Genomic DNA, 121,809 nt, shown 5'->3' with positions numbered 1-121,809 from the left:
TACCCCTTTATCCTTACTCCTGCCAAATATCTCCCTACCTCTCTTTAATCTGTCCGCCGTCCTATTAGTAGTCAGTAAAAAGGGGAAAAATATCTATGACAGGTGAAGGTCGTTTCTTTTATCAAGGCCATAGTGGCGATCGTAGAACTTTTGAGTGACTACTTCCTCAATCTAAAGGGCAATATTTACCCTAGTCCCAATAGCTTTTGAGTGAGCTTATTAAGTGGATTTAAGGGGGATGATGTATGCACACCCCTTTAGTATGCTCGATATGTTTGGTTGATTCTGTGAAAATTACTGAAAATCACTAGAGCGACGCCTATCTAAGCCTGACAGGCAACTGCAAGTACCCACTATTCGGAGTTACTGAATCCGCCACCATTAAGCCACTACGCACTATCTGTGTAGTAGACCAATGCAATGGTAGACTTTTGTATCAAAACGTACAGGTTTAAAGCAGTTTAAACTTAAACACCCGTTGACGCAGCTGGAATGTTAACATAAACACATAGAAAAAGATGGCTACCGTCGCCACATTTGTCAGTGAGTTGAGTTTAACTTTCCAATATGTAATTGAGTGAGTGTATCCGGAAAATGTCCTTAATTGCAAGCTACTGGGTTCATGTGGGTTGCTAAAAATGCTTCCATATCTTAATCACATCGTTACTGGAAACTTAAGTTAGCAAAAACCATAATCATGTTTATCGACAGACGGACGGACGGACAGAGAGACAGAAATTCATTATGCACTTATAATTGAAAGCGGGAGATGAAACATCCTAAGAATATGCTGCAACATAATGATAAATCAAATTTAAGAGTCTGCCATTCTAGTGCCCACATATATAGTGGCTTAATGTCAAAGAGATTAACTGACAGTTACACAAGACTTATAAATTATTGTCCCTAAATAGAAAGGCTATTAAATTGTGACATGAAATCGTTGCTTCCTTCAATTATATCTGATAATGTCTATCAAACAATGAGTGGTGTGATTCCAAAAATGCGTAAACATCTAAATTCAAGTGCGGCATATACAGAAAAGAAAATCACGACAAAAAATCAAAGTACTCATGTACTGAATCAATTTATATAGAGCGTTTGAATTTTTACGCCTCAAATAATCGTCTAATTGCAAAAATATGAGATAAAAGCAGGGATAAAAGGAAGGTACAAGGACCGAATTCAAACTTATTTAAACACAGGCTTATTGTTGTAAATGTTGTATTTAACTTTATTTTTAAATTCACCATTCTGATTATGAAGGACATTTCATAAACACATAAAAAAATCGATTTGCATCGTAGCATGCAGTGCACCAGTTTGCCAAAAATTCAGGATCGATGATGGTTTACATAGAACACCTATACATGAATTTGCATAAAACATCCAACATACTGTATAAATGAACTACAAACTACTATTTGGCCTTTACCAGTTTCTAAATTTTCAATTCGAAATTCAATTTAAAGATCTTTAAGTCGAAACTGTCAGTCAAATCATTCAAACTTCAGCCACAATCATTGAAATAAACCATACCTTTAGATACATGTCCCTTTTAACAAGCTACATTTGTCAATTGATAAGCTATATGGCTCAAGTCCTACAAGTTATCGCAAAGACAACTGTATATCATGTAAACATGTTTAACATGAACGAGGACAAAACAGAACTGATGTTTTTTGCTCCGAAACATCGAGTGAAGGATTTGAAGGATTGTTATTTCACGTTTAAAGGAAACATAATACAAGTCCTGACTGTATAGAAAATCTAGGCGTTCATTTTGATAAGGCTGTCAATGCATCAACAAGTCAGTTCAGTTTCGAAATCATGTTTTTATCAAATTCGAAACATAGGCCGCATACGTCCGTACATCTACGAGGATGCATCTAAAACTTTGGTCAATTCATTAATTATCTATCAATTGGCTTACTCTATGGACTATACAAGCTTTTGTCATTAAAAGACTACAGGACATTGCTGTGCGAGTGGTAACAAAAAAAAAGAAACTCGAACACATTACTTCGACACTTGAGTTTCTTTATTGATTGCCTGTACATTACAGGGTGCAATACAAAATTATGTATTCAAGTACATGTACATGAAAGAAGAAGCGCCACTATATCAAGTGAATTTGTAAACTTATACAGGCCATCAAGATCATTAAGGTCTGAAAACAATTTAACACTTGCAACTCCTATTGTGCGAACCAAAACCCACGACAATAGAAAGTTCGATAAAGCGGCAGCCACCCTTTGGAATGCATAACCAAAAGAACTACATAATGCAAAGTTAGTGTTTATTTTCAAAAAGAAGTTAAACACACTTTTTCAGACAAGCATTTTTAAATCCTTAACTTCGTTTCTTTGATACATAATACCACAGACGTTTGCTCGCGTTTATTACTGAACCTTTGTTTTAACTGGTGATATGTTTCTGTGTACATTGTATGTTTTAGTAGCACATATATTTCTTTTCAAAATTATTTTTTTACTGGTAATAATTAATTTTGATAAGATTTCAAATCTTTAAACTTCTATTTGATAATTTTTAAATAGCAAACTTATTTTAGACTTTTTTCCAATTCATTCTATATATTTTTACTTAATTCGGCTATGATTCATTTATATATATTCTTGTTTTTGTAAATATTTCCAATTTATTAACTTTACTAATTAACTAGACAAGTTTCACTACCCTGATATTTTTGTGTGTTAATGTATTATATTTTTATTAGTATGTATATTTTAAAATATGCGTAATTAAAAACAATATTACTGGAAGCGCTATAGAAAAATTGTTATAATACACATATAATAATAATGATAAATAAATAATGCAAAAGAGTTTAGTTTCTGGGCACCTAGTTCCAGAGACACGTACATTTACATAAACACCAAAGTATAATAAAATTTCAACAACTATGTCTTGTGCGGGAAACACTAGCCATGCGATTTTAAGGCCCCGAAGCACCTACAGCTCTATCATTATAATACATGGCAAAATAGAATGATTATTACGAAAAAGCAATATCAACCGACCACAGGCTGACACCATTCCTTAGAGATGTATTATCGACATATTCCTATGCCATCGTCTACAAGCAAAGTTTCGTTTTATCTGTCATCTCCGTAATGAAAATACACGATGCAGTAATTGATAGATCAGGATAAGGTTTGTTAAAAGTTTAGCAAAAAATGAGCGACAAATATTAGGCTTGAGCAAGAAGTGTAGTCCTTGCCTGCCGCCTGGAACCTCTTTTTTTATATAAGTTTCTTGATCGGAACCACTGTCCCCTTTTTGTTAATACTAGTATATGGTCCGCCAGGACCTGCATGAAATTTCTGTAAACAACCCTTCCAATTGGCACTCAGCATTGCTCTTTTTCATTTCTATGAGCGATGACTATTTATAATCTCGCATGGTTTTTATTTCTAGCTTAACATCAATTGGTTTATTATATGCGTCTAGAAGTATTGTATTTGTAGGCGACATATTGAATACAATATAATGAATGATTGGTTTATTCTGGTAAATGAATAGACATAAACAGGTACTGGTGAGGTTAGAGGTCAACTATTTTTTAATTGGATCGTTGTTAATACTTACCAATTAATCATCATATTTAGTTCGCAGTAAAAGTTGTTTATTGGGTTTGTTTATTGGCGTAAATAGCATACAATTAAATATGACAAATTAGAAATACCTATAAAGTGGGCCTAACTATATGCATTTGAACCTTAATGGGGTATGCCAGTGGGACTATTTTCCTGCGGTAGTGTAAGATAATTTTAGATGCTAACAGGCTTTACAAATCTAGAAGCTCTGGCGACTGCTGTATCAATTCTGATCTTCGATCTAAATTGATAACAATGGTTAATTTTCGTTTTCGCTACTATACATATATATGCACGTTTAAAGGGGCTCCAAGATTTCAGGTTAGAGGGATTAAAACAGAACTACCGAACAAAATAAGGCAATAAACGTACATTTTGTTCCAATATGAGAATTGTTTTATATGTAAAATCAGAATAATATATGAATCAAAGACTGAATTTTTAAGTCTTCAAAGTCGCTAATCGTAAAATATTCTCTGTCACTGATTTTGGCTTACGTTCAACATCCGAAGTGGCACGAATGCTGTGAAATCGGATAACTTCCACTAAAACCTTGGTTCCCTTAATCTTATTGTGTACTCTTTCGTAACCGTGATGACCCGAATGTTTTTAATTTCCTGGAACAAGATTAAACAACTGGCAATGGCTATACATGTACATGTATATAGATATCGAGGTCCTGATAATACATATGACTTACATTGTAACGGACGCCCATGTTTGAATCGGAACCTAGGTAATATTACATAGATGCAATGCTAACCGACTATTTCATCTATTAATGTAAACGTCTCGTTCTCATACAAGCAAGAAAGGACAAAAAGCACGCATAGACAAGTGTATGATATGTTTTAAAAGAGGTACGTTGTAACGATCTTTGGGTCGCTTATCATATTGACCAGGGAACCAGGTAAGGGACCAGATAAACAACTGGCAATGAATATTCATAGATATATGTACTGTGCTAATGTATATGACCTATATAGTCTTGTAACGAGCCCTTGTGCCTGAATCGGAAACTAGGTAACCTAATGTTTAACTTATCATTTCATGTAAACTTCCCGTTCTCGTACAAGCAAGAAACACACGTAGATCACACGTGTATGAGACCTAAGAGGTACATTTTTATCTCGTGTGAAGCTAGAACTATGACGCTTTGGCGGTAAACACGGCGAAGATCTGCAGCATTACGTGGCATATAACTATATATTTATGCAAATCATATGCGAATATTAAGTACTACAATCACGGGTGCAAGAAGTCGCTAACAATATTAGCGACTTAAAAAAAGTTTCCCGTTTTTGTGTTGGTGAGGGCGAACGTCCCCGAGGACCCTCTGAATCCGCCACTAAGGACTATGAGACGTGGAAATTATCTGAAAGAAAAAGTGGGAGTATGGTTAATGATACTTTGAAGTGTAAAGTCCTCTTTGTTGATATAAGTCTTCAAACTGGCACGCGTATTTCTCATATGTATGATGAAGTTATCTCATCTTTACAAAAAAGCTTCCACGCGCATCACGGACCAAAAATATCTATGCATCGTACTTTAATGAAGAAATACAGTAAAAAACTGAGGAAGAAGAAACTATTACACAGACAACTTGACAGTAACATACAGCCAAAAGAGCCACACACGAGAATCCCATGGTTTACAACATATGATTATCATTTGAATCAAGCATTATATGATAATTTTGTGATTCAGGTTACATATGATTATCGCATGTTAACATACATGCATGGCAATCATGTTTTTAAATATATGATTAACACATGTTTTTATTCCAACATTAACAGATATATATATATACATATATATATATATATATATATATATATATATATATATATTGTCTTTTGTGTTAAAGAGTTATTCTTCCTTGTGGTGTTATAATCTCTCCTTTAGGTTTCCTGCACGTACGATACCTAAACGCACGCTAAGCGCTCACCAAACGCACGAGCCCCGTGCGGGTCCGAGTGTTAAAAAAAAATAGGCCCGCAGCAGCGCTAAGCTTGTCGTAAAAGGCGACTAAATAGTGCACAGAACCCTGACCTGGGGCTAGTCTCTGGAGAGCCTGAATCACTCACCTGGTCGAAAATAGTCTTTTTACCTTTCTAAAACTGGACTCTTGACCGTGCTGTACTATTGTAACAAGAATCATTTAACAATAGAGATCGTCTTAGTTATGTACCCGGTTTTCATATTATAAAATAAATGTCTCAGTCATTTTTTTCACTCTTCAAGGGCAATAACTCCGACATTGGTCAGCAGATCTTTATGAAAAATTCGGCAAAGATCGGTCTCACCATGCTGATCAATTTGACCCTATCAGAATATAGTTATTCCCACATATCTTCAATTTGACCCTCTATGGTCTATTTTTAGTAACATTGTCCATGTTTTTTTTTTACCATATGAAAAATAGACACACACACAGATTGTTAGGGGTATCGTAAGGTACATTCATGCCAGGTGTGGTTACAATCTATCTAGTGGTTTAGGAGGAAGAGATTTTCTAAGTTGGAAATACACAAATTTTGGGAAAATATTCATTTTAGGACCCATAACTCATTAATTCTTATATGGATCTTTCTGAAAATTTCGGCATAGGTCCAACCGATCTTGCTGAAAAATTTAATTCCCTGCCATATTTTATGTAAATCTAGCTCCTTTTGAGTTTTATGCAAATGTCTGCAATTTGACCCCTATGGTCTATTTTTAGAAGATTTTCAAATTTGGAAATGTAAAATTCGGGAAAAAAAATCCATTTCAAGACCCATAACTCACTCATCCGTCGACAGATCTTTCTGAAATTTTTGCATGGGTCCATCCCATCATGCTGAATAATTTTACTGTCTGCCAGATTTTAGCTAAACACAACTCTTATTGAGTTATTTCCAAAATTCCAAAATTTGCAAGATCAAAAATCCCCACACAAGGATTGTTAAAAATACCCTAAGGAATATTCATGCAAAGTTTAGTTACATTCTATCAATTAGTTTTATATGAACTAAACTGTAAATCCTTTAATTTGAATTTTTCTCCCTTCGGAGTCATTCAACAGTATTTGTATTCCTTCATGCACATCTACATTTGATGTCCAACCATATTAAAATAACAAAAATCCTTGAGCGGCGTAGGAGGAGTTTTACTTACGAGGTTTAAACATGTAAAGCCATTTATGAGGAAAATCTCCCTTTGGATCCTCCGAGAGTAATTGTGTACCTTCATGCACATGCCATATCTTCCTGTAAAATTACATAAACACCCCTTGAGTGTTGAAGGAGCAATTTCGCTTAAAAAGTTTTGAGATGTAAAACTCTTGATTTGGATTATCCCCCTTTGGAGTCCCCCGCCTTCATGCACATCTACATATCATACCCAACCTCCCTATATAATTTCATCAAAACCCCTTGGGGAGTTAGGCGGAGTTGGGCTGGGCTTACGAGGTTTAAATAAGCAAAACCAATAATTTGGATAATCTCCCTTTAGAGTCCTTCGACAATAATTGTATGTATCCTACCCAAACTTCCTATAAAATATCATCAAAATCCCTTCAACGGTTTAGGAGGATTTGTGCTTATGAGGTTTTAACACATTAAAAACCTTTAATTTGGATTATCTTCCTTCGGAGTCCGCTGACAGTAATTACAATCCTTCACGCACACCTGTATATGATACTCAACCCTTCTTTAAAATTCCATCAAATCCTGTGAGCGGTTTAGGAGGAGTTGCGCTTAAAAGGAATGTGGACAGACGGACGGACAGATTGACAGACAGACAGATGGAATGACCCCTATATACCCCCAAAACTTTGTTTGCGGGGGTATAATAAACGAGGGAAATGATGGGATAGCCTGAGGGACTATTTTACACACAAGACACTAGAATTAACTACTTCCCCACCCACCTCTTCCATCCCTCTTTAGTCTCTCTCAAAAACAAATTTAAAAATGGGGAGACACGTTTTTCAAAAGCAGCTCAACTCCGTACCTACTGGAATGGCAAAAGTACTGCCGGCATGGAAGAGACCAATACCTTGTAATTTAGTCATAGGCTGATTAATCCTGTATCAGAATTTGTAGTTGTCCAATTAATTGCATGTCTTAATACTAATAGGTGGTTTTAAGTCTCTAATATTGTTAGCGACTTCTTGCACTCTTTATTTCAGTACTTTATATTCGCACATGAGCTTCATAATTATATATTTATACTCCACGTAATGCTGCAGGTGTGTGCCGTGTTAACCGCCTTCGCGTCATAGCTCTAGATTCATTCGAGAAAAAATATGTACCCCTTGAATATCATACACGTGTGTTCTACTTGTGTTTCTTGCTTGCATGAGAACGGGAAGTTTTCATGAAATGATCGGTTATCAATGAACATTATCCACTTTCCGATTCAGACCCAAGGGCTCGTTACAAGATTATATAGGTCATATACATTAGCACGGCCCAATATCTATGAATATTCATTGCAAGTTGTTTAATCAGGTTCCCCGGTCAATATGACAAGCGACCCAAAGATCGCAACAATTTACCTCTTTGTAAAAATATCATACACGTGTCTATGTGTGTTTTTTTGCTCATATGAGAACGGGAAGTTTACATTAAAAGATGAAATAATCGGTTAGCAATTTATGTAATATTACTCAGTTTCCGATTCAAACACAGGGGTTGTTACAATTGACTATAGCCATTGCCAGTTGTTTAACCTGGTTTCGGGTAATAGAAAACATTCGGGTCATCACGGTTACGAAAGAGTTAGCAATCATATCAAGGGAACCAAGATTTAAGCTGAAGTCACCCGACTTTAAAGCATATCGCATTCGTGCCATTTCGGATGTCAAAAGTAAGCTAAAATCAGTGACAGAGAATAATTGATGATTAACGACTTACAAGACTTCAGTCTTTTATTTTATTTGTTGTTACTGGTCTCACGGGAGACACAAACTTCCAGTATAATACCATCTATGTTTGTACTACAAGTCATAGACCTTTCTGTGACCTTGCTTAAATTGAATGTTTAGTGATTAGTTATATGGAGATTCATATACTTTCTTATATGGCTTTGGATTTCAACCCTATATAACCGTTCTAACACATTTATTGAAGGGCTTCATCGGGAATGTACAGAAAGACTCTAACAATTTCTGTTATTTTCTAATTATCCGTTCCGATAACAAATCGATTATAGCGCTCATTCCTGCATCTGTATAGAGATTCAGAATAATATATGAACGGAATTAGACCAACAAAACAAAGTCCTCGAGATTCTGAAAGCTGATTACTAGCTCTTTATTGGCAAAAAGTAATCTCATCACCGTTGGTGGAGTAGAGAAAGCGAAAACAATCAATAACCCAATGTCAATTTTGCTGCTAAAACAAACTGATCAAAACGCCACGTAACGCAAATACTTACAGAAAAATCAATCAGGACGATAATTATAGAATAGCTGAAAGGTTGCTATTGATTCTAAGTCCTCTGCCATTAGTTTTCTACATTAAATGTGATCTGCGTTGGAAACGAAGCCTGAAGCAAATGGTGGATATTTCTAGAACATCAATTTCAAGACTTGACAAGTAAAGGATAAAAATATAAAAAATAAACCAGACTTAGAGTATATCATATAGAATAAATCGAATATGAATCACCTGTATCTTGGTCACATCAGACAGGTGATGCTTATAGTATACAGTTATACATAAAATTCAAATTGTTTTAGCCAGTCTATCAGCACTGGTGACAGGCTTGACTGCATATGCAAAGCGCATTTCATAGTACTTTGCAATCCGGAATAATTTAGAGGGTCCAGAACAGAGGCTAATGAACTGGTACTTTAATTTTTAAAGCATTCTTAGTACATAAATTCTATAACATCTTTTCACTTGATCCAGGATAAGTAACAAATGCATCACACCTAATGTTATCCCACTACTTAGTCGAACTACCATCTTTCTATAACAATAATTGTTTTATATGTCAAACGAAAATAGAGACGTATTTCCTTAAATTGAGTTACCGTAATGTATACACAAAGAGCAGGGTACTGTGCCCAGCATCAAAATACTTCTTTCAACGAGGTGTTCCAACAGCAGAAAGGCATATCAAAATACACATATAAACGACTCTATCGTAAAGAAACCGTGGGCAGAGTATTGTGCGCTGCTTGGAGTACTTCATGACCATGATATTATGAATGACATTTCTACTACATAAATGATATCATTTAGAGTAGTTTAAACAAGCATGTCCTTAACCTTATATCGCCAAATAATTATAGTCATCAAGCAATTGTTCCACATGTCAACTTCATAAAACTATTTTGAATGAATTACATGAATTACTATAATTTGTGTGTTTATGGGTCTATAAGTTATTGTGTCTATGGTAAACTACTATATTTAATATATAGTCCATGATGCCCGTTAGAGCTTGGTTCGGTTAGGAATCGCTCGACGTCTTACCACATTTGTATGATTCAGTCACTAATAAAAAAGGGAATCTTGATCTTGAATTTACAGTAAGGATGAATGATACAAACCACACATCCATATAAGTCTTTAAGCGACGTTTTTATTTATCTAGTTTGGTTTAAGGATACAATTTGTTCTCATCAGTCAGTGTGGGCAAGTTATTTAAAAAATCTGTTCAAATGAACACTTTTATCAGCCAATCAGACTTCATTTTTCGTGATTTTTAAACAAAGCATTATTTCAAGGGGAAAACCTGAAGGACCTGAAAAGGTCATCTGAGCAGAAAGTAAAACAAAAAGAAAAAAAAATAGGGTTGTTAGATCCTGCATACAGTGATTCAAAGCCTTTAAGAAACATGTAATTAGTAGAAATAGTTTTAATTCATTTACTTCAATTCAAGTGTGTCACACCTCCCTTTATCAAAGGCTTGTCACCGCTGGCGGATTGTTTTTCCCCAAAGTTCTCGCCGGAATCACGAGATACAATAAGAGGCCGTTCATGTAAAAATTAGACAGATCCAATGACGGGTGAAAGGATAAATTTTATCCCCACTCATTTGTTTGTTGTGATGTAATGTATATATCATATGTATATCAAATAGAATTTAGTTTGTTTTTAATCGACAATGGATAGCTCGGTAAATGGTTTTTAAGTTCCCTAACAAAGCAACCAAATTTTTGCTCAAATCAATGAGTTATTTTCCTTTTTTCAATGACTTTCAATGCTTTTTATGCAATTCATTTTCTCTTTAACGTAGCAGTTAATCAAAAACCAACATTCAACTTTAAGAAAGGACGCATTTGTGATATGGAAAAGGTGAAATTAAAAAAAAAAATAAAATCTGTCATGAGCCACCCGCTGCCTGCTTTTTGCTTGGACAACCTATTACAGGTAATTGCTATTTTAACTGTATACATGGAATAATAATCAGATAGCTAAACTGTTACCGAATCCGAGAAAGCCGGTGTTTCTTAGAACGCTTACCCTGTCGGTACACCTGGTCCATGCTCCCAGTTTTTAGTGGAGTCCGAGTTGCTCATTTACTTTTATTACTTTGTATGCATTATATTTTGGTTATTTTATGTTCTTTGTTGTGTTTGTCTGTTTTCCATGTCTGGTCTTTGTCACTGGATTACATTCTTTCGATTTCCGCTAGAATTTTGGTTCCCCTGATAACTCTCTCTTACAAATTGTAACTAGAAAATAAACCACAACCGCACTATTTGTGTCGGTACATTTGAACTATTGATCAACGAGAACCCACTTTCACAATACTCTGTAAAAAAACAAATATTGCATGACGAGTTTGTTGGGAGAAAAGACAATTACATCCAAGTCTCGATGTCAATTTCACTATCAATTATACAACTAATGGTGGCTTTCCCTGACTCCTCTTCAACGTTTATTTGATAGCAATGAATTTTTGTCAAAGAAGAGTTCTTCGCTTTATTTAATAATGTAACTTAGTAATATAAACCAGAAAATGTCCGTACTGTCTGTCTGCATTTTTGAAAAAGAAACATTTTCTTCGTGACATATCTATGTCAACTATTTAAATTTGCCTATCAATGATAAAGTAATGATATTCTTTAAATATACCCGCTTGTCATGATGTTTGTTTCACTTAAACTACAAGACTTACATTAAAAGAAGAAAAAAAAATGTGTCTCAGGGGACATTGCATCGCCCTTGGGGACGAAGGAGAAAGTTAACAAGACGTCTGTGTCTGATATTTGGCATGTATTACTAAGCACTATAGATTTTTTTTATCTGTATGAGTAATCTATTCTAAGCTATCAATTATGAAATTCTGAGCTTTATTTTTATTTCACTCTTGCTGTTAAACCTTTCTCTTTAATTAACAAAGATCGATCCATGTCACAAAACATCTCGGTTCCAGCTACGGTGACTAATATACATAGTCATGGAACTCTCCAGACGCGGAAGGATTTCATTGCGACAAAAGCTAAAAATCTCCATGTGCTGTTTTTTTACACGGGTATACCGTGTTATTGATCTTTGATTGCTAACCTGAGATTCTTGACTGTCTTCATAAGATTTCAGATGATCAGTTTCGCAGACTGAATTCGATGAAAAGAAACGAAGAGAGGCCTTGGCAAAGTAAACGTTAAAAGGAAAAAAAAAAACGTTCACAAAAGAAAAAAAGAAAAACAGTAAGGTCTACCCAATTTGTGTAAGTTCAAGACATTAAAACAAAATGAGTTCTTGATTTTAGAGGACCAGATATCTACTGTAACAGGTTATATTTTCCAGAGAATGTAAATAATAATTTTTCAATTCACTCACTGAACTTGTCTTAACTGACCCTGAACAAACAATACATTGGTCTAAACCCAAGTCATTTTACAAAACCCCTTTGAAAAGATTTCTAAATTGACTATTAAGTCAACACAACTCTGTCTCCATCAAACCAATCAACAGCCAGGCACTTGATACGCGGATGGGTGCACCCATAAAATTTTCCGTCGACTAAGATATTTGTGATAAAGTGAGAAAAAAAATCTGGGAAAAACGATTTTTAATAAGATCAACGAATCAGACAATAATAATAATGTTTATCGAAGAAAACAGGGATATGTGTAGATGGTCGGAACTATTTGTAACCAAAGTGCATGTAAACCAGTCATGATATTCTATGTCATTCTTTCACAAAACAAACCTAAACAACACTAGTAAACCAGCCAGGTTTTGATATCTCTAATTTATAAATCAAGAATATATATGCGTATATTGTAAACATGTGTATATTTACTCACATGTTTTATGCATATGCGCGTGTATATATACAAAAGTAACAATACTTTCAATGTAAAATATCGAATGCGCGTATTTATACATATTCGTTGGTTAGGCTAACCAAAGCTAGGTACAAGAATAAAATACGCGTATATTGCGTATAAATACGTGTATATCTACTCTCACGTTTTATGCATATGCGCGTATATATACATGTATATGTAATTTAAAAAAAGGACGTATTTACTATTAATGCGGATATATTCGCATGCATAGCAACAATACGTATACTTGTTTCGATAATATACGCGCACATGTATATATCATCGCCAGTGACTTGAACGGCCACTCGTACATATGTGTAGGGGATATTTTGTTACCTGTAAAAAGTAAGACTATGCAAACAAGAAAAAGAAATTACAAGATTACACGTGCAGAACACTTTGGCATTTCCCTAAAACAACTATTTAGCAATAGGTTACACACATGCACAATTTGAATAATGGCATGTTTTTGATAAATTCCAAGGTCAGATATTACATCCTGTATTGTTTTATCTAGGTCACTTTACACTCTCCCTCCAGTATTTCGTTCTTATTAGGAGTCGTTCTCTTATCTCAGAAACACAGTAAATTGATCAATATCTGGTGTTGGAAGATATCCTTGTTCGATATCTCATTCTGTAAAATTCTTAGCCACCTGGCAATCTGTTGACGGCGTATAACTTAGAAACTGCGAAAATCAATTCGTCATTTATGGAGCACGTGGACCTTGTGATTCGAAATGGAAGAATTATCGACCCAGCAAATAATGTTGACTTTAACGGAGATATTGTCATTAACCATGGCATAATTCAAACAGTTGGAATTGATTTGAAAGTAGATGCTTTAACGGAATTCGATGCAACAGGTTGCCTAGCAACTCCAGGTTTAATCGATTGTCATGTACACTGTTATGAGCATGCTACTCCTCTCGGGATTAATCCAGACGAAAGATGTTTGTCCAGAGGGGTTACGACTGTTGTTGATGCGGGAAGCGCGGGTAATTTTTTTAACAATAAGATACGCTCTAACCCCTTTGTCGGGCTTCAGTGACTGTAAATGGAACTCATGGATTGATTAAATTTTTAAACGCAGAACAAATACTATTGACAAACGTTTAAATGTTTCAACGAAAAAAAAAACCTTGAACAGGGCCCTTAAGTAAAGGTAGAAGAGTACAAAAGCATTAAATTTCTTAAGCTGATATTGTCTACAACAAATTGTCATGTATATTTCAAGTGAAACGCATTGTGCCCTTCAATTTAAAATTAAAATGGGGAGATTTTAAGTATTCCTGTCTAATTCGACAACCGATGATCTACCATATTGTAGAACCATTGCGCAATTATATAGTCATTTGTCCTAGGCTAGCCATATTTGAATGGGGACAGCATGGCTAACCGAGCGCCAACAACTCAGCCGATATAGAAATCCTCGCGCAATTATGCCTTTATTGATTAACTTAACCATTTCAAGTGGATTTGCATTACATTTGGGGATCAACAAATATTGGACTCAGGAGCGGATACAGGATCTTAGGTTGGGGGTGGGGGACATTAATAGAATTAAAGAAAATTTTGTGGGTAAATTTTAGGAAAAATGCAAAAAATTTTTTTCAATTCGAGGGGGGCGGCACGCCCGTCCTTGGATCCGCGCTAGGGTCTGACTAGAACCGGATAGATACGGATATTGAAATGGGTAATTAATATATTGGCATATTTTTATATTCTGTATTGATCATATCTTATTGTTCAATAATATATGACAAATAATGACGATTTGTTTGATATGGTAAAAGGGATAATATATATTTAATGGGTTGTGTCTATGGGAAACAAAGGTACATGACACGGGTTGTATTCTTGTTCCGTCTTTTGAATTTCATTTCAAATTTAATAGCAATCGTTAGGGGCATCAAATAGTGTCTCAACATATAATGCACTGATTTATCGCTGAAAAAATCCCTGCATGCTGAATGTTTTATAATTATAAATCTACCCCTGACTACGACAACCCATGCTTGCCAAATTTTAGGAGAGGGGTGGCGTACGCCCGCCACGTCCCACCTGAATCCGCCCTTGGCCAGGGGCGAATTAAAAGTAGAATAGTGCAGGTTGTCAAGAAGAGTAAGTAAATAGTTTTGGAGAGCAAATTCTTGGTTATTTATACCACTCCTAAATGAATTAGGTATTTTGAAAATGATTCGCTTATAGTATGTTTTACTAAAATCGACATGCGCATTGATATACTCGTTTTCTTTTTTACTCCCTATCCCAAGTTTGCCAATTTTGTCCACCACGCTCCTGCCTAAATCAGCCCGCATATATTGATCAATCAAATTGAAAAGCAACTACTCTGATGACCATTATTTTTTTTGATCAAATTTAATAGATATATTAATATATATTTTGTTTTTATTTATATCTCGTCCTCAAACGATTGTTAAATATTTTGACGGATTCATATCAATACGCTACACGTTTCACATAAGCTCGACAGAGTAATATCCCCTTAGTTAATGTAAGGGAAATAACGCTAATTGATAAATGAGTATTTTTTCTTGTTCCGTATATTATAATATTATCACCACCGTGCTAAGAGTAAGAAACTAAAATATACAAAAACAAAATGACGATAAAATCAGCCCTTTGCAACAAATGTAATATTGTAACTTTAAGAATTATCGCACTTCAGCACAAGAGGTCCGAAAATCAAACTGTTTAAGGAAAACAATGAATCGAAGTTGGCAAACATGTATGCATAATTTTGCTTTGCGAACAATTTTCTTTTAAAATAGACGATTAATTGTATTTATAACTTCATTTCAATTAACATTAGTACGCACTCGCAAATACTAATAAGTAGTTCTTCGTCTGTATTTTTGTCTCTAGGTGAATCAACATTTAATGGCCTCAGAAAGTTTATTGCTGAAAAGAGCCACACAAGGGTGTTATGTTTTCTTCACATCGCGAAACATGGATTAGCAGCTTCTGGATGCTCAGGCGGAGGTAAAATATGTTTTACATATTATTACTCTCTTAGATTCACGTGTGTTAATCATAATATCTCATAGCTACATCTATTCGATCCTGAAACAAAATTAAAAATTAATAATAATAAAAAAATGATAACTTTTCTTTAACGTGTCCAAAAGTCTCACAAGGATTTAAAAAAAAAAAGAACAAAACAAAAACATTACACCCCACCAAAACAAAAACACCAAACAAACCAAAAACACAAACAACAAACATAAAACCAACACAAAACAATACAAAACAAAACAACAAAACAAAAAATAAAATTAAATAAACAAGCAAACAAAAAAAAAAAGAAGAAACAAAACAAACAAGACAAAACAAAACAAAAACACATTTATAGAAGCCCATGATAACAGTATACATGTATACCTTGCACGCATATTGATATTCAGTTTTGTTAATGTATGTTCTGGGATGTAATCCGGGTATACACATGCATTAATAAAGAGGTTAATTAAAGCAGATTATCGTATTTGTATACTCTCTTATTTTAGTAAAGGGAGGAGAAATAGATTCGCTTAACCAAGTTGACGTAGAGTCATGTGTTAAATGTATCGAAGCAAACAGAGACATGATTGTTGGGGTTAAAGTTCGCCTTTCACATACTATAGCGAACGAGGGCAAGAGCGAGGAAGAGGCGTATAGGTACGATAATTCAGTTAGGATTTTAAATTAATTTATTACACAGCAGACGTATATAAAAATTTGCTCAGGTCACTGGAGTACATGGAATTTATCCTTATAGTTTTATTACCTATTATTATTTTCTAATTCAAGTTAGACCAACTTATTTTTCCATTCATTCATTGCATGTAGGATCTAACAACACGCCATTCTACTTTGTATTCTGACGATCTTTGTCGTTAGCCAATCAGATTTCAGCTTTCATTTTCGTAAAAGCATTATTCACTGGCAAATTCCGAGGATTCTGAAAGGTTCTTCTGAACTGAATAAAGGCGTTTATAATATCACATATGCAGTGACTAAATGGAAAAAATAATAGAAGAAGGAACAGATATGACGAAACGCAACAAATGCACCATCGTATAACCCCTATAAAATAGCAAATGCAGAGATCACCAAAAGGTCTTCATTAAGTGTAAACATACCTTCAAGTATTCTCTGAAAGGCTCCGACAAATAAAGAAATAAATTCCACGGTAACAGGACGATGACACTTCTTCAAAATAATCTCCCTCGTGCATGTCCGGGCGTCAAAAGAATAGTCCTGCAGCAGCGACTAAATAGTGCTCTGAAACCTAGCCGAGGGCTAGGCGCTCTGCCCACATAGCAACTGGGATGTGTGCCCCAGGTGGTGGAATGGGGTACTCTTGGCGTGTTACATGCTGGGATTGTCAGGCTATAATAAGGAAAACCTGACCGCAAACCATTGTGGTGCACCGTGTTGGGAAAGATGCCACGTTCCTCGGACTTAAAGAACCCTGCTGTGGTATTAGATAGCAGTAGGCACCTTCGCACTCCGCCACAGGAGGCTAAATTGCCCGACCTTACCCATCCCTCCCCTTTTTCTAGTGGCAGTCAAAATTTGTCCACCCTATTATCCTTGTGTTCCATCCCATTTTTCATTTAATAATCATTTCATGTTCATCGCCTGAATATAGCTGAAATATTGCTCTCGGGCGCTAAACCCCAACAATCAATCAATCAACAATCAAAATAAACTAAATAGTCAAATAACAACATAAGGACACATAACTAACATTGTCAAACAATATTGACATTAGGGCGAAATAATTAATTTCTACCAAAGAATCATGCTGCAAGCGCAACAGCCAACTTGGAAATATGTGAAAATCATACAAAATAGGCAAAATTAGATTTAAGAAAACGAAAAATCATTATAAAACTCGTGTCTTTGGTCAATTACTCGTTAAAATAATTCAATTTGATCTTGAACTTGATATCACATATTGAATCGTGCGATGAAAACCAACGCATGGCCAAAAATTTACATAAAGATTAAAATAAATAAATTGTATATTTCGGTGGAAATAATAACATGATAGTACGACGTTTCCAAATTATAGAAACATAAGAGAGTTCAGTCGAATATGAAAACATCAATTCAAGTTACTTAAATTAGATAAATGCTTGTTACCATATCATATTAATTATCTGATTAAAGCGTAATAAGAAAAGTCACTATGTATACTTATCTTTACTTTTTTTCGATTGGTATGTAAAAAACGCACTTACTCTTTTCCAGACGATCTTTGGCAGCTGCAAAGAGATGTAACGTTCCACTGATGGTTCATCATTCTTTTTCAACTGTTCCAACACAGTCTGAAGGTAGCAGCATAAACATACATGTTACAATATAGCTTTGTTAACAGTAAAAATAATAAATAAGTTCGGAAAAAATAGTGAACTTTGAATCTAAGCAATTAAAGTATTTGATATTTCAACTACAATAGTCTTGAACACCATAGTAAATAAAAGAACTGCGTCCAGCACAATATTCGGTTCGTTACTAGAGGACGTTCTTGTCATCCATGGACATTTGTTAGCAAGCGACCGAGACGCAAAGTGTTTGTTAATCTCTGTAAAAATATTGTCCTGTCCTGTATTGAAATATAACCAATCAAATAAGCGAAAACTCTCCGGAACGATTTTTAAACAAAATCGTTAATTTTTCTATACCTGAGTAGATTCCCCGAAATTTTGAGACGTAAACATGACTAAGAAGGATACTTCGACCAATATTTTCGACTGTTTTATACTGTTTCAGGTAGTACAGCCAAATTATGCTGTCCACGTGACATGCAACCTGGTGATATTTACACTCACACATACCATGGTTTCGATAGCTCAATTATCGAAACCGAGAGGAAAAAAATTCATTCTGACGTCATCGATGCCAGACAGAAAGGGGTACTTTTTGACGTCGGCCACGGACAAGGTGCCTTTAACTGGACGGTTGCCGAAATTTGTGCCAAAGAGGGCTTTTGGCCGGATATTATCGGAAGTGACTTGCATACCGGAAACCAAGACGGACCTGCATACGATTTACCGATAGTAATGTCGAAGTTTCTACATTTGGGAATGACTTTATCAAGTATTATTAAGGCTACAACAGCAACTCCCGCTCACGCAATTAAAAAATCAGACTCAATAGGTAGTTTGTTGACAGGAAAGCCCGCTGATGTTACAATTCTAAAAATAGAAGATGCCGATATTGACCTTGAGGACTGTGTGGGTCAGACTCGGCGAGTTAAACAACTTTTTAAACCAGTTGCTGTTTGGAAAGGCGGGAGGCGGTTTAATATCACTAAACCTACGTTCTTTCCAAATCTTGAAGCAAGAGCAAGGGATGCAAGACAATGGAACGATGCACTCATCAAAGATTTGAGCCCCTCTTCCGATAATGCCAAGTAATAAACGAATGCAGCTCTAGATTCACACACAGAATATGAATACTAGTGTTTTAGTCTTTGAATTACATTTACTATTATAAGACAATGACAGCATTTTACAATGTTAATACAACTCAATTTTATGGGTAAGTAAAGCAACGTGCTTAGATGTGTTTGCTTAATCAGGGTACACTACTAGTCAAGTAAAACTTTATCAGCATGCACTATTAATGTCCACATGAAATATAAAAGAAAATTGCCAATTTTTTAGAGCTAGGATTATAGAGTTGTTATTTGTTCTGTTATAAATGACAATACTAGAAAAAAACATTGAATTCAAGGTTTATGTTACAGAACTATCTCAAACTGGAGTGCTCTGAAGGAAAACGAAGTTTAAAGATAGAGATGTCTGATTCAAAGATGTGTTACTTATCTTAAGTCGGATGTCGTAGACTTTGGACAATATGTTAGTTAGCCAGGTTGTCTCATATTTTGAATTTCCGTATTTGCACAGCAGACAATTTCTTGCCAGACTTAAATCAGACCCTCAATTATTTTAGTCGTAGGTTAAATTCGATTTTTTACCTAGGAAAAGTGGGACAAAGTATACTTCACACTTAAAAATCGCCAAATAGCATGCATACACTTTAGTTTGGGTAATATATGGCAAAGGTGAACAAAAAAAGAGAAAGATTTTGATACATTAATGTCTAACGAAAAATGTTTGAAAAATGATCTGAAAACTGGAAAATAAACCAAAACTGATTTAATAATGCAATGAAATGTTCCTGTTCCTTTGTTATGCCAAAAAGCATATTTCTATACAATCGTCATGGACATAAACGTACCTTCCATCTACGTGCGACATCTCGTTGGATGGTCCACAATCACATTCGAATGAAACCACAAGCCTTACCTCTTCAAAATTTACATTCACAAAGAATACCGGTGTTTGCTCATACTCACTTAGATATAAACTTCTTGCCATCGTCCTAGATATTGACAAACACAGGGCTATTTAAACCTTGGCATCCTTGAAAATGAAATAAAGAGCGACGTCCATGTTTGAAAGTCGATCTTGGTAACACAGGATCATATGCTATCAACCTTGGCAACATTTTTAAAACATAATAAAATATTTACATTTGAAGCACCTTCATTTTTCAAGGACTGGTCAGTTTCACTCATGTCCTACAATTTAATCATAAAAAGCTATCGTTCCACCTTCAGCTTGATGACTTCAAACCAAACTCAACTGGCTGTAACTTTGTCTGTTCCTCTTTGCCATTCATTTTTAGCCGTGTTGATCGTGGCATTACTAGTGACTTGAATATTGTTTTGAATGTTTCACTATCTTTCGAAAGACCCAAAAATACCATGAGCCCAATCAAATCAGCTTGAAAAAATATCATAATTGAGGAGTACTATGAAAGTACTATTGTTTGTGGGGTACCAATTTTCGTGGTTTTCGTGGGCGAGCCAGTACTGTGAAAATACCGTAATTCGTGGATACCAATTTTCTTGGATTAGGGAAGATACAGCAGTTCGTGGATTCTTGAATCTTGAATTCTTTTGAATTGGTTTTGAGATTTCCAGTATACACATCAATGGGAATATCCTTTTCGTTGGGACCAAATTTTGTTGTCTGGTTTACCCACGAAAACCACAAAAATTGGTACCCCACGAACAATAGTACTTTCACAGTATATACGAAAATGGGCTAAAAGAAAAAAAAAGAACATGAAGAGGTCGAGACCCTTTCTGTAATTGTATAGCATCTGTAAGGTCATTAATACTCGCTCGAATCCCGCACTTAGAATTTCACCAGTTTTAAAATCCGATCCGCAGGTTGAAAACTTTGTCAGATCTTCCTGACTTTGATTTGCCTAATTCACTTCGGAACCCAACATGTCCTCTCTCCACCTTCCAAATTAACACATAGAAATGATAATAATTGGGCAACCGGAGCACCCCCCCCCAAAAAAAAAACAACAAAAAACAAAAAACAAACAAAAACAAACAAACAAAAACAAAACAAAACGAAAACAATAACAACAACAACAAAAAACACACAAACAAATAAACAAACACCGAATTAATTTTTATTTCGTATTCTGAAAGATTTACAGATCACACAACCAGCCTCAATTTATCATTCGTTTGTTTCACATTTCCGGTTTTTACCCTGATATTGCCATTTGTTATACACAATTTCTTTTTGTGTTATTCATTTCGAGTACTGCCGAGATTTTATCGGTTAGGTAATTTTGTTACTACCCTTCATAGACTCTTTAATAGGTTATTGTTATTGATTTATGTTAGAGATGAATGTATGGCGTTTCCAAAATACCGATCTGCATACCAATAGGACTTAAGTACCAGTCCATATAAAATCCAGACACTATTCATATTAAAGTGAAAAAAAAACACCGAACAAACAATGCTTCTTCAATCTACATATGCTATATTTTTATGTAACAGTTGTCCTTCCCATATTTATATCTGTACTTTTGAGAAAATCATACATTTATCTCCCATTAAAATCAAACAAATCAAACAAAATCAAGAAAAATAACTCTTGCAAAGTACTAATTTTATGTACTATCAACATGAATTTTATCTCAAAAGCTCAACAACCTAATGAAAAACTACGACTGGTTCTGCGGTCAGTAACTGATTCTGACAAAGAAATAAAAATGTATCTTATATTGCCGAAAAACCTACCTGCCGTTCAGGATATGAAAAAAAACACATGGTATAGCATAATACACTTATGATATGCGGAGGTCTTTTAGTGTACTTTACTTATTATCAATATAGATACCAAAGAAGGCAAATTAAGTGGTATAGAAGTAATGCTGAAATTAAAGCTCGTAGCGCATAGTGTGATATATTCTCACACCAAGTTGTTGATATTTGGTTGCTAGTGTCCCGAAGTGTCATCATACATGTGTCTGTGTGGGACGAGGATTTCCCAAAGTATATGTGTTTCTGTGTAACGAGACTAGAGGTACGGTATTTGAACTTGTTTGTGTTCAAAGTAATAGAAATTCTCGCTACATTTGAAAAGGTGACATGCACCGCTTATTTACAAACGAAAATACCATCGTCCATAAACTGAATGAAATAAAACGTTTTTACTAAACTCCCTTTACAAAACATGTCTTGACATTCCTGTTTCTGAACCTACCCCATAATTATATAAACTTGTGGCCATCATTTTGGACCTGTTTGTGTTAAAGGTCAAGATGAAGAAAAATGATAATTTCTTCCACTTCCGTTTGTCAACAAAGGTATAGATGCAATTGATTTGGCTATCATCCTCAATCACAAAAACGTCACAAACAAAATTCCTCCGTATATCAAAGACAAATCAATACGATAATTTCATATTCCTGTACTTCACCTATTGCATCAAATTTTTTTCAACTATAAAAGGCTATTGCGGAATCTCGAGATTGACGACTTCAAGGCTAAACCACCTCACTGTTCTTGCAAAAACTTTCCATTTCAATTACGGCCCTTCCGGTCACGTAATAACGGGAAATTTAAATATCATCGAAAATGAATTTTTCCGTAAGGTCCTTGCTAAAGGTCCTAAGTACCGTGAATCCCGCTCCATAAATAGGAATTATAACTTTAGAATTCCTATGTATGCCGTGGAGGACTACGCAAGAAAATGAGAACAAGAAAACATTGATTCACTACCCGAGTGGGTAAAGGCTGTGAGGTCTTTAATTTTGAAACGTATGAAAGTTTTAAGTAAGCCATTGTGTGTCAGTACTATATAAGTTTTCCAAAGACCCCGATGTAGCAAAAACATTGTCTATTATATATATGTTGTTTTGGCAAATATGTTGTCGTACCATCAGACAAAGCCCAAAACAACATTGTTTTTGTCTGCAAAACGTATTACATCAAATGTTTATTATCAGATGTTGACGTAGAAAATAATAGCAGTAATGAGACCTCTGCTACAGCCCTCTCCAAAGAAGAGATAGTGGAAAACAATGAATCTGTGCTATCCGATTTTGGTCTCTCTACCAAAGACGATCATTGTAATCTACGTCTATGTACTGGATTCTTAAACTCCACAAGAATCCATCCAAACAAAAGTATATAGCTGAATCTGCAAATTATACCACCAAATCGCTCACAAAACTTCTAAATTCTATACTTACAGCTGTCAAAAGTCTCAAGTCCTAACAAGGCACTTGTTTCTACCGTAGTGGTATTAATTCATTGTGGATCTTGAAAAATTCGAAAGATCTTCTTGAAAACCTCAATTCAAGATTATTATCAACTACAATAGCATTAAAACCTATGCTTTTTCAACTCTTTATACTTCTACTCCCCATACTTAGTTAAAATCTAGACTCAAAGCATTATACACGTTGTTACTAAAAAAAGACGGTACACCTAGATACAAATATATAGTACGTCGTAGAGATTCCTCATACTTTGTAAAAAAACAATGCCAAATCATCTTCCAAATATACTGAAGAAGCTTTCTTCAAATTGCTGGAATTTTTTATCGACAACATATTATCCAGTGTGGTGGACGCGTTTTTCAACAAACGGTCGGCATTCCAATTGGAATAAATTGTGCTCCTCTACTAGCTGACCTATTCCTTCACTCTTGTGAGGCTGAATTTATAGCTGATCTGCTCCAAAGGAAGGAGCAACGCTTAGCTAGTTCTTTTTATCTCAGTTTCCGCTATATAGATGATGTATTATCGTTAAACACTTCTTGATTCGGGGATTTTATACATCGCATCTTTCCCAAAGAATTGAGATAAATGATACTACAGACACTATGAAGTCAGCCACGTATCTAGACCTACACTTAGAGATCAATGGTAAAGGCAAACTGTTGGCCACATTATACGACAAATGCGGTGACTTTTCATTCTGTATTTTCAACTTTCCTTTCATCTGCGGCCAGAACCCTTCAGCACTTGAGTATGGAGTTTTCATGTCACAACTCATACGTTATGCCAGAGATTGCTGTAACTACACAGACTTTTTGTACCGCGCTTGATTTCCTACAATTAGGCTTCTGTAACAGAGTTATGTTGCTACAAGATTGAAGTCATCACTACAGACAGACGCTTTATGGTCGTCATCATGAACTCGTGGATCGTAAAAGGGTGTATCCATCTTATACACGTTCGTCTGCTTCATACCTTGACCTATACGGTGTATCAATTTGCACTATGAGAACCGATATGTTCAACGTGCCATAGTTTTCCTTTCCTCTTCTTCCCCAGACTTGACTTTTTCTGAGCAACTCGGCCGGTATATCTAGAAAAGCAAAGGACGCTTACCATACAGGTGCACCTGGTCCATACTCCCAGTTTTTAGTGGAGTCCGAGTTGCTCAAATACTTTTGTTACTTTGTATGTATTATTTTTGCCATTTTATGTTCTTTGTTGCGTGTTTCATGTGTCTGTTTTCCTTGTCTGTTGTCTGTCCCTGAATCACATTCTTTGATTTCCGCTAGAATCTTGGTTCCATTGATTATTCCTAAACATTTGTTTACTCAATCTCAGTATTAATCAAAAGATACTGTCAAACTATTTAGTCTAAAAGAGTTTTTAATAATATCTTCCTCGGCTTCACAACAATTCCAAATATCACATATCATAATTGGGATGTGCGTACTAAACCTTTCATGATTTCTACAGTTATTGAAATTCAAGTAAAGACCATGATAAAATGTTCCTGACACTGCGTACTTGTATATTAATATCATCGGATGATTTTGGCTACAAGATATCTGTAGAAATTGTCCAAGATAAACAAAATATGTATTCCAAGTGTCCATATTCCCCATACCTCACCGCTTCTTTTCCAAAAAAGCTCCTTTTTCGAAACCCATTCCACCATATCCCGTACCTCATTGCTCCTCTTCGAAATCCACTGCTCCATTTCATATACCTCATTGCTTCATTTCGAAACCCATTGTTCCATTTCTCATGCCTCATTGCTCATTTTCCCACCCCATTGCTACACTTCAAATGTCCTATTCCCCATTTATAACTATAATAACCACACAAGTAATAAACTCAGGGTATAATGTCTCGATATAAATTTATTAGCATTTTAATGATAAAAACATGATTTTAATATCATAATAATGTAATATACATTAATTATGAATATGTTCCTAACCAATTCTGGTTCTCCAGTCCCGTTGCGTATAACCCATTCTCAATTTCTCGATTGCCCAATCACGTATACCCCATTTTGAATTACCCTATTCAGATGCTATACACAAAACAAGCTGTATTATGTTGATTTCAGTTATCCAGTGTGTGTGAACCCTTACAGATAGTGTACATGTTCTTTCGCCTGTAATAAATAATATATCTTCATCTTCTGTGGATTTTGGTGATTTATTTAAAGAGTAATCAAGGGAACCAAGGTTATAGCGGTAATAAAAAAAATGCAATCCAGAGACAAAGACCAGATATGGAAAACAGAAATACACAACAAAGAACATAAAGTAACTAAAATCAAACATACAAAATAACAATGGCAAATGAGCATGTAGATGTTTTCGTTTTTATGTCCCTGCTTTATGTATTTGGCATTTTTTACTTTTGTCTTGTACAGTTTGTTATGTTTAGATAGGTTTTCGGTTAACCAAGTTTCAAAATAACTTAAATAAAAGTCCACATAAAAAAATAGACACTGCCAGTTGTAAAGTGATTCATGGTGTAGAAAAACCCACCAAAGAAAGATGCTTTTTTAGTCACAAAATGATAATTATTATTGTATTTAGATCTGCGCTTTTGAGAAAATCATACATTTATCTCCCAACTAAAATCAAACAAAGAACTGTAAACGATAACTTTTGCAAAATGCTAATTTCATGTACAATCTATATAAATGTTATCTCAAAAGCGCAACACCCAAATGAAAAACTAAGACTGGTTATGTGGTCTATAGCTTCTTCTGAATAAGAAATAAAAGTGAGTTCAGTAGGTTTTTGACATGCATGAATCACTTACTGTTTGATTTTTATAAAGTCTGCTACTTAAATTGATAATATGCGATTTTGAAAAGTTTCGAGAAGTGTTCGGTTTAGACAGGTTTCTCTGTATCATACATTCAAGATCTATGAAAGAGTTAACATATGATTTGTCCAGCGACGTTTCATTCCGTATCACATTCAAGTCCATATTTTGCAAATTTAAGTGATTGTCACATAAACAGCAATTGTTATGATGGGCGTTATTGATATTCAAAAGTCTTAATCGTACAACGTAAGAGGTTGGAATTCTGTTCCTCCACACCCAAACCTCTATCTTCCGAGCGCCATACTGCATAACGCTCGTTCCGACGTTCTTTGAAATCGGAAGAATTATAGTAAACTATTTTCCATTTAAAACGTTTTATACAGTTTCTTTACCATAACACGAGAAAAGGTGACTAAACTGAAGAAAAACAAATGACCTATCTGATGAGAAACGCAGCAATCCAGGAAATCCTTTGTAAAAACAGTTAAAATGAATTTCATCTTTGGTTTTTAGCTTTTTGAGTGTGCAATTCCGGTTGATAAGATTACGGATTTTAAAATTTGCAAAACGAATATATCAAATTAACCAACGGATTGTCTTTACCAACTTTAAGATCGTTTTGTCAAAAATATATTGTATTTGTTGTTTTAATCTAATAATTAAATATTGGAGAAACGTGAATAAACCAATGATTCACATACACAAAACAGTAGCAGCACCTGTGTAATAGTTATCATAATACAACACATACGTTACGCTAGACCACAACAACTCGGAATCCACTAAAAACTGGGAGCATGGACCAGGTGCATCGATAGGGTGAGTGCCCTCTTCTTGTTTAAAAACAACCACCGGGTTGCTCATAAAGTCAAGTTTGGGGTAGACAAAAGAGGAAAGGAAAACTATCACACTTTGAATAAATTGGTTCTCATTGAGCAGATTGATACACCGTAAAGATTTAGGCATGAAGCAGACCGAAGTGTGTCAGTTGACTATAATTGCAAAGTCAGTTTGTCTGTTGTCATGTATGTACAGGTAGAAGTCTTGGGATGAGGCAGATGAAGGTTGGAGTTCAGTTTGCTGGTTTGCAAGTTTGAGTCGTCTATCTTGACTTTCATTTATAGGTTGCATATTTTCTCGTGGCTTGTCGTCTTTATCTTGAATCTCATTTGTAGGTTTTTATTTTTCTTTCGACTCATGTCAACTTTATGTTGACCGTCATTTGATGGTTGTTTCCTTTTCTAATGTAGCTTGTCAAATTTATCTGGACTGCCAACTGTATAACTTTTTTTTTTTTTATCTCTACTCGCAAGTCATCCATATCTTGACTTTCATTTGGAGGTTTTGTTCTTGTGGCTTATTCATTGAGCTGTTATTTCTCTCTCGTCGCTAATTAACATAATGTTGACTTTTCTGTGTAATCAGTTCATATTATTTCCAGAGTAACATTTCGAAAAGTTTGTGTGTGGTATTCTGTAAAAAAGTTCATCTAATGTTGGTGTCGTTCGCATAGTATTGAAACTTAAAACACCAACTAGAGAACAAGCGTTTGATATTATTTTATTGCATTTATAATTTTTCTTTCAAGTATATATTTCCAATTTTCGTTCTTTTTATGAAATGATGTATTTTATTTTTGTTCATAACATTGACATAGTACAGTGAAAATTGTCTAAATCGAACCACTTTGGACTTCAACATTGGTTCAATTTAAGGAGGTAGACCTAGAGTAACAGCCGCAACTCTTACAAATCATTAGAATGCTTGTATTCACCATTTAACCAAAATCTCATGTAAGCATCAAAGTAACTTGGACTGATTTCATTCTTTTTCGAAGGAAAGCTTGAAAGGCTTTGGTGAAATTGAATATGATATAAATATATCACTGATTTCTAGAGTTATATCCCTTACCCTAGGTCTACCTCTTTAAACATTAAACAGTGTTCAGTATACCAATGCTCAAACTACATGACATTGATAGAAAAGGATGTTAAAAAAATCTGGTTTAGACAGGTTACACAGATATTCAGTGAATGGTTTAGACAGGTTTTCTGGTTATTCAGGATTTTGTTTAGGCAAGTTTCACGTATCTTTATTCGTACAATATCTTAATAAAATGAAACATCTTTTCATTGATATCTTTATTTCAGTATATTCAACAGAAATAATAAAAAGACAAAAAGTTAATTCCCAGCTGTGTATCCATAGCCATCATCATGATAAAAACCAATACCTTTTCCATTACATGCGCTGCAACATGATACCTAGGGACGACACTAATAACAAATGTCGTGTAATTGGCATCATGGACAGTAAATTGCCTCTGATCTGCTGATATTACAATCGGATTTCAATCGAGACGGATTCCATCTGTGTCTGAAGATGTTATAATAAAAGATATATAACTTTCAAAGGTAAAATCTGGGACATGAATAGTGTGATGACTTTGATATTGATCAATGCCAGGTATAGTCGTCATAAATGCATCAGCCAATGTTATGTTATCGCGTACGGTATTTCCATACAACTGAACCACAATTGGCGACGATGATTCAATAAAATCCACGTTGTCATGATCGAGTTCTGTACAGACTTGTGATAGCAGTGGAATCGTTGTAATTCTTGTTGAATGAATAGCTACAGAAGTATATGTATATGCAAAAGTTCTTATTAATCCTCTAAACCATTTATTAAACAATGGGATGACAAAGAAGGAAGAAAATTCTGTTGTTGGAATAACCATCTCGGTGATGTGACTACATCCGGTACTCAATAAATTCGCACAATCATTTCCAGCATTAACAGCAACAGGATTTGATGGCAATATCGAGGTTCCACTCAAGTCACAGTTTGAACACATTATTTGTGCAGTTTGAAGGGTATCAAGGGTGAAATTAAAACTAGAATTGTTTTTGTAAAAGCTATTATCAAAGAAGACTTCTCCTAAGCTTCGTGCTTTAATATTTATCAAGGTATTGTTAAACTATGTTGTTACACCAAATAAACTGGTGTAGTTCTATAAGCTGGTATGATATATTCACGTCCTAGCATACATGTTGGTAATACCGTAAATATATCGCTAGATAAGATTCTATGATTAAATCCGAGAACAATAACTGGGACACTACAGGTACTACACAATTAATTCCCCTTGGTTTTCGTTGTATAGTTCCAACTTTAATAGTAGGTACCTTCCACATTTTTTCATATTTTTACTGGTAACTTATTTGCTGAAGTTTTGCCTCTAATTGGTAGAAAATAGGTTCAAATTACATGGGATTTTTTCATTAATCAATTCTGACTAAAAGTTGTGATTTGGTTCAGTGGAAGAAGGTTAGAATTTAGGACTTTTAACTCAGTTCATTTGTCATGTTTACCCCATCTCCGAATTATATGTATTGATTTCAGAAAATGATGGTAAAATTTTCTACAATTTATATATAAAATCCTGTTTGTACATATCTTTAGGCCAGAGAAGTTTTATTCAGTTTGCGCCTGTGGAATTTATTTAGTCTGCTCAAATGTGTATATTGAAATGCACTTGAAAATTAATTGCGGTCTCGTGCCTACAGTTTATCAAAATGCCTTTGTTGCTGTAACCGGTTGTCAGGGTCATCATTGTATTGAAGGTGTAAGTCGATGTTTCGTTTTCTCTTATATCTATCGAATCTGCATGACTGTTGGCTGGTGATGTAACATTACATGACCCATTGGAATTTAAACCCATAATGAATACGTGCTGGACTTTTCTTCGGCGATCCAGAGTTTTTGTGAAAAGCAACAGTGACTCGGATCTGGTCTCTCCTGAAACAATATACAGTTGAAGACTATTGTCTTTTTGGATTTCAAAACAAAGAAGAAAAAATCCAAAATATATATATACAATAGATAACAGAGGAACACAGAAACAATCAGAACGACAAAAATGATATTACTGGGTTTTAAAAAGGTTGCCTTTTAACGTACTTTTTCAATTATGTTATTAATTAACCATATTACCATTATTTAATGGTATCGAAGTAAATCGTTTTAGAAAATTTTTCTTGACATTATACGTGAAACAAAATGAACGCATTTGATACCGTTTTACTTTTAAGTAGTACTCGAGCTAAGAATCATGCAAATTCTATTCTGTTATAAGTGGTACACCACAAAAAAAAGGCTACACATTTTCACTTTTGTTATTAAAGTGAATAGGTCTTTATGATGATATGTATAATAATTCATTCCAATCTGACTGCTCTTAGGAGATAATTCACATTGAATATCAAATGGTTTCTACAATAATTCAGTGTCATTTACGAGTTGTCTCTCTTTATTTTGAACTATACAGCACATTCTATCTAATCCATATCTCTAATGAACGAGGGTGCTATGGAAATCCACGTTATTTCCTGATAACGTAAGCATTTTAAATGAACTATCAAAAATTAAAGATGTAGGCTTTCAAACCATGTATCACATTTTGCATGAATCTTAGCTGGAATGCGTCTTAAAGTTTTTCAATCTAAAATATACCACCATAAAAGGCAAATAACATAAAAGTAAGTAAGCAGACATTTCGATGTCATACAATGTAGAGAAAAAGCAACATCTTGTTCTCCTCACAAAATATCAAAAGCGAAACAAATGTGATACTGAACAAGCATGTTTATAACTAACACAGGTCTGTTATTCATAGTCAATACAATATCGCTTAGTGTACAATGTATATAAGTGTTTTGAAGGGGAAATAAAGACAATCAGGAACCGGAATATACCCCTAAAGATAACGACCAGTTTGTAGAAACAGACATACACAAAAAAGACCTTAAATTACCGAAAATAACACGTACAAAGAAACAGAACCTTAACTACTCTTAAAACTAGGAACATGGACCAGGTGCACCGGGAGGTCATCACTTGTAAACCTTCTCTTGACTGATTTTTTTCCTCCCATTTACTGTTGAGAAATGATATGTTTTTACTTCACTGTGTTTGTACTGATGTTTGTTGTATTGATTCCTTGGTCCATATAGACTCAGACTTTGGTGGTCATAATGATTTCGCTTGCCTGGTTCATAGTACTATTGTTTTATAGCTCCATACCTGCCCCGTATTTTTCTTCCATGCCAGTACTTTCTTTTTGATACAGACTGATACAATTTATTTTGTCTGTATTGGCATCTTTTTTTTTTATACCTTATGGTAAGGTTCATAGTGGTACTTCCTTTTGGGTTCATGTTCATACAAGCGAGGTTGCTTTTTTCTATACTGACCAAATCTCTTTTTTCCATAATGATAGTTCCTACTTTCATTCTATCTGAGTTATGGATAATTTTTCTATCCATAGAATGTTTGGGAGTTCGAACATTCTTGAAGTGGTTGGATGGTGATTGCTGAACAGTACGGTACCTAGTCAAAGCTTAAGAAATATATGTAGTATGCTGAGATCTATTAAAAGGGTTGTATGCTTAAATGACTTAGAGCTGCTTCATTTAAAATGAATAAGCATACACAAGTAAGTTTTTGTATTACTGATACCGTTTCGTATTTAACTGGAACCCATGCTTTGAAATTTTCATTGGTATTAGATCACTATAATTTTTAGTTTTAATTTTATATCCTTTTGATCTTAAATATAACCTTCAACCAATTTCTTCGTTCTCTTCCAGTCACTATTTCAAATGTCAATGGAGTATGAAGAAATAAAATGAAACCACAATTAATGCAATCACACATAATTAGAACAATTATGGATCATAATCAAGTAATGTTCATGCAACAAAGAGCATCTGATAAAATGTAATCAAAATTACCTTCCATGTTGTTGATGATACTTATTAGGAAAAGTAGCTGTGGTGAGAACATCTTCACAACTTTATCACATTGCTTTCTTGTCCTGATGATGTATATATTTCACCGAACAAAGTGGGCGGATCTGTATGTTGAGGTGTATCTAATTATATAGTTCCTATCTAAGTAGCATATATCTGTTTCGTACATTGCTATTGATTGTTGACCTATAGAAAGTTTTTTTGTTCAACTGTGTAAGTTACATGTATTTGTTTTAACTGTCTTTAACAAATATAGCTACCATGCTTCGAGAGGAAATAATCCGATACGTGGCGTGAATTGGCAGTGTTTGATACACACCCTTACCTTTTGACATTGTAAAAATTCAGAACAATGTTATTAAAAGATATATGATACCTTTACAATTCGAATATTAAAATAGATACTACGGTCGTTGTCGGTGGGATGTCGCTATTTGCAATGTCAATTTTACTGAATGAGTATCAACGGACTTTCAATTGTTTTGTGAGTGCATTGTCTAATTTCACACATCGATAAATTCTGAAAGAAATCTTTTAATTTTAATATGTATATTTTCCTTACTGACATAGTATAAAAATTGTTTTTATAGGATATAGATTTCGTGTTACTCTTTATCTAATAAAAGGCAATGTATCAATCACATATTGCCTATTTCTTTCTGCCTTCTGTAAGATACAAATGTATTGGAAAGGCAGGATGAATTTACTGAATAAAATATGATGTTTAATTCAAAGGTTTGGTTCAAACCCAGTGCGTTTTATGTAACTATTCTATTACTTCTACGTAAAGCGATCGGTATGTTTAATAGTGCCGTTGAAATTCAAAGTTTAAACTATTTTTGGCATGCAATCACTGGAGGCACAGAACAACCTCTAAAACGCGCATCGTTGGCTGAAATGTCACTGTTCTGCAATTGAAAAGATAACAAAAATGCGCAATTTCCTTTAAGAGATTTTTGTATGCATAAATTACAGTTACGAAACATCTTTTTCAATGCCCGACAAAAGCTGATCAGTAGAATTTTACGCGTGACATGAAAATAGAAAATAAATTACTATGTGTTGTCTTGAAATGATGCCAAAAAAAATTTTCAATATCCTGTAATATATTTTTTACTTTTCAATGCCCATCTAAAGCTGATAAGTATAATTTTAAGGGTGACAAGAAAATATAAAAAATGTTGTCTTAAAATGATTCCAAATTATTCTTGTTATAGTAAATTATGAGCCGCAATGGAAGCAGGAGGTTTAGCGCGTTATAAGACTTCGTTAAACACACCTTTCATTTTGGAAATATCTGTACCAAGTCAGAACCATTGCGTAGGTTTCCAACTTTCCGGTGCGGTTTTAACCGTGATATTGCCTTTTGTTATATAGACTTTCCTTTTGACTTTTCGTTTTGACTAATGCCTAGATTTGATCAGTTCGGTAATTTTGTTGATACCCTTCACTCCCCATTTTTGGATATTTATTTGTGTACAAAATGTGTTATGTGCTGCAAACAGATTTTTTTGCGATGGTCTTTTTGGTGCGCTAACTTACTTTTGTTTTGTAAGCATGTGTTTGTTTTGATACCCACTTAGATGAACAATATTGTTGAAGGTGAAACTCCCAAAGACAGTGATTTATGGTAAAATGTGGCATTGACAATATTGAATAACAGTTAACGGTACATTATAACGTTAAATTACGACTGTTTTCTTCCGCCGCGTCTTCTAAAAAATGACTAACACACAAAGAAGACATGATCAACTATTTATTGTCATTCGGATAATCAATTCAAATAAAATTAAACTTCGATAAATGAAAGTTTGTGCATGATAAGAAAAGGAAAAAAAAACCATATAGTTTAACCAAGTCAAGTCGTATCATTTAATTCCGAAACCAGAAGTACAGTAAATTTTTGTGGTAAAAAACTTAAATTAAAAAAAAATGGACGACTTACATCTGTATGCAGATCAGACACTTCAAAAAATAACATATATATTTTAGCGTGCGGTACGTGCCAAGAAAAACGGTTTATAGACAATTTATGTGTTTCTGTTAGTTCACTTAGAATTTGCATTATGTTGTTCATAAGGAAATAAGTAAAACAGATGTGAATTCTAAAAACAAAACTCTGTTCATTTAAAAAAAAACAACAAATAGCCAAGTGCTATAGAAATACTTGCAATCCTTTACCATTAACGCGTTGATGGGTTTTTTTGTCTATCGTAGTGTAAGATTACGTCTTAATTTTTAAGAAACATCGTTAGGTAACAAAGCATATTTACCTGTGCAACAATGAAACAACCCTATCTAATGAAATAAAAAAAATACATAATAAATCAACGCAAGGTTGTACTTATCATCCATACTCGAACGTTTGGTTTCAGGCACTAAGCATCTGTTTTCTACGGAGCCCTAATAGGGACATACAAAGTAAAAAATAATATTTTGTGCGCACTATATCTTTTGTGCGAATTATTAAAGAGTTGCAGAAGATTTGTGACAAGTAAGCTATACAAGTCTAAAAAAAAAAGCTTAAATGCGTTCGTTTAGAACATAAGCGAATAAAAATTGGGTAAGTTTAATGAAGTAAAAGTAAAGATCAACAAAATACATTTTGTTATGATAACCTTTAATGCCAATGATTGACCTTTCATCTCACCCGTCAAGAGCTGCATGAGTGATTTTGGAGGTTATAAAAGCCTTCATTACAACAGTGAAACCTTACTCTCAAGGCAAACATAAGTTATATCTTATAAAGTGTACATTGTGTTTTTTTTCAAAATAATTACATTAAATAAAAAGTAAAACCTGTAATTAATTTTCAAAAAAAAGTATCATTACATAGTAATTTTCATATAGGATGAACTCTATGTCCTCAGCTCGTCATACTGGACTTCCGGGTTGATTCAGGCAATTATACACAAAACTTTCCCAATATGAAAATCACTACGTGAAGATACCACAGTATAAATCAATCCAATCCAAGCAATCGTTAAATGTCACAACATATGTGAATTTTGAAATTGTATTTGTAATCAGATGTTTTTCTTTAAATCAATCATTTTAATGTCAAATCAATGAAACATCTTTGTTTTCGGTGTAGCCATCTGTACCATGAAAACTGATTTGTTCAACGTGTCATAGTCTTTCTTTCCTCTTTTGTCTACCCCCGGACTTGACTTTTTATGAGCAACTCGGCGGGTGTTTCTAGAAATGCAGAGGACGCTTACCCCACCGGTGCACCTGGTCCATGCTCCCAGTTTTTACTGGAGTCCGAGTTGCTCATTTGCTTTTTGTTGCTTTGCGTGTATGATTTTGGTTGATTTGTGCTCTTTGTTGTGTGTGTCTGTTTTCCATGTCTGGTCTGTCCCTTGATGGCGTTCTTTTGATTACCTCTATAACCTTGGTTCCCTTGATTACTCTATCTCATTTATTCTTTAATATTCCTTCATGCTCTCGTGGTTAATACAAGTAGGTGAATCCACTACGGTAAAGTAAAATTAGTTACCCCTTTTCTTCCCTTAGTCAAAGATCTGCCTGACTGTGACAAATGTACTAGTACCTAAAGGGGGACTTTGCAGTCCTCAAATGAGAAATAATTAATCTTTTCCGTCATATACATTCTTAAGTGGCTGCCGATCTTGAGGTCTTCCAAACAGTGTGTGGATTTTTCTTTAAAAAATAAAACTAATCATATAATGTATCTAAAATAGGGGAATGTTTTTTTCTGTTGTGTGTGTTTTTTTTCAGAAATGTGCTCTTAAAAGGCGTCTAGGTTCTTACTTCAAACATTTCACATTTGTATATGCTGTCGTTTTTAAAGGGAAAGACCACCTTTGCATTAAGTTGGGCTCTTATGATAAATCATACCCACGTAAACAAAAATAAATAACCTTTAATGGAAAATGCACTTTTATAAAATGCTCAAGGCTATGCAAAGTTTGAAATCCTTGAAATATAAGTGGATAGCCATCTTGCAGAACTCTCCTATCTGAAGGAAGATCATAGCCAGATTTTATTGATTTTTACCGATAGCTTCCGGTTGACTCGTGACGTCACTAAGTCGGTTTCGTATTGATACAAGTACTGCAAATAATATGTAAACAAAGAATATTAGGTAAATATTTCTATGATCATGTTTATCTAATCACAAAAACACGATGACTTGTCAAGCTTACGACCGCACGAATGATTAAAGAGAAATGTTCTAAAAGTTTTTTTTACCAACAATCTGGTCGCAAATCCCATTGTTCGTCGATGATGTCTGATCTTTGCTTATACACGTTGTGCCTCAATCTCTTCTATTTTGGGTTGAAATTATAGGGGAAAAGTCCGAAATTTGCGATTTCGTCGGACATCGTAGTCAATTACCTTTTTACTTTCACTTCACAAACCGACCTCGTGACGTCACAGTTCAACCGGTCATGGTGGCGCCCATAGGCGCGGGAAATTCAAATTTCCTAATTTTAAATTTCGATTTATTAATTAAGAAAAGGAAATTAATTTGTTTCAATTTAATTTTTATGAATATTTAACAGATTATCTTCGATATTTATGACGTTCACAACAACATGGTCTTTCCCTTTAACTACTATGCTATGTCTGTCATGCAGTGATAAAACCTGCGTTTTTTGTATGCTGTTGCCCTTTACTATTGCCTGCAAAATTGGATTAGACCTAGTTGTCTCACGGCGGTCGACCCTCTCCCGAAAAAAATGGATGACCCCAAAATTTATTCTTCAAGTTACCACCACTTGTGTCTTTATTTTCTCCGATGCAACATAGGCAAAGTTGGGAATCAACAATTCGTAGTGTTCAGTGATCGTAATTGCCTCCATCCGATCACGCGGTAGCATCTTCCAGAAATTTCCGATAAGCAAATTGGAAGACTTTTAAGATAGCAATAGGTAGTATCTAGTCACATCGCCAATGCAGTACTACGGCTACTTACTCCGGCTATTTTTACTGCCGGTTTTGGTCAGACTATAAAGCTATTGTACGTGCTTCTATTGTGCTCTTTGGAAATCAGCTGATTGTCCTTTGCACTGGAGTGGCTGTAAACCGTATTGGTATTTAGCCAGAATTGATGCCAGGAATTCTATAGTTCCGCTTTCAGTTTTGGAGAGCAATCAAGAATAGCATAACCGTATTTTATCTTTTAGAAATGATTGTAGAAAAGTTTGTGTTCTCCAATGAAATCTGTAAATAATTTGTAAAATTTAAAATGGGGAAAACCCGTAGCGAAGTTATGATTACCGCCCACATGTTAAGACATCGTGTGCACTTTCAACAATCATTTGAAATACAAGGAAACAGATATAATCAGTCTGCCACCTACCAAATTATACAATGTAAGATTTCGGCTGATATAAATTTTCAATTGGACAAAAATCTGTATCTGTCATGATTAAAAATACTTACTGTAAGTGTCACAATATCAAAGAAGTTAAACAATATTGGAATTCAAAAATATTTAATGCAAAATGCAAATAAAACTAGTTAAAAGTTATCAAGCTCCACGCAGCAGCAGACGTTCCTTCCGTCTCTTACTAACCACTGCAGACAGGCCTTTCGAAATTCTCGGACACTTTCCAAATGAAACGTAGTATGAAAATCGGATGACGTCGCGTAAACTCATTCACTTTTTTCCCGACATTGAAAGATTCTTGCATTTTCTGAGAGGGGTGGCTGCAGCGTATGGAGTGAATTTCGAACGTCAGACGCTGTTTCGGACCTTGAAAGTTATGCCACTTAAATGAAAATGAAATACAATGTATATGAAAATGTAAATTCACAACAGAAATATCTACTTCAGTGTTTCGTGTCCAGCACTGCAGACCTGACAAAAAACACTTATACGATCTTCTACTATGGAAAACAATTTTATATAGAGGTATCGTATCGTAAACCATACCTTTTAATCTAACAGTTTTCGAGATGAAATGATAAGATCTTTAAATCCTGAAACATTTGGCTTTCCTGAAGTAGTTTTTTTTATTAGTGTCTTCCTATCGGAATACTGATATTCAACCTTACAATTTGTATAACAGGATTAGAACTAGATTAGAAAATTGAAAGTGCTCATTGTAACTAATTTTCTAATGAAAAATTGTGTGATTTTTGTTTAAGTTTAACAAGAAGATATTTTCAGATATCTTACGTTAAAATGACATTCATGGTTACCTTAATATAAAGGTCCTAATTGTAAAATTTGTGACAAACAAAGTTGGCGTCAATTGTACAGAAACTCACAAATCATACCACAAAAATATTTCAATATGTTTCCTGTATAAAGTGGATTCTAGTTGTTACGTCCGTATTTACAAAATGACTTTCCCTTAAATGTCAGTTGTTCATAAATGGTGAAGTTGTAATTTATTATAACAGTTTTACACCTGATCAGAACGATTTTTATTCGATTACCGATGGGACTTCTGATTCGAAAGAAATCTTAAGTACTACAGCATGTTCCCAGGTAGCACGAACCTTTTTCGAAATATTTTATTTAGAGTTTATTGGTAGTTTGCTAAAACATTTTCAACAGAACATTTTAAAATCGTTTTTATAACATTTTGATTTTTTTCAAAATGTTTTGATAACATTTTACCGTTTAAGTTTGAAAAATGTTTTCAGAACAGTTTAATAAAATGTTTAAATAACATGTCACTATAGTGTTTTTGGGTGTTATAAAAATGTTTCTTATATGTTAAGAAAAAAAATATTTTCTGATAATGTTTTCATTACATTCCTTTGAAACAGGTTAAAACATTTCCAGATATGATTTTAATACGGTTTTCTGAAATGTTCAATAAATAGTTGTAGAAATGTAAGAAAAATATTTTAATATATTATTTTTTTTTAAACGTTCTGAAACGAATTTAGAAAATGTTTCTAAACTGTTATAAATTTCATATTAAAAAAAATCTTCATAAAAGATAAAATAAAAAATAAATAGGCCATGAAATTAAAATTCTGATACTTTACCACTATAAGACAATAGAGACTATATATAATTACAAATTAAAAAAAAAATGACCGAACAAGGATACATGTATTATACATATGCATTATACGTGTACATGTAGTGCTAGTCTTTTTAATTTGTCATGCATATTTAATTTACAATTAATTCATCCCAGTTTACTGCTCCTCGTCTTTTAATTAACCAACATCGATGATATATAGATGATGGCTTCTCCATAGAAATAATAAGATAATAGTGTAAATGGTGCTATTGAAATAGGTTAGAGCAAATCTTTATCAGTGTGCGTATTATCCTAAACACGTGTGCAAGGAGCACACACTATTTTAAAGGCGATTTAAAGAACTGGATCTGTCCAACAAGATGTATGTACAATTTTTGTAACTAGATAGTTAAAAACTGTATGCCAAAGTACTTTGAATAAATACTAGTCTGTGGAAACTTATTTATAAATAAATCAGGTGCGGATTCATGCGGGGGCGTGGCGGGCGAGCGCCCCTTTAAAAGTTGCAAAGCATGGGTTGTCAGGGGTAGATTTATGTGGTTTTAGGATGAAACTTTATTTTCTCGCTAATCTTGAAAGATATCTAAATTGCACCCACTCTAGAAGAATATTTCAAGAGTTTAACCTCATTTTTTTCTGTTCCCCCCCCCCAAACCCCCCAATCTAAAATCCTGGAGCCGCTCCTGTAGCTGGTCAATTAGTCACTTTACAAATTCCCAGTCACTAGACAACATCAAGTGATTTCTTAATTTGTTTTAATTTTGTTTTTGTAATGCCCCGAAAATTTGTCTGTTACGGAATCTACTGACCAGGGTAAGTACCCTTGTGTTGCCTCTATGGCGTAAGCGACGCAAAACGTTTGGTCGCCATTGAGGTTGTAGTAAACTAAACAACGATGACTGACTAGGTAATGCTAAAATAGTGACCGTGTATCGGAAATCCACCGTCTTCACGTGATCGAAATACAGAGCGCCGATTAGTTGATTTCAACTGATAATTATCGGAGGTTGGGGAAATGATGTACCACATTCTGCTATTGAAATATGTCATAGCAAACCTTTATCAGTGTGCGTATTATCTTACAAAAGAACGTCCTACATATTAACCCGGCCACTAGTTTTGCATATGTTTACATTACATTAACTTTACGTTAATTCCTGACCAAACTTAGTACTTTCAAGGTATGTGTCGAAGAGAACAACTATCTTCTGAATGAACATAGACGTTTGGTGTCAACAGTTTACAATCAATTTGAAGATTGTAATTTCCAACAGGTTTGCATTATAGATTTATGTTTTAACCATTTTTCATCATCATGATAGTTCTATGAATATTGTGATTATGTTAATGAGTACTTAGGCTGAATGATATTTTGCATTGAATCTGACCAGGACATTTATTTTGAAACTTTTCAATGTATTTTTTATAATTTATAACATTACTTCTTGTCCTGCATGTATGGAAAGCCAAATTGACAGAAACTTTGAAACATTTACACTACACATATTGTCAAAATTGGGTTCATAATATTGAACATGTTCTGTTTTGAATATTATGATTATTTGCATATTTATATTTGTTAAATTGTCTTTTTGTTTATTGTAGACTTTTACCCTCTCCGGGGGTTTGGATCGAGTTAATTAAGTTCACAGTTTGATAATGCTTATCGTTTTTAATTTATTTTTTATAAGAAATACACATGATCTCTCTCTTTTGCAGGGAATAAGGATTACAAAAGAAGCTCACAACTAATAATTTAATGATCCCAATAAACCACGATGATTAACTTTTTTAGTGATTAGAATCTGATTGGACCATGACACGTGATCATGATATTTGTCAGTCTTTTAGTTATTCAGGGATCTCCATGGATCAAAATGAACACATAGCTCACTCTCCGGTAGGACAAATTTTCATCGTAGCGCGTGTCCTTTCACACAGAAAATGAATAGCTAAAGAAAGTAAGATTAGGTTGAATGAGACTTATTTAATAGCGCAAGCTACATGTATAACATAATATTAACAATGAACAATGGTAAATCTTTCTGTATGTTTGTCTAATTAAGTGATGCCAAAGTAAAGTTTTCTCTCCCCTAGGCTTGACCATAAATTTACAGCTCTAGAGAAGTTAGGCAGGTGTGGTTGTTTTGTCGATACTATTTAACAACATAATACCATTCTACAAGTTTTTTTTCTATAATTTATACACAAGAACTTAGACAGTTGTACGTTGTTTTCATTAGAATCTGTGTAATTAAACAATCTTTAAGAGCTGTGGGAGTCGATCCATCACCCTTTCAAAAAGTTTGGCAAATTCGATTGCTTTTCGGTGTCAGATACATCCGGAGATCGTTAAGACATTGTTGTATAAAAGATCGTCCCCCCCTCCTCCGTTCACATCAGTCTTTCTCAAATTTAATTCAACTCTCGATACTTTCTATATTTTATTGAATAAAAAATTATCAAATTTTATTCATTAAAAATCATTCAGCTTATTTGAATCTTATTTGGTATTGCCGACTGTGATAATCGCAAAGGAGGATGTTCAGTTACGGCCAACATTCTCCTCAAAATTTGAAATTGTTCAAAATAAAGATTTTTATCGTTCTTGTACACGCAAGTGTTTACACCAGCTAGTTCAATAAGATTTAGGCCAAAACAGAAAAGTTTTTCGTCATTTTAACACCAACAAAATTGCCTAAATAATGAAAAATTCATAAAATCTCAATACTTCATCATATTTTTGACGTTTTTGTGATAAACAAATGCATGTTCATTCTTGATCTTTATATATGTGTGCAAAGATGCAACAAAATTGAAGGTTTCACTTATATGTGTTAATTTTGACCGCTATTAGGTCAAAAACATTCATGATATCGCCAAAATCGGCGGAGATGTATTACTATAACCATTATCCTTTCAAATAAACTAAGTAGTATGGACCAAAAGAAATCTTTCAAAAACATTGTATACAGTAGCCAAAATAGGGCCTTACCGAACCTACTACTTTGACCGAGCCTAGATTTGTTTACAGTCGCGTTTCACTCCCTGACACATTAAAATCCCACCCCGAATATTACCAATCAAAACATTGTATTACCGTTAGAATAAACACACACGCGCCAATCATATTGATTAATGACAGGTATAGGTGGGTAATAAGCAAGATTAATTGGGAAATACATTGCCGATTTGCAATGCGTGACGCATATTTGAATACGTGCTAAAAGAGGTCATGGAGAACCCTGCGTATCTGTTCATTTATTTGATCGCAATATGCAATCACTGCTTGACATAAATCAATAGCAGGTCCAGAAATTCCGAAAATATGGGGAAATATAGCCTTTTAGGGGCTCACTATTGGTAGTATCATTAATTTTCTATAAAATCAATTTTTTTTTCAATTATGAGGGGGATCCTGGGCCCCTCTTGGACCCACCTCTGTTTTTGCTGAACTTTAATAAAGCTTTAATTATACAACACATGTATGAAGTTTGGTTCCATGGATATCCACTACCTGTTTGAACAGGACATATATTTCAAAGGTATGCATAGCTCTGCTCACCACAATCTCATATTAAAATCTCAATTCATGGTTTTTCAGCTGTTGCAAAAAAAAAAAAAAAAAAAAAAAAAATCAAGTAATATGTAATCAATATTATATATATTTGTTTCTTTCGTTTTAATTATAACAACTGTAGGAATGTACCTCGTGACTATTCCATTATTCCTGTACATCTTTTTTTTCGTGAAACCAAAAACGGAAATAGACGCTGCTTGAGACGCTTGAAGATGAATAAGTGAACTGACAAAACCTATATTTGAAATTTTGTTTAGTTTGTTGCTACATCTACAAAATTTAGAACACTCTACAAAATTCATATATCATGTTAAACCTGTTGTGGGTGTAAGCGATTTTTGCATTAAAATATTCATAATTTAGATTGTTTTGAAAAAAAAATGTTATTGAAAAACACTATGATAACATTGTGGTTGTTGAATACGTTACTATAACAATTCTGCAACCATATATTTTTATATTTTAAAAAAAACATTTAAAAAAAATGTTTTAAGTCTTTTTAAGGAAGCGTTCCTAAAACATTTTTGTTACGTGTTTGTGCTAGCTGGGTTACTGTTTCGTTCATCCATATTTTTCCGAATATTTCCTTATTTATAGAACCTTATGTAATTTAGTGTTTGATTTTTGATTGTCCGAAACGCGTCGCTTTGAATCAAGGATGGCAGAATAACAGGATATCATTTTGTTCTGAAGGAATTATAACTATGTTTATAAAAACAAATAAACAGTAAGTATTGATATTAATGTTTGTAATCTTTGTTACAAACTGATGTGACTAATCTTACTTTAACATGATAATAAGATAGAACCGCCGTTAACTATAGTTTTGTAAGCTACACTGTACAATAGGAATATGCCTTTAACAATAAGTCAGAAAAACAGTGGTAAGTTTACAGTGTTTCTACAATGTTTATAATTTGACACTGTCTTGAAGCAGAAAATTAAATTACTCTCTATTCGTCAACAGCTTCATTTAGACCGATATATGCAATCAAAGGTTATAACTTGCATGCACTAGTATCATTGGAATATTTACATGTACATGTAATTTAATTTTACTTCATGTATGTTTTTCTTTATTTTCATATGAATAGTACATATTGAGTCAGGTGTTATATTTAATTATTGTTAAAGAAGTTATATAAATAGTTCATAATAAAAACCTTATTCTATATTTAGAATATATGACAGTTCATAAATCAGATCATAACAATTGTTATGAAATGCACCCGTATTGATTCAAATGGTACACGTATTTCAGGAGAAACAGATACACATTTAACAAACTGATTAAATAATGATAACAAATATAAGCCTTAAAACTAGAACACCCTTCTCTGACTGAATTAAAGTCACCCTTTTAACTATTAAGTCACTGAACTGCAATAAATAATATGTGATTACAGTAGTCTTACTAACATTCTCGCCTGTGCATAACTAGTCTTAAAATATAATTCCTAGGTGTCTGCGGATATTTGTTCCATATTTTAGCTGATGCTGCAGGAAACAAAATACACAAGAAGTTATTTGAGAAAGAAGTTATAGTTGAATTCGATTCAATTTAAGTCAAACGTTCTGCTTTCAGGATACATTGATGGATCACTCTGTAACTCATTCTCTCAAAACCAGTTAGTGGTAGGGTAAATTTTAGGCACTCTTCTTAAACCTGTTTTTAAGAGGAACAAATTACCAAAGAAAAAATAAATAGATAAATAAAAAATAGTTAAAAAAAAGTTTCATCAAACTTGAAAATACAGTCTTCCATCACAAACGGATGTTTTTGACCCAATTGACCCCTCGTTACTCAAAAATGGTGAGCAATATTCCAATACTGATTGAAAATTCAGATATGGACTTCCAGAAGAAAGCCAGTGATAAAAAAAAAAAGAATTTCAAATTTGAACCAGAAGTGTTTAAAAAATTGGTGTGTGGCCCCTTTGACCCCTTATAATTCAAAAACAGTAAGAAATATCTTGAATCTGATTGAAAACCGTAGGCAAGAATAAAAAAAAATTGTTTAAAGTGTGGTCCCTCTTCGGCCCCTATACATGTAACTGGAAATGCTAAATGAATCTGTTAAATATTCATAACACAGAATTTTATAAGAAACGGGTAGATACAAGAATTGTCAAAATTGAATACAAAATAAACCATCTACATCCTTTTTTGACAAACACTTATTTTACCCCTTTTGTAGAACGGTAGAGACCAGAGACCCCATTTTAAATAGCAAGCTTCTTCTATCAGCAAGTAAAAATATATCAAAATATCATTACATTTGGTTCACTACAGCTATATGTATCGCACCGACACGAAAACGATAACAATGATGATGACAACAGTATCATAACATAACATAATACGACCGCATTTTTGCGGTCATATGAAAAAGGAATATACATTTTCTATTAAGTGAAAATATCAAAGATGAACCGCATCTTTCATAGGATATTAATCTACGATAAGCCTATTTCTACTACATAACCAATGTGGTCAGACTAAGTACCATTATAAGAAAAAGAAAAATACCAAAATGTTAACGGGATTTAACTTCCTGAAGATCTAAGCCATTCATTATGATGTCCCCGCAGCATTTTCATCATCTTGATACCCGCACCTACGACCGATATTACCCGTTGATAAATAATGTGAACAATAAAGGTGACAGAAGAGAACCTTGCGGAACAACTGCATTTACTGGGCTCCAGTTTGAGTTACTGCAATAAAGACAACCCTTTGTACCCCCGACAAATAATTTTTAATCCAATATATAGTACAGAACACCAAACACAGTTGAATGCTTTACTTATAAAAAAACTACTTTCATTTTTACCTTACCAAGACCTCGACCAATATCATATGAGAAGTTGTCTAATTATTTAATAGTTATAGTCCTGTTTTCCAACAAAATACGGTGAACGTGTTTATGGGTACTTGTAGGGAATACATAACAGCGTATATTTTTCACTTCACGGTGGTTATTGATCTTAACACTGAGGCGAACAAAATATATATATGTTTTACTAAAAGTTCAGAAGTTAATTATAAGAAAGTAAAAGGTTCGTTAATGCCTGATTTTCATACATAGAATCTATTCATTTATTTTGTAATTGAATTTTTACTATTCATACATTTTTCATCACTCAGTTAACTAATCATTCAACGTGGCATTTGATTTATAAACCTTTATTCTTAAGGAGACAGAACTAAGTTTGTTCCCGAAATCTACTATTAGTTTTTAAAAAGACACCAAAAAATTTCGGTAGTATAATGATATATGTACCACGCCGTCTTCGTCGACCTCGCCACTCAATGTCCAGACAATAACTTGAGTAATAGTTTACAACTTTATGCAATTGTACCAAACGTTGTCATGTCACAAACGGAAAGTTGGGTCGATTTTGGGGTTGTTACTTGAATCATTTAGGAATAAGGAGCAAAAAGGAGCCAAAATAATAGAATCCCTCAGAATTTTTAGCCTTGGGTGCCATCCAACAAAAGAGAAGGCTTGGAAAGATTTTACTTGATTATTACTTGAAACATTTATAATTTAGGTGCCAACAAACCCCAACATTTTCAAGATGTCCAGACAATGACGTGATAAATTGTATATGGATCTCTTTGAAAATATAACAAAAGTTGCCATATCACGAAAGAAAGCCTGGGATTGATTTAAGGTGTTGTGACTTGAGCTGATAAGGAATGGGAGAGGGAAAATGGTGCCATGTACATTTAATAACTTGAGTGAAAGTATATGGATCTCTTTCTGAGCCTTCCTTTACCAAAAGAAGACTTGGACTGAATCTACGGTTTATGCGTTTTGAGTAATGAGTGACCAAAAAGGGACCACTGCGATTCTAATCAAATTCTTTTTCTGTGTCAAATACATTTGTATCTAATCGCAATCAAAATGCAGAGTCGGATAGTGTGTTCATATTCACTCAAAATTGTTCCCGGTTCGACATCTGATGTCATACCAAGCTGCACCCAGCGAAGCATTTCATTTGTATATCATGTGTGGTTATTGTATTTGTTTTCTTGAAAATATTTGTTTCAACTCACTCATTTGTCAGTGGTTTCAAAGTAGCAGATGAATTTGAACAGATAGAACTAGAATAAGTTCCTGTTACTAAAACGTTTCCGTCTGTCTGATAATTGTATTTAGTATTTGCATTATTCTGATTTATAATACACATTAAGACATGAAAACATAAAACAATTACAAGTCCCGGTTTTTCAAACTAATCAGGTTTGCTTAAGCCTTCTAGAGACAACATATATTTTCAGCAATAAGTAAAAGGACCATCGCGTAAAGCAGCTCATGCCGGTACCTTGTGACAGAGGACAAAGGCTTCGAAATGGTGTTTGTTGCAGGTCGACGATATGTACAGGTACCAAATAATTTAATTGAATAGAACAAAAGTATAAGAAGTTTTTGTATTAGCATGTGTACAAACTATATGACACAATTGAACACAAAGTATATAGTAATTTACATAAAATCCGTATTTCACGCATTAATGAATGATGTTTTCTTAAGATTGTAATTGTTGATTTTTTTCGTGTAAAAGTACGTGTTTCAGATAACAAAACAATTATTAAAGATTGTTTTTGAAAGCATGTTAATGCTATAATAAATCGGTTTTTAATATTTCAATGCAAAAACACAAATTTTCCAATTTTGCAGATCAGGGGTTTAATCCTTGTCATAAAAACAATGGTACCGATGTGTGTGTACCGTGTCCTAAAGATCACTTCGTTGAAGGGAATTATTCTACAGGGGTCTTCGAATATCACCCATGCGCTGAGCGACCAGCATGTCAACAAGGTAAATAACACACAGATACAAATTGCACTGCCACCGGAAATTTGTCGAGCAGCATGACGGGTATCTTATATGAAGCATACCGTTGCAACTGAAGATATAATCTTTTTAAGGGGGTAGGGTGCGGTTTGTTTTTTTATGCGTATATTTTAGTTCGACTGAGTTGTAAGGTTTGTTTATCGTGTGATGTCCGTCTGTGTTCCCAGTGTTGTCTTGTACAAATATGTCTCATCATGTGCACCTCTATACTATATCTTTCTCTTACAAAACTGATATTTTGATATGTATTTAACTTAGATATAAGTTTTAGATAAAATGTAAAGTAACCGAGGTATTCTCTTTATAACGACGACAACAGATTAGTGCTGGATATTAAGTAATTGATGCAAATGTACCTTTGTAATGCGTCGTTGTTCGCAAAAATAGAGGATTTTTTTTTAAAACTGACACATAGAGGGAACAATTTTGAATTAGTTCATAGCTTGTTTACCATTATACAAAAATGTTACTTTATAATTTTTATGGTTTACACAAGCTTGTTTTGAAACATAATTGTTTAAAAATATTAATCCAGCTAAAACAACGTTAAAATACAAAAGAATCACCAATCAATAATGAAATTGAATAACAGTGTATACATTTTTTTTAGAACAAATACGAAACGAAAAAGGACATTGCGTGTGTGATAGATCGAAACAGTACATAAATGGAGGTTTCATCGATGGAATCTGTAAACGTGTTCGTAAGAGTTGTCCGATAAAAGGAATTGAACTGGATAATTATGGTAAGCAATTGTATATATTTTTTTTCAAACTTGGTTGCTGAAGTGTTATATACCAAAGTAATACCGTTTTTTTTTAAAGCAAACAAATGAAAGAAATTACCGCGAAAAAAACTTATACTTATTTAAAATCTATCTCTTCACTTGAACACTGTGGTAATGACAAAGATGCAGAAATAAAGCCCGAAAATAATCAAAACTGATAATTTCACGTCTGATGTAATGCTATAATTATTTTTTTTCTGTTTTTACGAGTAGGATGAACATATAGAGTTCAGTTTGCTCTATTTATTACATAAAGGCTAATACATTCTATTAATACGTATGTTTTTAAGAAACTTAACGCTGAATACAGAAACAGCATACAAGGAAGACACTAAACGATAATAAAAAAAATGAACTATGCAAAAAGTAATCAAGGGAACCAAGGTTATAGCGGTAATCAAAAGAATGTAATCCAAGGACAAAGACCAGACATGGAAAACAGACATACACAACAAAGAACATAGAGTAACTAAAATCATACATACAAAGTAACAAAAGTAAATGAGCAACTCGGACTCCACTAAAAACTGGGAGCATGGACCAGGTGCACCGGTAGGGTAAGCGTCCTCTGCTTTTCAAGAAACACCCGCCGAGTTGCTCATAAAAGTCCGGGGTAGACAAACGAGGGAACGAAAACCATGACCCGTTGAATAAATCAGTTCTCATGGTGCTGATGGATACACCATAACGATCCACGTTATTGTTTTGTTTTTTTATGGTTTTGCTTTTAAGAAGCAATATGTTTGATACAGGAAATTGTAGCCGATGCAAACGGGGGTATTATAAGGATACAAACAGCAATGCAGTTTGCAAGAGGAAAGGAAATCCTGTGTAAGTGTATCTTCTACTGTATCTTTTTAGTGGAGTCCGAGTTGCTTATTTGCTTTCGTTGCTTTGTATGTATGATTTTACTTACTTTGTGTTCTTTGTTGTGTATGCCTGTTTTCCACGCCTGGTCTTTGTCCCTGGATTGCATTCTTTTGATTACCGCTATAGCCTTTGTTCTCTTGATTACTCTAAGCCACTACTGTTCGCTCAACGTAAACTTAAATATGTGATGTCTTTCTTATAGAGTTATAATGGTTAATTTACCTTCATGATATAGTTACCTTCAGATTGTGTGTATCATTTTTTTCTTAGAAACTATCATGTTACTTTACACATTTTAATAGATGTTTTTCATTACAGTTGTACAGACAATCAGATAATAAATGAAGGGAATACGACAACAGACAGACATTGTCTTCCAAAACAATATTCTCAAATCACAACTACATTAAACACAGATAGGACGACAATCCAAACAAACGGAAGCAGTGGTATGTTGCATTGATTTATCCCTCTTCTAATTTAAATATTAAATACGTAATAATAGGTTTATGCCTAATTAATTAAGTACCCTTCCATATAAAAATTCAAAATTAAGTGGGAAATTATAGGAATTGATTCCACATTATTGTCTGTTATTGTATTTATTTTTGACAAATTTTATTCAATATTAGTACTTTTCCTCCTGACATATTTTTTTTTAATTTGGAATGCAACATGACTAGATGAGATAATTTAATGCAAAAATGTTTTCGTTGGAGAAGGAAGGCCTTTGACAAACACATAACAATTAATGGCGATTTTTCTCTTAGTGACTTAGATAGTTGTATAGATATCTTTTATGAACGCACTAGAGAACAATGAGTCGAAGGGAGATAACTGATAGATATTTACAAATTAAATGGGCTATAAAAAGATAAATTAGTGTCATATTTGGTCATTGTAAGCTATTAATAGTATCATATCCTTTCATATGAACAGTTAAAGTAATTAGGAAACTATCATTTGCCACCCGTCCATTAGCCTCTGCTTGATTTTATATAAGAGAGTACATAGCTACTTACGAAATACTTGAAAAAGGGTAACATTAATATTACCGAACAATAATCCGATTCATAATCAAGTCGAGTCCAGAATAAAACTGGCAAAAATAGATAAACAACAGCGGAGCAACTGGTACCACAATGGTCCTGACTTGGTACAGGCACTTCAGACGATATTGTGGGTTAAATCCAGGTTTTACAGCCCGCTAAAATTCCCTCTTCAATTGCGGCGTGAATATACCAGTGGTGATTGAACAACATTTGAATGCTATTGTCATAATCGGTAAATCAGCGGTCATATCAGCACTAAGAACAAAAATGAATCAATACTCATTATATTAGAAGAAATTGAAAAAAAATTTAAGCAAGAACTGATATCTAACTAAAAAAAATGGTAAAAGACCTTTTAAGACGCGTTTCCTCATACCCCTGATTCAGAAATCTGTAACGCAGATATTTATTGTGTTCAAGGAAATCAAAGTTGTTAGTACTAGCTCTAGCGTAGCGAATCAATTGTGAAAAATAAATACCATTTGCAGGGGATGAAGGAAAGAGTAATCAAGGGGACCAAGGTTATAGCGGTAATCAAAAGAATGTAATCCAGGGACAAAGACCAAACATGGAAAACCGACATACACAACAAAGAACATATAGTAACTAAACTCATACATACAAAGTAACAAAAGCAAATAAGCAACTCGGACTCCACTAAAAACTGGGAGCATGGACCAGGTGCACCGGTAGATGATCATTGCTGCACAGGTAAAGGAAATATATGAAATTAAAATTAAAGTTGTCTCTTTTATAATAATTCTTATTGCTGAGATGACCACTGTTGTCAATTCGAGATATACAGTACATTGTATATTGATACCACAAAAAAGATTATTACATCAGTGTTCGTCTACCACCATCATTTACATATCAATCCGTATTGTTTTTCAATTGTAAATACACATAATCCCCATTTGTCATAATCCCACTTCTACTTAACAGGTTGACATAAGTAACCCGATACATGTTTTTCGATATCGGCGGTTTAGACACCTGGTCCATGATTTTGAAAGTCAACATGATTGGAACGAGGAAATCGGGAAAACAGACTAGGTCACAAAACAAACATGAATGACACAAATACACACAATAAGTTACGAATAAATGATCAACCCAGACTCCATTTAACAATGAAAGTATGGACTAAGAGTACAGGTAGAAACACTTGTCGAGTTTTTCAAAGCTTAGTTGGGTTTTGGAAGTTTGATGTTTTTTTTTGTCTTTCTATGTGTTATTCAGATTTGACGTTAATTCGATAATTTACCTTACTTCATCCTCAAAAGTCCAATTTATCTCAGCATAGTTCTTGTTCTTGTTTAAGCAGTAACCCTTTAATTCAATTTACCATTTTCGTTTTAGGACAGAACGCGGCTTTAACCATCGGGTAAGCGTTATTAAACTTATATAAATGTCAAGTAATATTGCTCAGTTTAAGAGATTATTTTTTATTATCGCTAAATATGCTATTACATTTTTTTCGTTCTCATTGAATCAGTTTGCGGGGTGTGTCGATACATCTTTTATTATTTTGTTTTTAATTCTAGAAATTAGGCCATATTGAAAGTTATATATATATATATAATTAAACGTCATAGTACAATTTGTACGGAAATTATACTTATAACGAGAAGGTGTATGGTTATTATGTCAAAAAGACAACAACCCAATCGGAATGTCAGCTCAAGGTCACCCGGTAGTCTTTCAATGAATGACAAGGGAACAGTCAGACCACAGGTAGGCTATACCTTATGATTATAGACAGATAAACCGAACGAGTTGTCCCTATATACTCAAATAAAATAACAAAATAAACTGAATATTGTATATTTTCTACTGTCTGTTTTAAATGAATCAAGAAAAGTGTTTTTTTTTTAATCTACGCAAACAAGGAGTTATCATCTCTGTATAACCAAATGGAATACACATATGATCTCGAATATATGTTATATCAGCATATATCATTCAACAGTATTGAGCTCCTCTAAAAAACACATAATGTAATAGAACGAATTCTGTGTTACACCTTTTAACTTGATTTAATCGTCATTACTTCTTGTTTTAGTGTTTGCTTTGGTGGATTGCTGCTACTTTTGGTAGTTGTCGTATCAATTTATATCTTTCGATCAAAAACAAAAAGAAATGTCGGTAAGAACAATATTCTTGATTGCATGGACAAAGACCTTAATTTCACTAGAGTCTTATGACATTTTTATGACCATTGACCTAAGCCGAAATAAGATATAACTAATACAGATATTAGCATCAATATCGCACAAATAACAATATGTACGACACAAAAGTTATACAAAACAACAGTGATATTAAAGATTTCAAAATTAAGGGAGATAAGTCTGTAAATGGCATTCAAATACAATAGAATCTGTTGTATTTTCAATTTTGATCATCTCCTAAGAGCAAGCAGATTTGAATGAATAATTATACATTTCATAGAATAGACCCATAAAACAACTTAATTACAAAAATAAAAAAATATGCAGCCTTTTTTGGGGTGTATCACATTTTATTATATTTTGTATGATTCTTACAAAGACAGTTACTTAATTGCATGTTATTGTACCAATATATGATACCAAAAATAATAAGAGAAGTAACAACCCTTACAATAACGTACTAGTTGTGATATAACTAAGTTTGTCTAGATACTGGAGAAATGTACACAAACACAAAATTATGAAGAGACAAGTCATAGAAAACATGAGCTTCGAGGCTGTATAAAGATGTATAGACATTAGCTGATTGTAAGGAAATTTAGTAATTTTATTAAATAAAAAGGCGTTACAATCATAGAAAATTATTCTCGATAGAGGGTCATGTCGTTCACTTTAGTGAAAGTAAAGAATAGAAAAATACTAGCACATACAATTTTTGTAGTACATGACTGGTAAGTTATTTAAATTTCCATCCATTTTTAGATAAGAAAAGAGAAGAAGGTGGCGTGAAGGGAGGTGTTGGTGAATATGAATTTACTGAAATCCTCACTAGCAGAAATTAGATAATGTTAAATTTACGTTTATTTAGCGTTATCATTACTGTTAATAACTTTCACTTTTTTATAATTTAATATTGTAACCATGGAGGTGTATAACCGCCTTTAAATGGATGATATGATGTAAGGCCTTGCCTCCGAGGGACGGATCTATTTGTATTTAGATAATTTTTTTGAGGACGCTTACCCTACCGGCGCACCTGGTCCATGCTCCCAGTTTTTAGTAGAGTCCGAGTTGCTTATTTGCTTTTGTTACTTTGTATGTATTATTTTAGTTACTTCATGTTCTTTGTTGTGTATGTCTGTTTTCCATGTCTGGTCTTTGTCCCTGGATTACATTCTTTTGATTACCGCTATAACCTTGGTTCCCTTGATTACTCTTTGATCATACACCATGATGCTGTAATATTTGATATATCAACCAACGAGGAAAATGTGAGACTTTCAAGAAAATCCTCCAGCGCTTTCATTAAAGGTTTCAACAGTCACTTTCAAATGGCTTACGTCATCTTGAGCTATTCATTGTTTAAAACTCCTGCATATATAGGACATATCTAACGCATCATCTCGATTCATGTTTTCAAAACATAACAATAACCATAGTTTGGGCTTCCATTCCCTATACGGTTTTCTTATTTGGTACTTAGTTTCCATGTTCATATTTACATAATGATCAAAATATATGAATATTTAAGTACCTGTCTTTGTACGAATCATGCAAAATCTGAAAAATGTGATACACCCCAAAAAGGCTACATATTTTTATTTTTGTAATTAAGTTGTTTTATGGGTCTATACTATGAAATATGTAATTATTCATTCAAATATGCCTGCTCTTAGGAGATAATCGAAATTGAAAATACAGTAGATTCTATTGTATTTGGACGCCATTTACAGAGTTATCTCCCTTAATTTTGAAATCTACAGTGCATTCTAGATAATTTTTAACTCCTAAGAGCACGGGTTATATGAAAAACCACATGTTTATTTCTGTTTACTATGACATTTCAAACAAAATATCAAAAATAAACATATGTAGGCTTTTTACCCATGAATCACATTTTGCATGATCCTTAGCTGGAGTGCTACTTATCATCAATACGATTTTTCAGAACTCGAAGACTTAGGAAATTTACACCGAAATAGTGATACTGAATCAGTTCAATCAGGTTAAACTAATGTTTATGTTTATTTGAAACAATTTACTGATGAAAGAAAATTTTGTCATGACAAATGATCGTATTTTTCAAAATACGATAAATAAGAGATAAGAAAAGAGATGATTAAGAAGGAGGACAAGTATAGAGGAATACATATTTTTTTTAAAACTTTATCATTGAAAACTTTGATAAAACAAGATCAAATCCATTAAAAAAATACAATATATATAGGGGTTGGTGGTAAATGGATTCAAAATTGCAACTGAAATTGTTAGTCTTACTCTAGAGCAATTATAAAAATCATATCAATAAGATAAACCACTATATAAACTTTTTATAAACAACAAAATTTGTAGTGCTCTATTAGTAAACATTTTACTTCTTGTAAATTATATGTAAAGGCTACCTCAGAAGACACATTGCCAAAACGAGAGAAAAAAAAACTACAAACAAAATATTTAAAAACAAGTAGATAAAACACGGTTTTAAAAAGAATGGTACTAACCGTATAATTAGAGATATCATATTCGATAATAACCTTTATTTTTTGACTTACTTATTTCTCTTTAATTTTATACTTGTCACACATTGGATGTTAACATTTTCATTAAATAACCCTAAAATAGTTACTTGGCTGTTTTGTATATTGGTTTTTACCATATTTACTTATTATTAATGCTTTATGCTATGAGTATATATTACATTCAATAACAAATTACTAATCTTGAACACAACTTTCCAGAACTTGAAGAACGACAGAGCTTAAACAAATGTGATGACCGTGAATCAGTTGACGAATCATGTAAGCAATGATCATCTTTCTATTTTATTGGAATCAAACAATGGACGAATAAAATTGGAAATAAAATACATTCAATTTTGAATGTATATCCAATAAATCTTGCTTGCTGTATTCTGTTAATTTTTATCATTGGGTAATATTGATGTAAGTGTTTCTTTTTCCTTCAGGTTTAAACACCTTAAGTGAAGTCCCAATAAGCTATGAAAGTGGGAAATATACAAAAGATGGAAAACTAGAGGCTTTACCTTTTAACGATAATGAACTCCGTCCCCGACAACCCGAAGACGATGTAACGCAAGAATCAACACCTATCGTCAATCCCACTTCTGATAATCAGGACCATCTTCTATCTAGAGCTGAGGGTGGTATAGATCTAGGAGAAACAAGATCAGGTATAGGCTTTTGATCGTATGTGATCTTATGTGGCATCTGTCTTGGATATAATGGACGCAAATATAACTATTAAGGACGTGTAATTCATATTTTGAGATAATCAAATCAAAGGTAATGTCCCAAAAATGCAATTCAATTTTCCCTATTCATATAAAACAGTCCAATGTGACTGTTATAAGCAAATTGAAATTTAAGATAACGTTGATCATGCCTTCAACATTTGAAAAGTGAAGGTCAGTAATGAAATGGCAATCGCCGGGTAAGCGTCCTCTGCTTTTCTAGAAACACTCGCCTAGTTGCTCATATAAAGTCAAGTCCAGGGTATTGAAGATGTGCACCTCTTACCATGGAGACATTCGACAAATGTATTTTTTAACTTGTTGAAATTAACCATTTTTGTCAATTAAGGTTGTCAAATTTTAAACGATTAATAAATACTTTTTAACTAACGGCGTGAGGTTTAAACTACATCCATTCATTTATATAAATTAAAAAAAAAGACATCTAAGCATAAGATATACAATTTTCTCTTAATTTACTATATTAACTTATTTATTGACAGAAGATGATCATATTGTAGCAAGAACACTGTACAGGAGGTCTGGAGGAACAGTTGTCATTGAACATGCTCAAGTGCATACCCAAGGTTAACACACTGTCAAATATTTAACTGATAAATCTAAAAAAACCTTTGTCTTATATGAAATAATTTTTCACTATCGTCGTACAAAGAAAACTACCAAAATATTAAAATGATTGAAGTCAAACGATAGCAAACACACACATATATATTTGCATTTACAACACTAAATCATTCAAAACGTTTAGAAGTGAAGTAATGCATCTGATATATTCTCTTGTGTCTATGCTTATGTGAATTCTTTTATGAATATTTAAAAATTATCCTTTTTAGAACAAACTGTGCTGCCACTAACATCTCCTGTAAACGACGATAATGGTCGTCTTGTGAATGGACCAAGGTCTATACCTATGCCACCTAGAGTTCAAAGCGGTGTTATTCCAGGTGGAGGACAGCATCATGCTGGTAATAATGCTCAACCAGATCATGTTATACAGTTTCTTCAACCAAATCCACAAGGTGCTCAAGTAGTTGATGATCTTTCTTCAGGGCCTTATAGTCCCATAAGGTAGACCATATTGCATGACTTTTTTTGCTTTTGTTACTTTGTATGTATGATTTAGTTACTTTATGTTCTTTGTTGTGTATGTCTGTTTTCCATGTCTGGTCTTTGTCCCTGGATTACATTCTTTTTATAACATTGATTCCCTTGATTATTCTTTTTAACATATCATATTATTATGAATTTTGACATTGTTGATTAATATATTTGCGACATTGGTACATGTAGCCGTATTGATTTCATACAAAATACTGCTTTAATCTTTAACAAAAATAATTAATCAAGGATTTATTATACACCTAAACCTCTATTAAGAAGTTGACAGTAATGCAACAGCTTTAACAATATTTTTCATGTGATACTAGTTTTATGAAATTATGCAATGTGAGTTTGAAAAGTCAGACAGTTTTAATAATGATTATTAACGCATACAGAAATATTTTGCAAAGACGTGTGCCCGTTATTTAAAACAATACATCTTTGAAGACTAATATATTTTTCCATTTATCAATTTGAATTATTTGATTGCCATTTTGTATTATGAACAATGAATACAATGTAAGTTAGTCTATTTGTGTTCAAAATTTTTCCGATGCAGTCGGTATAGTTTCGCTTTTTTACCTTTTGACTTTAAAGATGCTCTTCAATGGCACCACAAGTCACCTGATCGCAATTCTGTTTCCCGATTGGTCAAATACTGATCATTTAGTGGTGTTCGAAAAAAAACTGTACTGAAATTGCATGCCATATGTTATTTTCTGAATGAAACGTAGAACATTATAAGTAAAGAGAACAAAATTTTACCGCATTGGCCATCTTTTGTAAAAGGATATGTTTTTTGCAAAAGTACTTGTTACACATCTCTCCAAATATTAAAAAAAAAAAACATTCTCATTTACACCATATCTCCCTCCTAAATCCCTGGTTTCCCAATGTGAAGATCTACTTTTATCGTTCATCGTTATTTGTTAAAAGAATAACTGGAAGACATATCTTTTAATTTCGTAATTTCGTTATATCTGTTTTTTTATTAAGCGAAATATAAGTTAGATGTGAATATGGGCATAAAGCTTAAGTAGCGGGACATTTCAAATAAATCCACAACATAGCCTTAACTTGAACAATGATGATCAAAATAGATTACACATTAAAACTGAATATAAATAGAAAACGTCACTCAACAAAACAAAAACTAAAGCAATATAAATCTCACAAAAAAATGAGAGAGACATTAAGCTGTTGTAAACAAAGATATTCTGTTTTTATTTAAGTCCAAGTTACTCATTTACTTTTGTTACTTTATATATATATATTATGTTAGCTTTTTATGTTCTTCGTTATGTGTGTATGTTTTCTGTCTGGTCTTTACCCCTGAATTACATTCTTTTGATTTCTGCTAGAATAGTGGTTCCCTTGATAGTGATAAATAGTGATAAACTTTATTTGAATTTACAATTGTACTGTGTTTTTACTGATATTTCAATTAACTGAGAATGAGCTTGCAAAACTGGCTATAATTGTTTCATTTATATTGTCTACATTGTGTATGTAGATCGTCTCTCCTGTTCGCACGTATTATACATGTAATGGTATTTAACATTTCTGAATTTCCGTCGGTTTGACTCTTCAATATTAGTTGGGCATTATGTATAAAAATGTTCGCCTTGTAAAGGCATTCAGAATGATTGTAAGATGGTATCTCAAATACAAGAATCAGGCAGGCAGTAAAACTCAAAAAGATATTTTTGTAGTAACAATTTTGCTTAAACTTTATCGGGACAGGAAGGTTAACATATCACAGTAGGAGGTTAATCTAAAAAGCAATTTGACATTAAAAATAGCGATTAGATAATATTTTGAAGCGCAATAAGATTGAATGGTGGAATAGGATATATAAATTATTGGAAAAATATTCTGTGCATTTCAGCCAATTTTTAAATGATTCATAAATTCTTCAGCATCTCATGTCTATACTTAAAAGCGCATAAAGCTTAATTTGTGTCCTTAGTAAGAAATATTTCTACATTTTGAAAGATATATCACTGTAAACTAAAATACCTGCCTAATTCTTAAATAGACCTGTTCTTAAATGTTTTATGTCTTTAACATATGTGTATCCGTATTTTATTTTCGTCTGTAATTTCTATATTTAAAAAAAAATATATGTGTACAATTCTTTTTAGTACCTATGAAAATGCGCTAGAAAAAAAGAAAATGTTAATCTGTGCTACTCTTGAAAAAAAAAGCAGCAGTACCAAGTTATTTTTCTAGATGTTGTTATTGTTAATATAGTTTGGATAAGTATCAGACATTATGATTTAAGGTTGTACATGAAACTTTTGCTCACAAAACACTGCCATAACTATATTTATTACTATTTTATATAATAAAATATATATATTCTGTGTTTGCATGCTTCAATAAGAATTATATCATCTTTAATTATATTGTATACAAATGAACTTGTCTGATAACTATATAAATCACATAAATAGCCCTTTTCAAGTCAATTACAGAAAATTGTTTAAATGTCTTCTGTCTACATATAATAGTATAATGTAGTTCCTCCGTTTGTCCGTCCATCCATTGGTCACAATAACCAAAAAGGCTGCCATCACTTTTTTCTGAATTGTTTCTATTGATGTGAGCTTCCTTTCGATTTTGTAAATTTCCACTTTTTCGTTGTTTAGTTATGTGACTTTATTCGTACAAAAATGGATTGATTAGCCATGCTTTAACTGAAAAACCCTTCAGCAATGTCAATGAAACCGTTGAGTTGTTTATTAATGTTGATGTAAAGTACCTTTCATTTTCTGTAAGTTGCAAATTTTACGATTTAGAGGTAAGGGACTTTGTTAATAAAAAAAGGGGGTTTCAGTTTTCGTACTATAATTCAGTATTGGCTGCACCCATTTTCATGAAACTTTGGGAAATAGTTTATTATTATTGATGTTAGCTCCCTCTTAATTGTTATGAATTTCTGATTTTCTGTTTTCGAATTTTTGAAAGTTTTTTCATAAAAAGGCAGAGTTCCATAAACACGATTAAATCGCATTTAAATTCAGAGCAATATCAAAATTGATTTGTGTCCATATTGGCCCCATCTGTTCAGAGGTCGACCTCTTTGAGTGTATGTAACTGCGAAATTTTGTCGTCATTTCATTGCGAAAACTGAAGGCCCCTACCCTACAGGTGCATTTTGACAATACTATGAGTTTTAGTACAGTCATGATTGTGCATTTAGTTGTTACTTTCTGTATTTTAGGCTCCACTATACAGATAGGTCACTGCAGATAACTTTATTACAATTTGTGGAAATAAAGCTGTATTGAGACACTTAAACAAGCAAAACATTATTTTCCTGTAAAAAGTGTATATTTTTCCAAACCTTACATTATGAAGATCCACGAAAAAAGATAGATATTCCTTTTTGTTTTGTTATGAAAATCAATAGCCATGGTAACATAATAAAATATACATCAGTTTTTATAATAAATTTTGGGCGCCTTCAAAAAATTAATTGTCAAAAAACAGGTTTTCTATAATATCTGGCATTTAACAACTGCCAGAAAAGTAAGTTGGCGTGGTAATATTGTAAAGAGCAAATAAAATGTGTACCTTTTTCTGCTCATTTGTTCATGTTTTTAATTCCTAAAGTTTGCGCGAAATTTTGCATTTTTGAAAAACAGCCAGACTGTGCAGGGAAGAGAACCAAGTCCGGTGAGGACCTAAATCTTTCCGGATAGTTTAAAGCATGTATTTTATACCTCTTTACCTTCACAAGTATTTCATATATTTTGTACGAATGCTCTACTACCCACAAATCAATATTTCCACCGAGTTTCATCTTTTATTTTTAACTTTTACAAAATAAGACCGGGTCAGTTTTGTAAACGAAACAGTGCACATCAATTTCATTTGTACAGTGCAACCTTATAATTTGTTATTAATGAAGTTTTGGTCTGTGTTATGGGTTTAGTCAATGTCCCAAATTATGGATATTGTGTTTCTCATTATAATCAATGTCTTTTTGTGTTTACTAAATAAAAAACACTTGACATAAATATATGACAGTCATCCACCAAAACTTAAGCATCGAACAGTTAAACTTAAGGTCACCATACGTTCTTCACTGATGAACAAAACCCATACCATAAACAAGCTGTAACAGGCCCCCAAATAAATGTGGTGAACTTTTTCATAAAAGACGAAAATTGACGTAATCTTTCGAAAAAAAACCAAACCGAATATATAAAAATGAAAAACAGCAACCTCAACTACTGGACCGGACTACATGTTCCTGGCTTGGAAAGGCTCATAAAGTATGTGGCGGGGTTAAACATGTTTGGGAGCAATCAACCCCCTTGCCAGTTCAGTGGTGTGAAAATACAAGGAAAAAAACGAATGTGCCTTGTTTTATATTGCATCTTTAAAAAACAAAATTACATTTGTCTGTCTGCTTTATTAAATAAGAAAATTGCTGAATAAAACATGTCCGTATAAATATACTATTAGGCGAGTACCAAACAAGAGATTTCGAAGTTTTTAATGCACCTACTTAACACGCGGCTATATCATATATCTTTGGAAAGGTCTTTAATCGTACCTTCAGAATTGCTTAGTCGTAAAATGGGAAGTGGTCACAATTTTTTCAAAACTGCAAAACAGCAAAAAATGAGTTTTTTTTTTCAAAATCACATAACATTTAAATAACAACGTATTTAAAAACGCATCATTTTGTAAAAAAACAGTTTTTTTTTTTTTTATTTTTTTATTTTTTTTTTTTTTGGGGGGGGTGGGGTTCTATATTAAACGAAAAACTTTTTTTTTCATGCGTGATAAACATAAAGAGGCTAATGTTTTCGTCAAAAGAACATATTTATCTATTTTTGTAAACCTAAGATGATCGTGGTTGATTCGCCCCTTTATTGCTCGAAATGCTGTTTCTTAAAACGCCAAAAAACGCGTGAAAGGGTTTTAAATCGTTAACTTATAATCGAAGACATTTACTATATGTCATTTATTATATACATTTACTTTTACAACGAAAAGTTGCGGATATTTGATGTTTTGGTCCGTTCAAGTGTCTGTCCATACGTCCGTACCTGTGTCCTTGCGTCCATCCGTCTGTCCGTGCGTCCGTCATAACGTCTTGTGGCCTAGGTAACGCTTCCGTTTTTTTTTCGATTTACTTCAAACTTTAGTGAATGATTAGTAACAATAATATCTTAGACGTTCTTAAAGTTGTGCTGTATTTTGAAATACAAATGAATACGATGGAATTTCCGACCAATTGTGTAAGGTATTAGATATAGTCATTTGGTTTGGACATGTACACAAAAAGTAGTTTTTCTTCGAGTAAGTTTTTTTTACACTTTAAATGAAAATGAAAAACTCGATTAAGAATGAAGAGTAATCAAGGGAACCAATATTCTAGCGGAAATAAATAATAATAAAAAAAAACAATGTAATCCAGGGACAAAGATCAGACATGGAAAACAGACAATCAATAGAAAGAATGTAAGGTGTCGTTTACTTGTATGAGTTTTGTAATAACTTATTTGATGCCTAATTGTGTTTTAAGGAATGTCATCCAATGGATCAAAGTCAATAAGTAAAATTCTATATATATCACCTTTCCTGGCTTAAAGCATTTATAAAAGGAATATTGTATTAGTTAATAAGCGGTTTCTGCTGTGTGACAGTTGACATATAATACAACGATGCCAATTTATGAGGCAGGGTATGCATTCAACGGGACTGAAACTCGATCATGATACGCAAACATTATGTCTTTTTAGGAAATATTTCAATTTACACACTGAATAAAACGAGGCCGGGATAAACACACACACACACACACACACACACACACAAAAACAATCCGGAAGACATCGCCACTGCTATTTAATTTAAAGCCTTGTAAAAATATGAGGTCGCATCATTGATCTTCATTAAGTGAATAAATCGCTTAAATAAAGATTAAAAAAGACTTAAGAAAGTTCAAATGGGTTATTTAGATAAGAAATCTAAAGTAATATAATGTTTTTGTGCTGTTTCAAGGGGGTCGACAATAATGTCGTTGCATTTGATTATTTATAGTTTAATATTGTTTTTATCAAGATTTCTCCTTTGTGACAATGTTTTATCTTTTTATTCAGAAAAGAAATGATTCAGCATCAAAAGTTTTAAAATATATTAAAATAAATCTCACTGTATAATTACAAGCTTTTCGACATATCTTTGATCTCGCGAAAGTTTTAATAAACGAGACCACGGGAAACTTTTACGACCAATCAAATCTTAAGCAATGATGACTTTCTTTTCAATCCATACCAAAATTAGCCATTTGTTAGGTAGGTGCATTAAAAACCTTAACGGGAGGTCTTTCTTTTCCAATTTGGCGCTCGCCTATATGTACGTTTGTTATCAGTGAATTGTGTTAACTTTGATAGTAATATCAATAAACAATAAACTAATGTTCCAAACATTATGCGCAGTGGAATATTCGTCTTATTTCAATGTAATCATTTTTTTTATAAGTAACAGGCCAGTAACAACAATAACGACATTTTTTTAAATGTCAAGTAATGGTATAGGTTATGATACATTCGCAAATTGCGCATACGTCATTTTTTCAACTTTGAATGGACTTGTTAGATGTTCGATCCATTGAATATATATTATTACCATATTTTTATTCGAAAATCAAAACACCCACAAAACACACACAAAAAACAAGAAACACCCCCATACCAACACAAGAAGCACCCACTAGATGAAATACGTTATCACCCAACATATTTAAATGATAAAAATACACTAACTGTAACAGTTATCTCTGTTTTTATCACAATATATTTAGTGTGTCATGTTTGTGTTATGGTGATCGTTGAATGCCAATTGTAATTTTTAACCATTTAAACAGAAGTACGAAATGGAAATTGAAGAAGAGGAAGAGAATATTTCAAAAGACTCTTGGAATCCTCCAACACGTAGGTTTATGTCACGCAGTCATGTGATTTCAAAACTGTATTCGGTAGCAATTATCCTCTAAAATCAGATTATATGTTTATACTTATAAGGTTTCAAAAATACTCAGCATAAAGTTTTGTTATCCATTTCGTCATCTTTACTGTTGTTTTTAGCTATAACTTTTGTACATGGTACTGAGTGTTGACCTAAAACAAAATTGTATGATCTGGTCGCTAGTAAAAATCCGATTTCCTGAAAGTTTTCCAAAGACTTTATTAAACAATACAAGGTTACCTTAGATAGTTGGTCAGTTTATTTCCGATCAAGCGTTAACCACATCGACACTTTGATATGCAAACTTTGGATGGAAGCGGATATTTTACTTATTTGCTTATGCTATTATCAACGAAGAAAGTTCACCTCATTTACGGTCTCAGGAAATATCTACCAAAATGCTCCACTTTAAATTTAAATTATGTTAAATTATGTCCATACGTTAAAATGTCTCAACACGAAATATACATTATGCGAAATGCTTGACCCAAAATTGCGAAGAAAACATCCCGCCGATATCTTTCACAATTACAGTACTTGAAATTCTTTTAAATCTAAACTTGAAAGAAGCCCAAACCTAAAGGAAAATCAAAGTATTCATTTCTGCTCTTCATTTTCTATTTCCAGATGATTTTTACCAATACCAGAATCAACAAAGTGCAATAGATGATAAAGTTGAAACCTCAAGTGCACCTGAAGAGGAGAGCGGTAACTTTATTGCCATTACAAAACCCTTTCAATGGCGTAAACCATGGAGAGTGGTCACCATAATAATTGTTAGCGGTGATACGAAGGACATTAGGGAGCTACATCTAGGAGATCATCCGGTAAAAACGCAGTTTTTGTCGTATTTCAGACTTCAAGTTCTCTTTGATACGCTTAAATGCGTCGACAACTTTACACTCTCATCCTTATCTCTTAATGAAGAAGGAACATTAACTGTTGAAATCCAAAATTCTTATTCTAGTGATGTACTTTACGAGATAGAAAAAAGATGGAAGGCATTAAATTTTGATGTTGTAGTGGTAAGTCTACCAGTTCATAACGCTGTAATGTTCGAACTCCTGCCGGATATTCTCCAAGAAGCTCTTGCTACAAAAAAATTGTGGATGTATTACGAAGGTCATAAGATTTATCTCGTCACTAGCTATGGAGACAAACATACAGTAGATGCGGCAATCATGCAAGTCCATACTATTACCAACCTAGAGTACCATGCAAGACTTCAATTTGATCCGCTTATTTTAAAATTACTTAAATGTGAACCATGCATGAAGGATCTAAAATCTTCACTAAGACGATCAATTGACGCCGAATACGTCATTACTTCGTCGCATATTTGGATATTTGCAAAATCAAGAATTGAAGTCAATCTAATACGAACAGAGGTGTACACAAGGTTTGCCTGTTCGTGTTTTTCGTCATATGACAGCTCCTTGGAAGATGACTTCACCAAACTCATTACAGAAAACCTGTCAAAACGACTAGTAACTGAACAAACACCAGAAGGAGTCATTGTGGCTACAACTAAAGACATTTTACGTTTACTCTGGCTAACTGACGGAAACCATTCGCCTCTGCCTCCACTGCGTGTTAGATCTGAGGTTAACAACGAGGTTGAACAACGGGACGAATTACGTAAGATGTTAGCAATGTACGAATTAATGTGAATCCAAATGTATTAAAAAGTAGTAATTCCCAAGTAAAAATAATTTTGTAATTTTTGTGAATAGAATTAAGGTATTAATATTAATACGTTTTGTTATTTAGTTTGCATAGACCTGAAAAATCTTTCGTTTTATAATTCGAATACTGTTATTCTATAAGAGGAAGCAATTTATACTTATCTGTAAAGGTACACGACATGTCATTAAATTTCTGTCTGCTAATGTTTTAATACCTATGGTTACTTCTTATAGATAATGCATTTTCCTTTATTCTAGGTAAACTTAAATAAAGGTTATAATTAAATAACCCTAAAAAATAATAAACCGGCGATATACCAAGCAGTGCATAAATTGGCTGAATTTAAGAATAAACTGGAAAGAACTAATTAGCCAATATATATTTGAAATAGTGAGTTTTATGTCTATCCAAACATCTCATTTTAAAGTGGCAATAGTAGTTATGGTGTAAGAATTCTCAAATTGGAAAACATAATAATGTATTTATATCATCTTTTTTAAAGTGTTTAATTTTATTCAAAGTTTCAAATATATTTTCAGAACAGGAGCTAAGATTTGAACCTGAGGTTTATGAATTAAATTATCATAACTGTATGAAACAAAACCCTCATCAAATTAATGGTAGCGAACAAAACCTTCCAACTAATAGTCATCCAGATACGACAGAATATGAGACATTACGGAGGAACAATGAACTAAACCAATCGTTAAACAGTGCTGAAAAAAAATCTTCAGTATTACAATTTGAAGGGAAGCAAATGTGGTCATGTAAAGTACATTATGAGAATGTTACGGCAATTACAAGAAAAGTAGCAGAAAAACTGCCACACCTAGGAGTAAGATTTAACTGTAGTCTGTCAGTCGATTCAAGTCCATCCATTTGCGAGCAGATAGCACAGTGGACGAGTTGGGAAAAGGGAGTACATATAGTCCTTGTTCATGGAGATTACCTTACTTGTCACGCTGACGTCATTTGTCGAGACACTCAAAAAAATTTGCAGAATGAAAGTAATATTTGGAATACTTGACTATATCCATACATTTCATATAATTATAAGCCATTTTTTGAATTATTGTCAACGAAAACACCCAAATGACTAAACCATTATGAGTAAAGTATGGAAGCCATGTTTGCCATATATTATAAAATAATTTATTGTTTCATTGAAATGCAGTGCAAGTGAGCAAATATATCTGTGTAAAGTGAAAATTACCAACATTCAATTTTAGAAAAGCATCTATCTAATTTAAGACGTTTATATAAGCGTAGGGATATATATATGTGTCAGGTGGGTTAATAACAGTCATATTTTACTCTATATTTGTGCATTTGCTTTTTCTATGACATTTTTAAAATGAATGAAAAAAATATGATAATAAAATTTTGCTTTACACTATATGCATATATAATTGTATTTTCATACAATAATTTAAATAAAAATAATAAAAAATAAATTTTTTTAATACAGTATAATTTTCTGTAATTTACAGCATTTTGGCTTGGTAGTAACACCAACGGATTGCCCTGTGCAATGACTGCAAACGTTTCTGTGGATATTGGGTCAAAACCATTTCGTGGTAAAGTTCCTATAATTACAAAAACAATCGAGACTTTACTCCTTTCGATAGACAAGGAATCATTTTCAAGTTTTTCTATTCCTGTCGATGTGTTTTGCAACAACAACGTTACCCCAAGTCAGTTTTGTGGTTATTTCAGCCACGCAGTGAAATTATGGATGAGTCATGTGACCAGTTTACAGACTATTTATATCTGCAACGATAATATTAAAATCGTCAGCGAGCTTTTGAAAGAGTTGAAGAAGGGTTTCGAGGATCTGGAATTCTATGATATGATCACAAGTGAATGTGTTTGGGAACACTCTTCTCGTAAGTGAAATAGATCTGAAGTTTTTCTCTTCAAAATAAATGGGCAACTTTATTTTTGATTTGTAAACAAATAGAAAGATTCTGGGAAAAATTATCATTGGAAATAGTTAAGACGAAAAATATATCACAAGTGTCAGAGAACGCAAAGATTAATCGACTGTACGGTATTTGTTCATTATCAATGCATTCTCTGCACGAGTGATGATATGTAGTTTCGCTATGAGTGGAAGTTAAATATTGCAAAATATCAAATCACGAACGAACGTTATTTTGTTATAATGTTGAAATTTAATAACGGGAGTTGATACTTTGCAATATTCAAATTTCACGATTGTTAAACCTTTTTCTCTATGACTTCTTTGAAATATTCGACCGTTTGAACTTGGGCATCTGCCATGGTAAAAACATTAGCAATCGTCGGTCTATGACGTTACCAATTGTTACAGGAGATCAATGTACGAAACGTAAAAACGTCGCTTTCTTTTAATCAAACTTTATCGACAATATGTCACAATAACACAAAAAAACAATGATGAAATTTCCATATCACTAGATCGTATCTCATCATCGATCATATAATATCGCAAGATATCAAGCCGTCCAAGAAGATAAAACGACCAAAGCATTGAACATTTGATTATTCACAATAACTAGTTGTTTTTTTGTATGATCGGTTGATTGGTATCCCAAACTATTATTGCCGTCAAATAAACCGAATATAAGCATGGCAGGAGAAAGTCCGAGAATAAAACCCAAACTATTATTGCCGTCAAATAAACCGAATATAAGCATGACAGGAGAAAGTCCGAGAATAAAACCACATGTATCTCAAGTCTTATTACACAGGGGACTTTCTATAATTCAATGCCATGTATGTAATGAATACAACTCGATTCAAATTATAAAGCATGAAGAAAAATGTCAATTTAACTACAAATATATTCTAAAAATTTGGAAAAAGATATAAATTGTTTATTTGCCTTTTTCCTTTTTACTCGGCGGGTGTTTCTAGAAAAGCAGAGGACGCTTACCCTACCGGTGCACCTGGTCCATGCTCCCAGTTTTTAGTGGAGTCCGAGTTGCTCATTTGCTTTTGTTACTTTGTATGTATGATTTTGGTTACTTTATGTTCTTTGTTGTGTGTGTCTGTTTTCCATGTCTGGTCTTTGTCCCTGGATTACATTCTTTTGATTACCGCTATAACCTTGATTCCCTTGATTACTTTCCCAAATGCGGTGCAGATTTGTTACAATTACTTTTATTATGACATGTATCTCTTATTTTTTTCTGTTTTTGTTTGGAGGGTTTAAACGTCATTTAAGTAGCATTGAAGTACATACATATAATTATTAATAAATCGAAATAAAGGAAGTCCAATAAGGTGAGCAAAAATTTCAACAAGCAATGAACACCTATACCCGACTATGGTCAAACCAAAGGTATCGTGGTAAGGTTTCAAATGTTAATTTTCGTAATTATTCGAATTCTTGAAATCGTGTGTGTTATTTGGTTATTACATGTTCTTTGTTGTGTGTGCCTATTTTCCCTTTGTAGACTTTATCATTGGGATAATCAGCGCTCGAATCTTGGTTTCCTTGATTACTCTTACTCATATATAAAAAATAACTCAAATTATCTGTATTATAACACAATTTTAAGTAGTTAACGGTCTATAACATTTGTTTACTCATATACCAATTTACTATATATGATTTTTTTCTATGCATAGCGGCTAGCACTAAATCTAACATGGAGGTAGAGATGATAAAGGGAGACATTTTAGAACAGCAGGTATGGTATTAGACAATAGGGAGAAGAATTACAAACACATCACATAATAATCATTTCTGAGGGTAGCGTTTGTATGCCATTATATGAAACAAAATTAAATTATTACAAATAATGACATTATATTTTCGTGTTGTATTTGAATTATCTACATTTCTAATATGATGTCTTCATATCGTCAAACAGTACATATCGGTACAATCCCACCTGTAGCACCTACGCACTGTCTCTTTCCTTTCGCTGTCGCTTTGAGACAAAACACTCATTTAAAAACGTTTATGCGATAATTTAACAGCTGAGAGGTTATCTAATAGTATACTTTCATACGGGGTAGGTTCAACGTAACAGCCGTTATTTTGGCTACGCCTAGGGAAATTTTTGTCACACAAATTACCGTATTTGTCATATTAGAAAAGAAATAAGTCCTTCCGGGGGTAGATTTGTACTAATTTTAACATGGGTTTAGCATTTAAATTCTCATTTAACACCTCGCTGTCGCTCGGTGTTAAATAATCGAATATAAATGCCGTACCTATGTTAAAATAAGTACAAATCTACTCCCTCCATGAATTATTTCTTAATTGCACTTGATAACGACTCAAAACACGTGCTTTCCTAATTTTGTATTCACATTTTGCGAAAGGGTACATGAACACTTCCATAGTCCCCCTATCTCTTAAATGACCGATTTTCTATTGAGAGGAAAACTATAATGGTTATTCGTTTTAAAGCTTTTTGGCGTCTACCCAGGTCCAGTTGTCGTTATATTTATGTTCTGTGTCCTTAAGTTATCCTGTGATATATAACAAAAATGCTGGGCTTGATAATCATACGCAGAGCTGCATATGAATCGACACTGCTATGGTTATCATATGTTTCAATTTATATATGATATTTGTATGATAATTATGTTTTTACTTAAATGTGAGTATCATATAATTCTAGCCAGTACATATCTACATATGAAAATCATATGCTTATCATACGATTATCATGTATATTTTATCACATGATTATCACAGCAGACTCTGTACAAGCTGAATACATGAATTGTGTGTCTATTTCATTGTGTGTACTGTTGTTGTCTGATATTAACAGGTAGATGTAGTGGTAAACAGTGTCAGTCGTGCACTCGATTTAACCAGGGGCGTGGTTTCACAGAAATTACTTCAACACGGAGGAAAAGAAATTGGTAAAGACTTGAGAGCAAAGTATCCAAATGGAATATCATTCGGTGCCGTTGTCAAATCGATTGCAGGACAACTTCCTTTTAAGGCTGTGTTTCACGTGGCTTTACCACCATGGACGAAAACGGCTAATTTTTCAAAGCAGGTAGTATATTGACATATTTACGTGTTTTACATTATGAAAGAATACAAAATGGGGGGGGGGAGGGGGGGGGGTGGAATCTCGAAAATAGATTTTTAATTCAACGTTTCATTATTTGCATTGTAATATATAATACAAAGTCCTTCTCATGTTGAGGTATATTTATTTCCTATTCAAGAATCTTATTTAATATCACAGCCAATCTGTAGTTACTGAATTTTGATTTAAACAATGATTTTATCCTTACCCTTCACCCTTTATTATACAAACTATGTAAAAGCCTACAAGGGAGAGGTCACGTCAAGAAGTTCATTATAATATTGTTCCAGATTTTGTCAAAGACAGTACACAATTGCCTAACGCTTGCCAATAAATCTGGGTTTCGCAGTATCGCCTTTCCTGTTTTTGGAACAGGAACACTTCTATACCCATGGGAAGTTGCAGCGGAGACGATGTTTGGTACTATTGAGCGATTTCGTCGTGACTCGAACCAATTAATCATAGAAACTGTAAAAATCGTTCTTTACCCAGTAGATATGAGATCAATAGAGGTATTTGTTTACCTTTTAGGTGATTCTGTGATTTATTATTTCGTTTAACACTTCATTATTGGCTTTTATCCCTTCACTGGGAATTTGGTAGCATTTGGCCGTCTGTACTATCATTATATTAGGTGAAAAGGTAATTTATTTTTTTACTAATGTAATATAGCAACCTTTATAAAAAAAAATCAGTGAGGAGGTGAATCATTCAAGTCAACATCCAACAAATTCACTTTTGTTTTCAATTCAGAAACAGTGACAGATCCCATAACCAGTCTTAGTTTGTCGTTAGGTTGCACTTTTGAAACAATAATATGCAGATTGGGAATGAATTTTGCATAATACAAGAGGTACCGTTCTTGATTTGGTTGATCTAAGTGGGAGGTGAATGTACGATTTTCTCCAAAATGCAGTATACATAAAGGAGTATAGTTACACAAATATGGCGTATCAAAACTGAAAAGGGTGATTTTCTCCACCACGAGTCACCTCTTTCAATGGAAATGTTTCTCGTTTATAACGATTGATATTTCAATTGTCTATTTGGTTGAATTTAGTTGAGTTATGCGGCTTTTGTATAATTGATTATTAAGAGAACAATTACCATGACAACTCTATATTATAGATGTTTGAAAACTGCCAAAGAGACTACAAACAGATTAAACTGCTGCCAGTCAGTGAGTTTGTATCATATGCTGACAAATAGGTTGTTGACTTAAGTTCTGTATATTATAATTCGTTTCTTAAAAGTTGAAATTTGTCCTTTTAGTTCATGTTACTAGAATGCATAAATATCTAGAGCGTCCAAAAAGCATCTTGTATATACACATGAAACTTGCTTACTAAATTCATGTGCATGAGTATTCTAGGGAACCAAGATTATAGCGGTAATCAAAAGAATGTAATCCAGGGACAAAGACCAGACATGGAAAACAGACATACAAAACAAAGAACAAAAGAACATAGACTAACAAAAATCATACATACAAAGTAACAAAAGCAACTCGAACTCCACTAAAAATTGGGAGCATGGACCAGGTACACCGGTTGGGTAAGCGTCCTTTGCTTTTCTAGAAACACCCGCCGAGTTGCTCATAAAAAGTCAAGTCCGTGTAGACGAAAGAGACATGTTGAACAAATCAGTTTTCATAGCGCAGTTGGATACACTGTAACGATCCACGAGTTTATGATGACGGCCATAAAACTTTTGTAGTGATGACTTCAATCTTGTAGCAATATAACCCTGCTCCAGAAGCCTATTTGTTAGAATTCTAGCACGGTACTGCATAGTCTCGGCAAGCTCTGGCATAACGTATGAGTTGTGATATGAACACTCCATACGCAGGTGTGGAAGGGATGTTGCCACAGATGAAAGGAAAGTTGACTATTTTGAATGAAAAGTCATCACGTTTGTCGTAAAGTTCGGTCAATAGTTTTCCTGTACCATCGATTTCTAAGTGTAGGTCATGATATATGATTATGTTTCACCCATTGCATGACCTCGGTTTGTTAATATTCCACATTATACAAACCATATATTACAGTTTATAATTTTCTATTTATTTCTCTTAGTTTTGCAATATTACTCTTTGATAACAGCTTCACGTCCGAATAGTATATATTTATTTTAATGCACATTTTATTTGTTTTGCTTCCTGTGCTATTTAATATGTAATTGGATTTCGTGATTTGAGGTTCGATATAAAAATTTCATTAAGTTTAATCACAGTTTTTTCCTTTGAAATTGTATGCCCTTTAAAGAGAAAGAATAATGTGTGTTGAAACGCACAGATAAAAGTTCTAAAACTTTAAATATTGACTGGTTCGGTCAAGAATGTACCGGTCATCTTATTATGAAAAAAGGAAGATAACTCCTATGCGCATATGCATAATTGATCGTTATAATAGGTCCATATGATCCACCAATGGAAATATTAGAAGCGAGAGCAGGTGGATTGAGAATAACAGTTACCCATATGGTAGATGTAGCTTATAATAGTTGTAACAGTCTTGTTGAAATACAGCAAACAGAAAAAGGTAGTGAATATAAGTAAAAAGTGCTGATACAAAACAATCGTTTGCTGATATGACTGATATTTGCCCAGCCACTGACACTAATATTTATTTCTAAATTAATGTTATAATCCAACGAATTTGAGGGACAATCCAAATAATATTTCATTAAACTATTTGCAGATCCAGGGAAAAGATTCTGCAGGTTGTTAGACCCTCTTCTGTTAATTTTGTGTAACATTGTGGCAAAAACATTAAATGGTATCATTAGTCCCCACCTTTCTACACTTTTAGACTATTTTATTTCAAAGTAAGCACTTTAGGACACTATTCATCGTGGCTAGAATTTACATAATTTTTATTTTTTTAGTTCTTTTTACTTTTCAGTTCTTTTTTGTTCATATCTTCTGTACTCTTTTGGCTACTTATTTTGTTCCGATTTTGTCCGGTTTGCAATTTTATTCTGCCTATTTGTGTTAAAATATAACGGAATTAATGACCAGTAATGGCAGCGGGAGGAAAGACACGCAATAAAACCTGGTTTAACCAACCTTTCATTCTGAATGCCTATACCAAGTCGGGACCATTGATGTGGTTTCCAACTTTCCGATGTAAAGTTTATTCTGATATTGCCATTGTTATACGGACTTTTCTTTTGCCTATTCCATTTCACCTCTGCCTAGATTTTATTAGTTTGATAATTTTGTTATTTCCAGTCAAAACGAGATATTTCATATATTTTTAAAGAAATTACTTCAAATAAAGTATAGAAATCAAACTGATATATAATGGCGATTGGTACATGATGGTTTCCGGTAAATTGTAAAAGAATAAAAATGATACCTCTCCTTGATCTATTTTTCACTATTTAATATATTATAATTATTGATTTGTATTGATTTTCTTTCTTTATAAGTATCTTTGAATTATCTCCCTTTGAAACATTTTTGTTTAGTGTTTTCTAGGTACAAATATCTTTCAAGAGTAGAAAAATATAAGTATAAATTGGTTGGTATCTAGTATTACATCAGACTGAGAAAAAAACCAATTATGAATGTGTATTGTCAAACAGTGTCTCTCTACAATAAAAAAATGAGAATAGTATGCACTAATTATTAGTCCGATATAAGTTAGTTCGTTGGAAAGAGCAAAAATTAGAAACATTTAAATTCCTATCACATGACAACCAATTTAACTGTTTAATATGGAATGATACTTAAATGGGTAATAACATCATAGTTTTTTGGTATATCTGACCAGTTATTATTTTTATCTTTTTATGTAAGCATTTGAATCAAGTAAATTTAAATGCAATTTGATAGCCACAATATGCCATCCTATTTCATCTTTGTGTGATTAATATATGGAACCGTACTTTAATATTATATAACGTCAATGACCACACAAGAAATGCGAGAGCATTTTCGAAAATCGGATTATCACTAATGGCGAAAGTGGTTTAGGTAACATTGCTGAAATGTGTATCATAAAAAAGATAGTGAATTAGCTGTGGCGAAAAACTTGCGGATCGAGTTATATTAAGATTGTTATTGAATATCCGGTATTTCTAAACGAAGCAACATCGATTTAAGTCGCCAACTATGTAACTTGCCTTGCAAATTCCATATTTTTCGTTTATGTGGTTGAATTCCATTTTCCTGAAAATAGAACAACATCTATTCCGACACAATAGATTGAGATAGGAAATAAATGCAACGTTAAAACCAATATTGAAAGGAAACTTAAATATACACCATTTATCTCCTCTAAATGTGTTTATATAAGTTATTTTTATTAGGATATTGTGTTGCAGGACACACAGGGGTTTTGATACCCAAGACAAATAATTTATCGTCTGTAGGAAAACAATTCTATGCTACTTTTGACGGACAGGAACAGAGTTTTAAGAAATGCATTAAAGCAGCCATGGAAATGACTGTATTTGAACGGATATCTTCCCTTGCGCTAGGACTAGTATTTAAAACAGGCAAGTAATGTGGTGTCTCATGACCTTTTTTCAAGAAAATAAAACAATATTCGTACAAACATTACAGTTTGTGTCTCGGGGTCTTTAGGCGTAACTGTTAAAATTTCTGTGAAACCCAACCCTGAATAAACCGGAAACCTATCTTAACTAGACATTTTTGGAAACCCTTGGTATTAGATAAAACAAATTTGAACCTATTTAAATCGAACACCAGTCTTCTTTGAGTCTAAATGGGGATCGCTTTAGACAGGTTTTTAATGTATCCTTTAAAATTTATTATTAATTCGTTATGCTGTTCAGGAGACAGAGTTGATCTTTCCTTAATAGTTGAATAACAATTTATACATGTTGAACCTCTTAGGTAGTTAACTTGATAATAACGAAATAATTTATAATTTCCATCAAGCAATTCGAAAATTGATTACATAGGTAAATGATTAAAAGACAGAAATGTTCATTCAATGAAGTAATTTATGATCGGCGATATAGTAAGTTAATATCAGTCAGAATAATTTGAATAATCAATATCGGTTTGAATTATGCATACCGGAATTCGTAATGTTAATACGATTGGAATTTTTGTTCTTAGTAACCTGCAAAAAATGAATTGATGATTTTAACTATGAAACGTAATTTTGCAGCACATAATTAACCCGATTAATCATTTACGAAGTGAGAATTTACAAAAAGTACAAGTTCATGTCTGGTACATTATGGTAACAAGATGTAAAAGAAAGTACAAGATACATTCTTTGGTAGGCACTATTCCAGTAAAAATATTTGTACAAGATGCTTTTTTTTACTTATATATATGTTTTCAGAAAAGCTCTCTTACTTAAAGCAAGCAAAGATAGTAAAAGAAATTGCTTTAGTTGGTGCTAGGTCGCGATATTTAGACAAAATAGAAATTGTTGTAGCTGATAAAGCAGCTTATGATGATGTTTTGCTTGAATTGGAAGAAGAGAAAGAAGTTTCAGGGATATGGTCGTTATTAGGTACGTCTGTTAATTGTTGTACTATAGCAAGAAGAGATAATTCACGGAAATGCAATACTTCTGACTTCCATGCATCTCGTATTAGCCAACCCGGGCTTCCACTGAAAAATGAACTAAACTGTAAAGGCAATACAAGAATAAAACCGTCAAAATGAATTTATTTAACAAGGCTGATGTACTGTTTAAATAAAAAAACAAAACATAAAAAGAACGATGTTAGCCCATCATAACACTAAGACAAATACGTTTTTATTGTTAACTGTACATAATAATAGCTCTAACATTTTATAAAATATTCGGGTTCCAAAAAAAAATATCTTTAACTTGTTTCTTCTAAACAGATTATTTAGCAACTGAAGAAAAGAATAAATTCCGAAAGGTGTCTAATTACGTAGAAATACAACATTCATCTTTGATTATCACTGCTACAACATTAGACGCATCTGTCCCGTTAGAACAACTACAAGATGAGCTTCAGAACGTGGTTCAATGTGCAAAATCATAACATCGGAGCGTCAAAGAAAAATCTGCTTCTGCCAAATTAATTGGCTTGCAGCATCCATCATGTGTTTCCAGACATTTCAGTTTTATTCAAACACACTATGCTTATTAAAAATGTGCATAGATGAAACATTTAGTTAATAAAAAGTTGCTTTAAAAAGTAATATTCTCGATTAATTGTGAAAATGTTCCACCAGATACCAACCAAATATTTGTTCCTTTCCACTTTCGTCTACAACGTTTATGACAATTTATGAGCAACTCGGCGAATGTCTCTAGAAGAGCAGAGAACGCTATCGGTACACCTGTCCCTGCTCAAAGTTTTTAGTTGAGTCTGGGTAGCTAAATTACTTTTATTTTTTTACATGTTATTTAGGTTGTTTCAAGTCCTTTGTTGTGTGTGCTTATTTCTCTTGTCTTGTTTTCATCATTGGAATATATTCGTTTGATTACCGATCGAACTTCATGGTTTGTTAAAATAAGATTAATGTGGCGAGGGAGTTTATCGCCTTTTGTTGATGATAATTGGTTATTTGTCTCTTTTAAATAAATACATCAGATTATGTCAGAATTACAATTCGCCAAAGCATGAGCTTGTTTTTCACGCAAACGTAATTAACAAAATTCTTAACGCTGTATTTATCTGTATTTATCGCGTCCATAACCACTTCTACTTCTGTCAGAGGGGATGATGATGGTAAAGATGAACCTGAACAAAGCTAGGAAAACTTAATGATAGAGAGTGTGAGGGCTGTAACTATGAAGGTGCCAATAACTATTAATGGAATGATAGAGGGTGTGAGGGCTGTAACTATGAAGGCGCCAATAACTATCAATGGAATGATAGAGGGTGTGAGGGCTGTAACTATGAAGGCGCCAATAACTATCAATGGAATGATAGTGTGAGGGCTGTAACTATGAAGGCGCCAATAACTATCAATGGAATGATAGAGGGTGTGAGGGCTGTAACTATGAAGGCGCCAATAACTATCAATGGAATGATAGTGTGAGGGCTGTAACTATGAAGGCGCCAATAACTATCAATGGAATGATAGAGGGTGTGAGGGCTGTAACTATGAAGGTGCAAATAAGTATCAATGGAATGAAGGTGAACACAGTTATTGATACTGGAGCAGAAATAACAGTGTTAAAGACAGAAATTTTCAAAAAGATAGCTTGAATTGTCCTGAAAGAAAACACTACCATTCCAGATAATTCAGAAGTAATATTGTCCGGACAATTTGTCAATAGTGAAGACAATGGCAATATATACTAAATGATACAGCCTATTATTGAAGACAATAAAAACCTCCTCATGACATGTACATTTGTGGCCTCATTTGGAAAGGGTAATCCAGAAAAGGTTAGCAAATATTGAAGGCGATCAAGTAAAGTTGAAGAGGAACTATGTGTTTGTAGATTTACATTCTGTTGTTGGTTTCGACGCAAATACAGAAATGGTGTCAAATTTACAATACAGCTAATGTGGCAATGCCGAAAACTCCTGCAAAACACATGGAATTGGACCATGTAAACATCAAATGATAGAAGAAACAAACCCCATTAGTATTCCAGAAGACTGGTACAGTGACATCATAAATTTTCACAGTAGCATCAAGGGAGACAACAGCGCCTGGTAGACAAAGGAGTAAGGCCGACATTCCAGAGTTACAAGACCTCCTTAATGATTTTATAACAGATGCCTTTAGGATATCAAGGATGGAAAAATGAATAGAAAATTAACAAAGATACTCATAGTTAACAGTGAAGCATTCGCTTACCCTACCGGTGCACCTGGTCCATGCTCCCAGTTTTTAGTGGAGTCCGTGTTGTTCATTTACTTTTGTTACTTTGTATGTATGATTTTAGTTACTTTATGTTCTTTGTTGTGTATGTCTGTTTTCCATGTCTAGTCTTTGTCCCTGGATCAAATTCTTTTGATTACAGCTATAACCTGGTTTCCCTTCATTACCCTTTCAAAGTCTGATCTAGGATCATGTTCTACTATTCAACACAAGATTGAGACAACAGGAACTGCTCCTTTTCGACTGCCACTCAGAAAACCAGTTGGTTTTGAGAAGTAAGTTCTTCAGTATTTGAAGGAACAGTTCAACAAAGAAGTTATAAAACCATCCAACTCGGCATGGGATTCACGGTAGCAGGTTGATCCGTCCCCATACTTTTCTGTTCCTAGATTTTTCCGTCCCCAAGTTGATCCATCTTCTCTTATTATTATATTGTATGATTTGATGTGCATAAAATTTAGTGTCATATACCGGAACTTGTTATTTACAGACACTTTTATTTAGGACTCCGATCATAACACTTTCAAGGTAGGTATCTAAATTCTTAACTAAAAAATGAAAAAAAAATATAATTTTTTGTATATTAATTCAGAGACAAAAACATGGTTTGCATGCTGTTTCATTCACACATGTATACGTTCACAAACATTCATTTAAACTATAAAGATCACACAAACCAACATTAAACTACAAAGGTCAAACAAACCAACATTAAACTACAAAGGTCAAACAAACCAACATTAAACTACAAAGGTCAAACAAACATTCAAACTATAAAGATCACACAAGCAAACATTTTAACTATAAAGATCAATTAAACAAGTAAATGGAAAACAATAACCCTTTAATGATAAAAAAAATGACTTAAATTGAGTAAAACTTTTCATTTTGTAATGTAACAATCATATGTAATCTAAACTGTACTGATATTAATAATATTTTATGAACTATAATCAGAACTGTAATTTATTATTGTAAAATTTAAGAAAAGATATATATAAACGGATAAGATAATTTATTTTCAACATTTATGTTTTATATTTTAATTGTATGAAATCCTAATGCATAATGCATCGAGTTTATGATTGGGGACGGATCGACTTCTAAAAAGGGGACTGATCCACTTGGGAACTGATCTACTGCGACAGATCGACTGGGGATGGATCGACATGAAATCTGTAGTTCTCGCAAGGAAGAAGGACAACTATATAATGTAGTGCATCGATTATAGAAAACTAAATGATGTAACCTTAAAACACGTCTACGCCGATGTAACCTTAAAACACGTCTACACCGTACCTAGGATAGATGTGTGTATTGACTGCCTGTCATTGGCATGATTATTTAGCTGTATCGACTGAAAAAATGACTATTGGCAATTAAAGGTAAAAGAGCTTAAAATAAGCGCACACTTTGTGGCAAAGCTATAGAGTTTTTGAATGTGATTTTCGTTAACAATGTCAGCTTCTTTTGTTGTCAATTTTTTAATAAATTTGATACCTCTTTAAATTTCCAGTCATAGTTCAATTTTACAATATTGTTTTTAGAATTCAGTGACAAACGTATTACAAATAACTTAGAATATTCACTAGATCAATGTGAATTTATATATTGAACAGAACATAAAACTAACTTAGAATATTTGTTTGCAACCAATCCATGCTACTGTAGTCTTACTGTGGATATTTTTGTTTAGAGATTCTCAACGACTTCTTTGACAATTAATGGATTAATCAATAAATCTGAATCTTCTACATATTCAAACCTTAAATATCAACGAAAGATTTAAAGTTTGACACAAATGATAAATAAATAAGGAGACATAGGATCACACGGCCTAAATCCCCCTTCAAGGTTGTCAAAATAACAAACAACCATTTTGTACAGTACATCTTCATACAAGGCAAAGTACCAAACAAGTTCCGATGGTCCAAATTCAAAACTCGGCGGCTGTTTCTAGAAATGCAGAGGACGCTTACCCTACGGGTGCACCTGTTCCATGCTCCCAGTTTTTAGATTCCGAGTGGCTTATTTACTTTTGTTACTTTGTATGTATTATTTTTGGTTATTTTATGTCCTTTGTTGTGTGTGTCTGTTTTCAATGTCTGATCTTTTTTTCCCTGGATTACATTTTTTTTTACTTCCGCTAGAAACTTGGTTCCCTTGTTTACTCTTTCAATGTATGTCGTGTTAATTGACAACGCATGTAATGACGATGTTCACGAGGCGTGATCTCTTAGTTAAATGATTTCCCCTGCTGTTTTTCCTTAAACAATTAACTGGACAATGAAGGAGATATAACATTTCTATAACAAAAAACAATACATATATAATTTGTGCTATTGGAGATTTAGTATGTCCTTAAATAGTATTAGAACGTGGCGTGGTACCATTTAGTGTCCCTACATATGCCCTATATTAATGGTCAAGTTTGGCTTGGCCACAAATAATGTTTATTTTGAATGCTATTGTGTTGTTGGTGTTGTCGTCTACGTTGTATTGACGTCGTCGTAAAAAATTCTTAAATTTCCGTGCAGTTACTTGCCTTTAAGTTATAGCTGACTCATTGTTAGCGGAAACTTGAGATTTACCTTATTTTTATACAAAACACAACACACTAGGAATATGAGCTACCATAATTCATCAAGTGTGTCTACAGAAGCACATGTACAAATGTAAATAATTACCCAGATATATCCACGTATGGGCACATGGGAAAAGAACCCATATATCTAGAAATACCCAAATACCCTTTCAAATAAAATCTAGGGAGAACACATTCCACAAATGGAGAAGACGAAAAGCATACATGCATGATATGAACTTAATTGGTATAAAATGAGGGTGTGGATTGGTTAACAATTTTTGGGCCAATTATTCTGTAAATTTCCTTAGTAATTGAAAAAGGGTTCAGTTCGTGCATTGAGAAATGTGCGGATGCTCTTTATAATCTTCTCCCACACAATTACAGCGCATGTAGTCATGAATAGCTAACTGGCTTTTTTTGTAGTATATATATATAACAACGCAAATTATTCGGTCAATAAAATACATTGGGATTGCTTTTCTTTTATCAAGTTCGTTGATTATGTCAATAAAAAAAAAGAACAGTTCAACTCCAACTGAACGACAAGTTCTTAATTGTTCCGGTTAAAAGTTCAAAGTTTACATAGTAACGATGTACATAACCAGATAGTATAAGTTATAACAGAAATAATTACAGAATAATACAGGAAGTAAAATCACGAATTGGGTTTCTGACTTAAGACAGTCCCTACAAGTTCTTCAGTGTAACATACATTTTCGAGAAATATTAGAGACACTTAAAGGATGAAAAAATACATATATGTATACATGGAAAGCAATGTCAAAGTATTAGTTGAATTCTTCATCATCAAATAATGAAAAAAAGATACTTCAGCCAGTGTGTAGAACATTCACTTCAGTCAGAGTTTTTAATATCAATTACAGTCAGCGTGTCATATATTTACTTCAGTCAGCCTGTGGAATATTTACTTCAGTCAGCTCGTGGAATATATACTTCAGTCAGCGTGTGGAATATTTACTTCAGTCAGCATGTGGAATATATACTTCAGTCAGCGTGTGGAATATATACTTCAGTCAGCGTGTGGAATATTTATTCAACAAAAAGAAACAAGATGAATAAAACATTTTAATGCCAAGTGAAATATTTTACAAAAGTATCTAGGACGGAATGTACATTTTATTTACAAATAAAAAATGATCACAAAGTCATATATGTACCTTATATAAACTCCTATAATCAAGATAACACATATCATTCAACAAACATGATTAGCATATCTAAATCATGATCTTCAAATTCGTAATACAATGTAACCTGTCTAAAATAAACACCTTTGGAATGAGGGATTAATTCGGTTCAGGCAGGTATTCGGTTAACTGAGGTTTCGAACGAATTGAATCGGATATGAAGGGTCTTCCAAAGGTGTCTGGTTAACCAAAATTCTTAGATTATTCAAGATTCGGTTTAGACAGGTTTCACTGTACATACAATCTTCATTTAGGCCATAAAAATTGCCATCTTGACTTTTGACTCGTACTAATATAAGCGTAAGCAAGATTTGTCCCTGGGTAGAATATTAAATGAATAAGACCTTTTATAACATGTCACATTAGTCGCACTTTTTTCAACAGCTAACATACTTTAGGGTGGAGATCATTTTAAAACTGTTAACAACTTGTCGACCTGGTCCTCTCCAACACTTCACTATCCAGTTCATATGTCAAGCGGCGAATCATATAAACTACACAATTTTAACATTCAGTCGTAAAATGACTTTTCAGAAATAAATGTACTTCTCCTGCGTCGTTGACTAGTTCTTGGGCGAATTTCGTTGACTTTATCACTGTTTCTACGTTCGATCTCCTCGGTTAGGCCTTTTACCTACAAAATAAGCCAAAGTTGTCAGTGTCGTATATGTGCTGAAAAAAGGTTCACTATACACATTTGCACTTCAACTAAAAAACGGTCTGTAATTATTTGAATCAGAAAGATTTGTAATTAATAAATTTTCTCCAATCTTAATCCTTAGCTCATTGAAGTACATGCAAGTGATATTTTCAAAGATCAGCCCAAAATGTAAACAAACGAAAGATAGTTTCTTTCGTGCCTTTTCCAAGTCGTACCTTAAATTGTGTAAGTTCTAGTTGGCTCGGTACAGGTGTACTTTGATATTTCAAAAACTTTTTACAAGTATTATATTTTTTAGAGTACGATACGTTTCAGGCTTTTGGTAAATCTAATATGTAATATTGGTCAAAACAAGCAGACGATCAGGCTCTAGCTAAATATATTCATGCATGTGTAACACAACAACGAAAAAAACAGCTTTCTTACATTTTTTAATTACAAACCTATAACAACCTCACTTCAAATATTCAATAGAAATTCAAGATCAAAATCGATAATTAGAAAATGCAACCACAATTTTGATATTTAAATTGCGTATAACTGTTATCTTTAGATCACTAATCTAACCAGTTTTGTGTCAGATAGCAACTCTAGCCTTTGTATTCTTCGAACTGAAACCTCTATCGTCCGAAAGATCTTAAAATTTAAAAGACTACATACAATACGAACTAATCACTAATCTAGCCAATTTTTATTTAAGATAGCGACAGCAATTACTTATTTTTAACTTTTATATTCTTCCAACTTAAAACCTCTTTGGACAGATCGTTAACCTACAAATTGTCGTTTGATAAGTTTTTATAAAGGACAAACAACGATAAAACAAAATCATTAAGAATTTTTCAATACTTTCATGTTATTAAAATGTTTATATACATATCTTAAACATCTGTTAAAATTGTATGACTTTGTTATGACTTTGTAGTAAAAACTGAATAAAATAAAGTGATACTGTATATGCTGACTAATACAAACATGTTGACAAGTTAAAAGACACGTATAAAAATCAGATCAGGCAATTAGAGTTGGTACAAGTTTTAAAGTGCTCTTACTAGTAATGACAAGAGGGAAAACATTTTACCTAAAAGCGTGAAAGAAATAGAACGATAATTTTTTAATCTGATCAAAACATAAGCAGTATTTAGATTCTCACTGTCTCCAAAGATTTTGTATGAAATATGAAAAACAGATTATAATAGACTTCACGTGAAATATGACATGTATTTTATAATCAGAAACTTTAATTTTTTGAAGTACAGAGAAATCTATGTAACCCGTACCACATTTGGACTGAGGATTTGTTTGGTTTAGGCGGATGTTCGGTAAACACAGAATCTAAACGTATATATTCTGATATGAAAGGATTTCAGAAGATGTCAGGTTTTCCCGGATTTCCGTTTTTTTAGGGTTTGGTTTATATTAGTTTAATTGTACTTTGTTTTTGAGAAACATTTTAATCAACAACTTTGCTACTGCAGGAAAACTATTTTCCGAGGAAAATAAATTCCATGGTTTTCTTTTTGGGACAAACCACGAACTAAAATTCTACTAAGACATTAAATCCATGATCTCAAAAATGCCACAAACTAGCAAAATTGTGACACGGATTCCAACGAATAAAAGTGAATTGAGATTATAAGAAATGACCTTGGCGATATAAATTTCTGAGCCAGCTATTATGTCTGTTGATTAAAGAAGTGGAAGATAGTATCAAAACCATCAACAATCAAGTGTTCCCACGGACATTCGTCGTAGCAGAAATACAACTTGCATGCACAAAATCGCAATACTTCGGCTAAAATATCACGTAAATATCACAATAGTAGTGTTATTAGAATGTTTTCAACTTGCACAACTCAATGTCTGAACCCAAACATCTTACAAAAAATGAACTTACCCAAACATAAAAGGTAGCTCCACCTGCACTGACCATTCGAACTTGGTCAAGCGTGAAGTCTCGTATCAAATCTCGTGCCCCAAACGCTACATCAACAGGTATATCATCAACTTTTAGTTCTTGTATCTTTCTTTTGATTGCCTCTCTCCCCATTTTTCCGAGAGCAATCTGAATGTTTCTCCAGTCCTAATATTAAAAATTACATTCATGTAATAAACTGTTTATTGAGGTAGTTAAATTTCATACAGGTGACAATGATATGATCAAGATACAGAGAAAAGCCAAAATACGGAAAAAAATCAAGTAAAACAAAATGTGAATAACGGTGTACTAGAATAAGTGTAGTGTGCATACTCTACTTGACATCTGACATCTACAGTATCATAATGATTCTTATTTTTCTGGATTTGTTAAATGTACATGTTAGGGGTAATCCTAATCCTTGAGGAGTTTTACACAATTGAAAAAAAATACTACAAATATTTAACATATTCTTTATTCTACCCCTGAACCAGCAGCAACAATGTAAAAATCATAAGCTACCGAGGTCATCTAGAAAATCAAGCTAAACATTGAAGCGATCTCCTGCTCTGAGGTATATTCACTACTTCAAATCCTAAATACCTTTTTTGCTTAGTACTATCGGACAAATTTTCACAGACATTTCAATAAGTAGTTCGTATCCAGGAAAGAGATCATTATCGTAGTACACCTGGAACTAGTTTTTACGTCTATGAAGTACAATACATTACTAACCTCTGTTTCTTCCTCCCAGTGACCTAGCAAAAGTAACGTTGCCATCATGACCCTATGAACTGCTGGTGGCGGACTCTGGTAGCCCTTTATTTCTGCTATCGTCTTTTGGTCAAGGGAGAGAACTGCATGCATCAGTTTCGTAATATTTCTGAGTCGTTCCAACATTGCTTTGGCATAATACATTTCTTCTGGGACTCTCTTGTCGTATGACCCATTCTTAGCCTTCTTGATTGCATCTTTAATTTTTTCTAAATCTCTAGCTTCAGTTGCTTCTCGGAGTTCTAAAAATAAATATTAAACAATACAATAAGTAAGTGACCATCATTCTTTTATTCTTACCACTGCAGGCGCGTATTCAGAAATGTTGGAAAGGGAGACTTAGAAACAATGTAATTACTGGCCAATATTGGCAAATTTCTCTAGACAGGACGACACACAACACAATCAACGAAAAAAAGAGGTGATTCAGACCACTGGGACTCCCTTAGATTCGCCACTGCACTGAAACAGCAAAAGGTCCTTTGTTTATGTAAAAAAAGCTTGTTTGTGTGCCAAATTGAATTGCTCATTATCATATTTACACATTGAACACTTACAAACGTTGTTGCAATAAAAAGAAACATTCAGATCTATTTATATGGCGTAGACAAGTGGATTTTTCACCCAAAAAAGTCATATCGGCCCTTGACTAAATTCAGCCTTTCACCTAGGTATTTTTGAAAATTGACCAGTTTCATTTACAAATATATATACAGATTATATATAACGTTTGAAAATGATCTTGGCCGTATCATGTATTTACTTAACTTCCCTTAAATGTAAGCGTTCATATTTTGTACCTAATCTATTTGCGTATTCATTCTTGGCCAAAAAGGGCTCTTACATAGCCAGTTTGATCAGCCGTAGAATAGACTCCCAGCAGCTTTACCTTTAACTGAGCATACATTTTCTTCATTAGGTCTAACAGAGCATACATTCACTTTATTAAGTCTAAATAAGCATACATTCTCTACATTAGGTATTAGAAAAGCATTATGCAATTCTTATCCATCATTTACATTAAAACATGGAGTTAGAAGAGCATAAAATTGACCATCTTTACAGAAACTTTACCTCTCCTCGCTCTCATTACACCTAGTTCATATTCAGCCTTTTCAATATCTTTCTGGGCAGTGGGCAAACCTAGCTGTTTCAGATCATCAAGGGCAACTTCAAGACTGGCTTCATCCTGATCTTCTATGGCTCGCCTGATCTTCCGTCTAAGATCGTTTGGCACATCTATATAGAGGAAGGTCGAATTGTGCACTTTTTTACGTGTTTGCAATGCACGTGATGATTTAAATAACATCATTGCAATTGTTACAAATATGTGAATATTTTAACTTAAGCATTAAAGAAACTTTTACTATCACCAGTTATAATTTTTTATATGCTATAATTATAGGCGACTTTTTTTATTGTTAAGTTCGTTACAAAAAGATTGCAGGTATATATATATATAACGAAATAAAATTAAAAATTAGATGAAATATGTGTATCCGCTACCCATATACATGTTAATTTAACAAACATGTTACCTTCACTAAGTTTGACTTCTTCCTTCGGTGCCGGTTCCGGAGGTGGTGGAGGCTCCTTTGCAACGGATCTATGTACCGTTTTACCTTTCTTGTAACATACTATATATTCGTAAAATAGTTCATTGCCCTGTCCCCTATTGCCAAGTAGTCGTAACCCAAAGTTTCCATCGCCAGGGAACCGAACTTTATATTTAACAACATTGCCATTTTTCTCCTCACTTATTAGTCTCTTAGCCATCTCGGCGTGTATCCTGCTTCCAGATAGATTCATAGATAGATCTATGTCCGTATTGCCCGTATGCTGGAAAGCCAGTTCAAGTTCTTCCTCTTCGGTTTCTATATAGCCTGACTCGTGGGTCAATGCTTTAAGTCCCATTGCATGGAACACACTCTTAGCACCTAGGCGGTCTGTGAAATTTCGAGGGTACGGAGCAGTTTCCTGTTTCTGTTTGGAAGTTATTAAATAATTTATCACATTTTTTGGCTCACGTTCGCCCTCTTCGTTTGCATATACCTTAAATGCATATTCTCCTTCTTTAGGAGTAGTCAAATTGAAAATAATGTCACCATTTTCTACACGATGCACAATATGATCGGAAACCTCCTCGGGAGAGGTACCTCCCTTTATCAATTGTCCCTTGATGTCCATTTTACTCCAATCTTTACCGTTAATAGCACTAAATTTTATCTCTAATTTCCCGTCATTACCAGCGTTAATTTCTCCACCAAAATGATTCATAGGGGCCATTCCACACTCTACAGCAGCTCTTCCGGGTCCCCATCCAATTACCGGGCATTCTGGGAAAGGATCAACATCTTTTGCAGTACTTCCGGTAAAATCAAATTTGTAGACAGCTACCCAGTCGTAATCGTACCCTTGATCCGTGATTGTTACGTCTTTTCCAACCAATTCAAATCTAAAAACATCTTTAACTGGTGATCGTACACGAATGTGTAAAATATGAGGCTTCTTCCTCTGCAGAAACACATACCGGTCATACCTACAAATGTCAAGTTGATTAAATAAATTAAGTTTTGATAGACTCGAATCTTGATTATCCTAAATTGTGTGTTGTATGTCGATCCTGACGACAGAAAGTGAAATCGCGTGTTACAAAAACGTTCAATATTTGCGCAAATATATTCCTTCTATTTCTTCAAATTTACATTGATCTCTTTTCAACATGGCACCGGACATGAAAAACGAAAATTCCGTAAATGCTTTTTAAAAGAAGCGTAGAAAACTGACCAAACCTTCGATGTTCACTTTATGATACCTGTGTATGGCATGTATAGCATTTCTGGTAATAAATATTTCTCTTACTTTAAACAAATTGTTTGGTTTAGGTACAGAATAAGTATTTTTTAAGAATAGTTTTGACACTTGGACTACATTTTGAAATTTATGAATAAAATGACATGCAGGGCTTGCCTGATTTGTACATAAAGATTTTACATATACATGTTATATTGCTATTTAATGAATCAGTAAGTAATGTAAAGAGTATATTAAATTTTTATAATTATCTTAGATGGATTAAAATTTGACAGTCTTATTGATAAGGTGAAATCGGGACGCATTGTCCAAAAGTTAGCCTGTAATTAGCAAAACCATTATCAGCTCTTCAATTTGGAATTTGGTTTGTTTTATTTGTAGGTTTATTCTCTATAGGAATGCTAAAAAAAAAAAAAAAAAAAAAAAAAAAAAAAAAAAAAAAAAAAAGGTTGGAATACAACTGGCTCGGAGACAATACGAGTTTTAGTGTTACAAGGTATAGGAAAAGCATCAAAGACCAATAAGTGTAGCTTGTACAATCTGTCCACTTAAAGCATAGACTACCAGAATATTGGACGTAGACTTTTAATGTTATTGGTATATATATGGATACCAACGAAATTGATACACAAGCGTACATAATTTTAAGTTTATTAGGAATTACAGACCCGACTTATTTTTGCATCGTATAAGAAAACACAGACAGATCCAAAGGTGCAGGTTCTCTTCGGCTCAAAACGTTTGATTTATTATATAAGGAATTCCTGGAAATCACATAAGCAGTCTCCCTTTCGGAGTATCTAAATCCGCCATTGGGACTGTCATTTTGTTGTTTGTTACATGCATTGAAAGTTCATGCTTTATTCTGACAGATTGTTATATCATTATAAGTAATTTAAAGCGAACCCTGAAGAAGCTTATTGTTCTGAAAAAAAAAATGTTATTAAATAAAAGCAGAAGCAAAGCAACCCGATTCAATAATGATACTATAAGCTAAATTATAGAATTTTAGATTCTGACCTTTTAAAGGTACATTTTGTACATGTCAATATTAACGTTATGTTTAATAAATACAGAAACGGATTAGTCATATTAAATCGAGTCTATTATTTTCTATTATAATGTTCCTTAAGATTATAATTCGTTGGACGAAAATCCCTTGAAGACCTTCTACAAATGAAGCAAGATTTCAATGATATACCAGTTTATATAGCGAGTTAATGGATTTTCTGGAGATTGATAATTCAAGAAAGCAACTTAAATTGCATAATTTTATATATTCCTGACAATTCATCTTACTGGCTAATTGACGGTCTGACACTAAAAATTAATGACTTTATTCAAAAACATGTATGACTGACAAAATGATATTCTAGTTGCTTGAATGACTGATATTGAAATGAAATGTTGACTTGTTTTAATGAATATAATTGACACAGGCAATTGCTAACTAATTCAGTACCAGTCAATATAAAATTCAGGCAATTGGTAGAGGTGATTAATGGTGTAGAAAAACCCACCGAACAAACGATGGTTTATTTGATCTACATGTTATATTTTTACATAACTTTAGTCATAAGTATTTGAATAAAAAACATTCATACATCTGCCACTAAATTAAACCAAGTCAAAGCATATCAAGAACGACAACTCTAGCAAATTTCGTATACAATCTATATAGTTTTTGTTTCAAAAGTGCAACAATCGAATGAAAAACTAAGACTTATTCTATGCTCTGTAGCTGTTTCTCAATAAGAGTTCGGTGGGTTTTTGACATACACGAATCACACACTGTCTGATTTCTTAAAAGACGGCCACTAAAAATGACCGAAAATTGAATTGCTGACTCCATGAATTACTGATTGATTTGCTAAATTGATTCACTAATTAATGGACCGATTGCGTTGTCCTCGTTTGATATATAATTAATTTGCACCATGCTTAACAAAATGGGTGCTTGAAGTCTGATGACGTAATTCCGTAAGCACTTGTCGCACACTTGATCAGTTGCTTAACCTTATCTAAATTCATTAGTAATGGTTTCAGGTAGAGTTGCACTTTTAAGCAAATAGCAAGTAAGCAAAAACTAAGAAACTAACACACCGGCACACAAAAAAGGGTAAGAAAAGAAAATGGACATGCATAGAAAGAACTTACAGCTCAGAGTGACTACAAAATTATGTCAAATCATGAATGTCCATAAATTAAAAAGAATATTTATTTTTTTTTAAAATTGTTGATTTATTCAGTATCATTACTACCCATGTATATTACATATATATTATTGTACGTGATTTCTTTAACATTGTTATGACAAAATGATGAAATATTGTTAATACAGGGAATCGATGCTCCCTCATCTTTCTATATGAAAAATACGAAACAAAAAATGATGTTACAAAAACATGTAAAGAATACCGATAAAATCTTTAATGTCACTGACTTCAGGCAGTAATATCAGCTAACAACAGATATGTTTTTACACATAAAGCATCCATTCAAGAGAAAAGCGAGTTAGATCTTCGTATATAGTATACTCCTTTTTAAGATATTTGATCGTTTTGATATTTTCAGTTCTATTTTTTAACAAAAATAAACATGATAACTTTAATCAGACTCACCTTGGAAGATTTCCAGTAGCTGATGACTTCAACCGAAAGAGAAGATACTGAAAATCGAGATTTAATGCCCTGTCTTCTGGTAAATGGAACTCTAGTTCCAATTCTCCATGAGACTTAACGATGCAATGCTTCGGGTATTTGAGATCCATGTGAAGATTAAAATATCGGTCTTTTAAAAACGCCTGAGTTTGGAACTCCTCTTCTGTTATCGTATTTTTTGTTAATTGCCATGCTGGTTCGGCGGGAAAATGGGTGCTGATCATTTGAGCTGGCTCCGTCAAAAAGTAATTTTCATCACAAGAGTAAAATAATTGTTTATTTAGTGCATCTCCCTGGACCTCATCCCCTTTATCCACGCATTCCCACTGAACTTCATCGGAACCACCTTCTGCGCACGTCCCCCAGTAAGCGTTGATGAAACGCCAGTATCCATCAACTAAAACAGCGTTCCACTCCCCATAATGTTGCTCCTCGTCCAGATGTTCACCCACATCATACGTTGAACCTTTTAGCTTTCCATGAATGATGATACAGGGAAGTTGTGCAAATCTAAAGCAACAAGTTGAGATGTAGATTTATGTAATAGGTTCTCATGCTTAAAATATAATTTAAAGTAACATGATTGTACTCATAAGTTTTGATAAAGATGAAAGGTATCAGTGTGTACCCATATATGCTCGCAGTGGTGAGCCCATGGTAATTTTGTTGAAATTCAAAGTGTCCTTTTCAAATTTCTGGGTCTGCCCCTATGTATATGTCAGACTCAGACTAAACTGGAAGATGTGTTTGTATAAATATATACAACCTAATTCTCTGACGGTGCTAAGAGGCGATGGCGATAGTTATTGTTATATAGGTCCGTATATTTTTTATTTTTAGGAGAGGGATGTTGTAACTTTTTTTAACACTTTTCATGACTTTTTGTTTGTATTGCCAAATTTACCGTAAAAGTATTGTAAAAATTAAACAGTGTACATGCCACGAGCAAAAATTAAAAAGGAAATGGAATCAAAGAAAACACTAACCGACAGAGTAAGCTGACTAATTGTGCATAGTTGCCTTTTCTGTGTTTGATTCGCCATAGCTGAAACAGTGTGTGCGACTGAGCAGGCTCCTTCTTCGGAATATTCAGCTGGTCAATTGGCTGAGCTGTTATCCATCGGTATATAACCCTCAGTTTAGAGAGGTCGTCCTCGTACCCATTTACAAGGTACTCTACCAGGGCTGATAGTGGTTGTTTAAGCAAGCTCTTTGGTGCCTGAAAACAGTAAAGTGTAGACTGTACATGTTTAAACATATTATTTTCATAGTTTTTGTACACATCGTTCGTTGTTTCGCACTGCAAACTTATACCTGGATTATTTTTTGTTACTCCTGTCATGTGAGTTGCAGCGAGAATCAGTTTTCAGGTTCAGTCCAAATGTAGGAAAATATGTACTTGTAGATTAAAGACTTGACGATTGTAGAAAGGCATCAATAAAGACGAAATTCTATCATTCTGCAAGAATAGAAGGAAGAATAAAAGATTCCTACTGTGTAATGCTGAAATCCGGAAATAGCAAACTGTTTACAAATCAGTCAATATAATTGAATGGCTATATGATTTCAAAAGAGTTAATATTACTCTATTAAAACTGATTTGTTCAACGTGTCATAGTTTTCTTTTCCTCTTTCGACTACCCCGGACTTTACTTTTTATGAGCAACTCGGTGGGTGTTTCTAGAAAAGCAGAGGACGCTTATCCTACCGGTGCACCTGGTCCATGCTCCCAGTTTTTAGTGGAGTCCCAGTTTCTCATTTGCTTTTGTTACTTTGTATGTATTATTTTAGTTGTTCATGTTCTTTGTTGTGTATGTCTGTTTTCCATTCCTGGTCTTTGTCCCTGGATTACATTCTTTTGATTACCGCTAGAATCTTGGTTTCCTTGATTACTCTTACGCCACAATGTGTTGCCGCATCTAGATGAATTCCTTGAAAATTGCAGCATTACCTGTATTGCTCTGTTATCAACATGCGAGTAGTTACTAATATCGAATATTTCCTGTTTAGATTTTGGTGCTGGCTGAGGCGTAGGAAGTGCATCTATATTATCTAGACTGTCGATGAAACAATGGTGTTGCTCTGATCTCTCAAATGTTGGTACTAGCTGGTAGGTTGCGAGCAGTCGACCCAGATCTGGTGCTACCTGAAAATATAAGGGTATAATTGGGAAATCCACGTAAGGATATCTTGCTTTTGTCTTTCCTAATATGATATACCAGTAGATAAAGCTTTTTAAATTTCAACTTAGCTTGTATCTGATAAAAACGAAAGAAATATTATGTTTTGGATAAAACAAATTGGAACAGACCTTCAATGGAATCCCATTACGCCAATGCGCACTTCAAGCGTGTAAAAACAGAGGTACATGCTTACCTGAAAACAGAGGTACCTGCTTACCTGATACAAATATAGACAGGTAAACGATCCGACAAATATAAACAATGACCTCAGTCTCATTCACAAAGATAAATGACTTCTTTCCCGCCTCCCATCAAATGACCATCAAACATTTCAACGTTTATCTCTGTGTATAGATCCTTCCATTCAGTGATTGTCATGTTTAAATCTATCCAAACTTGTAAGACATTTATCTAAATAGTTACTTGACATGGCAAAATCCCTTGATTTATTTTCAATTATAGTGATTGTACAATGTTACTCCCGCAACTCGTGTAACAAAATTGTTTGCGTCAGAGTTACTTGTTTTAGAATTATGAACCACAAAAAGATGCGAATTTATACAAATTGTGTTTGCAAACTGACAGTCATAAGCGGAGACGTTAGATACCCTTTGTTCTTGATGTACGCCTAACTTCAATGAATAAACTGGGAACTGAATATAAAACAAAAGCAAAAACAAAAATAAAAAAAATAAAACACAAATACAAATACGAAAAAAATATGAAACATGCCTAAAACGTCCTTTGACAAACGGAAGCTTATCTTAACCTTCTGAAGTTAATGGATACAGGTTCAGTTTATTTTTATACCTGTGTAAAACAAACTTAAGCTAAGGCATACAGTCCGGAGACGTTTCGGTTTACACAGACTTAAAAACTTCACCCTCTCTCTCTCTCTCGTTTTAATGTAGTATATGTATGAAACTATGGTAGATTTTCGGGTTCTATGGGATCCTCTCGATACCAAAAAGTATCCTCCACAAAGAAAATTCCAATTCGTATAACCCCGAATTTTAATATCAAAGAGGTAAAGGTCAAGATGACATTATAAGAAAGAAGAAGTTGACTCTTTTTAGAACAAATCAAATCAAAACATATCATTAAACCTAGAATTACTGATAGCAAGAAATACTCACAGGCATATTTTATATATTCCAATACACATCTAGCTAGGACTAAAACTTCCAAAAAACACACTTAGGAAATTTCACAAGAACAAGATTAAGAGCTCAAGTAATCTTAATCAGATTACATGGCCCTAATTCAAAACAGCAGCCTCTATTAGCGTTAAACATGGTCGAAAGGTAAATCTCCCTTCAGATAAGCTCTAACAACCGTTTGTATTGTTCGGTGAAACGGCTTCACTGATTTTCTAAATAAATGTCTTTCCAAGTTTCAGGCATGCGTTTTTCCGTTCACACCGCACGACGCTCCGCTCCCCATAACACAGACAAAAGATGAAATTCTCTCAAATAAGCTCTAACAACAGCGTTTGTATTGTTCAGTTATATCTGATTTAAAAAAAAATATAAGTTCTTCTAAGTTTTAGGCAGGGTGTTTTTTGGTTCACACCTGACGTTGCGCTCTTCATGACATGGTCGAAAGGTAAATCTCTCTCAGATAATCTCTAGCAAAGAGAGTTTGTATTGCTCGTTTAAACCAATACTCTATTATTTCTTCTAAGTTTAAGACAGGTTCTTCTAAGTAAACTTTAAGATTCTAAGTTTTATATAGCGAATAATTGTTTTTCGTTCATATCGCACACCCCACTCTTCTCCCCTTTTTTCATTTATTATGTTAAACATTTTTAAAAATAAACAATTGATCATTAACTTAACACATTCTACCTTTTTTACAATATTTATGTTAAGGGATCATTAAAGATAAGCCTTTTCAATGTTTTTGATTATATGGCAATTTCGATTAAAATTAAATCATTTAGTTTTAATTTTCATCTATAGTATCTTGTACCAGAATGTGTCATATGAAAAATTCATTGTTCATTCGATCAATAAAATGACTAAAGCTATCTGAATTAAAAATAAACAAATATGATATTTTGTTTTAAATGACTTGTTTAATTGTAAAATTGTGCAAGATTCTTACTAAGACCGGTACAAAAAATTAGTTACATACAGCCTTTCAATAATGGCTGATTTCAAATGGAACTGAGACTGTATACAAATCATATTGATTATTTTTGGCTTTGCATGGTTATTACAGAAGACGGTACACAAACAGTCTTACAAAATACCAAAACATATTCGATTTCAATTGTTGACTTAATCTAAAAATGTAACTTAAGTTGCCTTACTTTGATAAGGACATAATGAGGTTTAAAGGGTGAAATATAAACAAAGATTTGACTAAAGATGTTTGGAAAACTTGAATGGCGTGAAATGATAAATAGAAATGGCGGAGTCATTATTGAATTGATATTTCTCCGACAAAGTACCATTTCTTACAAGGTTTCTATTGCCTTTAGATGTGATCACTGGGAAAACCTACAATTTTTATGGCTGATGAACAAATTATACATATCATCAGATAATCGTTTTGACCGGGGGACTTTTAGGTGTAGGTTAAAAAAAAACACTTTGGTAAACAAGCACTTACAATATTATGTTTCATCTAAGTAGCAGTCTTTACAAAAATCAGGCATGAGGTGATTAATACATGTAAGTAATTTGAATACGTACAGACTTAATATTTACCACTCCTAGATTATCGTTCAGTTGTTGTACCTTTTAGATAAAAAAATTTATTGATTGTGTATAAAATTAGTGATCGTTTTTTTAATTTGGCTGATTTAAGGAGATAGACCTAGGGTAAGGGACATAACTCTTGAAATCAGTGATACGTTTGTTACATATTAATTTCACCAAAGCATATCAAGCTTTCAATTGAAACAGAATGAAATCAATCCGTGTTACTTTGATGCTTACATGAGATTGATGTAAAATGCTGAATACAAACGTTCCATTGATTTGTAAGAGTTGTGCCCCTTGACCTAGGTCTACCTCCTGAAAGTGGGAAATAGGAAATCAATGTATGGTTTTCTCTAAAATACAAATATGTATATAGCAATGACTCTTGTTAAGTCATAATATTTCATATGTAGATACATTAAACAACGCTTGTTTGGGGAGTTTTTTCTGCATAATGAATCGCCTTTACCATTGGCAAGGTCTGAATTTTATATAGGACTTTTTACGTCCTCCGTGAATAAGACTTAATAATTAGTAAATAACAAATCAATATTCCAATTGTCATCAAGAAAAGTTGACAAAGTTTATGGCTGAAATACACGTATTGAAACGTAAATTGTGCTCATAAAAGGTAACCCTAAAGATATAGCAGTATAGCAAAAATAATAACCGAAGTTGAACTACATATATATAAAAAAGCGTCGCACATATGGAACAATTTGAATACCATTTCAAACAAACTGAACGGAGAGAACCAAAGTTTTAGCTTATTAAAATGTACGGGAAGGACACTCGTACATGTAATAGTACAATTTAAGTACTTCCCTGTCTAAGTATCAGACAAAATATGTATAAGCGGTTACACATGAAGAAAGAAACTCAGTGATTTTACTGCATTATCCAAGTACTTACATCTGATACAAAATGTAACCTTTAGAAATAACCATCAAAGTGTTATAAGTTTGCTTTTTCTAGACATTGATAAGTCATATGTAAATGAATATGGGAAAATTTCCCTACATTCAGTAAAAAATATACACGTTACAGATGTTTCAGGATAAATTAAAATAGCTTTTCTGTTGTTTTGTAAATATATAGAATATCAAAAATTAAAAGACAACATTGAGAAAAAGATGTGCCTCCTAATGCCTGATTCTTGCAAAGACTGAAACATGAATGACCCGATATATATAATGAAAAAATGCAACTTTATTTTTCAAATAAAGTAAGTACCTCCACTACCTTTTTGAAATGTTCTTTGTTGTAATTTCGAATTCAGACTTTACTATATTAAATGTCATCCGTTTGTGCGTGTATAGCACATTTATAGTGAACACAGTACTGGAATGCAGTAATGAATGGTTTCCAATAAACATCACACCAAATTGAAATTTTGTTTAATCTATTTGTGCAAACTTAATTTTAATTGAAGTTTTGAAGTACAATATATTGATCATGAGTAAGGACTGAAAACTGAAAAGTAAAGAAACCGACGACCCGAAACTTAAATAGATGTTAATTTCTCACGCTTATTCTATGGTCCAACAGAACAATAAAATGAGCAGCCGATTTAAAGCATTTAGGAATTTGACTGTGTCTATTACGTCACTGTTGATAATACAATGTATGTATATTTCAATTTTATGCCGATTTAAAACCTGTCTCGCCTTTATGTTTTTGCATAAATACATATTCTGTTTGGTATTGCTGAAATAAAGCAACACGTATTATGTAAATTCTACATAAAAGGAAAAATTGCATAACATAGGCCTTATTATGAAAGTTTTTGATTCAAACCTGCCTTATACAAGAGGCTCCCAGGAGCCTGAATTGCTCACCTTGTTGAATTTTGCCTTTCAAAGGCAATAAATTAAAGTTGTCCAACAGTTTTGAATCAAGAAGTCTTTGTAGAACTTATCACCAGATCTTTTCAACAATAGAAAGTTTCTTTTAATCTATCATAGTTTTCAAGATATTGACTGAAAACTATTAAAAAGTCATTTTATCCCCTTTCGAGAGCAATAACTCTTACAAGGAGTTTGAAGACTTTTGTAGTCCTAATGATATGGATCATTTCAGTTATTGAAAGAATTTGGATAAACCTAACGGTTTAGGAGATATATGTGAAAAACTACTGTCTGACCCCTATGTTCAACTTTTAGTAACGGTGGCCATGTTTTTCGACGAATCAAAAAATCCCCACATCAGTTCTAAGCAGTATACCACAAGGAACATACATACCAAGTTTGGTTCTAATTAGTCAAGTAGTTTGAGAGGAGAAGAGTTTTGTAAAATTGTCAACGACAACGACGGACGACGACGACGACGGACGCCAAGTGATGGCAATAGCTCACATGGCCTTTGGTCAGGTGAGCTAAAAATGTAGTCATTGAGGGTACCTTTTTGCAATTACGTCATCAAGTTTTATTATTACCCTAATTACAATTCATATTTTATCATAATGTACATAAAACAACGACATTCAACAGAATCACTATTGAAAGACTTTTATTATTGAAACCCACTCAAACCTCTCTCCACATACATGTACATACTAAGGAGCACAGAACCACCATAATATTCTACCGTGTTGGGGCTAATTGTAAAGAGACAAAAATATCAAGCAGTTTCTATAGTACCATGTATTCAAATAAACTTTAAGATAGGTTGAAAGAATCAAACGAATAGATGAACCGACAGGCGGGTATTAAAACGAACAGGACTACCTTACTATAGTACACGAAGTGGGTCTTTTTCATGCTTAATGGTATAGTGTCCAATTACTAATATGACAAGATTTAAAAGCTGCATTTTAATAATCAACAGGCATAAATCTATGAATAAAATTAGCAAAACAAGCAAGCAAAGCTTATATAAAGTTTGAGACACTAAACAAAACTTAAGCAGTGAAGGTCGTTTCAGAACATTTAAATTACACGTATTATTTCGTCTATATTTCATTGTACTACATCCATTGCAGGTTGTGTATTATGATTGTTTACATAACAGCAACATGATAACCCCTCCTCCAAAAAAGACACGCACACAAAAAGAAGATAAATTAGCAAACGTTATCGTGCTAGGTAAACCCCACTCGTTTCATGTAGTGAAAAATTACATAGTCCCATGAAATAAGGACAGCAAACAAAATCGTATGCCCTGTTGATGTAATGCCATATACCACATTCAAATTCAACCCGTTCTGTGCAGAAGAGATTTCTTAGACCAAAATTCCTCTATCATTCCATGTAGTGAAAATGTCTCATAAAAAGTTGATATCGGACGGCAACCAAAATCACTAACCACGTGTCCCATCTACATGTACAATGAATATACAGCCATATACCAAACTTAAAACCAACCTGTTCATTTGGAACCGAGATAGTTCCGACGAAATTCGGACGGACGAATAAAGAACGGATGGAATTGACGAGCGGACAAGGTGAATGCTGTTATAGAAACACAGCCAAACAGACAAACAATAACATTCAAGATAAGTCGTATCAACGTACCGTAACTTAAACTCGACTACATTACTAGAGCAAAACAAGTTATTTTGAAGTTTATTTGAGCCTCTAGTTATTTCATTTGAAATATTTGGACTATTAAATTAGAAATGGTTACAATACCAACGAGATAATGGTTACGTATTTGACCTGTTGTGGACTTCAGAGTGGAAACCGGGAAACATATAGTATCCCTCTGTGCCATTTAATAAGTTATTCGAAAATATAAAAAAAAAATATTTATGCATTTTAATTGTTGAAATAAAGACAATCAAAACAAAAAGCCTTTTTCACAGACTTTCAATATGTATATATAATATCTAGTTCTGCATTATGGTATTATGCAAAAAGCACTAATGAAGTTACTAAGGACCAGGATGATTCATTTTGACCCCGTTATAGTAAAAAAAAAGCAAATCCAAGGTCTGTACACCAATATGCTCAAATCGTTTTGGATGATTACGAAGAAAAAAATGGTAATCACTGGAGCGGGCCCCTCACAGACCAGTCGGCGTAGCCCCTCAGAATTGCTGAATTCGTCACTGGTAAAACAGTTACAAAGACTTTTAGTAACTTATAAAAGAGTTATATACATATTAGACTACGATGTTGTTCCCATCAAAATAAAACCGCGTTCATAGATAAACTGGCCTACCTTTTTCTTCATTCTCTTTTCGATAACCGCTGTACTATTACATAGAAACCGTTCGTAATCTCAGAGCTACGGTCATAGTGCAAGACTAAAAATCCAGTTGTTTTTATGACTAAATTCTACACCACTTTAATTCCGATAAGAAACTTCTCCGGCTCTTAACTTAATTCATTTCAAAAACTGTTTATTCAATTCTCTTATCAAACTCGGTCCATTTTGCAAATATTGATTTTAAAATACTTCTCCTTTGTGATATCCTTAATGTGTGTTTGATTTAAATGAAATATGTGACAATTTGTGTCCCTCGTCATAGAAGAACTTGTCAACAATAAAAACTAAGGGTGAGAATTCACAACCTTCCAATACGAGTCATTACTTGAATTACTCGACCATAAAAATTTTTACCTCATCGAAATAGATAATAGCCAAATAAATTCAAAATATGTGGGGTTTAAACGGGTAACCTACAATTTAAAAGGACAATTATGATGACGTTATCTGTTTTGAAAGAATTAGTTTTGAATTTGGCACAAAAACAATCTCTACATGACGAGTACCATTGTTATTGTTGCATGGCTACTTTCTAATTAACCACGACTTTTCTCAGTTTATCTATGATTCAGCTTTACATTTTTGCTTAGGATAGCCACATTGCCCTGGACCGGAAATTCAACGGACCGAGTTGTCTGAATTTTGCTTGATCGATATTCTTATAAATGATTATAACTGGACAAAATCAAGCATGGAACATGTTATATATCAAAATTCATGATATATAAAGTGTTTTAGCTTACATTGTATATAGAAATTTAGGCACTCAGGTTTTTTAAAACTCTATTTCAATGACTCAAATTGATTTTAAATACAGACCATTCTACTACTGAACGATTGGAAAAATGGAATTTTGATAGCGAAACTCTAGTATTATTATAAAGTTCATAGATTTATATTTTTCTACCATTGTCTACATACATGTACATCATGGACAGTTCTAACAGTGATGAAAATTTCAGAATATTTTTCCTGTTGAGAGAGTGACTATGAGTTTCCTTCTATTAGACATAGTATAGCATACAGCAATGCAAAAACAAAAAACAAAAACAAAACAAAAACAAAAAAAAAAACAAAAAACAAAAAAAAACAAACAAAAAAAAACAAACAAAAAACAAAAAACAAAACCAAAAAAAAAAAACTATCATACTGGAAGCCAGAATATGGACACACTTCAATGCGTCCAACCTCGAGGATCCAAGACCGACTAAATAAAATCAAACCAAGTACAAGTGTAACTTTGAAAGTGTAATGTGACCTTACTAAAATCCAAAAGATTACAAAAATAAAAATGACAAACAAAAAAACATGCAAGCGTTAGGAAGATAGATATATTTGTTAACACTTACTTTATTCTTTCCTTTTTTTGTCATCTTGGTCTGTGCATAAAAATCCCAAATTATGGTTAACAAATGTTCGTAACATATAACTTCGTATCTCTAAATGATTGGTGATTACATAATATGCATTTGTTTACTAATCAATGATTTCTTCCTGATTTAAGTTCGAACAAGTCTCGCTTTATTTTCTTCCGCTTCCTAAACCAACCAACTGAGCCGTGTATATTTAGATTAAACTTGAGGTCACATTTAGATTTATTGATATTTAAATGGAACAAACATATATATATATATATATATATATATTCTATTCGCTGGGTAGAACGCCATACAATGGACGATCGTTTGACTTTTCTCTACATCGGGTTTTACCAATTGGAATTAATCTAGCAATATGTATATATATGATATACAATCTATACGAGATAAGCATGCATTTTCAGCTCGAATAACGTAGACCCTTGCCAGAAATGATCCTGACAAAAAGCGTGATTAGTTTCTTCTTATTTCAAAAATAAAATTCATAAACCATCTCGAAAAACCAGTATGAAAGTTGTTGGTAATTTCTATTTGAACTTTCGAAAATGAATGTCCAAATTTGCTAGTGCTGTACCTTCGGGACATTTGTAATTTCAGAAGTGTAATGATTTCATTTACATGCATGCCTCCGCCTGTGTTCATTCGACTATTACGGAGTCTTGATCCTGAAATTTGTGAGTCAAGTGGCATTGGAAAACGTTTATATTGATTGCTACGATACAATAGTATGAGCGTTTGGTTTGGTCAAAATGTAGCTTATTTACTTTTATTATACAGATGGCACAGATTTTTTAATGTTCGCTGTGTAAGAACTCTACGACTCACACTGTGAAGTCAATTCGGTAATTTCTCCCGCCATAATGTCACAAGAATATCAATCCGCCGATCACAAAATGTAAAATTTATGTTGAAAATAGCAATAGCTTTTGGGAAAATCTGTTTAAAATTAGCATAATGAATTGGCTTATCGCGAATAACCAAAATTTAATTACTCGTGCGGATCAAGTTCCGCACACTCGTTAGTTAAGTACAGGTTTCGTCACTAAAGGTCATATTTTGGTTATTCATCCTATGCAATTAATTATCCTATGAAGATTAAATATAATTCAATTTTACGCTTACCATACCGATACACCTGGTCCATGCTCCCAGTTTTTAGTGGAGTTCGAGTTGCTCATTTACTTTTGTTACTTTGTATGTATTATTTTAGTTATTTATGTTCTTTGTTGCGTTTGTCTGTTCTGTTTTCCATGTCTTGTGTTTGTCCCTGGATTACACTTCCTTTGATTTCCGCTAGAATCTTGGTTCCCCTGATTACTCTTTCACAAATACATATACATGTATATGTAACTCACAGTTAGCATTAAAGTACTGTTCAATGATGGATCCAGGATAGGCGATCTGGGGTGTTGTACCCCCTTTATTTGAATTATGTATTTTTTCCAAAATGTGGGTAGACTCCAGCATATATTTTGCTGGAACCCCCTTTTTTTCTCGAATCTCTAACTGGATTCATGCCTGCTTCTGAAATTGCAATATATTTTTCGTTACGTTTCAACGAAAGTCCAGGTTTATTCTGGTTGGTTTGTTTTAATTCCAACAGTCAGGGCGTTTCATATAAACGAAGATAATTTGGACCATGTAATTTTAGATTCATTCAAAAGGGTGGAATCCCGCCAATTTTGATCGAGAACAATGATTACGGAGATGACCCAATAGATTATGTACCACATGTAAAAGTTAATGGACGTATGAAGAAAAATCTACGCCTTTGGACTAATTCATAGACATAAACGTTAGGGCCGTAAAGGAATAGAAGGCCGGGCAAAGCAAGGCAAGAAATATTTTGGGATGAAATTTGTGTAAAATCATGATTTTAAGCAAAAAAACCCCATAATTTTAAGGGGTCGGGTCCATCCATTTTATGAATATGCACCTGGCTCATGAAAATGTTCATACCTGGCCATTTGACTTTGTAAGTGTTCTGTTCTGCTTTTGAGCTTCAACGTCATCCAGAAAGTTCTGAAAAAAAAATTAATGTTAAAGAAAGTAAACTATACAAAAAAGATTTAATAAAAAAATAAAATAGTAAAAAGAAAAAACGAAAAAAAAAAAAAAATTGACAAAGTTAATTCCTTGAAAACAAGGGTGGCTGAGGAGTAGTCGATGAGTATGCATGACACATACTCTAGGCATTGTATCAGTTGAGCTTTCTCATAATATGCATTTATGAAAATCAGTGAGCATGTGGCACTGGACCACTTATGAATTTTATCACATCATAAATTCGTCTATCTTTCAACGCTGACGACAACTGGCTCTTGTTCAAAAAGAAAATAACCAATATAGGACACTAACACACACGTACACATAAAAATCAGACAATTATTACTTTAACTGCTTTCCTTCGACTATTGGGGACTGGCACGCGAAATAAAGTAAAAATTGACTGATTGGTTATAGTTTAACATTCTATGACAGATATGCCATGCATACAAATCAGGACAAAGATGTTTAATCAATCGAGCAGACCCAGTTTTGTTTAACTGCCACACAATGAATTTGATTTTTGAAACAACAACTACTCCAACAATGATAGAGGTTGTCTGGCGAGCTATTTTCTGACTTGGTGCCATCCTAACCTCTAGCATCTGACATGTTGAAAGCCACAGCAAATGTGAACTAGCTAAAGATGTGTTTTAAAATATTTTAAGTCTTTTATTTACATAAAAGAAGTTTGACCTACCGGAAATCAAGCAATAAAAATCCTAAATATTTGTTAAATACCTAGAAAACATTTGTAATGAAGACAATTGTCAAAATGACCAGCCATTTTGAAATAGGTCACTTATTTTACGGAATACAATATATTTTTGACAAAACGAACTTTAAGTTGGTAAAAGCAATTCGTTGGTTAATTTGCTATATTCGTTTCGCTAATTTTAAAATCCTTAATTTTATCAACCGAATTACACACTCAAAACGCTAAAAACCAAATATTCATTTTAACTGCTTTACAAAGGATTTCCAGGATTTCTGGATTTTCTATCCAGGTAGGTCATTTGTTTTACTTCAGTTTCCCGTGTTATAATAAAAATACTGTATAAAACGTTTTAAATGGAAAATAGTTTACTATAATTCTGCCGATTTCAAAGAACGGGGGAACGAGCGTTATGTAATGTGGCGCTCGGAAGATAGAGGGTGTGGTATGGAGGAACGGAATTCCAACCTCTTACGTTGTAAGAGTAAAACAACAACATGCAGAAGCCATTTTACACAACTGAAAGACGATTGACTCTAGTTACATATTGGCAAAATAAATACCGAAGTGTCATCAGTGGAATAATTCTAATACGTCAAAATTTAAAAGCATGGCCCCAACCTGAAAACGGTAAACAATGACGATCTACATAGTGAACCGAATAATATAGATTACATATAGAAATTGAAAATAAGTAAAATAAGACTAAAGCAATAGCAACTTGAACTCCTACAAAAAACGGAAGTGACATCAGGTGCTCCGAAAGGGGACGCATATCCTGCTTCGCATGTAGTACTCATCTTATTGTAAGTGAGTATAATCCGGTAATAATCTAGCTACAATAATGCAGCTCCCCGACACGAGTCACAAAGACGTCCTCGCCAGAAAGTATTCACACTACGGTGGAATCATTTTATTCAATACCATGAAACATAAGATATTACCAACTGTTTATTTAAAACACCGAAATTTCTAACCAGCTCACCAGTTTCTCTCTATCTCATTTGCCGCGTGATTGACGGGAAGCACGGACTACCAATTTGTGTAGACTTTGGTATGAAACCTGCCATTAATCGAACTCGCGAACTCCCTTATTGGCGTTGAGCACGTTACCACGAGACCATTGCGGCTATTGACAATTAACACGACCACTACCAACTTTCTCAAAAATGTACCATTGAATGACGAGGCTTTTGCTGTCATTCAAGTTAGTATTGATTTGCGATAACCAAGAACTACTAAATATAATTCTTTCCGAGGTAATGAATGGTTCACCTGACCGACACCTGACACGACTTAAACACGACTAATTAAAGGTTAATCCCAGGATTAGGATTAATCGGTCTGAGTCAAGAGGATTAAAGAATATAATAACAGTTTTGGTAACCACGCATATAACTTAGAGACTTATTTGGAAAGCTGTATTTAGGTAGAAGTACCAAAAGTTGTACTGAGATTTCCTAGAAATTTAAACAATTTTTCGATAAATTTTTTATAAGGTTATACATATGGTTTTAAATACGGAAATTTACTGATAGACCTGTCAAAGGAGGGGACTCTAAAAAGAAAAGTTTAAATAGAACAAATTCTCTCTGACCTAATTTGCAATATCAAGTTTAACATTTTTGTTGATATACTTGGAGAGAACCCGAATCTGATTGAACAATGAAAGTTGATTTTCTGACATATTCTATTTTCATAGATCTATCACAATCTGACCTTTGAGGTGAATAAGTCTGTAGAACAACATCAAAAACAGACATGCTTTTACTGGAGTTATAGTTAAATTTCATGAAATGCTGTTTTTTTTTTACCCTTTTTGATCAATAATTCTAAATGGTTCAGAATACCCCAAAATCGTCCTTTCTGTTGTAGTTTGGAACCTCATTGTACAATGATATAACAAGTTATTCAAGCCATTGATTGTTCTTCTGTTTAAGGTTGAATAAACCGAACCACTTGTTGACTTTAAGGAGGTAGACCCAGGGTAATGGACACAACTCTTAAAAATCATTGGAACGTTTGTATTCACCATTTTACATCAATCGTACGTAAGCATCAAATTAACTTGGGTTCATTTTATTCTGCTTCAAACAAAAGCTTGAGAGGCTTTGGTGAAATTGAGTATAATACCAACACATCCCTATTTCATGAGTTATGTCCCTTACCCTAGGTCTACCTCCTTAAAATGGCTTCGGTTAAAACAGGTCTTCCGTTTACTTAGTTTCAAAATATTTTATATATTTATTTGATATAAAAGGACCTTATAAAGTATCTGTACCTATCATCATTAACCCAGTGTTGTTAATATATAAAACAGTAGATTTCTTTTACAACTCATTCAGTCACGACATTCAGTACATAGTAAAGTTATTGTATTTCGAATCTTATTTCAAAACAAAAGTAGTATAAAAGAGTAATAATTGAAGTGTAGTCGAACACATCATTATGACTGTTATTGATTTGGCCTTATTGAATGGAAACCGGGGTTGGGTATACATTCACCATGCTCATTTATTCATTATACCGTTTGGTTGAAATTATGTCATGAAATATACAATCATTTCATTCATTAAGATATACCCTCACTCGACGAGTGGGTGGTATATTAGAATCACCTTTTCAGACGGTCCGTCTATCAGTGTCCGAATTTCGTCGCAATTATCGACTCAAAATAGATGATTCAATTTCAAATTTGGTATACATGTGGCTTTGTACAGATGGTGTAAGTGATTTCGGTTTCTGTCGCCAGGATCTTGTTGTCGATACCATCGTCCTTTTTTTGTGGGACTATTCTATTTTTAATTTCTAAGGACGCTTACCATACCGATGCACCAGGTCCATGCTCCCACTTTTTAGTGGATTCCGAGTTGCTCATTTACTTTTATTACTTTGTACGTATTATTTTGGTTATTTTATATTCTTTGTTGTGTTTGTCTGTTTTCCATGTCCAGTCTTTGTCCATGGATTGCATTCTTTTGATATCTGCTTGAATCTTGGTTCCCTTGATTACTCTTTTATACTTACTGTAAAGAAAAGGCTGGGCTATACCTAGCACTACAACATGTATAGTGCCAATAACAATTCATGGTACGGCTATTTTTACCTTTGGTCTTTTGTTGTTCGTTTCTTTTAAAGTTCAGCATAGTTTTGGGAGGGTATTGGGATTCCCCCAAATGAACAAAGAATACGACAGTCACATTGTTTATAGTATACATAAATCAGCAGAAACTAAATGAAGGATTAGAGTGACTCTGATAGGACATTTTTTTAGGAATGTGTGACAACATTAACCACTAATATTAATGGTTCAACTGTCAGAAAAAAATTGTTCCAAATGGTCTTATTGCTCTAGCAGCTAGGGACATTATAGGAATCGACGCTAAGACAACTAATTGCTTTCAAAAGAAAATATTGAATCGAGACTAAAAGTCTTTATTGGCATTGGAGGTGCTTTAGTTAAAACGTGATAGTAATACCATACCAGGCTCCTCAAAGTTTCCAACGTTCATACATGTAACTCGTTGTTGTAGAGAATACGAACGTTCGTTGCAAGAATGCACGTGATGGAAAACATTGAGTTGGTTGCAAAAACAAAACAACCCTCCATCATAAAAACCACATTTATTCATGTTATCAAAATGACTGAAACTGCAGATTTCTACGTATTCGTCGAATCACCCCTCTGTTGGCAATATGCGAACCCATTTTTACCACAAAAAAGTCAGTTTTAATTAAGAAGAGCAAACTATAAATCATGTTAACCGTAGGTTCTAATGATGATTCCTTTACCTGTAATTTTCAACGTAGCTACAATGAACCCAACAAGTGGCGGATCCTTAGAGAGTTCATGGGGTTAGATGCCCCCCCCCTTTTGGTTTGAAAATTTTGTTTTTTTCCTTCAAAATTTGGGCAAAATGAGCAAATGATAGCTTGAAACCCCCTTCTTTCTGGGTCCCCTTTTGAACCAACCTTCCTTTAATATGTCTGGATCCGCCCCTGTCCATGCACGTATTCCAGTTAGGAAATAATGGAGGCTATATATATATGTATATAGGAAAGAATGGAAACAAAAACCAAAGCATTTTTTTTATGATCTTATCACAAATAGGCTTACCATGGAAATTAAAGTCAGAAATTACTACAAAAAAAAATAGAATAGAATACATTATATATCCATGCATGCCTTTTATGGTTGCATTTATATCCTCCCATAATCAGAAATCTTAATTTTTTTACAGTTTAGATATTAACAATATTACAATTATAAGTGTTTATAACTTACCGGGTTATCTCTCGAGTTTCCACAACCCATGGTCAAACCATGTTTCAAGATCAATTAAAAATCAATTAATCTTATTACCACATTGTCTAACTACAATTTGTTTATTTACCCCTAACACATATACACACACATACGCATGCAATGTAACCCGTCTTTGACGAGCTTTCATGCGTTTACACTAAGGCGTATTCTTTTGTAATCTAAACTTTTGTTGCACTTCGATTTATTAAATGGCAGTGTTCAGAGGCGATTAATTTCTCTAATATTTCTTAAAACGAAAACTGATCAGTTAATAAAGAGTTGATTATTTAGTGTTTTAAACGTGTGTTTACAAATAAAGAGAAGCTAAGATATTTAATGGTTTACCCGTAATAAAAAGATACAATGAGCTTTGATAACCTGAATGAATTTGTATTGGACGTTACCAACAAAGACTTTTAATACTTGTTTTCAATATGATGCAAGTTTTTTTTAATGTTTTCTTCTTGCGTAAATAAACCCAGACACCACGGTTGGAAAAATGGTGATGTTATACGATTTCTGAAAATTGTAGAATTATATTTCTTACGAGTTAAAAAAAAGTAGGTAACAAAAAAATATGGCAAACAACGACCGAAACATTTAAAAAATATATTAAGGCGATTTCGAATGACTTTGTTATAATTTTAAAAAGATAGACGAAGTAGTTACTCAAGAATAGACAGCCATTGTTCTAAAAGGTTAAAATTTAAAAAAAATTTCTCCTAGTCCTGTTCACACTTACAATCCCATAATGCTTGGATTAGAAAAATAGTGTCAAAATTGAAGAAACACTGATTTGGTGGTTTCGAGTGCTCTCTTAAAATTTGTAAATATAAAAATAAAGTTTTTACTTTTAATTAAAATATATATATATATATATATATATATATATATATATATATAGAAGGGTCTGAAAAATTCCCAACGATGTAAGAACTGTCAAATTTGCAAAGTAAATTTTTGATCGTTCCCTCCGCGGGACTCGAACTCGTACCGCTGTGACATCTATGGCAACACCGCCTACACTAAGTCCAGCGCCTTAGACCACTCGACCAGCTAGGCTATATTAAAATATAGCTTTCGGTGGCCGGATCATTCCTCCTCGTAGGATTAATATAGGGCTGTAACTAAGTACACGATGTATGGTAGTACGGGACAGTTCATCTAGGTGTTATTATGTAGGATAGAGGAACGGTACGAGTTCGAGTCCCGCGGAGGGAACGAGAAAAAATTTGCTTCGCAAATTTGACAGTTCTAACATTGTTGGGAATTTTTCAGACCCTTCTATAAGTTTACGTTATCTTCCCTGTATCAATTTGATCCGATGGAGCAGTGTAGTCGTCGTATATTATATAGACAGACATTGTTCTAAAAGGGTAAACTTTTAAAGCAACCATCATTATCCGATGTCACATAGTGCCGTTCTCACTAAATACTATATTGCAGCTTCAATTCCATACCATTGGCGTTCTACCAAAAATTTCTGAACTGGAAAAGAAGTGCCGACATGAAAGAAACCACTAGTCCGCAGTGAAAAGTATCATACAATGTAATTAAATCAGCAAAATTTACTTTTATTTCAGAAATAGTCACAATCTATATAACCAGTGTTAGTTTGTCATTTCATGTTGCGCTGTTGCGGCAAATAAATATATAGATTGTACACGAAATTGACAATATTCAATAGTAACCACATTTGATTTGGTTGACTAAAAAAGGAAACCCTTTTTTTGGTTTCCGAGGTCCTTAAAATGTACATCTGTATACAGAAATGACTATTGTTACTAAAAGTAGGGTGTATGTAGATCGATAACAAAGACGACTTAACACTCTAGCTTTCCACAGAACACACATACCGGTTATACCCCCTTCAAATAAACGAATCTTTCTTATGAATCCGTAGGAATAATCCATTCGTGGTCGTTTGCAAGCATTCGCATTTAACTCGGCATCTGTAAACAACTCCTAACAACTCGTAGACACTCTCAGACATTTGTTTCGGTCCGCAAAAGGAGATGAAATATTTTTGATATGCCTAAATTATTTACACAAACGTCCACAAGTCTTTATTCATTATTGTATTCGTGGAGAGCACATTCTAACCAATCCGTAAGGCATCGTTAACCGATCGCTAGAACTCGTAAAGTATTCGCAAGAACTGTTAAGTCATTTGCTATTGTTTTACAATTCATTTACGAATAATTGCGGGTAGTTTACGATAGTTTTCTATGGATTAACGGATAAACACGAATTCACGCAAGCACTTTGCGAATACATTTTGTATAATTGTACGGATACTCTGCCTATAAAGCTGAAAGGGTTGCCGTGACAGTGGGGGAAGAAGTCGAAATACGTTTTGGTATGGTATTAACTTGCTTCTCTCGTAAAACATGTCAAATATCCCTGAAGAGTCATGAAGCTGTATGACTTTTATTAGTTTATTAGTAAATGCAACCTCATTCAGAAATCGATACCGTTCGTAAAACTCTCGTGACTAAACCGCAAATATTCACAATTGTACTTAACAATATCGCATGCACTCGTTTTTAACTCATCGAAATTCGCTAGGATCCGTAAGAACAAATCGTGTATGTGAAGTGGTTAAGTCACAGTGAATTGTTTACTAAAACAATCCAACAACTATTACTTGAAAAATATTACTTTAAACTCAAAACATCAAATTAGGCTAAAAAAACCATTAATCAATCATAAAGATTATTGTTAATTCAAAATGGATAAAAAAGGATTAATTTGATTTGTTTGGAAATATATATAAATTATTGTAGATTTGAAATATCAAGCCTAGCTAGAATGCTAAATTTCACATGTACTTGACACCTTGTCTTGATGACATGCTTAACTCCAATGCAGTATCGATCAAAGATCGATCTGATTTAAAAAGAAATACTATTAATGTAATTAATCTTCTCATCGATTGAAACTGTATATTTTAAACTGATTAATCGATAAAAGTTAAAACAAGACCGATTTGAAGCAAGGCTTTGAGACATGCTTTGGAATTCCAGTACTACTAATTCATATAAAATTCGGACATTGCCAGTGTTTGAGGTTTCTCATAGTGCAGAAAAATTCACCCAGCAAACAATTCTTTTCACAATATATATACACCATAATTTTACATAACAATAGTTCTTTCTGTAAATAGATCTGTATTTGGATGAAAACCATACCGATTCATTTTCCACTTGAATTAAGAACGATCACTGTTCATTTCATACACTATCTATATATTTTTTTATTTCAGTAGTGTAACAACCGAATGACTAATGGATACTAGTCATATGATCTGCAACTGTTTCTCAATTAGAAACAAGTGATTTTCGTGGGTTTTGAAATGCATGTATCACCTCTTGCATAATTTCATGTTTAAACTGATACTTATATCTTATCGATTAACTTGACAATTTCTATAATATTAAAGGACATGTCCAAATGTCGGAACACAATTTTTGAAATTTATAATATACCATAAAAGTTATAAACCATACGTTAAGACGTCCATTATCAGTTGATTGTTTCCTTTTTCCTAATAATTCTGTACAACAAAATGACTTAAACATCTTTCTTGAGAGATTGCCATATTAACACACTTAATATAGACTGGTTCAGTAAAATACATTATCATACAAATGCTAATGTAACATAAAAAAAAAACTTTTAATATGAAACGAAATACTGTTCATGAGAAAGTTGACTAGGCCAGTTTAGTGTGTAACAAACTCCCCTGAAAAAAAATAATATGTACATGTATATGGGATTCGTCCATATTTTCAAGGATAAGTGGGTTACCTACAAAATTGTTAAATACTCAACACACATAGGAATATATCGTTACATCTCTACATTAATCATACGAGGAGGAATGACCCGGCCAGCGAAAGCTATAATTTTTCAGACCTTTTTATACGTGCATTATCTTCCCTGTATCAATTTGATCCGATGGAACAGTGTAGCGAATATAGATTCGTCACATTCTGAAAGGTTGTACATATATATATATAGCAGTTAAACCATCCAAAATTAAAGAGTTAAATAGCATTAAATCTAATATATTTGAAAAAAAAACAGCGAGTTCAATTACATATGATATTTTGAGTAGGTATGAACAGATCGGATCAAATATATTCTCGACTATATGACACATTTTCTATTCTATATAACAAACGTATATATCGGTTTAGGTTTCCACAAAAGAAGTACTCAAGTAATTGAAAATCAATTACCAGTAGCCTTAATTTTCTTTGACCTTAACACGTTTCAAAATAATCTAAAATATTTTGTTACATCCTTAACAAAATGACCGTTTGGAATTTCGATCGGTTAAAACACATGGCCATCGTTACTAAAATAGAACATAGGGGCAGACAGCAGATTTTTGCATATATCTTCAAAACCGTTAGGTTAACCAAATTCTGACATTTGATACAGGTATGACCCATGTTGGAGTTATTGCCCTTTTTGGACGTGTTTTTGCTGTGAATGTTATTACATTAAAAAATCTTCTTCTCAGAAACTACTATACAGAATTCAATGCAAGAATAATCAGGGGGACTAAGGTTATAGCGGTAATCAAAAGAATGTAATCCAGGGACAAAGACCAGACATGGAAAACAGACATACACAACAAAGAACATAAAGTAACTAAAATCATAAATACAAAGTAACAAAAGCAAATGAGCAACTCCAACTAAAAACTGGGAGCATGAACCAGGCGCACCGGTAGGGTAAGCGTCCTCTGCTTTTCTAAAAACACACTGAGTTGCTCATAAAATGTCAAGTCCAGGGTAGACAAACGAGGAAATGCAAACTATGACCCGTTGAATAAATCAGTTTTCATAGAGCAGATGGATACACAATAACGATCCACGAGTTCATGATAACGACCATAAAACTTCTGTAGTGATGACATCAATCTTGTAGCAACATAACCCTGTTCCAGAAGCCTATTTGTTAGAGTTCTAGCGCGATACAAAAAGTCTGTGTAGTTTCTGCAAGCTCTGGCATAACGTATGAGTTGTGATATGAACACTCCATACACAGGTGCCGAAGGGATGTTGCCACAGATGATTGGAAAATTGACAATTCTGAATGGAAAGTCTTCACGTTTGTCGTAAAGATTTTCAATAGTACCGTCGATTTCTAAGTGTAGGTCAAAATATGAAGCTGACTTCACAGTGTCTGTAGTATCCTTTATCTCAAGTTCTTTTGGGTAGATGCGATGTATTAAATCCCCGAAATTAGGACTGTTGAAAGATACGTCATCTATATAGCGGAAACTGAGATTAAAGAATCTAGCAAAACAATTTTCTTTCTTTCGGATCAGATCAGCTATAAAGTCAGCCTAATAAGAGTGAAGGAATAGGCCAGCAAGTAAAGGAGCACAATTTGTTTCCATTGGAATGCCGACCGTTTGTTGAAAAACACGTCCACCACACTGGACAAATATGTTGTCGATAAAAAATTCCAGCATTTTGTAAACATCTTCTTCTGTATATTTGGAAGATGATTTGGAATTATTTCTTACAAAGTATGAGGAATCTCTATTATATATTTGTATCTAGGTGTACCATCTTTTTTTGGAAAAACAACGATGTATAATGTTTCTAAGTCGGGATTTAACTGAGTATGGGGAATAGAAGTATACAGTGTTGAAAAAATCAAAGGTTTTAATGCTATTATATTCACATGATAGTCTTGAACTGATTGTCTCCAAAGATCTTTCGAATTTTTCAGGATCCACATTGAATTAATACCACTACGGGTATAACAAGTGTTGTGGTAGGAATGAAGACCGTCTTTGACAGTTGTGAGTATAGAAGTTTGGTGGTACATTTTGCAGATCCAGTTATGAAACGTTGTTTGTATGGATTCTTGTGGAGTTTAGGAATCTAGTACATGGACGGTAAATCACAATCATCGTCCTTGGTAGAGATACAAAGAGGATAGCATAGATTTATGGTTTTCCACAATCTCTTCTTTGGAGTGTGTGGTATAAGTCTTATCACTGAAAGGAGAAAAATGACCGTTTTTTTTTTTTTTTTTTTTTTTTTTTTTACAGTTTTCAGCTAATATCTTGAATATTTTCAATTGCTGAAACGATTCTTATTATAAGATTTACGAAAGTATTCAAGGATCAAAGTTGTCACATGACTCAATGTAAGTTTTGAAAGGCAATGAAATTTTCAGTTGATGAAATGATCCTTATAATAAGTTCTACCAAATTCTACGTGGAGTCAGAATTGTCGGACATCTCCTTGTTAGAGTTATTGCCCTTGAAAGGCAAATATTTAACCAGGTGTGCGATTTAGACTCCTGGGCATACAAATACCGCAATATATGGAATGGACCCAACAGTACCAAATATAGAAAATACGATCAGAAAACAACAATCAAGCCATCTTATTCAAAGCGACAAATCTTCTGTAAGTTTCGAATTAATGAATTCATTAGTTTTAAAGCAAAATGTTGAATAAGATTACCAAATTGTATTTAAATTTTTTTGTATTATTATAAAAGGCGGTCTTACAAAGTCGAAGAAAAAATAATACAGAACAAAATATCATTTTTATCAATTCAAACCTTTGTTTATGCTATAAAATAGCTACTAATCTCATTCTAAGAAATTGATTCATAAATAAGAGGTACCTTTAAATCATCTCGAATATATTCATGGAAATTTTGTAAATGATGAACCGTCCGTAATCTCAGACTAAGAAGCATGGGGTAGGGTCATCAAAATTTTATCTTCAACTGAAGAAAATCCATATAATAATTGGTAATAACTATGAATCGTTATTTTTTTGCAGTAATTGCCAAATACAAAACACCAAAATTATGAAAGTAGACATATTTTAGTAGCTGAAAATCAAAGCATATATTCCACAGGGATGTCTGTTTTTTATTATTATAATGCATTGGTCCTGCTTTGGTCATTATCATTTAAATTCAAACTCAGATTTCTCTGTACTACTACGTTAGGCAAGATGGTATGCAAATTGAGTGTCGATAAGGAAAAGGAAAGCTATATTTTATTATATTTTGTTATCGAAATATATTTTTTATCATTTTATTTTAAATAAAAAAAACTATTTTTTTATATTTTATAACAGTTATTTAATTTTTTTTAACTGAACTTATAAAACGTACGATTACATGTCATTCTAACTTCGCAATTAGAGTTACAGTTCTTTCCACATGAAATAATTAGTTTTGACTGAAGGACTGGTCAAAATACTCAAAATATCTGACAAATTTAGTATACTTTTTTTCGCAGATATACAAACATTAAACAATTACCATTGACTTATCTGGGCAAAGAATTCTTTGTTGTTAATTGTTAAATGAACATAAATTTACGGAGAGGAAATGCAAGTGTAAACGTGATATTCTGGTCAGTTCAAATCAACAAAGGTAAATCGATTTATTTCGCCCATCTTTATAATGAAGACATATTGTATTCTCTTTTGTATAATAATGCAACCGTATGCGACATTTAGATCTTCCTCTCATTTTTTTACGTTGTAGTCATCTAGTGAATTGAATAAAGGTGAGCAATGCAACAAACCGCCTTTCATTTCATTGTGATTTTATCAACTGAAAACTTGTTGATTTGCTAATGTCTGTAAATATCTCTATTAAAAAGTCCCATTTTTATTGTGTACACAAAATGTACTAAAACAACAACTACAACAAAACAAAAAATCCACTCAAATATTAACAAACAAAACAATATTAATATAATGAGATCATTACTTGACTAAAACGTATACAATCTTTTTGAAGTAGTAATGCGTCGTTCCTATGGATTGTCCTATAGCTTTAGGAGATTCTTGTCCGACTCCTTTTGGCAATAGTGGGCTTAAAAGGGGAAATGAGTGTTATCACTAGAATTAATAGAACAGTATACTGATGACACGATTTTTGTGATTCAGAAGTCAATACTTTTGGTTAAATTCTGTTCTAATTTTGTTACAGGATAGGCGTATGCTAAATCGTTTTGGTGTTAAAGGGGTACATTTTTATTGTTTATTAAATTTTGATTTATTTTTTATTTAATTCGTATTAAAATCTCTACTTGTGTTTTTCAATCTGATTTCAGATATCACTTAAGAGTTTTAGTTATAAGGGTTCAAAGGGTCCAAACTCCAAAACATCGACTTCTTTATTTTTGGTCCGATTTTGATTTTTTATTGGATTCCTTATGAAAATCCCTGCCTCTTTCGATATTTGAGCCAAATCGACTTTTTAAAAACAAATTGGTCGGATTTAGAAAACTTTTAATTGAATTTCAGATTTTGAGCTAAACTGTGATCAAACCAGTAGTATCCAGTGCCATAACTAACTATAAAAGAGATTACTTCTTACCTCTCAGTCAAAATGTCAGAAGAACCGGAACTAGGACAGTTCTGTAAGTGTCATAGAACAGTTCTAGAACCAGACAGTCTGACAGTCCTAGCGTAACCAGCTCTAATTCTGTCCTGCTATACGAGAACCAGATTTGCTAGATTTGCCGGAAGAGCCGGCCCTTCTGAACTGTAAGAAGATCTAGATTCGTCTCTTTGTACATTTCTCGTAAATCTATACACATATATTTGCCTGTGAACCTATTTGATTATATTCAATAAGTTTCGATTTTGTCATAACCTTTCCCAATTGTTAGCTATTTGCACATTGTCTTACATTTTCACACGTAGTACGAGTGATATTGTGGGACAAACGATCGTACACGTGCTTCATCATATTTGTTGGATTGCAAAAAAATTTAATTTTTCTTCGTTAAACGATTAGCAATTTAACCAATGAGTTTAATTCTTCAATAACAATTATTCAAACTTTAAAATTTAAATGAAAAATTTACAAGGACTATGAACTTAAACTTATATGTACATATGTAGTGTCTAAAAGTTTTAATCCTCTAGAAAATCAAAAAAATGTAAAATTAGCTTATAGATCTTTAAGATATGAAATCCACAAAAAACATTTCTTGTGTGAAATAGTAATCAAGAGAACCAAGGTTATAGCGGTAATCAAAATAATGTAATCCAGGGACAAAGACCAGACATGGAAAACAGACACAACAAAGAACATAAAGTAATTAAATCATACATACAAAGTAACAAAAGCAAATGAGCAACTCAGACTCTACTTAATACCGGGAGCATGAACCAGGTGCACCGGTAGGGTAAGCGTCCTCTCCTTTTCTAGAAACACCAGCCGAGTTGCTCATAAAAAGTCAAGTCTGAGGTAGACAAACGAGGAAAGGACAACTATGACCCGTTGAATAAATCAGTTTTCATGGTGCAGATGGATACACCATGACGATCCACGAGTTCATGATGACGACCATAAAACGTCTGTAGTGATTACTTCAATCTTGTAGCAACACCGTGTTCCAGAAGCCTATTTGTTAGAGTTCTACCGCGATACAAAAAGTCTATGTAGTTTCGGCAAGCTCTGGCATAACGTATGAGTTGTGATATGAACACTCCAAACCCAGGTGCCGAAGGGATGTTGCCACAGATGATTGGAAAGTTGACAATTCTGAATGAAAAGTCATCACGTTTGTCGTAAAGTTCGGTCAGTAGTTTTCCTTTACCATCGATTTCTAAGGCTTTACCAAAAACGTATTATTCAAAAACACCAAAGCTGGGTGAAAAGCTTTAATTTGAGTGCACTTGGACCTATTATGCTACCTCTGCTAGTGTGATTAATCAAAATTTGAACAAAACTTCAAATATTGGGATAAAAAGTCAATATTTCACTGTTTCTTTGCTTATATATCAGTTTGCTAGTACATTCTAGTTTTAAGTAGGTCACTAAGTGTCAATGCTACATCAGTTATTGTACACCTCATGTAGCAAAAACTTTGTCTACTAGACAGGACACATATGTTGTCGTAACAGGAGACATAGCCCAAAACAACATTGTTTTCTCTGCAAACGTATTAAATTCAATGTTTATTATCAGAGGAAGACATAGAGATAATAGCAATTATAAGGCCTGTATTGCTACTACACTCTCCAAAGAAGAGATAGTGGAAAACCATAAATCTGTGCTATACTCTATTGGTCTTTCTACCAAAGGCGATGATTTTGATCTACCGTGTATGTACTGGATTTCTAAACTTTACAAGAATCCATGCAAACAACGCTACAAAGCTGGATCTGCAAAATGTACCACAAAAACTCTTTCAAAACTTTTAACTTCTATACTCACAGCTGTCATAGGGTCTCCAGTCCAACCACGACACTTGTTACTCCCATAGTGGTATCAATTCAATTTGAATCCCTTGGAAATTTTAAATTTGACTTTTAGAACAGAGTAATGTTGCTAAATATTGAAGTTATCACTACAGAATTCGAAGATTTATGGTTGTCATCATGAACACGTGGATAGTTACCGTGTATTCATCTGCACCATGAAAACTGATTCAACGTATCATAGTTATTCTTTCTTCTTTCGTTTACCCAGGACTTGACTTTTGCTGAGCAACTCGGCGGATGTTTCTAGAAAAACAGAGGGCGCTTTCCTTACCGGTGCACCTGATCCACGCTCCCCGTTTTTAGTGGAGTCCGAGTTGCTCACTTACTTTTGAAACTTTGTATGTATTATTTTAGTTACTTTATGTTCTTGTGCTTGTCTGTTTTCAATGTCTGGTCTTTGGCCTTTGATTACATTCTTTTGATTTCCGCTAGAATCTTGGTTCCCTTGATTACTCTTGACATGGAAAGCAAACTTCAGGGCTAAAAACATTCTTGGTTAATTATGTTCAAATGGAAAATTACCAGTAAATATTCCAAATATATGTCAGACATGAGGAATATTTGAACTCTAAAGATCTTTGATGAGTGCGAACATTATTTTTGAAAACCTCAAAATAAGATGAAAAGCTAGGAAAGGAACACATATGAACCTATTTTGTTATGTTTTTCTAGTGCGATAACTCCTACATTTTTTAAAAACCTCATATATGGGAACAACAAGTAGATATTCACTTTTTTCCCTTTTATATCAGGATTTTCTTACCTTTGACACAAAAGGCAAAAATAAGTGCTAAAAATTGTAAAGATCTTCAATTATTCCTGGTTAGATAGGTAAAAATGGAAATTACCAATACAATGTTCAAATAGTATGTAAAACAAAGAGTAATGTAGCAATTTTTAGTAGCAGAGGACGCTTACCCTATCTGGACAACTTCAGATACCCATAAAATGTTAATAAAAAATATATCAGAAAAAATAAATATAGCAATTATTAGCAGCATTGATGAGTGCGAGCATTTTACTTTTTTGCGCAAACCTTAAATTGGATGAAAAACTGTAAAATGGATGCATTTAGACCTACTTTGTTAGATTTTTCTAGTGCAATAACTCTAACAGTATTTAAAAACATCAGATATGGGTGTAAAAGGTAAATATTCAGTGTTTGTGTATCAGGTTTTTTTTTTATCATACTTTTGACATGAAATACCATAATAAGGGCTAAAAGCTGTGAAAGAACTTGTAATTTTGCAAGTAGAATAATTTAATATGAAAAACACTCATAAAATGTGAAAGGTAAGAACTGATCTCATCTATAGATCCCTATGCTTAGTCTGTCAAAACTATATATTGTGTCCGCACTTGCCCCAAGTGAACAGAGTTGAACATGCTGCAATCGTATCATGCTACGCTCCGCAAAGCTCTTTATTTCTACAAAGAAAATCATTTAACCGAACAGATAAGGAAATAGCTATAATATATGATAACTATTACACCTTTAAAAGTAAATATATTCTTATAAACTGAAAATATTATGCAATGCGATAACAGTTGTTTTCTTTTTATTTTATTGCACAGTATACAATGCTTTTTCACTAAGATATGACAAATATGTGCCAGTTTAAAGTATTTCATAAGAGACAATTTTGACAAGTGTGTTTTTTCTTAATCAAACACACATTTTTACTTATGTGATTGTATTGACTATAGGAGCTTGAATACAATCAAACCTGTTATAGCGACCAGCTTCATTAATGGAAAACCCGTCTTGAAAGTATAATTAAAATATCCTTATACAGCGTATTTTACATGGTATCAACTTGCAGATAGGGACCACTTGTTTTATTAGACTATGATTTTTGTCCTTTTGAAGGTGACTTACAACACAGGTTTGACTGTTCAATTATCAATTATCTGTTAATATTACTGACAGACATTAAGCATATTCGAGCGCTTTGATGATTTATGCTTGTTTACTATTAAAACTTTCTCCAAATTATGTAAGTTCCGTGTTGTATACTATTATTAGTTGTTTGCCCTTTTTATGTATTTTATCATTACTTAATGCCGTTTGTTTCCTATTTCGATAAATGATTTGTTTAAGAAAGAGGCCCAGTCCAAGAATTTACATGCATAAGTCAATTTTTCAACAACAAAAAAATTAATTAAAAAAAATAGAAATAGGTATTTTTTTTAATCCAGATCATTTAATACTAGTATAAATCAGTTTAAATTACCCTTTAAAGTTCACCCCTTCAACCGCTGTAAAGTCAAGGTCCGAAATGTACCTAGTCTATCAGATAGTGTTTGTTTAACGTTTAAATGTTCTCTTATATAACAGTTTTTTTAGGAATTAGGAACTTAAAATATTCGTCTAAAGATTCCACTGTCTTATGTTGCGAGTCGTGTTATCAAAACCCCCATTTTTTAGCCATATGAATAAAACGCCTTGTGACTTATAATAAATACAAATGAAATAGAAGAAGAGAGTTCAATTCTATATAACTTGATTTTTTACCCTTTGGTGACTCTCGTTTATCTATCTCTGTATTACATTACTAGTTTTGTGACATTCTTAACTCTCTACTTGTATAATAATAATAATAATAATAATAATAATAATAATAATCTCCTTTATTTAAACAGAATAACATATTTAGACCTTGGACTAGTTTACAATATAGTCCTGTATATATACATAGTATACAACATAAAGAATAAAATGCAATTAAATGTAACACAGTAAATGACATAAAAATAATTACTACACATAATAATGTATTACATATTAGCAGTAACATTTCTTAAATAATTTTCTAGATATGTTTTTTGAAACTCTCCATTGTTGTACAATTTCTTAAATTCGTACATTGTTCCATTATAAACTACCTGATACAATAAATGATGGTTTAAAATATTCTGTTCGGGCTCTTGACACTAATAATATATTTATTTCACTGTCTAGTATTTCTAGAACTTATTTGATGAACAAATTTAAAAACATACAAGTACTCAGG

At 33.3% G+C, this 121,809-nt stretch overlaps 4 protein-coding genes across 13 annotated transcripts; 3 read left to right on the top strand and 1 right to left on the bottom strand.

Moving 5' to 3' along the window:
- Window positions 1–13,409: 13,409 nt before the first annotated feature.
- On the top strand, window positions 13,410–20,455 carry LOC148601434 (uncharacterized). Of its 2 annotated transcripts, XR_015917154.1 has the most exons (6): window positions 13,410–13,894; window positions 15,786–15,902; window positions 16,427–16,577; window positions 18,159–18,241; window positions 18,681–19,451; window positions 19,660–20,455. XR_015917154.1 is itself a non-coding variant. In XM_088555480.1 (5 exons), exons 1-5 carry the CDS (start codon window positions 13,609–13,611, stop codon window positions 19,325–19,327), a joined length of 1,284 nt encoding a protein of 427 aa, XP_088411606.1. In that variant the 5' UTR covers window positions 13,410–13,608; the 3' UTR covers window positions 19,328–19,582. The 2 variants fall into 2 exon arrangements, 1 of the variants encoding a protein (XP_088411606.1); XM_088555480.1 differs by lacking the exon at window positions 19,660–20,455 and having other exon boundaries at window positions 18,681–19,582.
- Window positions 20,456–43,271: 22,816 nt separating this feature from the next.
- LOC148601433 (uncharacterized) lies at window positions 43,272–60,682 on the top strand. The gene is made up of 15 exons (XM_088556192.1): window positions 43,272–43,430; window positions 46,991–47,094; window positions 47,391–47,531; window positions 48,178–48,312; window positions 49,107–49,185; window positions 49,543–49,673; window positions 51,639–51,663; window positions 52,342–52,424; window positions 53,213–53,251; window positions 54,399–54,455; window positions 55,189–55,248; window positions 55,416–55,640; window positions 56,204–56,287; window positions 56,555–56,789; window positions 60,049–60,682. The coding sequence occupies exons 2-15, from the start codon at window positions 47,025–47,027 to the stop codon at window positions 60,113–60,115; spliced, it is 1,431 nt and encodes a 476-aa protein (XP_088412318.1). The 5' UTR covers window positions 43,272–43,430; window positions 46,991–47,024; the 3' UTR covers window positions 60,116–60,682.
- A 2,395-nt stretch (window positions 60,683–63,077) lies between these two features.
- LOC148601432 (uncharacterized) lies at window positions 63,078–77,427 on the top strand. Of its 3 annotated transcripts, XM_088556183.1 has the most exons (13): window positions 63,078–63,139; window positions 63,712–63,778; window positions 64,440–65,450; window positions 66,038–66,505; window positions 66,989–67,384; window positions 69,114–69,175; window positions 70,271–70,504; window positions 70,831–71,052; window positions 71,669–71,720; window positions 72,952–73,080; window positions 74,870–75,043; window positions 75,865–76,038; window positions 76,380–77,426. In XM_088556183.1, exons 2-13 carry the CDS (start codon window positions 63,721–63,723, stop codon window positions 76,541–76,543), a joined length of 3,144 nt encoding a protein of 1,047 aa, XP_088412309.1. In that variant the 5' UTR covers window positions 63,078–63,139; window positions 63,712–63,720; the 3' UTR covers window positions 76,544–77,426. The 3 variants fall into 3 exon arrangements, with proteins under 3 accessions (XP_088412309.1, XP_088412308.1, XP_088412310.1); XM_088556182.1 differs by lacking the exon at window positions 63,078–63,139 and having other exon boundaries at window positions 63,622–63,778; window positions 76,380–77,425; XM_088556184.1 differs by lacking the exons at window positions 63,078–63,139; window positions 70,831–71,052 and having other exon boundaries at window positions 63,622–63,778; window positions 76,380–77,427.
- A 4,576-nt stretch (window positions 77,428–82,003) lies between these two features.
- Window positions 82,004–108,631, bottom strand: LOC148601431 (lim and transglutaminase domain protein ltd-1-like). 7 transcript variants are annotated; one of them, XM_088556185.1, is made up of 11 exons: window positions 108,492–108,624; window positions 103,405–103,467; window positions 92,918–93,112; window positions 91,953–92,185; window positions 90,928–91,476; window positions 90,464–90,475; window positions 87,031–88,031; window positions 86,567–86,731; window positions 85,454–85,734; window positions 84,698–84,883; window positions 82,004–82,773 (listed from the first exon to the last, which is right to left on the bottom strand). In XM_088556185.1, the coding sequence occupies exons 1-11, from the start codon at window positions 108,519–108,521 to the stop codon at window positions 82,651–82,653; spliced, it is 2,838 nt and encodes a 945-aa protein (XP_088412311.1). In that variant the 5' UTR covers window positions 108,522–108,624; the 3' UTR covers window positions 82,004–82,650. The 7 variants fall into 7 exon arrangements, with proteins under 7 accessions (XP_088412311.1, XP_088412317.1, XP_088412312.1 ...); XM_088556191.1 differs by lacking the exon at window positions 86,567–86,731 and having other exon boundaries at window positions 108,492–108,631; XM_088556186.1 differs by lacking the exon at window positions 90,464–90,475 and having other exon boundaries at window positions 108,492–108,631.
- Window positions 108,632–121,809: the final 13,178 nt, after the last annotated feature.

Source organism: Perna viridis, chromosome 12 (assembly GCF_037379345.1).
Source record: "Perna viridis isolate PV_CMFRI_1.1 ecotype Kerala chromosome 12, ASM3737934v1, whole genome shotgun sequence".
Lineage (NCBI taxonomy): Eukaryota > Metazoa > Mollusca > Bivalvia > Mytilida > Mytilidae > Perna > Perna viridis.
This window is presented reverse-complemented; position numbering and strand designations above follow the sequence as displayed.

Excerpts from the sequence above, each read along its gene's own strand:
- LOC148601434 (XM_088555480.1), top strand. The coding sequence starts at position 13,609 with ATGGAGCACGTGGACCTTGTGATTCGAAATGGAAGAATTATCGACCCA. Across the intron at positions 13,895-15,785 it reads TGTTGATGCGGGAAGCGCGG|GTGAATCAACATTTAATGGC; the intron begins GTAATTTTTTTA and ends TTTTGTCTCTAG. Across the intron at positions 18,242-18,680 it reads TGTTCCAACACAGTCTGAAG|GTAGTACAGCCAAATTATGC; the intron begins GTAGCAGCATAA and ends ATACTGTTTCAG.
- LOC148601432 (XM_088556183.1), top strand. The coding sequence starts at position 63,721 with ATGGAAATTGAAGAAGAGGAAGAGAATATTTCAAAAGACTCTTGGAAT. Across the intron at positions 65,451-66,037 it reads TGAACAACGGGACGAATTAC|AACAGGAGCTAAGATTTGAA; the intron begins GTAAGATGTTAG and ends ATATATTTTCAG. Across the intron at positions 71,053-71,668 it reads TAGATATGAGATCAATAGAG|ATGTTTGAAAACTGCCAAAG; the intron begins GTATTTGTTTAC and ends TCTATATTATAG.
- LOC148601431 (XM_088556185.1), bottom strand. The coding sequence starts at position 108,521 with ATGGGTTGTGGAAACTCGAGAGATAACCCG. Across the intron at positions 93,113-103,404 it reads TTACAAAGTCAAATGGCCAG|GTAGCACCAGATCTGGGTCG; the intron begins GTATGAACATTT and ends TTATATTTTCAG. Across the intron at positions 92,186-92,917 it reads TTGATAACAGAGCAATACAG|GCACCAAAGAGCTTGCTTAA; the intron begins GTAATGCTGCAA and ends TACTGTTTTCAG.
- LOC148601433 (XM_088556192.1), top strand. The coding sequence starts at position 47,025 with ATGCCGGTACCTTGTGACAGAGGACAAAGGCTTCGAAATGGTGTTTGT. Across the intron at positions 47,532-48,177 it reads GCGACCAGCATGTCAACAAG|AACAAATACGAAACGAAAAA; the intron begins GTAAATAACACA and ends CATTTTTTTTAG. Across the intron at positions 49,186-49,542 it reads AAGAGGAAAGGAAATCCTGT|TTGTACAGACAATCAGATAA; the intron begins GTAAGTGTATCT and ends TTTTCATTACAG.